Below are 144,179 nucleotides of genomic sequence, written 5' to 3'. Positions count from 1 at the left end.
TTTCTTCTCCGTAATTCAGTCGCGAAAAAACGGATTTGAGACTTAAAATAAGAACTTAAAACATACAGTACATTCAAAATGAGAATGGAAAATAATAGAAGTTAAAAACTTACTAAATTACGTGATTCATATCTTATTTATTGTAACAACTTAAACTATTATGACATTTTGGATTGCACAAGAGGCCCTTGCTTTTACAACTGCATTTATTTGTGGAACACTTCCTTTTGCAATGACAGCGTGTACATATACTCCTCTCTTTTCGAGCTACACCAGAGAATATCTGTGACTGTCGACATGCACCGGTAAGGGTCCGAATGTGCAAGAATGTAATGCGATATTCGATCTTTCAACGACGTATTTGGTGAATGTTGACATTTTCCGGTGAAAGTCTCCAATTTGGGTCTTTCACGGTAACATATGTTAATATAGTATATATGTATTAAAATTCAGTAAAAAAAAAAAAAAAAAAAAAAAAAAAAAAAAAAAAAAAAAAAAATTCAGAAATTTTAAATGATTTAGTGAAGATTTAGACAGTTTATATTCTTTAAAGTGCGTTTTCTCAGTTTGCATTTTTTTTGATAAATCCCTTTTAGTATTTAATGTCCTAAAAATTATATAGATATGGCCTAAATTATTTAATATTTTACCATTTATTTAAAATTATATACTTTATAGAAACAAGAATGGGTTTTTTAAAAATACTGAAAATAAAATTTATTTGAAGTGAAAATGTGAATGAGATCATATTTCTTTCAAAGATTTTACATAAAAATGTGTTTTTATTTTTTCTCAGAAACTAATTCATTAATTGCAAAATCGGTCCTTAAAGTTATTAAGAACTCTAATAAATACAATAAGAAAATTTGGGGAGAAACATTGAAAACTGTGAGAGAAGAATGACATTTCAATTGTTAAACTTTTCTTCAAAAAATTTAAGCTTTTAACAACAAAACTAGCTATATAAGATGTATACTTTTCGTTCTTAAATATTCTTATTTTTGATTAGTTATAATGCTAGTAATTAAAATTTACCTATAATTTAAAAAAGCAGCAAAAAATTATAAATTTTAAAGAAAAACTTTCAAAAATTCATTTTTAGGCATTTTAGTATTTAGCTATAGTTTAGTATTAGTTATAGATTTAGTAATTGTAAGAGAAAATTACTTGGTTGAATTTTTCTGTCAGTTCAGATTTAAAATATTATTTTCTAAAAGAAGAAGTTACAAATTTGCTTACATCATAGGAAAAGCTAAAAATATATACAAGCCTGAAAGCACGCAACAGCTTTATAATTATTTAGAACGTTAATTATGCTTGAAAAACATGCTAAGTATTTAAAAAGCAATCTCAGTGTCAAAAATAAAAATATTTAAAAATTCTTACTTGTGAAATGAGGCACTACCACCAGCTTTTTCGCTACAATTGTACGCGCTGCAATAGCCAACCATTGCTAATTTCTGGAAGTCGTCCCTACTCCTCCGGATGTGATCAAGGTGACAGCTGGGAACGCGCCAGACAAGGGAGAAAACGCAATTGGGTTAGTCTATTTCTTATAAGGTCCATGGTTAGGATATGCTAGAGAAAGAAAGGGATATCGTATTTATGATATAGCAAGTAACAAAATAATTAAAGAACGATCAGTTAAATTTAACGAATCTTTAAAGGGTAGTAATTATATAGGGGAAAATAAAGCCTTAGAAACTTGGGATATTGAAGAATTAAAAGGAAAGGGAAACGAAGTAGATCAAAAACCACACCTCGAATTGGTTGTTACGGAAAATACTCAAGCAAGCGAATATGATGACTCATCGAATTTCGAAATCGCCGACATAAGCCGTTGTAGCGGGGGTGATGACAGGGGAAATGAAGTCCAAACATCTGATAGCTATGAAAAAAGTAATAAATATGGAAATGAAATACCATTAAGACGATCCGAGAGGCTCAAATCAAAACAACTAGCGTCAAGTATAATCAGTAATGTTCCGAATGATTTTTCAGAAGCAAAACAAAGGGCTAATTGGCATGACTGGAAATCCGCAATGGAAAATGAAATAGATTCATTACATAAACACGAAGTGTGGGAAATAGTAGAGAGGCCTGAAAAAACAAAATTGGTAAAAAGTAAGTGGGTGTATACTTTGAAGGAAGGAGACTCTGGGGAAGTAAAATATAAAGCGCGATTAGTAGCGGCTGGGTTTAATCAAATAAAAAATAAGTACAGTCAAAAGTCGTTAATTCGGACACCCATAATTCGGAATGATCTATAATCCGGACCTCAAAACTAAAAACTTTCTGCGCATGCGCCGCGTTGGCACATGCGCACAGGCGTTTTACGCGTGCGCGTAAGACCCTTTGCGTAAGACCTTGACTACTGCGCATATGCGTGTGCGCAAGTGCAGAATACGATTTCGCCTGCGCATTTAATGTATAACGGACGGTGTAAGCTAAAATTATCTAATTATCTATTTCAGTTAATGTTAATGATTGCGTTGTTCCTTAATCTTCGAATTGGATTCTGCTTATTATATTTTGCAGACTGTAAGAGCAATTTTATAAAAGTTAACTTGAACTTTCGATTATGTCAAATAGAATTTCCGATGCTGGAACTTCCAAAGGATCTACAAAACGAAAGTACAATGTCTCAAAAAAGTGATGGGACACTTGTGCTTTACAAAACGAAACTGGAATAAAATAAATTTAAAAAACATGTAAAATTTTTTGTGGGTGTGTTTCATACTTAAATTTAGTAACAATTATTACATAACATACATTTTCTCAAAATATTAAAATATTAATTTAATAAAAATACAATTGTTTAGAACGGAGCAGAAAATGGCTCACTTAAGTAATGGGACACTACGTACTATGCAACAAAAATCGTATGAAGTAAGCAATAAAAATATCTTTTGGGGTATTTATTTTTACTCAAAAGCAATTGCCAATAATTTATAAAATCGTCTGCAGTATTTCTCTCCAGTTTGTTTTGGAATTTTTGTGTATTTTAGTTCTGTGCAGCCATGAATGCTAAACGAAAAGAAACTTTGCCTGGAATTCGAAAATTAGTTATTAATTTGCATATTGAACCTTGGAAAATCTATTAGAGAAGCTCCTGAAACAGTTAACTTCAGACATTCAACAGTTTTCAATATCATTAAACGATATAAAAAGAATCATATGATTCAGGATAAAAGAAGACCTATCCGACCATCAAAGCTATCCAATGGAATAAAGCGAATTATCGTTCGAAATATTTAAAACAAATCCAAGAATGAGTGCTCCTAAAGTTGCTGCTGATTTACAAGCATTATATGGAGTAATTGTTAATTCTGAGATTATTAGAAGAGTAATTCGATCTACTGGATATCACGGTAAAGCAGCCAGGAAAAAATTCTTCGTAAGTGAAAAGAATAGAAACCTCAGACTGGCTTTCGCAAAATCCAACATAAATAAGAATTCTGATTACTGGAATGAAGTTATATTTGCTGATGAGAGTAAATTTAATATATTTGGTTCTGACGGTAGAATCTTGGTGTGGAGAAAACTCAGGGAAGAATTTCGCAAACAGAACTTGGTGCCAACAGTAAAACATGGTGGAGGAGGAGTTATGGTGGAGGAGGTGTATGTCGTCCGCTGGAGTTGGTAATCTTGTTTTTATTGACAGTATAATGGATCAGTACAAGTATATTGACATTTTAAATCAAAATTTGAAATCTTCAGCACGAAACTTGAACCTTCATAATGATTTTAAATTCTACCAGGACAATGACCCCAAGCACAGTGCTTTGAACGTTAGACTCTGGCTGCTGTATAATTTCAGACTCTGGCTGCTGTAAATTTAGACTCTGGCTGCTGTAAATTTAATGTCCTGAAATAATAAAAACACCACCACAATCTCCACAATTAAATCCCATAGAGAATATTTGGCAAGAATTGGAATCAAGAATTCGCAAACACACCATTTTTTCAAAACAACAATTAAAATCGGTGCTTCAAGAAGAATGTAGTAAAATCACGCCAGAAATCACAAAAAAATTAGTCGAATCCATCCCAAGAAGATTAAATCATGTTTTAAAAGTAAAAGGAAATCCAACGAAATATTAAAACCTTTTAAAAAGTAAAATTTTTGGATAAATATTTGATGGAAAAGTAAGTGTCCCATCACTTAAGTGAGCCATTTTCTGCTCCGTTCTAAACAATTGTATTTTTATTAAATTAATATTTTGAGAAAATGTATATTATGTAATAATTGTTACTAAATTTAAGTATGAAACACACCCACAAAAAATTTTGCATGTTTTTTTAATTTATTTTAATACAGTTTCCTTTTGTAAAGCACAAGTGTCCCATCACTTTTTTGAGACACTGTATGTTTCGATGTCCAACAAGTGGAATTACTGCAAAAAATGGATAAAGACATGAAGAATGTGACAGAGAGGTTAGTGAAAACGAAAAAAATTCGATTGAGAAGTTAGTCGGTATTCTCGCACAGCAATTACCGGGACTTGAACAGCGGAACTTTGTAACTGAACAAGAAATTATGTCTTTTTATAGAATTAAAGAGAAAGTATTATCACATAAAACGAAGCAACTTAAACAACTTACATTGAGAGAAATGTTTAATAAAGTAAACAAATAAATATTAAGCTTTTTTATTTTATTTTATTTTTTTTTGTAAATTTTGATACCCTTTAGATCATAATTGTTCTTTATTTCATAAATTACGGTTTCATATTTTTAATTTTAGAATTTCTGCATGCCATCTTACGAGATTTAAACTGATGATCTATAATCCGGAAAAATCGATAATCCGGAATCGCCGAAGTCCCGACGAGTCCGGATTAACGTCTTTTGACTGTATTATACCGAATCATATTCACCAGTAGTTAACGTTGAATGTTTTAGATTATTGCTTGCACTTTCAGGTAAATTAAAATTGACTGTTAAATTTTATGATGTAAAAACAGCGTACTTGTACAGTGACTTAAACGAGGATGTGTATATGACTCCTCCACCTGGCTATGAAAAACTAATTGGAGAAGGTAAATTGTGTAAATTAAAGAAAAGTATTTATGGGTTGCCTCAATCTGGTAAAAATTGGTATATGAAAATAAAAAATGAATTAGAAAAACTTGGGCTGATACAGTTAGCATCTGATAATTGTATATTCATTTATAATGATACCAAAAACATTTTTATATTGTGTTTATATGTTGATGATTTAGCTGTATTCTGTAATAATAGAGAAATGCTTGAAAATATTGTTTCTAAAATAAAAAATGTATTTGAGTTACATGAAAATACTAATTCAAAATTTTTAGGAATGCAAATAGAAAAACTTGAAAATGGTATATGTTTGTCTCAAACAGAATATATTGAATCTTTATTGACTAAACACAATCTGGAAAATTGTAAAGCAGTAAAAAAGCCAATCGTTAAAGAGGCAGATAAAGGTTTTTCATGTACAAATGAAAAAATTGATGCAATTTTGTATCAGGAATTAATTGGGGAACTTTTATATTTAGCGAATAGAACGCGTCCTGGTATATCATTTGTAACAACTTATTTGTCACAATTTAATCATGTACCAGAAAAAAGGCATTATCTTTTGGCTAAAAGGGTATTAAGGTATTTAAAAGGTACAAAAAATAAAAAAACTTTTCTATAGCAATGATTTTGGAGTTTTAAATGCATATGCTGATGCTAGCTGGGGAAATGCAGGATATGTTAAGTCATTTTCTGGTGGTACTATTTTACTAGGTGATTCATTGATTTCTTGGAATTGTTGTAAGCAGAGAAGTGTTAGTCTGTCTACTTGTGAAGCAGAATTATTTTCTATTTCTGAAATTTGTAAGGATATTATTTGGATTGTAAATTTAGTGTCAGAATTAAAATGCAAACAATTTTTGAATGGTGCAGTGGTCTTGAATACAGACAGTCAAGCTGCCATCCAGTGGATCAACTGCGCAAGATCTTCTACGAAATCCAGACACATGAACTTACGTTTCCATTTTATGAAGGACTTAACAAAGGACAATGTTATTAAGTTGGAATATTCACAAACTGATAATATGATTGCAGATTTTCTTACTAAGAGTGTCAGTGAAGAAAAATTAATGTATACGTTGAAAGTAATTTCCTTAATTTCTTAATGTAATGTGTTATATATTGTTTGTATTTCATTTTTGTATTGAAAAAATGTCGCTCGCAGGAGGGGTGTGTTGGGTAGAGGCGAGCGAACGTTTTTTCTTATAAGCTTGCGTATTAATTATGATGGCGCAGCTGTCTCTTCTGCCGACACATCCGTCATTCGAGCTTCGAGCGTAGGGAGATGGTGAGATGTTACTTGCTGTGTGATGGTCAATACGATTTCCTGTGTGATCCTTTTATTCATTATACGTGTAAATAAAGTGTGTTGTCCTAAATCGATGGCTTCTTTACTCTAAATATCGGCCTCTGAACAACAATTACAGAGCAGTTCATTGTGAAATTTATTTCCACATTTCAAACATGGGGTTAATTCTTTCAGGTAATATTTCAATAAATCAACATAAATATTCAATATTTTTATTTAACTCAATCATTATTTTTCAAGGTTGAATACTTCAAGAATGAAAAGAAAATGGCTTACCTGATACTTTCAGGTATCTTTCCATTACTCCAGCATAGGACGAATCAAGAATTATATTCACTTTCGATTTCGTAATATCTAAAGGTCCGGGAATTTCGGCACCAAAAAATGTATAAAATTTGTTACGTTATGATCACAATTCGCGATTCTATTTTATTCACGAGTTGGGAGAGCATCAATTTAAAATCAAGAATATACTAGTATTTCAAGAGTCAATATACCATTTTCACGTAAAGACTGAACTTGAAAATAAGAACTTCCAGTTGAAACACAGAAATATTTAATGAAGAGCGTATGTACATTATTTACATTATTCAAAACACAAAATTTACAAATAATATAAATTTCCCATTATAGGACCAAGATTAGTTTATCAAGAACAATTATTATAATTGTTGATTACAGCTATGCGGCCAAGAACAGATCATTTCAAACGTCAAACTCAAAACTAAACTAAAAGAGTTATTACATTCTTTTTCTGCCGCCTGTCACGTGACCTCGTCGGCGACAAACGATAAATAATAAAAGAAAAATTGTTACGTTAGAGAAAAAGAATAATTTCAACAACCATCACTACATCTGGAGAGTAGGTGGCACTGGATGGTGACGGACACTGGTGGCACTGGATGGTTCACATCATGCGACGACTGGCAAGCAGGACTAGTCCGTAAGCCCCTACGTGTGGTGATGCAGACTTCCGCACACTAGACTGTAGCGAAGCATTCCTTCTGGCGACATAAGAGGGAGTGTCGCCATCAGTACTGTTAGGCAGACGATCAGCACATCAGGGTCAGGCACGGGTGTAGCGACTGTGTTGGTAGGATGTCGAATCGTTGCAGCTGCAGCGGTCGTGCAGGGTTCATCAGTTGTCCCGTGATTGCATGTGGGAGCAACGGAGTGGGCGTGGCCAGCAGCTGTACTCCAATGCTTATGGCTAGCAAGGGGTGAGGCCTAGGATAAATCTTGCTGCCTGTTGCTGGACTCAGAGGAAGGCGAGGGTTTCGACCTTACTGAAGCTGCATGTTTTGCCTGTAACTTGAGGTGGCTTTTCAACTTTGCGTTCTTCCTGAAGGATGTCCCACAGATTTCGCATAACTTGCTAGGGGGCGTGTCCTGAGATAAGGAACGGGAAGCGGAGGAGTTGTTCATTAGTGTCCTTGTGATGTGGCCACGGACTTTATATGAAATAGACGAGGGAGAAAACCTGAGGCGTTGCCGGCTGTCACCTTGATCACATCCGGAGGAGTAGGGACGACTTGCAGAAATTTAACAGTGGTTGCCTATAGCAGCGTGTATAATTGTCAAGAAAAAGCTGGTTGTAGCGCCTCATCTCACAAATTAGAAGTTCTACATAGTTTTATTTTTGAAATTGAGATTGATTTTTAAAAATTTAGCATATTTATCAAGCATAATTAACGTTCCAAATAATTATAAAGCTATAGCATGTTTTCAGGGCTGGATATTTTTTTAGATTTTCCTATGCTATAAGGAAATTTGTAACTACTTCTTTTAAAAAATAATATTTTAAATCTGAACTAATAGAAAATTTCAAACAAGCAATTTTCTCTTGCAATTTTTATGCTTTTTTATTGGTGTAAATAAATAAAAAGTACTAAAATAATTAAAAAGAATTTTTGAAAGTTTTGTTGTTAAGTTATTTAAAATTTAAATTGTGCTGCTTTTTTAAAATTACAGATGAGTAATATAGCACAATTTCTATAAAGGGATTTTATTTCAATTATATTTCAGAATACAAAACAGTGACAAACACTTTTGGCTCCTTAAAAATGTTTATACATTTAATTCTAATATTAAAATTGTATTTAACCGTAATAATTAATTTTGCTTGTATTTTATAGTGATTTTTATAAAATTTATTTTTAGTTCTGCATATGATTTTTTTTTTAATTTACTGTTAATTTAATTTATTGGCCTAAAAGGGCGGTAGCCTGGAAAGGCTGTTAGTTTCGAAGCGGCATTTTGCGCTGTTTTACTATAAATGTCCGTGTCTTCTTGCAAATTGTTGTAACCAAATATTATCGCCCTGTATTAAATGTAAGGAAATTAAATAATGAAGAATCTGCATGAATACAATGTATGCTTCTCGCACTGTGACAAAAACGACAGTATCTAGAGCCATCAAAGTTATAAAGTCCACTGAAATTTCCTTCCATATTATGCTGCTCATAATTCAAATTTCACACAGAAACAATAATTATAAAACAAGCCTCCCTCCTAAAGAGAAAGAAAAATGTATATATATTAAAAAAAATTATCTAGTGTCTATTTCTATTAGCTTGTTAAAATAAATATAAAGATATTAAGAACAAATGCAATTTTTTTTAGAATTTATATCAATATGAATATAATAAGAGCCACTGCAATTTTTAGGTGTTGTGGTCAAGAAACAATGTAATTATATCATTTCATAAGTTTCAGTGCAAACCAAGCTAATAGAAATAGAATTCAGATTAAATTCTTTTTATACTTATCTTAATGTTTTTGCGTTTTGAAATTTACTAACCATCGTTTCCTGCATTTATTAAACATCAGATGTTACTTGAGCAACTGAAATTTCACCCAGTCTTAATTAAAGCTCGCGTAATCGATTATTTTCGGAACTTCTTAATGTTTTGTTTATATTTAACATCTGAATCGAGACGCAGTTTTCAGTTCAGCCATAATACTTTATTAGCTATTAGCATCTTCTTATATTAATGAGACGATACATGAACGCGTTTGCGCGCTTATGGACGCAAGATTCGGCAGAACATGGTTTTATGATAGAGATTTGTACCGTTAAAAATAGCATTTAAAGAGAAAGAAAGAGAAAACTTGCAAAGGAGGAAGTGTGTGTGTGATTATGGCAAAGCCACGAGGGCTATCTGCCTAAGAGGAGGTATGCCTTCGTGGATGATTTTCTAACGGAAACTGGCTCGTATAGACGTTACACATGCGGAACACCACGAAAACGCCCATGCAGCCAGCCCGTTCGCGGGATTCGAACCTCGGACCGAACTACCAGTGTTCAGCGACTTTACCGCTCGGCCGCTGGTGGGCCCTTGCAAAGGAGGAAGAATATAATTGAATATGGCTTACTTTAAAGTGTCACAATTTTATATTATTAACGTCCTATATTATTTCTATTTAATTTTTTTTCACTTTTTTTTTTCTGCAATAAAGAATTCAAAACACTGTATGCACAGCGCCAGCGTCTTGCAGTGGGCGGTGATTAGAAATAAGCTGTAGCTGGAGTTTGATATTATAACCCATTTTTAATGCAGATATTGATTTTGAAAAATCTTAGGTACGGAAACAGGAGAAAATCACTGAAAAAAACTTTATTTGATAATGTATAAGTTCTTTTATCGCTAACCTTTTTAGGAACATCTAATGGTATAGATGTGGTGAGTAATAAAAAATACACAGCAACACGGCTCTGATTGCAAGATATGTAATCCCATTCCAGAGAGGTGAAAAGGAGAATTTCCACCTCGAAATTAATGGAATTCCCCCCGGTGTTTTTTTTTTTTTTTTTTTTTTTTTTTTTTTTTTTTTTTTTTTTAAGTCCTTGACATCCGCCATTCGCAGTGCTTTCTATAATTCAGGTTCCCAGATGATGTCCATGAAGTACTGCAAGAACAGGATTTCTCTTGTTTCTGACGGGCATTCTAAAAAAAAGGCGACATGAGAACTTTTCGACATCCGTGGCATGTTCCTGAAGTGTTTCTGGGGGATTATGGTGAGACGATTTTAATTGAAGCCTGCTGTACTCTTTTAAACACTTCTGTCGGTTAGAGCTTCAAAGTCTAGTCTCTGGTTTTCTGAACTAGGTTGAAGAATATCCGCAGCGTCTGCTTTTAGAGAAGAGGCGAGACGACAGGCCTTAACTTGTGAATCCCATGCATTCGCATCCGCCACTATAGAAAATTGTGTCTTATATATATATGAGAGGAGCTCTTCTCATCATACTTGGATAGATTTAGAGAGGAACGAGCAGGCATGGGTAAACCATCAGTATTGCTCCCTGGCGTCGCTACGAAATTCTTCAACACGTGAACTTCTTTGGCGCCTGCAGAAAACATATCATCAATTTGTTGTTCGATTTGCGTTTGGACGGCAGAAAAATCTTCTTTCTGTTTGTTTTTTTGACACAAGAAACTCTGTAAACGATTTGTTGTTCACGGATAAAACTCGCTTTTCTATTTGTTCTTTGACAGAAGAAACCTTTGCTTCAATTTGTCCACCTTTACTTTCAATTGAGTCTGTTCTGACTTCCATAGCCTCAGATGTGTTTCCTCTTATGCAGGTAATTTCACTTTTCATTTCCTCTTTAGCAGCCCTTATCTCTGATTTAACGGATTCTTGACAAGATTCCATCTTTCCTTCAACGACTTTCTCCCCTTTAACTAATCCATCTTTCTTTCCCCAGTTTCATTTTTACTTTAACAGGTTCCATCTCTTCTTTAACGGAACTTCTTCAGCTTTCATTTCTTCTTTGAACGCAGCGAACTTTGGCATCAACTGCCTTATTTGTTCACCATTCGTCTTGTCACTGGCGTTCAATAACCCTATGACACCAAAAAGTGTTGCTTGCGTACGGGTTCGTAACAGAATGAATGCAAAAAGTGTGATAAAATTTTCACAAAAATTATCCTTATCAAAAGAAATATAACAGAACGTTGGAATTTTCATCAGAGATATTCGTACAAGTGTTCACAATATCACGCAGTCTAATCAGTAGTTAGACTTCAAACTACTAAAAATTTTTAATGGATAGAAAAGTCCCCCCCCCCACACACAAAATGCGCTTCTAAAGAGAAAGCTAAATCTGATATCTCAGTTCACACAGTACTAAAACAAGGCGCAATAACACTAATTCAGCAACTGAACTAAGATGTCTCTCTCCGGTATTTTACAGCTTTCAATCGGTCGCCAAAAATTTCCAGTAATTTCTTTACTTCTCGCAATTTCCGGTAAACAAAGAGGATGGAATTACGGTTACAGCTAACACAGTATTCTATTACATTTCTGTCATTTCAAATGAAATTAAAGAGTTATCCATTTGTTCAGTGTTAGAAGCACGTGATCCTATATTTTTACTTTTCCGACCTTGCAGCTGTCTGTTAAAATTTACCCCGCGCTGTATAGATGGGGAAACTCAAAAATTTTAATTATAATTCTACTAAAAATATCAAACTAAATACAAAATTCGTAACATGACTGCACGACTAAGTGAAAATATAAGAATAGCAAATGACCGTAATAAAATGTGGATCCTGTGTGCAAAAAATTCAGCATAATAAGTAGGTTAGGCATATTAGAAAAACATGCGAACCAATCATTGTAACTAAAAATGCAGGTATTAATCCTCCATTTACTTTCTGATCATTTGGAATATATTACATTCGAAGTTATTTGAAATTTAGTAATTTGATTTTATTCGTCTTCTTGAAATTCCGACTGACATTTAAACGATTTTAAATTTAGGAGCTACAATTGCTCCTCAGAGCACAGTACGCAGAAGAAGAGGCTTGGAAATAAAAGAAGGTGTACCTGGAACTGAAGATTTCAATTTAGTTTTGTTAAAAATTCACACTTTGTTCTGCATAATATTTTTCAAATTTAATCTAAAAAAACTAAACTGGTTTATATGCCAGTTTAGTTTTTTTCAGCGTTAACTGTCTGTTAACGCGGTACACGGTCAGTAGAAAAGTAATAGAGAGACGTGGGCAAATACAAGACTTTCTACAAAGCCTATTGTGTTCAAAACAAGGAGATTAGGATACATGGAGATGTCGGGTCTGCAGTCGCTCTGTTAGGAAAATGAAGCAGAGGGAAGCAAATAGGCCCTGCCAAGTGAGGGCAAGAATGCCTTGCCTTTAATAGTGAAGAGAGGCAGAAACAAAGAACTTCTCAAATTGCAGTGTGTTTCGTCAAATTTAAGACGAGATTGTGACATGGCTAAAAATTCAAAAATTCTTGTAGCAAAATAAAATTGACAGTTCACACTTTATTTTCCTGCAAACGAATATTTTTATAGATGCAAAAATAAGTGAATGAATTAAATGTTAAATATGTGGATAACATTCAGATAGGCTTCTGAACGTATTTTCCGTGTAAAATACACAAAGAAACATATATAACGGACTGATCATGTTCGTCATTAACACTTGAGTTCAAACCGTAGTTAAAGAACAGACAAAGAAAAACAGAAAAAAAATTCCAACGGGAAAGAATATAGTTGAATGTAGTTTATTTTAAAATATATATCAGTGTTTATATTACAAGCGTCATATTTTATTTGTATTTAACTTTATTTTATTATTTTCCATACTTCCTGCAGATTCCCTAAATAATTTTTTTTTAATAAGAAAGTATAAAAAAAGCTAAGGCTCTTAACCAATCAACCTGTTACTAGCTATATAATTTAAATGACTTGATGTTATTATAAGTATCTCTTTCAAATTTATACGTAAAGAATTACCTTAAACCTGAACTTCTTTAATCGTACCATTACTTAAACAACTTTAGACTTGCCTCTTCAAATTCGAATTTTAAAAATAGTGTTCTTAAACCATTGCGCTGCACGTATGTGTATAAATCACTAGCAGATCTTGACAAACGATGTATATTAAAAAAAGTGACCACTGCTTATCTTTGAAATGATGCATTGCAGTTTTCAAATAGTAGTACATAATGATAGGCGTAAAGCACTTAGGAAAAAGAATTATTATGCTTATATATTTAACATTTAAAAATAATATAGAATAGAAATACGATAATCTCATAAATAATAGAAATACGCACCATCGACATTCAGTAGAAATTCAACTCATCTTATGAGGAATGCAGTGTTTCTCTTAGTAGGCGGGGCTTAGAAATAAGGTGTTGCCAATATTTGATGCAATAGCCCCTTTTCCCAAAACACAGAGCATACAAATTGAGATTTTTGAACAAAAATTTCCAGCTACAGTGTTAATGAAAACAATGGAAATATTTATATTTTTAATTTTATAGATCTTTCAATGCTAACGTTTTAGTAACATATGAAGGAGAAGCGGACGTCAATTAAAATATCACGTAATACAGCTCTGATTGCATGTGTGAGGAGTATCTCAGTTTATAAATATTTTAAAATTTAATAATGTAAGTAGTTTAGTTCTTTACTAAATATTAAAAAATAAATTTAATTAGCTTTATTCTTTTCGAATAATACTTTAAAAGTTACTCTGAATAATAGCACTAAATTTCGGAAATGTCTGCGATTTTTCCTACACTTCTGGATAATTAACTATTGCTGACTCAAGAAACTGAATACCCTTTTATATCTATGCAATAAATTTGCGAAACGCACTAACTTTTCCGTATAACGAACGTATTATCGGAAAATGATATTTACGTGTGATACTACGTGATAGGATATAATGATTTTGTGTGTGTAGTATATTATAAACATTGCCATTCTCTTTCCTGCCATGCTGTGGACTTAGGGAAACAAGCAACGTGCAAATTCTTTTCTTAATTTTAGTAAGGCCGCTCCCCGAGGCAGTGCAATAACGGGCCAACCTTTGGCAAGGGCGGTATAAATACCTAACCGCAAGCCGAGTGTTCAATAATTAGATTAAATCAGGACACTCTGTCAGTGTCATATCAGATTTTAAACTGATAAGAACAGATATTTATTGAAAAATGTTAACTGCAACTTTACATCATAGTGGTGTAGGCGTTGCGGTCTCACCTATAACGCACGCAGTGCGATTTATTTTGATTCATTGTTTGTTTCGTGCAATTCACTATTCAGCGGAAGAAATTTACAATTAACAATTAATAAAATCTGTAACCAATTTACTTCACTTGATCTTAGCCGACAAGCCGAGAAACGATAACATGCAGTGGTTGCAAGAAACACTACCCATAGTTTCTTCTAACTGTTAACTACTGGTCAAATATTTTTTCTCTCATCCTAGCGAAGGCCACAAAATTACAATATGTAAACACAATATCAAGTATCACTTCTGTATTGGGCTAGAGATATACAGGTTGTTTCGTACTAAATGAAGCAAAAACATATATCGTAGTACAAATTGTTACAATATGCAAACACAATATCAAGTATCACTTCTGTATTGGGCAAGAGATATACAGGTTGTTTCGTACTAAATGAAGCAAAAACAAATATCGTAGTACAAATTCTGTATTCGATTTATTAGGCCCAAACAGGCTGGAATACATACAGAGTGCGTCTGTGGTATCGCTTTGCGAGGAGAGTGAAGCCGACGTAAACAAATAAGCTCTGCTAAATGACTGCAAAGAAGATGCCTTAGAAAGACACCTTCGAATCAAAATGAGACCAACAAGCAAACGTACTTATCAAGTTTACAGTATGTTTTCGCCATTTTAAGGCGATAAGATTTGAAAAATTCGTGTAGCAAATAAAATTTACAATTCGCTTTTTATTACGTGCGGAAGAAAATTTTTAAAATGCAGAAGTAAAATATCTGAACTACTACATGTGTGAATAGTATTTGTATAAGTCTACGATAACTTTTTTCCAAATCGGATATATATAAAAAACAGATATAAAGTCCACTGAAATTTCCTTCCATATTATGCTGCTCATAATTCAAACTTCACACAGAAAAAATAATTATAAAACAAGCCTCCCTCCTAAAGAGAAAGAAAAATGTATATATATTTAAAAAAATTATCTAGTGTCTATTTCTATTAGCTTGTTAAAATAAATATAAAGATATTAAGAACAAATGCAATTTTTTTTAGAATTTATATCAATACGAATATAATAAGAGCCTCTGCAATTTTTAGGTGTTGTGGTCAAGAAACAACGTAATTATATCATTTCATAAGTTTCAGTGCAAACCAAGCTAATAGAAATAGAATTCAGAGTAAATTCTTTTTATACTTATTTTAATGTTTTTCCGTTTTGAAATTTACTAACCATCGTTTCCTGCATTTATTAAACATCAGATGTTACTTGAACAACTGAAATTTCACCCAGTCTTAATTAAAGCTCGCGTAATCGATTATTTTCGGAACTTCTTAATGTTTTGTTTATATTTAACATCTGAATCGAGACGCAGTTTTCAGTTCAGCCATAATACTTTATTAGCTATTAGCATCTTCTTGTATTAATGAGACGATACATGAACGCGTTTGCGCGCTTATGGACGCAAGATTCGGCAGAACATGGTTTTATGATAGAGATTTGTACCGTTAAAAATAGCATTTAAAGAGAAAGAAAGAGAAAACTTGCAAACGAGGAAGTGTGTGTGTGATTATGGCAAAGCCTCGAGGCCTATCTGCCTAAGAGGAGGTATGCCTTCGTGGAGGACTTTCTAAGGGAAACTGGCTCGTATGCACGTTACACATGGGGAAAACTACGAAAACGCCCATGCAGCCAGCCCGTTCGCGGGATTCGAACCTCGGACCGAACTACCAGTGTTCAGCGACTTTACCGCTCGGTCGCTGTTGGGCCCTTGCAAAGGAGGAAGAATATAATTGAATATGGCTTACTTTAAAGTGTCACAATTTTATATTATTAACGTCCTATATTATTTCTATTTAATTTTTTTTTTCACTTTTTTTCTGCAATAAAGAATTCAAAACACTGTATGCACAGCGCCAGCGTCTCGCAGTGGGTGGTGCTTAGAAATAAGCTGTAGCTGGAGTTTGATATTATAACCCATTTTTAATGCAGATATTGATTTTGAAAAATCTTAGGTACGGAAACAGGAGAAAATCACTGAAAAAACTTTACTTGATAATGTATAAGTTCTTTTATCGCTAACCTTTTTAGGAACATCTAATGGTATAGATGTAGTGAGTAATAAAAAATACACAGCAACACGGCTCTGATTGCAAGATATGTAATCCCATTCCAGAGAGGTGAAAAGGAGAATTTCCACCTCCAATTTCATGGAGTACACCCCAGTGCTTTTTTTTAAGTCCTTGACATCCGCCATTCGCAGTGCTTTCTATAATTCAGGTTCCCAGATGATGTCCATGAAGTACTGCAAGAACAGGATTTCTCTTGTTTCTGACGGGCATTCTAAAAAAAAGGCGAGATCAGAACTTTTCGACATCCGTGGCATGTTCCTGAAGTGTTTCTGGGGGATTATGGTGAGACGATTTTAATTGAAGCCTGCTGTACTCTTCTAAACACTTCTGTCGGTTAGAGCTTCAAAGTCTAGTCTCTGGTTTTCTGAACGAGGTTGATGAATATCCGCAGCGTCTGCTCTTAGAGAAGAGGCGAGACGACAGGCCTTAACTTGTGAATCCCATGCATTCGCATCCGCCACTATAGAAAATTGTGTCTTATATATATATGAGAGGAGCTCTTCTCATCATACTTGGATAGATTCAGAGAGGAACGAGCAGACATGGGTAAACCATCAGTATTGCTCCCTGGCGTCGCTACGAAATTCTTCAACACGTGAACTTCTTTGGCGCCTGCAGAAAACCTATCATCAATTTGTTGTTCGATTTGCGTTTGGACGGCAGAAAAATCTTCTTTCTGTTTGTTTTTTTGACACAAGAAACTCTGTAAACGATTTGTTGTTCACGGATAAAACTCGCTTTTCTATTTGTTCTTTGACAGAAGAAACCTTTGCTTCAATTTGTCCACCTTTACTTTCAATTGAGTCTGTTCTGACTTCCATAGCCTCAGATGTGTTTTCTCTTATGCAGGTAATTTCACTTTTCATTTCCTCTTTAGCAGCCCTTATCTCTGATTTAACGGATTCTTGACAAGATTCCATCTTTCCTTCAACGACTTTCTCCCCTTTAACTAATTCATGATCAGTTTCCATCCTTTTTTTTTTTTTTTTTTTTTTTTTTTTTTTTTTTTTTTTTGTCGCGCTTTCATTTCTGCTTTAACAGCTTCCATCTTTCTTTCCCCAGTTTCATTTTTACTTTAACAGGTTCCATCTCTTCTTTAACGGAACTTCTTCACCTTTCATTTCTTCTTTGAACGCAGCGAACTTTAGCATCAACTGCCTTATTTGTTCACCATTCGTCTTGTCACTGGCATTCAATAACCCTATGACACCAAAAAGTGTTGCTTGCGTACGGGTTCGTAACAGAATGAATGCAAAAAGTGTGATAAAATTTTCACAAAAATTATCCTTATCAAAAGAAATATAACAGAACGTTGGAATTTTCATCAGAGATATTCGTACAAGTGTTCACAATATCACGCAGTATAATCAGTAGTTAGACTTCAAACTACTAAAAATTTTTAATGGATAGAAAAGTCCCCCCCCCCACACAAAATGCGCTTCTAAAGAGAAAGCTAAATCTGATATCTCAGTTCACACAGTACTAAAACAAGGCGCAATAACACTAATTCAGCAACTGAACTAAGATGTCTCTCTCCGGTATTTTACAGCTTTCAATCGGTCGCCAAAAATTTCCAGTAATTTCTTTACTTCTCGCAATTTCCGGTAAACAAAGAGGATGGAATTACGGTTACAGCTAACACAGTATTCTATTACGTTTCTGGCATTTCAATTGAAATTAAAGAGTTATCCATTTGTTCAGTGTTAAAAGCACGTGCTCCTATATTTTTACTTTTCCGACGTTGCAGCTGTCTGTTAAAATTTACCCCGCGCTGTATATATGGGGAAATTCAAAAAATTTAATTATAATTCTACTAAAAATATCAAACTAAATACAAAATTCGTAACATGACTGCACGACTAAGTGAAAATATAAGAACAGCAAATGACCGTAATAAAATGTGGATTGTGTGTGCAAAAAATTCAGCATAATAAGTAAGTTAGGGATATTAGAAAAACATGCGAACCAATCATTGTAACTAAAAATGCAGGTATTAATCCTCCATTTACTTTCTGATCATTTGGAATATATTACATTCGAAGTTATTTGAAATTTAGTAATTTGATTTTATTCGTCTTCTTGAAATTCCGACTGACATTTAAACGATTTTAAATTTAGGAGCTACAATTGCTCCTCAGAGCACAGTACGCAGAAGAAGAGGCTTGGAAATAAAAGAAGGTGTACCTGGAACCGAAGATTTCAATTTAGTTTTGTTAAAAATTCAAAAAACGAATATTTTTATAGATGCAAAAATAAGTGAATGAATTAAATGTTAAATATGTGGATAACATTCAGATAGGCTTCTGAACGTATTTTCCGTGTAAAATACACAAAGAAACATATATAACGGACTGATCATGCTCGTCATTAACATTGGAGTTCAAACCGTAACTAAAGAACAGACAAAGCAAAACAGAAAAAATTTCCAACGGGAAAGAATATGGTTGAATGTAGTTTATTTTAAAGTGTCAGCGTTCATATTACAAGCATCATATTTTATTTGTATTTAACTTTATTTTATTATTTTCCATACTTCCTGCAGATTTCCTAAATAATTTTTTTTTAATAAGAAAGTATAAAAAAAGCTAAGGCTCTTAACCAATCAACCTGTTACTAGCTATATAATTTAAATGACTTGATGTTATTGTAAGTATCTCTTTCAAATTTATACGTAAAGAATTACCCTAAACCTGAACTTCTTTAATCGTACCATTACTTAAACAACTTTAGACTTGCCTCTTCAAATTCGAATTTTAAAAGTAGTGTTCTTAAACCATTGGGCTGCACGTATGTGTATAAATCACTAGCAGATCTTGAGAAACGATGTATATTAAAAAAAGTGACCACTGCTTATCTTTGAAATGATGCATTGCAGTTTTCAAATAGTAATACATAATGATAGGCGAAAAGCACTTAGGAAAAAGAATTATTATGCTTATATATTTAACATTTAAAAATAATACTAGAATAGAAATACGATAATCGGATAAATAATAGAAATACGCACCATCGACATTCAGTAGAAATTCAACTCATCTTATGAGGAATGCAGTGTTTCTCTTAGTAGGCGGGGCTTAGAAATAAGGTGTTGCCAATGTTTGATGCAATGGCCCCTTTTCCCAAAACACAGAGCATACAAATTGAGATTTTTGAACAAAAATTTCCAGCTACAATGTTAATGAAAACAATGGAAATATTTATATTTTAAATTTTATAGATCTTTCAATGCTAACGTTTTAGTAACATATGAAGGAGAAGCGGACGTCAATTAAAATATCACGTAATACAGCTCTGATTGCACGTGTGAGGAGTATCTCAGTTTATAAATATTTTAAAATTTAATAATGTAAGTAGTTTAGTTCTTTACTAAAAATTAAAAAATAAATTTAATTAGCTTTATTCTTTTCGAATAATACTTTAAAAGTTACTCTGAATAATAGCACTAAATTTCGGAAATGTCTGCGATTTTTCCTACACTTCTGGATAATTAACTATACCTGACACAAGAAACTGAATACCCTTTTATATCTATGCAATAAATTTGCGAAACGCACTAACTTTTCCGTATAACGAACGTATTATCGGAAAATGATATTTACGTGTGATACTACGTGATAGGATATAATGATTTTGTGTGTGTAGTATATTATAAACATTGCCATTCTCTTTCCTGCCATGCTGTGGACTTAGGGAAACAAGCAACGTGCAAATTCTTTTCTTAATTTTAGTAAGGCCGCTCCCAGAGGCAGTGCAATAACGGGCCAACCTTTGGCAAGGGCGGTATAAATACCTAACCGCAAGCCGAGTGTTCAATAATTAGATTAAATCAGGACACTCTGTCAGTGTCATATCAGATTTTAAACTGATAAGAACAGATATTTATTGAAAAATGTTAACTGCAACTTTACATCATAGTGGTGTAGGCGTTGCGGTCTCACCAATAACGCACGCAGTGCGATTTATTTTGATTCATTGTTTGTTTCGTGCAATTCACTATTCAGCGGAAGAAATTTACAATTAACAATTAATAAAATCTGTAAACAATTTACTTCACTTGATCTTAGCCGACAAGCGGAGAAACGATAACATGCAGTGGTTGCAAGAAACACTACCCATAGTTTCTTCTAACTGTTAACTACTGGTCAAATATTTTTTCTCTCATCCTAGCGAAGGCCACAAAATTACAATATGTAAACACAATATCAAGTATCACTTCTGTATTGGGCTAGAGATATACAGGTTGTTTCGTACTAAATGAAGCAAAAACATATATCGTAGTACAAATTGTTACAATATGCAAACACAATATCAAGTATCACTTCTGTATTGGGCAAGAGATATACAGGTTGTTTCGTACTAAATGAAGCAAAAACAAATATCGTAGTACAAATTCTGTATTCGATTTATTAGGCCCAAACAGGCTGGAATACATACAGAGTGCGTCTGTGGTATCGCTTTGCGAGGAGAGTGAAGCCGACGTAAACAAATAAGCTCTGCTAAATGACTGCAAAGAAGATGCCTTAGAAAGACACCTTCGAATCAAAATGAGACCAACAAGCAAACGTACTTATCAAGTTTACAGTATGTTTTCGCCATTTTAAGGCGATAAGATTTGAAAAATTCGTGTAGCAAATAAAATTTACAATTCGCTTTTTATTACGTGCGGAAGAAAATTTTTAAAATGCAGAAGTAAAATATCTGAACTACTACATGTGTGAATAGTATTTGTATAAGTCTACGATAACTTTTTTCCAAATCGGATATATATAAAAAACAGATATAAAGTCCACTGAAATTTCCTTCCATATTATGCTGCTCATAATTCAAATTTCACACAGAAACAATAATTATAAAACAAGCCTCCCTCCTAAAGAGAAAGAAAAATGTATATATATTTAAAAAAATTATCTAGTGTCTATTTCTATTAGCTTGTTAAAATAAATATAAAGGTATTAAGAACAAATGCAATTTTTTTTTAGAATTTATATCAATATGAATACAATAAGAGCCACTGCAATTTTTAGGTGTTGTGGTCAAGAAACAATGTAATTATATCATTTCATAAGTTTCAGTGCAAACCAAGCTAATAGAAATAGAATTCAGATTAAATTCTTTTTATACTTATTTTAATGTTTTTCCGTTTTGAAATTTACTAACCATCGTTTCCTGCATTTATTAAACATCAGATGTTACTTGAGCAACTGAAATTTCACCCAGTCTTAATTAAAGCTCGCGTAATCGATTATTTTCGGAACTTCTTAATGTTTTGTTTATATTTAACATCTGAATCGAGACGCAGTTTTCAGTTCAGCCATAATACTTTATTAGCTATTAGCATCTTCTTGTATTAATGAGACGATACATGAACGCGTTTGCGCGCTTATGGACGCAAGATTCGGCAGAACATGGTTTTATGATAGAGATTTGTACCGTTAAAAATAGCATTTAAAGAGAAAGAAAGAGAAAACTTGCAAAGGGGGAAGTGTGTGTGTGATTATGGCAAAGCCTCGAGGGCTATCTGCCTAAGAGGAGGTATGCCTTCGTGGAGGACTTTCTAAGGGAAACTGGCTCGTATACACGTTACACATGGGGAAAACCACGAAAACGCCCATGCAGCCAGCCCGTTCGCGGGATTCGAACCTCGGACCGAACTACCAGTGTTCAGCGACTTTACCGCTCGGCCGCTGGTGGGCCCTTGCAAAGGAGGAAGAATATAATTGAATATGGCTTACTTTAAAGTGTCACAATTTTATATTATTAACGTCCTATATTATTTCTATTTAATTTTTTTTTCACTTTTTTTCTGCAATAAAGAATTCAAAACACAGTATGCACAGCGCCAGCGTCTCGCAGTGGGTGGTGCTTAGAAATAAGCTGTAGCTGGAGTTTGATATTATAACCCATTTTTAATGCAGATATTGATTTTGAAAAATCTTAGGTACGGAAACAGGAGAAAATCACTGAAAAAACTTTACTTGATAATGTATAAGTTCTTTTATCGCTAACCTTTTTAGGAACATCTAATGGTATAGATGTAGTGAGTAATAAAAAATACACAGCAACACGGCTCTGATTGCAAGATATGTAATCCCATTCCAGAGAGGTGAAAAGGAGAATTTCCACCTCCAATTTCATGGAGTACACCCCAGTGCTTTTTTTTTAAGTCCTTGACATCCGCCATTCGCAGTGCTTTCTATAATTCAGGTTCCCAGATGATGCCCATGAAGTACTGCAAGAACAGGATTTCTCTTGTTTCTGACGGGCATTCTAAAAAAAAGGCGAGATGAGAACTTTTCGACATCCGTGGCATGTTCCTGAAGTGTTTCTGGGGGATTATGGTGAGACGATTTTAATTGAAGCCTGCTGTACTCTTCTAAACACTTCTGTCGGTTAGAGCTTCAAAGTCTAGTCTCTGGTTTTCTGAACGAGGTTGATGAATATCCGCAGCGTCTGCTCTTAGAGAAGAGGCGAGACGACAGGCCTTAACTTGTGAATCCCATGCATTCGCATCCGCCACTATAGAAAATTGTGTCTTATATATATATGAGAGGAGCTCTTCTCATCATACTTGGATAGATTCAGAGAGGAACGAGCAGGCATGGGTAAACCATCGGTATTGCTCCCTGGCGTCGCTACGAAATTCTTCAACACGTGAACTTCTTTGGCGCCTGCAGAAAACCTATCATCAATTTGTTGTTCGATTTGCGTTTGGACGGCAGAAAAATCTTCTTTCTGTTTGTTTTTTTGACACAAGAAACTCTGTAAACGATTTGTTGTTCACGGATAAAACTCGCTTTTCTATTTGTTCTTTGACAGAAGAAACCTTTGCTTCAATTTGTCCACCTTTACTTTCAATTGAGTCTGTTCTGACTTCCATAGCCTCAGATGTGTTTTCTCTTATGCAGGTAATTTCACTTTTCATTTCCTCTTTAGCAGCCCTTATCTCTGATTTAACGGATTCTTGACAAGATTCCATCTTTCCTTCAACGACTTTCTCCCCTTTAACTAATTCATGATCAGTTTCCATCCTTTTTTTTTTTTTTTTTTTTTTGTCGCGCTTTCATTTCTGCTTTAACAGCTTCCATCTTTCTTTCGCCAGTTTCATTTTTACGTTAACAGGTTCCATCTCTTCTTTAACGGAACTTCTTCAGCTTTCATTTCTTCTTTGAACGCAGCGAACTTTGGCATCAACTGCCTTATTTGTTCACCATTCGTCTTGTCACTGGCATTCAATAACCCTATGACACCAAAAAGTGTTGCTTGCGTACGGGTTCGTAACAGAATGAATGCAAAAAGTGTGATAAAATTTTCACAAAAATTATCCTTATCAAAAGAAATATAACAGAACGTTGGAATTTTCATCAGAGATATTCGTACAAGTGTTCACAATATCACGCAGTATAATCAGTAGTTAGACTTCAAACTACTAAAAATTTTTAATTGATAGAAAATCCCCCCCCCTCCACAAAATGCGCTTCTAAAGAGAAAGCTAAATCTGATATTTCAGTTCACACAGTACTAAAACAAGGCGCAATAACACTAATTCAGCAACTGAACTAAGATGTCTCTCTCCGGTATTTTACAGCTTTCAATCGGTCGCCAAAAATTTCCAGTAATTTCTTTACTTCTCGCAATTTCCGGTAAACAAAGAGGATGGAATTACGGTTACAGCTAACACAGTATTCTATAACGTTTCTGTCATTTCAAATGAAATTAAAGAGTTATCCATTTGTTCAGTGTTAGAAGCACGTGCTCCTATATTTTTACTTTTCCGACGTTGCAGCTGTCTGTTAAAATTTACCCCGCGCTCTATAGATGGGGAAACTCAAAAATTTTAATTATAATTGTACTAAAAATATCAAACTAAATACAAAATTCGTAACATGACTGCACGACTAAGTGAAAATATAAGAACAGCAAATGACCGTAATAAAATGTGGATTGTGTGTGCAAAAAATTCAGCATAATAAGTAGGTTAGGAATATTAGAAAAACATGCGAACCAATCATTGTAACTAAAAATGCAGGTATTAATCCTCCATATACTTTCTGATCATTTGGAATATATTACATTCGAAGTTATTTGAAATTTAGTAATTTGATTTTATTCGTCTTCTTGAAATTCCGACTGACATTTAAACGATTTTAAATTTAGGAGCTACAATTGCTCCTCAGAGCACAGTACGCAGAAGAAGAGGCTTGGAAATAAAAGAAGGTGTACCTGGAACTGAAGATTTCAATTTAGTTTTGTTAAAAATTCAAAAAACGAATATTTTTATAGATGCAAAAATAAGTGAATGAATTAAATGTTAAATATGTGGATAACATTCAGATAGGCTTCTGAACGTATTTTCCGTGTAAAATACACAAAGAAACATATATAACGGACTGATCATGTTCGTCATTAACACTGGAGTTCAAACCGTAGTTAAAGAACAGACAAAGCAAAACAGAAAAAAAATTCCAACGGGAAAGAATATAGTTGAATGTAGTTTATTTTAAAATATATATCAGTGTTTATATTACAAGCGTCATATTTTATTTGTATTTAACTTTATTTTATTATTTTCCATACTTCCTGCAGATTCCCTAAATAATTTTTTTTTAATAAGAAAGTATAAAAAAAGCTAAGGCTCTTAACCAATCAACCTGTTACTAGCTATATAATTTAAATGACTTGATGTTATTATAAGTATCTCTTTCAAATTTATACGTAAAGAATTACCTTAAACCTGAACTTCTTTAATCGTACCATTACTTAAACAACTTTAGACTTGCCTCTTCAAATTCGAATTTTAAAAATAGTGTTCTTAAACCATTGCGCTGCACGTATGTGTACAAATCACTAGCAGATCTTGACAAACGATGTATATTAAAAAAAGTGACAACTGCTTATCTTTGAAATGATGCATTGCAGTTTTCAAATAGTAGTACATAATTATAGGCGAAAAGCACTTAGGAAAAAGAATTATTATGCTTATATATTTAACATTTAAAAATAATATAGAATAGAAATACGATAATCTTATAAATAATAGAAATACGCACCATCGACATTCAGTAGAAATTCAACTCATCTTATGAGGAATGCAGTGTTTCTCTTAGTAGGCGGGGCTTAGAAATAAGGTGTTGCCAATATTTGATGCAATAGCCCCTTTTCCCAAAACACAGAGCATACAAATTGAGATTTTTGAACAAAAATTTCCAGCTACAGTGTTAATGAAAACAATGGAAATATTTATATTTTTAATTTTATAGATCTTTCAATGCTAACGTTTTAGTAACATATGAAGGAGAAGCGGACGTCAATTAAAATATCACGTAATACAGCTCTGATTGCACGTGTGAGGAGTATCTCAGTTTATAAATATTTTAAAATTTAATAATGTAAGTAGTTTAGTTTTTACTAAAAATTAAAAAATAAATTTAATTAGCTTTATTCTTTTCGAATAATACTTTAAAAGTTACTCTGAATAATAGCACTAAATTTCGGAAATGTCTGCGATTTTTCCTACACTTCTGGATAATTAACTATACCTGACACAAGAAACTGAATACCCTTTTATATCTATGCAATAAATTTGCGAAACGCACTAACTTTTCCGTATAACGAACGTATTATCGGAAAATGATATTTACGTGTGATACTACGTGATAGGATATAATGATATTGTGTGTGTAGTATATTATAAACATTGCCCTTCTCTTTCCTGCCATGCTGTGGACTTAGGGAAACAAGCAACGTGCAAATTCTTTTCTTAATTTTAGTAAGGCCGCTCCCAGAGGCAGTGCAATAACGGGCCAACCTTTGGCAAGGGCGGTATAAATACCTAACCGCAAGCCGAGTGTTCAATAATTAGATTAAATCAGGACACTCTGTCAGTGTCATATCAGATTTTAAACTGATAAGAACAGATATTTATTGAAAAATGTTAACTGCAACTTTACATCATAGTGGTGTAGGCGTTGCGGTCTCACCAATAACGCACGCAGTGCGATTTATTTTGATTCATTGTTTGTTTCGTGCAATTCACTATTCAGCGGAAGAAATTTACAATTAACAATTAATAAAATCTGTAAACAATTTACTTCACTTGATCTTAGCCGACAAGCGGAGAAACGATAACATGCAGTGGTTGCAAGAAACACTACCCATAGTTTCTTCTAACTGTTAACTACTGGTCAAATATTTTTTCTCTCATCCTAGCGAAGGCCACAAAATTACAATATGTAAACACAATATCAAGTATCACTTCTGTATTGGGCTAGAGATATACAGGTTGTTTCGTACTAAATGAAGCAAAAACATATATCGTAGTACAAATTGTTACAATATGCAAACACAATATCAAGTATCACTTCTGTATTGGGCAAGAGATATACAGGTTGTTTCGTACTAAATGAAGCAAAAACAAATATCGTAGTACAAATTCTGTATTCGATTTATTAGGCCCAAACAGGCTGGAATACATACAGAGTGCGTCTGTGGTATCGCTTTGCGAGGAGAGTGAAGCCGACGTAAACAAATAAGCTCTGCTAAATGACTGCAAAGAAGATGCCTTAGAAAGACACCTTCGAATCAAAATGAGACCAACAAGCAAACGTACTTATCAAGTTTACAGTATGTTTTCGCCATTTTAAGGCGATAAGATTTGAAAAATTCGTGTAGCAAATAAAATTTACAATTCGCTTTTTATTACGTGCGGAAGAAAATTTTTAAAATGCAGAAGTAAAATATCTGAACTACTACATGTGTGAATAGTATTTGTATAAGTCTACGATAACTTTTTTCCAAATCGGATATATATAAAAAACAGATATAAAGTCCACTGAAATTTCCTTCCATATTATGCTGCTCATAATTCAAATTTCACACAGAAACAATAATTATAAAACAAGCCTCCCTCCTAAAGAGAAAGAAAAATGTATATATATTTAAAAAAATTATCTAGTGTCTATTTCTATTAGCTTGTTAAAATAAATATAAAGGTATTAAGAACAAATGCAATTTTTTTTTAGAATTTATATCAATATGAATACAATAAGAGCCACTGCAATTTTTAGGTGTTGTGGTCAAGAAACAATGTAATTATATCATTTCATAAGTTTCAGTGCAAACCAAGCTAATAGAAATAGAATTCAGATTAAATTCTTTTTATACTTATTTTAATGTTTTTCCGTTTTGAAATTTACTAACCATCGTTTCCTGCATTTATTAAACATCAGATGTTACTTGAGCAACTGAAATTTCACCCAGTCTTAATTAAAGCTCGCGTAATCGATTATTTTCGGAACTTCTTAATGTTTTGTTTATATTTAACATCTGAATCGAGACGCAGTTTTCAGTTCAGCCATAATACTTTATTAGCTATTAGCATCTTCTTGTATTAATGAGACGATACATGAACGCGTTTGCGCGCTTATGGACGCAAGATTCGGCAGAACATGGTTTTATGATAGAGATTTGTACCGTTAAAAATAGCATTTAAAGAGAAAGAAAGAGAAAACTTGCAAAGGGGGAAGTGTGTGTGTGATTATGGCAAAGCCTCGAGGGCTATCTGCCTAAGAGGAGGTATGCCTTCGTGGAGGACTTTCTAAGGGAAACTGGCTCGTATACACGTTACACATGGGGAAAACCACGAAAACGCCCATGCAGCCAGCCCGTTCGCGGGATTCGAACCTCGGACCGAACTACCAGTGTTCAGCGACTTTACCGCTCGGCCGCTGGTGGGCCCTTGCAAAGGAGGAAGAATATAATTGAATATGGCTTACTTTAAAGTGTCACAATTTTATATTATTAACGTCCTATATTATTTCTATTTAATTTTTTTTTCACTTTTTTTCTGCAATAAAGAATTCAAAACACAGTATGCACAGCGCCAGCGTCTCGCAGTGGGTGGTGCTTAGAAATAAGCTGTAGCTGGAGTTTGATATTATAACCCATTTTTAATGCAGATATTGATTTTGAAAAATCTTAGGTACGGAAACAGGAGAAAATCACTGAAAAAACTTTACTTGATAATGTATAAGTTCTTTTATCGCTAACCTTTTTAGGAACATCTAATGGTATAGATGTAGTGAGTAATAAAAAATACACAGCAACACGGCTCTGATTGCAAGATATGTAATCCCATTCCAGAGAGGTGAAAAGGAGAATTTCCACCTCCAATTTCATGGAGTACACCCCAGTGCTTTTTTTTTAAGTCCTTGACATCCGCCATTCGCAGTGCTTTCTATAATTCAGGTTCCCAGATGATGCCCATGAAGTACTGCAAGAACAGGATTTCTCTTGTTTCTGACGGGCATTCTAAAAAAAAGGCGAGATGAGAACTTTTCGACATCCGTGGCATGTTCCTGAAGTGTTTCTGGGGGATTATGGTGAGACGATTTTAATTGAAGCCTGCTGTACTCTTCTAAACACTTCTGTCGGTTAGAGCTTCAAAGTCTAGTCTCTGGTTTTCTGAACGAGGTTGATGAATATCCGCAGCGTCTGCTCTTAGAGAAGAGGCGAGACGACAGGCCTTAACTTGTGAATCCCATGCATTCGCATCCGCCACTATAGAAAATTGTGTCTTATATATATATGAGAGGAGCTCTTCTCATCATACTTGGATAGATTCAGAGAGGAACGAGCAGGCATGGGTAAACCATCGGTATTGCTCCCTGGCGTCGCTACGAAATTCTTCAACACGTGAACTTCTTTGGCGCCTGCAGAAAACCTATCATCAATTTGTTGTTCGATTTGCGTTTGGACGGCAGAAAAATCTTCTTTCTGTTTGTTTTTTTGACACAAGAAACTCTGTAAACGATTTGTTGTTCACGGATAAAACTCGCTTTTCTATTTGTTCTTTGACAGAAGAAACCTTTGCTTCAATTTGTCCACCTTTACTTTCAATTGAGTCTGTTCTGACTTCCATAGCCTCAGATGTGTTTTCTCTTATGCAGGTAATTTCACTTTTCATTTCCTCTTTAGCAGCCCTTATCTCTGATTTAACGGATTCTTGACAAGATTCCATCTTTCCTTCAACGACTTTCTCCCCTTTAACTAATTCATGATCAGTTTCCATCCTTTTTTTTTTTTTTTTTTTTTTGTCGCGCTTTCATTTCTGCTTTAACAGCTTCCATCTTTCTTTCGCCAGTTTCATTTTTACGTTAACAGGTTCCATCTCTTCTTTAACGGAACTTCTTCAGCTTTCATTTCTTCTTTGAACGCAGCGAACTTTGGCATCAACTGCCTTATTTGTTCACCATTCGTCTTGTCACTGGCATTCAATAACCCTATGACACCAAAAAGTGTTGCTTGCGTACGGGTTCGTAACAGAATGAATGCAAAAAGTGTGATAAAATTTTCACAAAAATTATCCTTATCAAAAGAAATATAACAGAACGTTGGAATTTTCATCAGAGATATTCGTACAAGTGTTCACAATATCACGCAGTATAATCAGTAGTTAGACTTCAAACTACTAAAAATTTTTAATTGATAGAAAATCCCCCCCCCTCCACAAAATGCGCTTCTAAAGAGAAAGCTAAATCTGATATTTCAGTTCACACAGTACTAAAACAAGGCGCAATAACACTAATTCAGCAACTGAACTAAGATGTCTCTCTCCGGTATTTTACAGCTTTCAATCGGTCGCCAAAAATTTCCAGTAATTTCTTTACTTCTCGCAATTTCCGGTAAACAAAGAGGATGGAATTACGGTTACAGCTAACACAGTATTCTATAACGTTTCTGTCATTTCAAATGAAATTAAAGAGTTATCCATTTGTTCAGTGTTAGAAGCACGTGCTCCTATATTTTTACTTTTCCGACGTTGCAGCTGTCTGTTAAAATTTACCCCGCGCTCTATAGATGGGGAAACTCAAAAATTTTAATTATAATTGTACTAAAAATATCAAACTAAATACAAAATTCGTAACATGACTGCACGACTAAGTGAAAATATAAGAACAGCAAATGACCGTAATAAAATGTGGATTGTGTGTGCAAAAAATTCAGCATAATAAGTAGGTTAGGAATATTAGAAAAACATGCGAACCAATCATTGTAACTAAAAATGCAGGTATTAATCCTCCATATACTTTCTGATCATTTGGAATATATTACATTCGAAGTTATTTGAAATTTAGTAATTTGATTTTATTCGTCTTCTTGAAATTCCGACTGACATTTAAACGATTTTAAATTTAGGAGCTACAATTGCTCCTCAGAGCACAGTACGCAGAAGAAGAGGCTTGGAAATAAAAGAAGGTGTACCTGGAACTGAAGATTTCAATTTAGTTTTGTTAAAAATTCAAAAAACGAATATTTTTATAGATGCAAAAATAAGTGAATGAATTAAATGTTAAATATGTGGATAACATTCAGATAGGCTTCTGAACGTATTTTCCGTGTAAAATACACAAAGAAACATATATAACGGACTGATCATGTTCGTCATTAACACTGGAGTTCAAACCGTAGTTAAAGAACAGACAAAGCAAAACAGAAAAAAAATTCCAACGGGAAAGAATATAGTTGAATGTAGTTTATTTTAAAATATATATCAGTGTTTATATTACAAGCGTCATATTTTATTTGTATTTAACTTTATTTTATTATTTTCCATACTTCCTGCAGATTCCCTAAATAATTTTTTTTTAATAAGAAAGTATAAAAAAAGCTAAGGCTCTTAACCAATCAACCTGTTACTAGCTATATAATTTAAATGACTTGATGTTATTATAAGTATCTCTTTCAAATTTATACGTAAAGAATTACCTTAAACCTGAACTTCTTTAATCGTACCATTACTTAAACAACTTTAGACTTGCCTCTTCAAATTCGAATTTTAAAAATAGTGTTCTTAAACCATTGCGCTGCACGTATGTGTACAAATCACTAGCAGATCTTGACAAACGATGTATATTAAAAAAAGTGACAACTGCTTATCTTTGAAATGATGCATTGCAGTTTTCAAATAGTAGTACATAATTATAGGCGAAAAGCACTTAGGAAAAAGAATTATTATGCTTATATATTTAACATTTAAAAATAATATAGAATAGAAATACGATAATCTTATAAATAATAGAAATACGCACCATCGACATTCAGTAGAAATTCAACTCATCTTATGAGGAATGCAGTGTTTCTCTTAGTAGGCGGGGCTTAGAAATAAGGTGTTGCCAATATTTGATGCAATAGCCCCTTTTCCCAAAACACAGAGCATACAAATTGAGATTTTTGAACAAAAATTTCCAGCTACAGTGTTAATGAAAACAATGGAAATATTTATATTTTTAATTTTATAGATCTTTCAATGCTAACGTTTTAGTAACATATGAAGGAGAAGCGGACGTCAATTAAAATATCACGTAATACAGCTCTGATTGCACGTGTGAGGAGTATCTCAGTTTATAAATATTTTAAAATTTAATAATGTAAGTAGTTTAGTTTTTACTAAAAATTAAAAAATAAATTTAATTAGCTTTATTCTTTTCGAATAATACTTTAAAAGTTACTCTGAATAATAGCACTAAATTTCGGAAATGTCTGCGATTTTTCCTACACTTCTGGATAATTAACTATACCTGACACAAGAAACTGAATACCCTTTTATATCTATGCAATAAATTTGCGAAACGCACTAACTTTTCCGTATAACGAACGTATTATCGGAAAATGATATTTACGTGTGATACTACGTGATAGGATATAATGATATTGTGTGTGTAGTATATTATAAACATTGCCCTTCTCTTTCCTGCCATGCTGTGGACTTAGGGAAACAAGCAACGTGCAAATTCTTTTCTTAATTTTAGTAAGGCCGCTCCCAGAGGCAGTGCAATAACGGGCCAACCTTTGGCAAGGGCGGTATAAATACCTAACCGCAAGCCGAGTGTTCAATAATTAGATTAAATCAGGACACTCTGTCAGTGTCATATCAGATTTTAAACTGATAAGAACAGATATTTATTGAAAAATGTTAACTGCAACTTTACATCATAGTGGTGTAGGCGTTGCGGTCTCACCAATAACGCACGCAGTGCGATTTATTTTGATTCATTGTTTGTTTCGTGCAATTCACTATTCAGCGGAAGAAATTTACAATTAACAATTAATAAAATCTGTAAACAATTTACTTCACTTGATCTTAGCCGACAAGCGGAGAAACGATAACATGCAGTGGTTGCAAGAAACACTACCCATAGTTTCTTCTAACTGTTAACTACTGGTCAAATATTTTTTCTCTCATCCTAGCGAAGGCCACAAAATTACAATATGTAAACACAATATCAAGTATCACTTCTGTATTGGGCTAGAGATATACAGGTTGTTTCGTACTAAATGAAGCAAAAACATATATCGTAGTACAAATTGTTACAATATGCAAACACAATATCAAGTATCACTTCTGTATTGGGCAAGAGATATACAGGTTGTTTCGTACTAAATGAAGCAAAAACAAATATCGTAGTACAAATTCTGTATTCGATTTATTAGGCCCAAACAGGCTGGAATACATACAGAGTGCGTCTGTGGTATCGCTTTGCGAGGAGAGTGAAGCCGACGTAAACAAATAAGCTCTGCTAAATGACTGCAAAGAAGATGCCTTAGAAAGACACCTTCGAATCAAAATGAGACCAACAAGCAAACGTACTTATCAAGTTTACAGTATGTTTTCGCCATTTTAAGGCGATAAGATTTGAAAAATTCGTGTAGCAAATAAAATTTACAATTCGCTTTTTATTACGTGCGGAAGAAAATTTTTAAAATGCAGAAGTAAAATATCTGAACTACTACATGTGTGAATAGTATTTGTATAAGTCTACGATAACTTTTTTCCAAATCGGATATATATAAAAAACAGATATAAAGTCCACTGAAATTTCCTTCCATATTATGCTGCTCATAATTCAAATTTCACACAGAAACAATAATTATAAAACAAGCCTCCCTCCTAAAGAGAAAGAAAAATGTATATATATTTAAAAAAATTATCTAGTGTCTATTTCTATTAGCTTGTTAAAATAAATATAAAGGTATTAAGAACAAATGCAATTTTTTTTTAGAATTTATATCAATATGAATACAATAAGAGCCACTGCAATTTTTAGGTGTTGTGGTCAAGAAACAATGTAATTATATCATTTCATAAGTTTCAGTGCAAACCAAGCTAATAGAAATAGAATTCAGATTAAATTCTTTTTATACTTATTTTAATGTTTTTCCGTTTTGAAATTTACTAACCATCGTTTCCTGCATTTATTAAACATCAGATGTTACTTGAGCAACTGAAATTTCACCCAGTCTTAATTAAAGCTCGCGTAATCGATTATTTTCGGAACTTCTTAATGTTTTGTTTATATTTAACATCTGAATCGAGACGCAGTTTTCAGTTCAGCCATAATACTTTATTAGCTATTAGCATCTTCTTGTATTAATGAGACGATACATGAACGCGTTTGCGCGCTTATGGACGCAAGATTCGGCAGAACATGGTTTTATGATAGAGATTTGTACCGTTAAAAATAGCATTTAAAGAGAAAGAAAGAGAAAACTTGCAAAGGGGGAAGTGTGTGTGTGATTATGGCAAAGCCTCGAGGGCTATCTGCCTAAGAGGAGGTATGCCTTCGTGGAGGACTTTCTAAGGGAAACTGGCTCGTATACACGTTACACATGGGGAAAACCACGAAAACGCCCATGCAGCCAGCCCGTTCGCGGGATTCGAACCTCGGACCGAACTACCAGTGTTCAGCGACTTTACCGCTCGGCCGCTGGTGGGCCCTTGCAAAGGAGGAAGAATATAATTGAATATGGCTTACTTTAAAGTGTCACAATTTTATATTATTAACGTCCTATATTATTTCTATTTAATTTTTTTTTCACTTTTTTTCTGCAATAAAGAATTCAAAACACAGTATGCACAGCGCCAGCGTCTCGCAGTGGGTGGTGCTTAGAAATAAGCTGTAGCTGGAGTTTGATATTATAACCCATTTTTAATGCAGATATTGATTTTGAAAAATCTTAGGTACGGAAACAGGAGAAAATCACTGAAAAAACTTTACTTGATAATGTATAAGTTCTTTTATCGCTAACCTTTTTAGGAACATCTAATGGTATAGATGTAGTGAGTAATAAAAAATACACAGCAACACGGCTCTGATTGCAAGATATGTAATCCCATTCCAGAGAGGTGAAAAGGAGAATTTCCACCTCCAATTTCATGGAGTACACCCCAGTGCTTTTTTTTTAAGTCCTTGACATCCGCCATTCGCAGTGCTTTCTATAATTCAGGTTCCCAGATGATGCCCATGAAGTACTGCAAGAACAGGATTTCTCTTGTTTCTGACGGGCATTCTAAAAAAAAGGCGAGATGAGAACTTTTCGACATCCGTGGCATGTTCCTGAAGTGTTTCTGGGGGATTATGGTGAGACGATTTTAATTGAAGCCTGCTGTACTCTTCTAAACACTTCTGTCGGTTAGAGCTTCAAAGTCTAGTCTCTGGTTTTCTGAACGAGGTTGATGAATATCCGCAGCGTCTGCTCTTAGAGAAGAGGCGAGACGACAGGCCTTAACTTGTGAATCCCATGCATTCGCATCCGCCACTATAGAAAATTGTGTCTTATATATATATGAGAGGAGCTCTTCTCATCATACTTGGATAGATTCAGAGAGGAACGAGCAGGCATGGGTAAACCATCGGTATTGCTCCCTGGCGTCGCTACGAAATTCTTCAACACGTGAACTTCTTTGGCGCCTGCAGAAAACCTATCATCAATTTGTTGTTCGATTTGCGTTTGGACGGCAGAAAAATCTTCTTTCTGTTTGTTTTTTTGACACAAGAAACTCTGTAAACGATTTGTTGTTCACGGATAAAACTCGCTTTTCTATTTGTTCTTTGACAGAAGAAACCTTTGCTTCAATTTGTCCACCTTTACTTTCAATTGAGTCTGTTCTGACTTCCATAGCCTCAGATGTTTTTTCTCTTATGCAGGTAATTTCACTTTTCATTTCCTCTTTAGCAGCCCTTATCTCTGATTTAACGGATTCTTGACAAGATTCCATCTTTCCTTCAACGACTTTCTCCCCTTTAACTAATTCATGATCAGTTTCCATCCTTTTTTTTTTTTTTTTTTTTTTTTGTCGCGCTTTCATTTCTGCTTTAACAGCTTCCATCTTTCTTTCGCCAGTTTCATTTTTACGTTAACAGGTTCCATCTCTTCTTTAACGGAACTTCTTCAGCTTTCATTTCTTCTTTGAACGCAGCGAACTTTGGCATCAACTGCCTTATTTGTTCACCATTCGTCTTGTCACTGGCATTCAATAACCCTATGACACCAAAAAGTGTTGCTTGCGTACGGGTTCGTAACAGAATGAATGCAAAAAGTGTGATAAAATTTTCACAAAAATTATCCTTATCAAAAGAAATATAACAGAACGTTGGAATTTTCATCAGAGATATTCGTACAAGTGTTCACAATATCACGCAGTATAATCAGTAGTTAGACTTCAAACTACTAAAAATTTTTAATTGATAGAAAATCCCCCCCCCCTCCACAAAATGCGCTTCTAAAGAGAAAGCTAAATCTGATATTTCAGTTCACACAGTACTAAAACAAGGCGCAATAACACTAATTCAGCAACTGAACTAAGATGTCTCTCTCCGGTATTTTACAGCTTTCAATCGGTCGCCAAAAATTTCCAGTAATTTCTTTACTTCTCGCAATTTCCGGTAAACAAAGAGGATGGAATTACGGTTACAGCTAACACAGTATTCTATAACGTTTCTGTCATTTCAAATGAAATTAAAGAGTTATCCATTTGTTCAGTGTTAGAAGCACGTGCTCCTATATTTTTACTTTTCCGACGTTGCAGCTGTCTGTTAAAATTTACCCCGCGCTCTATAGATGGGGAAACTCAAAAATTTTAATTATAATTGTACTAAAAATATCAAACTAAATACAAAATTCGTAACATGACTGCACGACTAAGTGAAAATATAAGAACAGCAAATGACCGTAATAAAATGTGGATTGTGTGTGCAAAAAATTCAGCATAATAAGTAGGTTAGGAATATTAGAAAAACATGCGAACCAATCATTGTAACTAAAAATGCAGGTATTAATCCTCCATATACTTTCTGATCATTTGGAATATATTACATTCGAAGTTATTTGAAATTTAGTAATTTGATTTTATTCGTCTTCTTGAAATTCCGACTGACATTTAAACGATTTTAAATTTAGGAGCTACAATTGCTCCTCAGAGCACAGTACGCAGAAGAAGAGGCTTGGAAATAAAAGAAGGTGTACCTGGAACTGAAGATTTCAATTTAGTTTTGTTAAAAATTCAAAAAACGAATATTTTTATAGATGCAAAAATAAGTGAATGAATTAAATGTTAAATATGTGGATAACATTCAGATAGGCTTCTGAACGTATTTTCCGTGTAAAATACACAAAGAAACATATATAACGGACTGATCATGTTCGTCATTAACACTGGAGTTCAAACCGTAGTTAAAGAACAGACAAAGCAAAACAGAAAAAAAATTCCAACGGGAAAGAATATAGTTGAATGTAGTTTATTTTAAAATATATATCAGTGTTTATATTACAAGCGTCATATTTTATTTGTATTTAACTTTATTTTATTATTTTCCATACTTCCTGCAGATTCCCTAAATAATTTTTTTTTAATAAGAAAGTATAAAAAAAGCTAAGGCTCTTAACCAATCAACCTGTTACTAGCTATATAATTTAAATGACTTGATGTTATTATAAGTATCTCTTTCAAATTTATACGTAAAGAATTACCTTAAACCTGAACTTCTTTAATCGTACCATTACTTAAACAACTTTAGACTTGCCTCTTCAAATTCGAATTTTAAAAATAGTGTTCTTAAACCATTGCGCTGCACGTATGTGTACAAATCACTAGCAGATCTTGACAAACGATGTATATTAAAAAAAGTGACAACTGCTTATCTTTGAAATGATGCATTGCAGTTTTCAAATAGTAGTACATAATTATAGGCGAAAAGCACTTAGGAAAAAGAATTATTATGCTTATATATTTAACATTTAAAAATAATATAGAATAGAAATACGATAATCTTATAAATAATAGAAATACGCACCATCGACATTCAGTAGAAATTCAACTCATCTTATGAGGAATGCAGTGTTTCTCTTAGTAGGCGGGGCTTAGAAATAAGGTGTTGCCAATATTTGATGCAATAGCCCCTTTTCCCAAAACACAGAGCATACAAATTGAGATTTTTGAACAAAAATTTCCAGCTACAGTGTTAATGAAAACAATGGAAATATTTATATTTTTAATTTTATAGATCTTTCAATGCTAACGTTTTAGTAACATATGAAGGAGAAGCGGACGTCAATTAAAATATCACGTAATACAGCTCTGATTGCACGTGTGAGGAGTATCTCAGTTTATAAATATTTTAAAATTTAATAATGTAAGTAGTTTAGTTTTTACTAAAAATTAAAAAATAAATTTAATTAGCTTTATTCTTTTCGAATAATACTTTAAAAGTTACTCTGAATAATAGCACTAAATTTCGGAAATGTCTGCGATTTTTCCTACACTTCTGGATAATTAACTATACCTGACACAAGAAACTGAATACCCTTTTATATCTATGCAATAAATTTGCGAAACGCACTAACTTTTCCGTATAACGAACGTATTATCGGAAAATGATATTTACGTGTGATACTACGTGATAGGATATAATGATATTGTGTGTGTAGTATATTATAAACATTGCCCTTCTCTTTCCTGCCATGCTGTGGACTTAGGGAAACAAGCAACGTGCAAATTCTTTTCTTAATTTTAGTAAGGCCGCTCCCAGAGGCAGTGCAATAACGGGACAACCTTTGGCAAGGGCGGTATAAATACCTAACCGCAAGCCGAGTGTTCAAAAATTAGATTAAAATCAGGACACTCTGTAAGTGTCATATCAGATTTTAAACTGATAAGAACAGATATTTATTGAAAAATGTTAACTGCAACTTTACATCATAGTGGTGTAGGCGTTGCGGTCTCACCAATAACGCACGCAGTGCGATTTATTTTGATTCATTGTTTGTTTCGTGCAATTCACTATTCAGCGGAAGAAATTTACAATTAACAATTAATAAAATCTGTAAACAATTTACTTCACTTGATCTTAGCCGACAAGCCGAGAAACGATAACATGCAGTGGTTGCAAGAAACACTACCCATAGTTTCTTCTAACTGTTAACTACTGGTCAAATATTTTTTCTCTCATCCTAGCGAAGGCCACAAAATTACAATATGTAAACACAATATCAAGTATCACTTCTGTATTGGGCTAGAGATATACAGGTTGTTTCGTACTAAATGAAGCAAAAACATATATCGTAGTACAAATTGTTACAATATGCAAACACAATATCAAGTATCACTTCTGTATTGGGCAAGAGATATACAGGTTGTTTCGTACTAAATGAAGCAAAAACAAATATCGTAGTACAAATTCTGTATTCGATTTATTAGGCCCAAACAGGCTGGAATACATACAGAGTGCGTCTGTGGTATCGCTTTGCGAGGAGAGTGAAGCCGACGTAAACAAATAAGCTCTGCTAAATGACTGCAAAGAAGATGCCTTAGAAAGACACCTTCGAATCAAAATGAGACCAACAAGCAAACGTACTTATCAAGTTTACAGTATGTTTTCGCCATTTTAAGGCGATAAGATTTGAAAAATTCGTGTAGCAAATAAAATTTACAATTCGCTTTTTATTACGTGCGGAAGAAAATTTTTAAAATGCAGAAGTAAAATATCTGAACTACTACATGTGTGAATAGTATTTGTATAAGTCTACGATAACTTTTTTCCAAATCGGATATATATAAAAAACAGATATAAAGTCCACTGAAATTTCCTTCCATATTATGCTGCTCATAATTCAAATTTCACACAGAAACACTAATTATAAAACAAGCCTCCCTCCTAAAGAGAAAGAAAAATGTATATATATTTAAAAAAATTATCTAGTGTCTATTTCTATTAGCTTGTTAAAATAAATATAAAGGTATTAAGAACAAATGCAATTTTTTTTTAGAATTTATATCAATATGAATATAATAAGAGCCACTGCAATTTTTAGGTGTTGTGGTCAAGAAACAATGTAATTATATCATTTCATAAGTTTCAGTGCAAACCAAGCTAATAGAAATAGAATTCAGATTAAATTCTTTTTATACTTATTTTAATGTTTTTCCGTTTTGAAATTTACTAACCATCGTTTCCTGCATTTATTAAACATCAGATGTTACTTGAGCAACTGAAATTTCACCCAGTCTTAATTAAAGCTCGCGTAATCGATTATTTTCGGAACTTCTTAATGTTTTGTTTATATTTAACATCTGAATCGAGACGCAGTTTTCAGTTCAGCCATAATACTTTATTAGCTATTAGCATCTTCTTGTATTAATGAGACGATACATGAACGCGTTTGCGCGCTTATGGACGCAAGATTCGGCAGAACATGGTTTTATGATAGAGATTTGTACCGTTAAAAATAGCATTTAAAGAGAAAGAAAGAGAAAACTTGCAAAGGGGGAAGTGTGTGTGTGATTATGGCAAAGCCTCGAGGCCTATCTGCCTAAGAGGAGGTATGCCTTCGTGGAGGACTTTCTAAGGGAAACTGGATCGTATACACGTTACACATGGGGAAAACTACGAAAACGCCCATGCAGCCAGCCCGTTCGCGGGATTCGAACCTCGGACCGAACTACCAGTGTTCAGCGACTTTACCGCTCGGCCGCTGGTGGGCCCTTGCAAAGGAGGAAGAATATAATTGAATATGGCTTACTTTAAAGTGTCACAATTTTATATTATTAACGTCCTATATTATTTCTATTTAATTTTTTTTTTCACTTTTTTTCTGCAATAAAGAATTCAAAACACTGTATGCACAGCGCCAGCGTCTCGCAGTGGGTGGTTCTTAGAAATAAGCTGTAGCTGGAGTTTGATATTATAACCCATTTTTAATGCAGATATTGATTTTGAAAAATCTTAGGTACGGAAACAGGAGAAAATCACTGAAAAAACTTTACTTGATAATGTATAAGTTCTTTTATCGCTAACCTTTTTAGGAACATCTAATGGTATAGATGTAGTGAGTAATAAAAAATACACAGCAACACGGCTCTGATTGCAAGATATGTAATCCCATTCCAGAGAGGTGAAAAGGAGAATTTCCACATCGAATTTCATGGAATTCCCCCCGGTGCTTTTTTTTTTTTTTTTTTTTAAGTCCTTGACATCCGCCATTCGCAGTGCTTTCTATAATTCAGGTTCCCAGATGATGTCCATGAAGTACTGCAAGAACAGGATTTCTCTTGTTTCTGACGGGCATTCTAAAAAAAAAGGCGAGATGAGAACTTTTCGACATCCGTGGCATGTTCCTGAAGTGTTTCTGGGGGATTATGGTGAGACGATTTTAATTGAAGCCTGCTGTACTCTTCTAAACACTTCTGTCGGTTAGAGCTTCAAAGTCTAGTCTCTGGTTTTCTGAACGAGGTTGATGAATATCCGCAGCGTCTGCTCTTAGAGAAAAGGCGAGACGACAGGCCTTAACTTGTGAATCCCATGCATTCGCATCCGCCACTATAGAAAATTGTGTCTTATATATATATGAGAGGAGCTCTTCTCATCATACTTGGATAGATTCAGAGAGGAACGAGCAGGCATGGGTAAACCATCAGTATTGCTCCCTGGCGTCGCTACGAAATTCTTCAACACGTGAACTTCTTTGGCGCCTGCAGAAAACCTATCATCAATTTGTTGTTCGATTTGCGTTTGGACGGCAGAAAAATCTTCTTTCTGTTTGTTTTTTTGACACAAGAAACTCTGTAAACGATTTGTTGTTCACGGATAAAACTCGCTTTTCTATTTGTTCTTTGACAGAAGAAACCTTTGCTTCAATTTGTCCACCTTTACTTTCAATTGAGTCTGTTCTGACTTCCATAGCCTCAGATGTGTTTTCTCTTATGCAGGTCATTTCACTTTTCATTTCCTCTTTAGCAGCCCTTATCTCTGATTTAACGGATTCTTGACAAGATTCCATCTTTCCTTCAACGACTTTCTCCCCTTTAACTAATTCATGATCAGTTTCCATCCTTTTTTTTTTTTTTTTTTTTTTTTTTTTTTTTTTTTTTTGTCGCGCTTTCATTTCTGCTTTAACAGCTTCCATCTTTCTTTCGCCAGTTTCATTTTTACGTTAACAGGTTCCATCTCTTCTTTAACGGAACTTCTTCAGCTTTCATTTCTTCTTTGAACGCAGCGAACTTTGGCATCAACTGCCTTATTTGTTCACCATTCGTCTTGTCACTGGCGTTCAATAACCCTATGACACCAAAAAGTGTTGCTTGCGTACGGGTTCGTAACAGAATGAATGCAAAAAGTGTGATAAAATTTTCACAAAAATTATCCTTATCAAAAGAAATATAACAGAACGTTGGAATTTTCATCAGAGATATTCGTACAAGTGTTCACAATATCACGCAGTATAATCAGTAGTTAGACTTCAAACTACTAAAAATTTTTAATTGATAGAAAATCCCCCCCCTCCACAAAATGCGCTTCTAAAGAGAAAGCTAAATCTGATATTTCAGTTCACACAGTACTAAAACAAGGCGCAATAACACTAATTCAGCAACTGAACTAAGATGTCTCTCTCCGGTATTTTACAGCTTTCAATCGGTCGCCAAAAATTTCCAGTAATTTATTTACTTCTCGCAATTTCCGGTAAACAAAGAGGATGGAATTACGGTTACAGCTAACACAGTATTCTATAACGTTTCTGTCATTTCAAATGAAATTAAAGAGTTATCCATTTGTTCAGTGTTAGAAGCAAGTGCTCCTATATTTTTACTTTTCCGACGTTGCAGCTGTCTGTTAAAATTTACCCCGCGCTCTATAGATGGGGAAACTCAAAAATTTTAATTATAATTGTACTAAAAATATCAAACTAAATACAAAATTCGTAACATGACTGCACGACTAAGTGAAAATATAAGAACAGCAAATGACCGTAATAAAATGTGGATTGTGTGTGCAAAAAATTCAGCATAATAAGTAGGTTAGGGATATTAGAAAAACATGCGAACCAATCATTGTAACTAAAAATGCAGGTATTTATCCTCCATATACTTTCTGATCATTTGGAATATATTACATTCGAAGTTATTTGAAATTTAGTAATTTGATTTTATTCGTCTTCTTGAAATTCCGACTGACATTTAAACGATTTTAAATTTAGGAGCTACAATTGCTCCTCAGAGCACAGTACGCAGAAGAAGAGGCTTGGAAATAAAAGAAGGTGTACCTGGAACTGAAGATTTCAATTTAGTTTTGTTAAAAATTCAAAAAACGAATATTTTTATAGATGCAAAAATAAGTGAATGAATTAAATGTTAAATATGTGGATAACATTCAGATAGGCTTCTGAACGTATTTTCCGTGTAAAATACACAAAGAAACATATATAACGGACTGATCATGTTCGTCATTAACACTGGAGTTCAAACCGTAGTTAAAGAACAGACAAAGCAAAACAGAAAAAAAATTCCAACGGGAAAGAATATAGTTGAATGTAGTTTATTTTAAAATATATATCAGTGTTTATATTACAAGCGTCATATTTTATTTGTATTTAACTTTATTTTATTATTTTCCATCCTTCCTGCAGATTCCCTAAATAATTTTTTATTAATAAGAAAGTATAAAAAAAGCTAAGGCTCTTAACCAATCAACCTGTTACTAGCTATATAATTTAAATGACTTGATGTTATTATAAGTATCTCTTTCAAATTTATACGTAAAGAATTACCTTAAACCTGAACTTCTTTAATCGTACCATTACTTAAACAACTTTAGACTTGCCTCTTCAAATTCGAATTTTAAAAATAGTGTTCTTAAACCATTGCGCTGCACGTATGTGTATAAATCACTAGCAGATCTTGACAAACCATGTATATTAAAAAAAGTGACCACTGCTTATCTTTGAAATGATGCATTGCAGTTTTCAAATAGTAGTACATAATGATAGGCGAAAAGCACTTAGGAAAAAGAATTATTATGCTTATATATTTAACATTTAAAAATAATATAGAATAGAAATACGATAATCTTATAAATAATAGAAATACGCACCATCGACATTCAGTAGAAATTCAACTCATCTTATGAGGAATGCAGTGTTTCTCTTAGTAGGCGGGGCTTAGAAATAAGGTGTTGCCAATATTTGATGCAATAGCCCCTTTTCCCAAAACACAGAGCATACAAATTGAGATTTTTGAACAAAAATTTCCAGCTACAGTGTTAATGAAAACAATGGAAATATTTATATTTTTAATTTTATAGATCTTTCAATGCTAACGTTTTAGTAACATATGAAGGAGAAGCGGACGTCAATTAAAATATCACGTAATACAGCTCTGATTGCACGTGTGAGGAGTATCTCAGTTTATAAATATTTTAAAATTTAATAATGTAAGTAGTTTAGTTTTTACTAAAAATTAAAAAATAAATTTAATTAGCTTTATTCTTTTCGAATAATACTTTAAAAGTTACTCTGAATAATAGCACTAAATTTCGGAAATGTCTGCGATTTTTCCTACACTTCTGGATAATTAACTATACCTGACACAAGAAACTGAATACCCTTTTATATCTATGCAATAAATTTGCGAAACGCACTAACTTTTCCGTATAACGAACGTATTATCGGAAAATGATATTTACGTGTGATACTACGTGATAGGATATAAAGATATTGTGTGTGTAGTATATTATAAACATTGCCATTCTCTTTCCTGCCATGCTGTGGACTTAGGGAAACAAGCAACGTGCAAATTCTTTTCTTAATTTTAGTAAGGCCGCTCCCAGAGGCAGTGCAATAACGGGACAACCTTTGGCAAGGGCGGTATAAATACCTAACCGCAAGCCGAGTGTTCAATAATTAGATTAAATCAGGACACTCTGTAAGTGTCATATCAGATTTTAAACTGATAAGAACAGATGTTTATTGAAAAATGTTAACTGCAAATTTACATCATAGTGGTGTAGGCGTTGCGGTCTCACCAATAACGCACGCAGTGCGATTTATTTTGATTCATTGTTTGTTTCGTGCAATTCACTATTCAGCGGAAGAAATTTACAATTTACAATTAATAAAATCTGTAAACAATTTACTTCACTTGATCTTAGCCGACAAGCGGAGAAACGATAACATGCAGTGGTTGCAAGAAACACTACCCATAGTTTCTTCTAACTGTTAACTACTGGTCAAATATTTTTTCTCTCATCCTAGCGAAGGCCACAAAATTACAATATGTAAACACAATATCAAGTATCACTTCTGTATTGGGCTAGAGATATACAGGTTGTTTCGTACTAAATGAAGCAAAAACATATATCGTAGTACAAATTGTTACAATATGCAAACACAATATCAAGTATCACTTCTGTATTGGGCAAGAGATATACAGGTTGTTTCGTACTAAATGAAGCAAAAACAAATATCGTAGTACAAATTCTGTATTCGATTTATTAGGCCCAAACAGGCTGGAATACATACAGAGTGCGTCTGTGGTATCGCTTTGCGAGGAGAGTGAAGCCGACGTAAACAAATAAGCTCTGCTAAATGACTGCAAAGAAGATGCCTTAGAAAGACACCTTCGAATCAAAATGAGACCAACAAGCAAACGTACTTATCAAGTTTACAGTATGTTTTCGCCATTTTAAGGCGATAAGATTTGAAAAATTCGTGTAGCAAATAAAATTTACAATTCGCTTTTTATTACGTGCGGAAGAAAATTTTTAAAATGCAGAAGTAAAATATCTGAACTACTACATGTGTGAATAGTATTTGTATAAGTCTACGATAACTTTTTTCCAAATCAGATATATATAAAAAACAGATATAAAGTCCACTGAAATTTCCTTCCATATTATGCTGCTCATAATTCAAATTTCACACAGAAACAATAATTATAAAACAAGCCTCCCTCCTAAAGAGAAAGAAAAATGTATATATATTTAAAAAAATTATCTAGTGTCTATTTCTATTAGCTTGTTAAAATAAATATAAAGATATTAAGAACAAATGCAATTTTTTTTAGAATTTATATCAATACGAATATAATAAGAGCCTCTGCAATTTTTAGGTGTTGTGGTCAAGAAACAACGTAATTATATCATTTCATAAGTTTCAGTGCAAACCAAGCTAATAGAAATAGAATTCAAAGTAAATTCTTTTTATACTTATTTTAATGTTTTTCCGTTTTGAAATTTACTAACCATCGTTTCCTGCATTTATTAAACATCAGATGTTACTTGAACAACTGAAATTTCACCCAGTCTTAATTAAAGCTCGCGTAATCGATTATTTTCGGAACTTCTTAATGTTTTGTTTATATTTAACATCTGAATCGAGACGCAGTTTTCAGTTCAGCCATAATATTTTATTAGCTATTAGCATCTTCTTGTATTAATGAGACGATACATGAACGCGTTTGCGCGCTTATGGACGCAAGATTCGGTAGAACATGGTTTTATGATAGAGATTTGTACCGTTAAAAATAGCATTTAAAGAGAAAGAAAGAGAAAACTTGCAAACGAGGAAGTGTGTGTGTGATTATGGCAAAGCCTCGAGGCCTATCTGCCTAAGAGGAGGTATGCCTTCGTGGAGGACTTTCTAAGGGAAACTGGCTCGTATACACGTTACACATGGGGAAAACTACGAAAACGCCCATGCAGCCAGCCCGTTCGCGGGATTCGAACCTCGGACCGAACTACCAGTGTTCAGCGACTTTACCGCTCGGCCGCTGGTGGGCCCTTGCAAAGGAGGAAGAATATAATTGAATATGGCTTACTTTAAAGTGTCACAATTTTATATTATTAACGTCCTATATTATTCCTATTTAATTTTTTTTTTCACTTTTTTTCTGCAATAAAGAATTCAAAACACTGTATGCACAGCGCCAGCGTCTCGCAGTGGGTGGTGCTTAGAAATAAGCTGTAGCTGGAGTTTGATATTATAACCCATTTTTAATGCAGATATTGATTTTGAAAAATCTTAGGTACGGAAACAGGAGAAAATCACTGAAAAAACTTTACTTGATAATGTATAAGTTCTTTTATCGCTAACCTTTTTAGGAACATCTAATGGTATAGATGTAGTGAGTAATAAAAAATACACAGCAACACGGCTCTGATTGCAAGATATGTAATCCCATTCCAGAGAGGTGAAAAGGAGAATTTCCACCTCGAATTTCATGGAATTCCCCCCGGTGCTTTTTTTTTTTTTTTTTTTTTTTAAGTCCTTGACATCCGCCATTCGCAGTGCTTTCTATAATTCAGGTTCCCAGATGATGTCCATGAAGTACTGCAAGAACAGGATTTCTCTTGTTTCTGACGGGCATTCTAAAAAAAAGGCGAGATGAGAACTTTTCGACATCCGTGGCATGTTCCTGAAGTGTTTCTGGGGGATTATGGTGAGACGATTTTAATTGAAGCCTGCTGTACTCTTCTAAACACTTCTGTCGGTTAGAGCTTCAAAGTCTAGTCTCTGGTTTTCTGAACGAGGTTGATGAATATCCGCAGCGTCTGCTCTTAGAGAAGAGGCGAGACGACAGGCCTTAACTTGTGAATCCCATGCATTCGCATCCGCCACTATAGAAAATTGTGTCTTATATATATATGAGAGGAGCTCTTCTCATCATACTTGGATAGATTCAGAGAGGAACGAGCAGGCATGGGTAAACCATCAGTATTGCTCCCTGGCGTCGCTACGAAATTCTTCAACACGTGAACTTCTTTGGCGCCTGCAGAAAACCTATCATCAATTTGTTGTTCGATTTGCGTTTGGACGGCAGAAAAATCTTCTTTCTGTTTGTTTTTTTGACACAAGAAACTCTGTAAACGATTTGTTGTTCACGGATAAAACTCGCTTTTCTATTTGTTCTTTGACAGAAGAAACCTTTGCTTCAATTTGTCCACCTTTACTTTCAATTGAGTCTGTTCTGACTTCCATAGCCTCAGATGTGTTTTCTCTTATGCAGGTCATTTCACTTTTCATTTCCTCTTTAGCAGCCCTTATCTCTGATTTAACGGATTCTTGACAAGATTCCATCTTTCCTTCAACGACTTTCTCCCCTTTAACTAATTCATGATCAGTTTCCATCCTTTTTTTTTTTTTTTTTTTTGTCGCGCTTTCATTTCTGCTTTAACAGCTTCCATCTTTCTTTCGCCAGTTTCATTTTTACGTTAACAGGTTCCATCTCTTCTTTAACGGAACTTCTTCAGCTTTCATTTCTTCTTTGAACGCAGCGAACTTTGGCATCAACTGCCTTATTTGTTCACCATTCGTCTTGTCACTGGCATTCAATAACCCTATGACACCAAAAAGTGTTGCTTGCGTACGGGTTCGTAACAGAATGAATGCAAAAAGTGTGATAAAATTTTCACAAAAATTATCCTTATCAAAAGAAATATAACAGAACGTTGGAATTTTCATCAGAGATATTCGTACAAGTGTTCACAATATCACGCAGTATAATCAGTAGTTAGACTTCAAACTACTAAAAATTTTTAATTGATAGAAAATCCCCCCCCTCCACAAAATGCGCTTCTAAAGAGAAAGCTAAATCTGATATTTCAGTTCACACAGTACTAAAACAAGGCGCAATAACACTAATTCAGCAACTGAACTAAGATGTCTCTCTCCGGTATTTTACAGCTTTCAATCGGTCGCCAAAAATTTCCAGTAATTTCTTTACTTCTCGCAATTTCCGGTAAACAAAGAGGATGGAATTACGGTTACAGCTAACACAGTATTCTATAACGTTTCTGTCATTTCAAATGAAATTAAAGAGTTATCCATTTGTTCAGTGTTAGAAGCACGTGCTCCTATATTTTTACTTTTCCGACGTTGCAGCTGTCTGTTAAAATTTACCCCGCGCTCTATAGATGGGGAAACTCAAAAATTTTAATTATAATTGTACTAAAAATATCAAACTAAATACAAAATTCGTAACATGACTGCACGACTAAGTGAAAATATAAGAACAGCAAATGACCGTAATAAAATGTGGATTGTGTGTGCAAAAAATTCAGCATAATAAGTAGGTTAGGGATATTAGAAAAACATGCGAACCAATCATTGTAACTAAAAATGCAGGTATTAATCCTCCATATACTTTCTGATCATTTGGAATATATTACATTCGAAGTTATTTGAAATTTAGTAATTTGATTTTATTCGTCTTCTTGAAATTCCGACTGACATTTAAACGATTTTAAATTTAGGAGCTACAATTGCTCCTCAGAGCACAGTACGCAGAAGAAGAGGCTTGGAAATAAAAGAAGGTGTACCTGGAACTGAAGATTTCAATTTAGTTTCGTTAAAAATTCAAAAAACGAATATTTTTATAGATGCAAAAATAAGTGAATGAATTAAATGTTAAATATGTGGATAACATTCAGATAGGCTTCTGAACGTATTTTCCGTGTAAAATACACAAAGAAACATATATAACGGACTGATCATGTTCGTCATTAACACTGGAGTTCAAACCGTAGTTAAAGAACAGACAAAGCAAAACAGAAAAAAAATTCCAACGGGAAAGAATATAGTTGAATGTAGTTTATTTTAAAATATATATCAGTGTTTATATTACAAGCGTCATATTTTATTTGTATTTAACTTTATTTTATTATTTTCCATACTTCCTGCAGATTCCCTAAATAATTTTTTTTTAATAAGAAAGTATAAAAAAAGCTAAGGCTCTTAACCAATCAACCTGTTACTAGCTATATAATTTAAATGACTTGATGTTATTATAAGTATCTCTTTCAAATTTATACGTAAAGAATTACCTTAAACCTGAACTTCTTTAATCGTACCATTACTTAAACAACTTTAGACTTGCCTCTTCAAATTCGAATTTTAAAAATAGTGTTCTTAAACCATTGCGCTGCACGTATGTGTATAAATCACTAGCAGATCTTGACAAACGATGTATATTAAAAAAAGTGACCACTGCTTATCTTTGAAATGATGCATTGCAGTTTTCAAATAGTAGTACATAATGATAGGCGAAAAGCACTTAGGAAAAAGAATTATTATGCTTATATATTTAACATTTAAAAATAATATAGAATAGAAATACGATAATCTTATAAATAATAGAAATACGCACCATCGACATTCAATAGAAATTCAACTCATCTTATGAGGAATGCAGTGTTTCTCTTAGTAGGCGGGGCTTAGAAATAAGGTGTTGCCAATATTTGATGCAATAGCCCCTTTTCCCAAAACACAGAGCATACAAATTGAGATTTTTGAACAAAAATTTCCAGCTACAGTGTTAATGAAAACAATGGAAATATTTATATTTTTAATTTTATAGATCTTTCAATGCTAACGTTTTAGTAACATATGAAGGAGAAGCGGACGTCAATTAAAATATCACGTAATACAGCTCTGATTGCACGTGTGAGGAGTATCTCAGTTTATAAATATTTTAAAATTTAATAATGTAAGTAGTTTAGTTTTTACTAAAAATTAAAAAATAAATTTAATTAGCTTTATTCTTTTCGAATAATACTTTAAAAGTTACTCTGAATAATAGCACTAAATTTCGGAAATGTCTGCGATTTTTCCTACACTTCTGGATAATTAACTATACCTGACACAAGAAACTGAATACCCTTTTATATCTATGCAATAAATTTGCGAAACGCACTAACTTTTCCGTATAACGAACGTATTATCGGAAAATGATATTTACGTGTGATACTACGTGATAGGATATAATGATATTGTGTGTGTAGTATATTATAAACATTGCCATTCTCTTTCCTGCCATGCTGTGGACTTAGGGAAACAAGCAACGTGCAAATTCTTTTCTTAATTTTAGTAGGGCCGCTCCCAGAGGCAGTGCAATAACGGGACAACCTTTGGCAAGGGCGGTATAAATACCTAACCGCAAGCCGAGTGTTCAATAATTAGATTAAATCAGGACACTCTGTAAGTGTCATATCAGATTTTAAACTGATAAGAACAGATGTTTATTGAAAAATGTTAACTGCAAATTTACATCATAGTGGTGTAGGCGTTGCGGTCTCACCAATAACGCACGCAGTGCGATTTATTTTGATTCATTGTTTGTTTCGTGCAATTCACTATTCAGCGGAAGAAATTTACAATTAACAATTAATAAAATCTGTAAACAATTTACTTCACTTGATCTTAGCCGACAAGCCGAGAAACGATAACATGCAGTGGTTGCAAGAAACACTACCCATAGTTTCTTCTAACTGTTAACTACTGGTCAAATATTTTTTCTCTCATCCTAGCGAAGGCCACAAAATTACAATATGTAAACACAATATCAAGTATCACTTCTGTATTGGGCTAGAGATATACAGGTTGTTTCGTACTAAATGAAGCAAAAACATATATCGTAGTACAAATTGTTACAATATGCAAACACAATATCAAGTATCACTTCTGTATTGGGCAAGAGATATACAGGTTGTTTCGTACTAAATGAAGCAAAAACAAATATCGTAGTACAAATTCTGTATTCGATTTATTAGGCCCAAACAGGCTGGAATACATACAGAGTGCGTCTGTGGTATCGCTTTGCGAGGAGAGTGAAGCCGACGTAAACAAATAAGCTCTGCTAAATGACTGCAAAGAAGATGCCTTAGAAAGACACCTTCGAATCAAAATGAGACCAACAAGCAAACGTACTTATCAAGTTTACAGTATGTTTTCGCCATTTTAAGGCGATAAGATTTGAAAAATTCGTGTAGCAAATAAAATTTACAATTCGCTTTTTATTACGTGCGGAAGAAAATTTTTAAAATGCAGAAGTAAAATATCTGAACTACTACATGTGTGAATAGTATTTGTATAAGTCTACGATAACTTTTTTCCAAATCAGATATATATAAAAAACAGATATAAAGTCCACTGAAATTTCCTTCCATATTATGCTGCTCATAATTCAAATTTCACACAGAAACAATAATTATAAAACAAGCCTCCCTCCTAAAGAGAAAGAAAAATGTATATATATTTAAAAAAATTATCTAGTGTCTATTTCTATTAGCTTGTTAAAATAAATATAAAGATATTAAGAACAAATGCAATTTTTTTTAGAATTTATATCAATACGAATATAATAAGAGCCTCTGCAATTTTTAGGTGTTGTGGTCAAGAAACAACGTAATTATATCATTTCATAAGTTTCAGTGCAAACCAAGCTAATAGAAATAGAATTCAAAGTAAATTCTTTTTATACTTATTTTAATGTTTTTCCGTTTTGAAATTTACTAACCATCGTTTCCTGCATTTATTAAACATCAGATGTTACTTGAACAACTGAAATTTCACCCAGTCTTAATTAAAGCTCGCGTAATCGATTATTTTCGGAACTTCTTAATGTTTTGTTTATATTTAACATCTGAATCGAGACGCAGTTTTCAGTTCAGCCATAATATTTTATTAGCTATTAGCATCTTCTTGTATTAATGAGACGATACATGAACGCGTTTGCGCGCTTATGGACGCAAGATTCGGTAGAACATGGTTTTATGATAGAGATTTGTACCGTTAAAAATAGCATTTAAAGAGAAAGAAAGAGAAAACTTGCAAACGAGGAAGTGTGTGTGTGATTATGGCAAAGCCTCGAGGCCTATCTGCCTAAGAGGAGGTATGCCTTCGTGGAGGACTTTCTAAGGGAAACTGGCTCGTATACACGTTACACATGGGGAAAACCACGAAAACGCCCATGCAGCCAGCCCGTTCGCGGGATTCGAACTTAGGACCGAACTACCAGTGTTCAGCGACTTTACCGCTCGGCCGCTGGTGGGCCCTTGCAAAGGAGGAAGAATATAATTGAATATGGCTTACTTTAAAGTGTCACAATTTTATATTATTAACGTCCTATATTATTTCTATTTAATTTTTTTTTTCACTTTTTTTCTGCAATAAAGAATTCAAAACACTGTATGCACAGCGCCAGCGTCTCGCAGTGGGTGGTGCTTAGAAATAAGCTGTAGCTGGAGTTTGATATTATAACCCATTTTTAATGCAGATATTGATTTTGAAAAATCTTAGGTACGGAAACAGGAGAAAATCACTGAAAAAACTTTACTTGATAATGTATAAGTTCTTTTATCGCTAACCTTTTTAGGAACATCTAATGGTATAGATGTAGTGAGTAATAAAAAATACACAGCAACACGGCTCTGATTGCAAGATATGTAATCCCATTCCAGAGAGGTGAAAAGGAGAATTTCCACCTCGAATTTCATGGAATTCCCCCCGGTGCTTTTTTTTTTTTTTTAAGTCCTTGACATCCGCCATTCGCAGTGCTTTCTATAATTCAGGTTCCCAGATGATGTCCATGAAGTACTGCAAGAACAGGATTTCTCTTGTTTCTGACGGGCATTCTAAAAAAAAGGCGAGATGAGAACTTTTCGACATCCGTGGCATGTTCCTGAAGTGTTTCTGGGGGATTATGGTGAGACGATTTTAATTGAAGCCTGCTGTACTCTTCTAAACACTTCTGTCGGTTAGAGCTTCAAAGTCTAGTCTCTGGTTTTCTGAACGAGGTTGATGAATATCCGCAGCGTCTGCTCTTAGAGAAGAGGCGAGACGACAGGCCTTAACTTGTGAATCCCATGCATTCGCATCCGCCACTATAGAAAATTGTGTCTTATATATATATGAGAGGAGCTCTTCTCATCATACTTGGATAGATTCAGAGAGGAACGAGCAGGCATGGGTAAACCATCAGTATTGCTCCCTGGCGTCGCTACGAAATTCTTCAACACGTGAACTTCTTTGGCGCCTGCAGAAAACCTATCATCAATTTGTTGTTCGATTTGCGTTTGGACGGCAGAAAAATCTTCTTTCTGTTTGTTTTTTTGACACAAGAAACTCTGTAAACGATTTGTTGTTCACGGATAAAACTCGCTTTTCTATTTGTTCTTTGACAGAAGAAACCTTTGCTTCAATTTGTCCACCTTTACTTTCAATTGAGTCTGTTCTGACTTCCATAGCCTCAGATGTGTTTTCTCTTATGCAGGTAATTTCACTTTTCATTTCCTCTTTAGCAGCCCTTATCTCTGATTTAACGGATTCTTGACAAGATTCCATCTTTCCTTCAACGACTTTCTCCCCTTTAACTAATTCATGATCAGTTTCCATCCTTTTTTTTTTTTTTTTTTTTTTTGTCGCGCTTTCATTTCTGCTTTAACAGCTTCCATCTTTCTTTCGCCAGTTTCATTTTTACGTTAACAGGTTCCATCTCTTCTTTAACGGAACTTCTTCAGCTTTCATTTCTTCTTTGAACGCAGCGAACTTTGGCATCAACTGCCTTATTTGTTCACCATTCGTCTTGTCACTGGCGTTCAATAACCCTATGACACCAAAAAGTGTTGCTTGCGTACGGGTTCGTAACAGAATGAATGCAAAAAGTGTGATAAAATTTTCACAAAAATTATCCTTATCAAAAGATATATAACAGAACGTTGGAATTTTCATCAGAGATATTCGTACAAGTGTTCACAATATCACGCAGTATAATCAGTAGTTAGACTTCAAACTACTAAAAATTTTTAATTGATAGAAAATCCCCCCCCTCCACAAAATGCGCTTCTAAAGAGAAAGCTAAATCTGATATTTCAGTTCACACAGTACTAAAACAAGGCGCAATAACACTAATTCAGCAACTGAACTAAGATGTCTCTCTCCGGTATTTTACAGCTTTCAATCGGTCGCCAAAAATTTCCAGTAATTTATTTACTTCTCGCAATTTCCGGTAAACAAAGAGGATGGAATTACGGTTACAGCTAACACAGTATTCTATAACGTTTCTGTCATTTCAAATGAAATTAAAGAGTTATCCATTTGTTCAGTGTTAGAAGCACGTGCTCCTATATTTTTACTTTTCCGACGTTGCAGCTGTCTGTTAAAATTTACCCCGCGCTCTATAGATGGGGAAACTCAAAAATTTTAATTATAATTGTACTAAAAATATCAAACTAAATACAAAATTCGTAACATGACTGCACGACTAAGTGAAAATATAAGAACAGCAAATGACCGTAATAAAATGTGGATTGTGTGTGCAAAAAATTCAGCATAATAAGTAGGTTAGGGATATTAGAAAAACATGCGAACCAATCATTGTAACTAAAAATGCAGGTATTTATCCTCCATATACTTTCTGATCATTTGGAATATATTACATTCGAAGTTATTTGAAATTTAGTAATTTGATTTTATTCGTCTTCTTGAAATTCCGACTGACATTTAAACGATTTTAAATTTAGGAGCTACAATTGCTCCTCAGAGCACAGTACGCAGAAGAAGAGGCTTGGAAATAAAAGAAGGTGTACCTGGAACTGAAGATTTCAATTTAGTTTTGTTAAAAATTCAAAAAACGAATATTTTTATAGATGCAAAAATAAGTGAATGAATTAAATGTTAAATATGTGGATAACATTCAGATAGGCTTCTGAACGTATTTTCCGTGTAAAATACACAAAGAAACATATATAACGGACTGATCATGTTCGTCATTAACACTGGAGTTCAAACCGTAGTTAAAGAACAGACAAAGCAAAACAGAAAAAAAATTCCAACGGGAAAGAATATAGTTGAATGTAGTTTATTTTAAAATATATATCAGTGTTTATATTACAAGCGTCATATTTTATTTGTATTTAACTTTATTTTATTATTTTCCATCCTTCCTGCAGATTCCCTAAATAATTTTTTTTTAATAAGAAAGTATAAAAAAAGCTAAGGCTCTTAACCAATCAACCTGTTACTAGCTATATAATTTAAATGACTTGATGTTATTATAAGTATCTCTTTCAAATTTATACGTAAAGAATTACCTTAAACCTGAACTTCTTTAATCGTACCATTACTTAAACAACTTTAGACTTGCCTCTTCAAATTCGAATTTTAAAAATAATGTTCTTAAACCATTGCGCTGCACGTATGTGTATAAATCACTAGCAGATCTTGACAAACGATGTATATTAAAAAAAGTGACCACTGCTTATCTTTGAAATGATGCATTGCAGTTTTCAAATAGTAGTACATAATGATAGGCGAAAAGCACTTAGGAAAAAGAATTATTATGCTTATATATTTAACATTTAAAAATAATATAGAATAGAAATACGATAATCTTATAAATAATAGAAATACGCACCATCGACATTCAGTAGAAATTCAACTCATCTTATGAGGAATGCAGTGTTTCTCTTAGTAGGCGGGGCTTAGAAATAAGGTGTTGCCAATATTTGATGCAATAGCCCCTTTTCCCAAAACACAGAGCATACAAATTGAGATTTTTGAACAAAAATTTCCAGCTACAGTGTTAATGAAAACAATGGAAATATTTATATTTTTAATTTTATAGATCTTTCAATGCTAACGTTTTAGTAACATATGAAGGAGAAGCGGACGTCAATTAAAATATCACGTAATACAGCTCTGATTGCACGTGTGAGGAGTATCTCAGTTTATAAATATTTTAAAATTTAATAATGTAAGTAGTTTAGTTTTTACTAAAAATTAAAAAATAAATTTAATTAGCTTTATTCTTTTCGAATAATACTTTAAAAGTTACTCTGAATAATAGCACTAAATTTCGGAAATGTCTGCGATTTTTCCTACACTTCTGGATAATTAACTATACCTGACACAAGAAACTGAATACCCTTTTATATCTATGCAATAAATTTGCGAAACGCACTAACTTTTCCGTATAACGAACGTATTATCGGAAAATGATATTTACGTGTGATACTACGTGATAGGATATAATGATATTGTGTGTGTAGTATATTATAAACATTGCCATTCTCTTTCCTGCCATGCTGTGGACTTAGGGAAACAAGCAACGTGCAAATTCTTTTCTTAATTTTAGTAAGGCCGCTCCCAGAGGCAGTGCAATAACGGGACAACCTTTGGCAAGGGCGGTATAAATACCTAACCGCAAGCCGAGTGTTCAAAAATTAGATTAAAATCAGGACACTCTGTAAGTGTCATATCAGATTTTAAACTGATAAGAACAGATATTTATTGAAAAATGTTAACTGCAACTTTACATCATAGTGGTGTAGGCGTTGCGGTCTCACCAATAACGCACGCAGTGCGATTTATTTTGATTCATTGTTTGTTTCGTGCAATTCACTATTCAGCGGAAGAAATTTACAATTAACAATTAATAAAATCTGTAAACAATTTACTTCACTTGATCTTAGCCGACAAGCCGAGAAACGATAACATGCAGTGGTTGCAAGAAACACTACCCATAGTTTCTTCTAACTGTTAACTACTGGTCAAATATTTTTTCTCTCATCCTAGCGAAGGCCACAAAATTACAATATGTAAACACAATATCAAGTATCACTTCTGTATTGGGCTAGAGATATACAGGTTGTTTCGTACTAAATGAAGCAAAAACATATATCGTAGTACAAATTGTTACAATATGCAAACACAATATCAAGTATCACTTCTGTATTGGGCAAGAGATATACAGGTTGTTTCGTACTAAATGAAGCAAAAACAAATATCGTAGTACAAATTCTGTATTCGATTTATTAGGCCCAAACAGGCTGGAATACATACAGAGTGCGTCTGTGGTATCGCTTTGCGAGGAGAGTGAAGCCGACGTAAACAAATAAGCTCTGCTAAATGACTGCAAAGAAGATGCCTTAGAAAGACACCTTCGAATCAAAATGAGACCAACAAGCAAACGTACTTATCAAGTTTACAGTATGTTTTCGCCATTTTAAGGCGATAAGATTTGAAAAATTCGTGTAGCAAATAAAATTTACAATTCGCTTTTTATTACGTGCGGAAGAAAATTTTTAAAATGCAGAAGTAAAATATCTGAACTACTACATGTGTGAATAGTATTTGTATAAGTCTACGATAACTTTTTTCCAAATCAGATATATATAAAAAACAGATATAAAGTCCACTGAAATTTCCTTCCATATTATGCTGCTCATAATTCAAATTTCACACAGAAACAATAATTATAAAACAAGCCTCCCTCCTAAAGAGAAAGAAAAATGTATATATATTTAAAAAAATTATCTAGTGTCTATTTCTATTAGCTTGTTAAAATAAATATAAAGATATTAAGAACAAATGCAATTTTTTTTAGAATTTATATCAATACGAATATAATAAGAGCGTCTGCAATTTTTAGGTGTTGTGGTCAAGAAACAACGTAATTATATCATTTCATAAGTTTCAGTGCAAACCAAGCTAATAGAAATAGAATTCAAAGTAAATTCTTTTTATACTTATTTTAATGTTTTTCCGTTTTGAAATTTACTAACCATCGTTTCCTGCATTTATTAAACATCAGATGTTACTTGAACAACTGAAATTTCACCCAGTCTTAATTAAAGCTCGCGTAATCGATTATTTTCGGAACTTCTTAATGTTTTGTTTATATTTAACATCTGAATCGAGACGCAGTTTTCAGTTCAGCCATAATATTTTATTAGCTATTAGCATCTTCTTGTATTAATGAGACGATACATGAACGCGTTTGCGCGCTTATGGACGCAAGATTCGGTAGAACATGGTTTTATGATAGAGATTTGTACCGTTAAAAATAGCATTTAAAGAGAAAGAAAGAGAATACTTGCAAACGAGGAAGTGTGTGTGTGATTATGGCAAAGCCTCGAGGCCTATCTGCCTAAGAGGAGGTATGCCTTCGTGGAGGACTTTCTAAGGGAAACTGGCTCGTATACACGTTACACATGGGGAAAACCACGAAAACGCCCATGCAGCCAGCCCGTTCGCGGGATTCGAACTTAGGACCGAACTACCAGTGTTCAGCGACTTTACCGCTCGGCCGCTGGTGGGCCCTTGCAAAGGAGGAAGAATATAATTGAATATGGCTTACTTTAAAGTGTCACAATTTTATATTATTAACGTCCTATATTATTTCTATTTAATTTTTTTTTTCACTTTTTTTCTGCAATAAAGAATTCAAAACACTGTATGCACAGCGCCAGCGTCTCGCAGTGGGTGGTGCTTAGAAATAAGCTGTAGCTGGAGTTTGATATTATAACCCATTTTTAATGCAGATATTGATTTTGAAAAATCTTAGGTACGGAAACAGGAGAAAATCACTGAAAAAACTTTACTTGATAATGTATAAGTTCTTTTATCGCTAACCTTTTTAGGAACATCTAATGGTATAGATGTAGTGAGTAATAAAAAATACACAGCAACACGGCTCTGATTGCAAGATATGTAATCCCATTCCAGAGAGGTGAAAAGGAGAATTTCCACCTCGAATTTCATGGAATTCCCCCCGGTGCTTTTTTTTTTTTTTTAAGTCCTTGACATCCGCCATTCGCAGTGCTTTCTATAATTCAGGTTCCCAGATGATGTCCATGAAGTACTGCAAGAACAGGATTTCTCTTGTTTCTGACGGGCATTCTAAAAAAAAGGCGAGATGAGAACTTTTCGACATCCGTGGCATGTTCCTGAAGTGTTTCTGGGGGATTATGGTGAGACGATTTTAATTGAAGCCTGCTGTACTCTTCTAAACACTTCTGTCGGTTAGAGCTTCAAAGTCTAGTCTCTGGTTTTCTGAACGAGGTTGATGAATATCCGCAGCGTCTGCTCTTAGAGAAGAGGCGAGACGACAGGCCTTAACTTGTGAATCCCATGCATTCGCATCCGCCACTATAGAAAATTGTGTCTTATATATATATGAGAGGAGCTCTTCTCATCATACTTGGATAGATTCAGAGAGGAACGAGCAGGCATGGGTAAACCATCAGTATTGCTCCCTGGCGTCGCTACGAAATTCTTCAACACGTGAACTTCTTTGGCGCCTGCAGAAAACCTATCATCAATTTGTTGTTCGATTTGCGTTTGGACGGCAGAAAAATCTTCTTTCTGTTTGTTTTTTTGACACAAGAAACTCTGTAAACGATTTGTTGTTCACGGATAAAACTCGCTTTTCTATTTGTTCTTTGACAGAAGAAACCTTTGCTTCAATTTGTCCACCTTTACTTTCAATTGAGTCTGTTCTGACTTCCATAGCCTCAGATGTGTTTTCTCTTATGCAGGTAATTTCACTTTTCATTTCCTCTTTAGCAGCCCTTATCTCTGATTTAACGGATTCTTGACAAGATTCCATCTTTCCTTCAACGACTTTCTCCCCTTTAACTAATTCATGATCAGTTTCCATCCTTTTTTTTTTTTTTTTTGTCGCGCTTTCATTTCTGCTTTAACAGCTTCCATCTTTCTTTCGCCAGTTTCATTTTTACGTTAACAGGTTCCATCTCTTCTTTAACGGAACTTCTTCAGCTTTCATTTCTTCTTTGAACGCAGCGAACTTTGGCATCAACTGCCTTATTTGTTCACCATTCGTCTTGTCACTGGCGTTCAATAACCCTATGACACCAAAAAGTGTTGCTTGCGTACGGGTTCGTAACAGAATGAATGCAAAAAGTGTGATAAAATTTTCACAAAAATTATCCTTATCAAAAGATATATAACAGAACGTTGGAATTTTCATCAGAGATATTCGTACAAGTGTTCACAATATCACGCAGTATAATCAGTAGTTAGACTTCAAACTACTAAAAATTTTTAATTGATAGAAAATCCCCCCCCCTCCACAAAATGCGCTTCTAAAGAGAAAGCTAAATCTGATATTTCAGTTCACACAGTACTAAAACAAGGCGCAATAACACTAATTCAGCAACTGAACTAAGATGTCTCTCTCCGGTATTTTACAGCTTTCAATCGGTCGCCAAAAATTTCCAGTAATTTATTTACTTCTCGCAATTTCCGGTAAACAAAGAGGATGGAATTACGGTTACAGCTAACACAGTATTCTATAACGTTTCTGTCATTTCAAATGAAATTAAAGAGTTATCCATTTGTTCAGTGTTAGAAGCACGTGCTCCTATATTTTTACTTTTCCGACGTTGCAGCTGTCTGTTAAAATTTACCCCGCGCTCTATAGATGGGGAAACTCAAAAATTTTAATTATAATTGTACTAAAAATATCAAACTAAATACAAAATTCGTAACATGACTGCACGACTAAGTGAAAATATAAGAACAGCAAATGACCGTAATAAAATGTGGATTGTGTGTGCAAAAAATTCAGCATAATAAGTAGGTTAGGGATATTAGAAAAACATGCGAACCAATCATTGTAACTAAAAATGCAGGTATTTATCCTCCATATACTTTCTGATCATTTGGAATATATTACATTCGAAGTTATTTGAAATTTAGTAATTTGATTTTATTCGTCTTCTTGAAATTCCGACTGACATTTAAACGATTTTAAATTTAGGAGCTACAATTGCTCCTCAGAGCACAGTACGCAGAAGAAGAGGCTTGGAAATAAAAGAAGGTGTACCTGGAACTGAAGATTTCAATTTAGTTTTGTTAAAAATTCAAAAAACGAATATTTTTATAGATGCAAAAATAAGTGAATGAATTAAATGTTAAATATGTGGATAACATTCAGATAGGCTTCTGAACGTATTTTCCGTGTAAAATACACAAAGAAACATATATAACGGACTGATCATGTTCGTCATTAACACTGGAGTTCAAACCGTAGTTAAAGAACAGACAAAGCAAAACAGAAAAAAAATTCCAACGGGAAAGAATATAGTTGAATGTAGTTTATTTTAAAATATATATCAGTGTTTATATTACAAGCGTCATATTTTATTTGTATTTAACTTTATTTTATTATTTTCCATCCTTCCTGCAGATTCCCTAAATAATTTTTTTTTAATAAGAAAGTATAAAAAAAGCTAAGGCTCTTAACCAATCAACCTGTTACTAGCTATATAATTTAAATGACTTGATGTTATTATAAGTATCTCTTTCAAATTTATACGTAAAGAATTACCTTAAACCTGAACTTCTTTAATCGTACCATTACTTAAACAACTTTAGACTTGCCTCTTCAAATTCGAATTTTAAAAATAATGTTCTTAAACCATTGCGCTGCACGTATGTGTATAAATCACTAGCAGATCTTGACAAACGATGTATATTAAAAAAAGTGACCACTGCTTATCTTTGAAATGATGCATTGCAGTTTTCAAATAGTAGTACATAATGATAGGCGAAAAGCACTTAGGAAAAAGAATTATTATGCTTATATATTTAACATTTAAAAATAATATAGAATAGAAATACGATAATCTTATAAATAATAGAAATACGCACCATCGACAGTCAGTAGAAATTCAACTCATCTTATGAGGAATGCAGTGTTTCTCTTAGTAGGCGGGGCTTAGAAATAAGGTGTTGCCAATATTTGATGCAATAGCCCCTTTTCCCAAAACACAGAGCATACAAATTGAGATTTTTGAACAAAAATTTCCAGCTACAGTGTTAATGAAAACAATGGAAATATTTATATTTTTAATTTTATAGATCTTTCAATGCTAACGTTTTAGTAACATATGAAGGAGAAGCGGACGTCAATTAAAATATCACGTAATACAGCTCTGATTGCACGTGTGAGGAGTATCTCAGTTTATAAATATTTTAAAATTTAATAATGTAAGTAGTTTAGTTTTTACTAAAAATTAAAAAATAAATTTAATTAGCTTTATTCTTTTCGAATAATACTTTAAAAGTTACTCTGAATAATAGCACTAAATTTCGGAAATGTCTGCGATTTTTCCTACACTTCTGGATAATTAACTATACCTGACACAAGAAACTGAATACCCTTTTATATCTATGCAATAAATTTGCGAAACGCACTAACTTTTCCGTATAACGAACGTATTATCGGAAAATGATATTTACGTGTGATACTACGTGATAGGATATAATGATATTGTGTGTGTAGTATATTATAAACATTGCCATTCTCTTTCCTGCCATGCTGTGGACTTAGGGAAACAAGCAACGTGCAAATTCTTTTCTTAATTTTAGTAAGGCCGCTCCCAGAGGCAGTGCAATAACGGGACAACCTTTGGCAAGGGCGGTATAAATACCTAACCGCAAGCCGAGTGTTCAAAAATTAGATTAAAATCAGGACACTCTGTAAGTGTCATATCAGATTTTAAACTGATAAGAACAGATATTTATTGAAAAATGTTAACTGCAACTTTACATCATAGTGGTGTAGGCGTTGCGGTCTCACCAATAACGCACGCAGTGCGATTTATTTTGATTCATTGTTTGTTTCGTGCAATTCACTATTCAGCGGAAGAAATTTACAATTAACAATTAATAAAATCTGTAAACAATTTACTTCACTTGATCTTAGCCGACAAGCCGAGAAACGATAACATGCAGTGGTTGCAAGAAACACTACCCATAGTTTCTTCTAACTGTTAACTACTGGTCAAATATTTTTTCTCTCATCCTAGCGAAGGCCACAAAATTACAATATGTAAACACAATATCAAGTATCACTTCTGTATTGGGCTAGAGATATACAGGTTGTTTCGTACTAAATGAAGCAAAAACATATATCGTAGTACAAATTGTTACAATATGCAAACACAATATCAAGTATCACTTCTGTATTGGGCAAGAGATATACAGGTTGTTTCGTACTAAATGAAGCAAAAACAAATATCGTAGTACAAATTCTGTATTCGATTTATTAGGCCCAAACAGGCTGGAATACATACAGAGTGCGTCTGTGGTATCGCTTTGCGAGGAGAGTGAAGCCGACGTAAACAAATAAGCTCTGCTAAATGACTGCAAAGAAGATGCCTTAGAAAGACACCTTCGAATCAAAATGAGACCAACAAGCAAACGTACTTATCAAGTTTACAGTATGTTTTCGCCATTTTAAGGCGATAAGATTTGAAAAATTCGTGTAGCAAATAAAATTTACAATTCGCTTTTTATTACGTGCGGAAGAAAATTTTTAAAATGCAGAAGTAAAATATCTGAACTACTACATGTGTGAATAGTATTTGTATAAGTCTACGATAACTTTTTTCCAAATCAGATATATATAAAAAACAGATATAAAGTCCACTGAAATTTCCTTCCATATTATGCTGCTCATAATTCAAATTTCACACAGAAACAATAATTATAAAACAAGCCTCCCTCCTAAAGAGAAAGAAAAATGTATATATATTTAAAAAAATTATCTAGTGTCTATTTCTATTAGCTTGTTAAAATAAATATAAAGATATTAAGAACAAATGCAATTTTTTTTAGAATTTATATCAATACGAATATAATAAGAGCGTCTGCAATTTTTAGGTGTTGTGGTCAAGAAACAACGTAATTATATCATTTCATAAGTTTCAGTGCAAACCAAGCTAATAGAAATAGAATTCAAAGTAAATTCTTTTTATACTTATTTTAATGTTTTTCCGTTTTGAAATTTACTAACCATCGTTTCCTGCATTTATTAAACATCAGATGTTACTTGAACAACTGAAATTTCACCCAGTCTTAATTAAAGCTCGCGTAATCGATTATTTTCGGAACTTCTTAATGTTTTGTTTATATTTAACATCTGAATCGAGACGCAGTTTTCAGTTCAGCCATAATATTTTATTAGCTATTAGCATCTTCTTGTATTAATGAGACGATACATGAACGCGTTTGCGCGCTTATGGACGCAAGATTCGGTAGAACATGGTTTTATGATAGAGATTTGTACCGTTAAAAATAGCATTTAAAGAGAAAGAAAGAGAAAACTTGCAAACGAGGAAGTGTGTGTGTGATTATGGCAAAGCCTCGAGGCCTATCTGCCTAAGAGGAGGTATGCCTTCGTGGAGGACTTTCTAAGGGAAACTGGCTCGTATACACGTTACACATGGGGAAAACCACGAAAACGCCCATGCAGCCAGCCCGTTCGCGGGATTCGAACTTAGGACCGAACTACCAGTGTTCAGCGACTTTACCGCTCGGCCGCTGGTGGGCCCTTGCAAAGGAGGAAGAATATAATTGAATATGGCTTACTTTAAAGTGTCACAATTTTATATTATTAACGTCCTATATTATTTCTATTTAATTTTTTTTTCACTTTTTTTCTGCAATAAAGAATTCAAAACACTGTATGCACAGCGCCAGCGTCTCGCAGTGGGTGGTGCTTAGAAATAAGCTGTAGCTGGAGTTTGATATTATAACCCATTTTTAATGCAGATATTGATTTTGAAAAATCTTAGGTACGGAAACAGGAGAAAATCACTGAAAAAACTTTACTTGATAATGTATAAGTTCTTTTATCGCTAACCTTTTTAGGAACATCTAATGGTATAGATGTAGTGAGTAATAAAAAATACACAGCAACACGGCTCTGATTGCAAGATATGTAATCCCATTCCAGAGAGGTGAAAAGGAGAATTTCCACCTCGAATTTCATGGAATTCCCCCCGGTGCTTTTTTTTTTTTTTTTAAGTCCTTGACATCCGCCATTCGCAGTGCTTTCTATAATTCAGGTTCCCAGATGATGTCCATGAAGTACTGCAAGAACAGGATTTCTCTTGTTTCTGACGGGCATTCTAAAAAAAAGGCGAGATGAGAACTTTTCGACATCCGTGGCATGTTCCTGAAGTGTTTCTGGGGGATTATGGTGAGACGATTTTAATTGAAGCCTGCTGTACTCTTCTAAACACTTCTGTCGGTTAGAGCTTCAAAGTCTAGTCTCTGGTTTTCTGAACGAGGTTGATGAATATCCGCAGCGTCTGCTCTTAGAGAAGAGGCGAGACGACAGGCCTTAACTTGTGAATCCCATGCATTCGCATCCGCCACTATAGAAAATTGTGTCTTATATATATATGAGAGGAGCTCTTCTCATCATACTTGGATAGATTCAGAGAGGAACGAGCAGGCATGGGTAAACCATCAGTATTGCTCCCTGGCGTCGCTACGAAATTCTTCAACACGTGAACTTCTTTGGCGCCTGCAGAAAACCTATCATCAATTTGTTGTTCGATTTGCGTTTGGACGGCAGAAAAATCTTCTTTCTGTTTGTTTTTTTGACACAAGAAACTCTGTAAACGATTTGTTGTTCACGGATAAAACTCGCTTTTCTATTTGTTCTTTGACAGAAGAAACCTTTGCTTCAATTTGTCCACCTTTACTTTCAATTGAGTCTGTTCTGACTTCCATAGCCTCAGATGTGTTTTCTCTTATGCAGGTAATTTCACTTTTCATTTCCTCTTTAGCAGCCCTTATCTCTGATTTAACGGATTCTTGACAAGATTCCATCTTTCCTTCAACGACTTTCTCCCCTTTAACTAATTCATGATCAGTTTCCATCCTTTTTTTTTTTTTTTTTTTTTTTGTCGCGCTTTCATTTCTGCTTTAACAGCTTCCATCTTTCTTTCGCCAGTTTCATTTTTACGTTAACAGGTTCCATCTCTTCTTTAACGGAACTTCTTCAGCTTTCATTTCTTCTTTGAACGCAGCGAACTTTGGCATCAACTGCCTTATTTGTTCACCATTCGTCTTGTCACTGGCGTTCAATAACCCTATGACAACAAAAAGTGTTGCTTGCGTACGGGTTCGTAACAGAATGAATGCAAAAAGTGTGATAAAATTTTCACAAAAATTATCCTTATCAAAAGATATATAACAGAACGTTGGAATTTTCATCAGAGATATTCGTACAAGTGTTCACAATATCACGCAGTATAATCAGTAGTTAGACTTCAAACTACTAAAAATTTTTAATTGATAGAAAATCCCCCCCCCCTCCACAAAATGCGCTTCTAAAGAGAAAGCTAAATCTGATATTTCAGTTCACACAGTACTAAAACAAGGCGCAATAACACTAATTCAGCAACTGAACTAAGATGTCTCTCTCCGGTATTTTACAGCTTTCAATCGGTCGCCAAAAATTTCCAGTAATTTCTTTACTTCTCGCAATTTCCGGTAAACAAAGAGGATGGAATTACGGTTACAGCTAACACAGTATTCTATAACGTTTCTGTCATTTCAAATGAAATTAAAGAGTTATCCATTTGTTCAGTGTTAGAAGCACGTGCTCCTATATTTTTACTTTTCCGACGTTGCAGCTGTCTGTTAAAATTTACCCCGCGCTCTATAGATGGGGAAACTCAAAAATTTTAATTATAATTGTACTAAAAATATCAAACTAAATACAAAATTCGTAACATGACTGCACGACTAAGTGAAAATATAAGAACAGCAAATGACCGTAATAAAATGTGGATTGTGTGTGCAAAAAATTCAGCATAATAAGTAGGTTAGGGATATTAGAAAAACATGCGAACCAATCATTGTAACTAAAAATGCAGGTATTTATCCTCCATATACTTTCTGATCATTTGGAATATATTACATTCGAAGTTATTTGAAATTTAGTAATTTGATTTTATTCGTCTTCTTGAAATTCCGACTGACATTTAAACGATTTTAAATTTAGGAGCTACAATTGCTCCTCAGAGCACAGTACGCAGAAGAAGAGGCTTGGAAATAAAAGAAGGTGTACCTGGAACTGAAGATTTCAATTTAGTTTTGTTAAAAATTCAAAAAACGAATATTTTTATAGATGCAAAAATAAGTGAATGAATTAAATGTTAAATATGTGGATAACATTCAGATAGGCTTCTGAACGTATTTTCCGTGTAAAATACACAAAGAAACATATATAACGGACTGATCATGTTCGTCATTAACACTGGAGTTCAAACCGTAGTTAAAGAACAGACAAAGCAAAACAGAAAAAAAATTCCAACGGGAAAGAATATAGTTGAATGTAGTTTATTTTAAAATATATATGAGTGTTTATATTACAAGCGTCATATTTTATTTGTATTTAACTTTATTTTATTATTTTCCATCCTTCCTGCAGATTCCCTAAATAATTTTTTTTTAATAAGAAAGTATAAAAAAAGCTAAGGCTCTTAACCAATCAACCTGTTACTAGCTATATAATTTAAATGACTTGATGTTATTATAAGTATCTCTTTCAAATTTATACGTAAAGAATTACCTTAAACCTGAACTTCTTTAATCGTACCATTACTTAAACAACTTTAGACTTGCCTCTTCAAATTCGAATTTTAAAAATAGTGTTCTTAAACCATTGCGCTGCACGTATGTGTATAAATCACTAGCAGATCTTGACAAACGATGTATATTAAAAAAAGTGACCACTGCTTATCTTTGAAATGATGCATTGCAGTTTTCAAATAGTAGTACATAATGATAGGCGAAAAGCACTTAGGAAAAAGAATTATTATGCTTATATATTTAACATTTAAAAATAATATAGAATAGAAATACGATAATCTTATAAATAATAGAAATACGCACCATCGACATTCAGTAGAAATTCAACTCATCTTATGAGGAATGCAGTGTTTCTCTTAGTAGGCGGGGCTTAGAAATAAGGTGTTGCCAATATTTGATGCAATAGCCCCTTTTCCCGAAACACAGAGCATACAAATTGAGATTTTTGAACAAAAATTTCCAGCTACAGTGTTAATGAAAACAATGGAAATATTTATATTTTTAATTTATAATGCTAACGTTTTAGTAACATATGAAGGAGAAGCGGACGTCAATTAAAATATCACGTAATACAGCTCTGATTGCACGTGTGAGGAGTATCTCAGTTTATAAATATTTTAAAATTTAATAATGTAAGTAGTTTAGTTTTTACTAAAAATTAAAAAATAAATTTAATTAGCTTTATTCTTTTCGAATAATACTTTAAAAGTTACTCTGAATAATAGCACTAAATTTCGGAAATGTCTGCGATTTTTCCTACACTTCTGGATAATTAACTATACCTGACACAAGAAACTGAATACCCTTTTATATCTATGCAATAAATTTGCGAAACGCACTAACTTTTCCGTATAACGAACGTATTATCGGAAAATGATATTTACGTGTGATACTACGTGATAGGATATAATGATATTGTGTGTGTAGTATATTATAAACATTGCCATTCTCTTTCCTGCCATGCTGTGGACTTAGGGAAACAAGCAACGTGCAAATTCTTTTCTTAATTTTAGTAAGGCCGCTCCCAGAGGCAGTGCAATAACGGGACAACCTTTGGCAAGGGCGGTATAAATACCTAACCGCAAGCCGAGTGTTCAAAAATTAGATTAAAATCAGGACACTCTGTAAGTGTCATATCAGATTTTAAACTGATAAGAACAGATATTTATTGAAAAATGTTAACTGCAACTTTACATCATAGTGGTGTAGGCGTTGCGGTCTCACCAATAACGCACGCAGTGCGATTTATTTTGATTCATTGTTTGTTTCGTGCAATTCACTATTCAGCGGAAGAAATTTACAATTAACAATTAATAAAATCTGTAAACAATTTACTTCACTTGATCTTAGCCGACAAGCCGAGAAACGATAACATGCAGTGGTTGCAAGAAACACTACCCATAGTTTCTTCTAACTGTTAACTACTGGTCAAATATTTTTTCTCTCATCCTAGCGAAGGCCACAAAATTACAATATGTAAACACAATATCAAGTATCACTTCTGTATTGGGCTAGAGATATACAGGTTGTTTCGTACTAAATGAAGCAAAAACATATATCGTAGTACAAATTGTTACAATATGCAAACACAATATCAAGTATCACTTCTGTATTGGGCAAGAGATATACAGGTTGTTTCGTACTAAATGAAGCAAAAACAAATATCGTAGTACAAATTCTGTATTCGATTTATTAGGCCCAAACAGGCTGGAATACATACAGAGTGCGTCTGTGGTATCGCTTTGCGAGGAGAGTGAAGCCGACGTAAACAAATAAGCTCTGCTAAATGACTGCAAAGAAGATGCCTTAGAAAGACACCTTCGAATCAAAATGAGACCAACAAGCAAACGTACTTATCAAGTTTACAGTATGTTTTCGCCATTTTAAGGCGATAAGATTTGAAAAATTCGTGTAGCAAATAAAATTTACAATTCGCTTTTTATTACGTGCGGAAGAAAATTTTTAAAATGCAGAAGTAAAATATCTGAACTACTACATGTGTGAATAGTATTTGTATAAGTCTACGATAACTTTTTTCCAAATCAGATATATATAAAAAACAGATATAAAGTCCACTGAAATTTCCTTCCATATTATGCTGCTCATAATTCAAATTTCACACAGAAACAATAATTATAAAACAAGCCTCCCTCCTAAAGAGAAAGAAAAATGTATATATATTTAAAAAAATTATCTAGTGTCTATTTCTATTAGCTTGTTAAAATAAATATAAAGATATTAAGAACAAATGCAATTTTTTTTAGAATTTATATCAATACGAATATAATAAGAGCCTCTGCAATTTTTAGGTGTTGTGGTCAAGAAACAACGTAATTATATCATTTCATAAGTTTCAGTGCAAACCAAGCTAATAGAAATAGAATTCAAAGTAAATTCTTTTTATACTTATTTTAATGTTTTTCCGTTTTGAAATTTACTAACCATCGTTTCCTGCATTTATTAAACATCAGATGTTACTTGAACAACTGAAATTTCACCCAGTCTTAATTAAAGCTCGCGTAATCGATTATTTTCGGAACTTCTTAATGTTTTGTTTATATTTAACATCTGAATCGAGACGCAGTTTTCAGTTCAGCCATAATATTTTATTAGCTATTAGCATCTTCTTGTATTAATGAGACGATACATGAACGCGTTTGCGCGCTTATGGACGCAAGATTCGGTAGAACATGGTTTTATGATAGAGATTTGTACCGTTAAAAATAGCATTTAAAGAGAAAGAAAGAGAAAACTTGCAAACGAGGAAGTGTGTGTGTGATTATGGCAAAGCCTCGAGGGCTATCTGCCTAAGAGGAGGTATGCCTTCGTGGAGGACTTTCTAAGGGAAACTGGCTCGTATACACGTTACACATGGGGAAAACCACGAAAACGCCCATGCAGCCAGCCCGTTCGCGGGATTCGAACTTAGGACCGAACTACCAGTGTTCAGCGACTTTACCGCTCGGCCGCTGGTGGGCCCTTGCAAAGGAGGAAGAATATAATTGAATATGGCTTACTTTAAAGTGTCACAATTTTATATTATTAACGTCCTATATTATTTCTATTTAATTTTTTTTTTCACTTTTTTTCTGCAATAAAGAATTCAAAACACTGTATGCACAGCGCCAGCGTCTCGCAGTGGGTGGTGCTTAGAAATAAGCTGTAGCTGGAGTTTGATATTATAACCCATTTTTAATGCAGATATTGATTTTGAAAAATCTTAGGTACGGAAACAGGAGAAAATCACTGAAAAAACTTTACTTGATAATGTATAAGTTCTTTTATCGCTAACCTTTTTAGGAACATCTAATGGTATAGATGTAGTGAGTAATAAAAAATACACAGCAACACGGCTCTGATTGCAAGATATGTAATCCCATTCCAGAGAGGTGAAAAGGAGAATTTCCACCTCGAATTTCATGGAATTCCCCCCGGTGCTTTTTTTTTTTTTTTAAGTCCTTGACATCCGCCATTCGCAGTGCTTTCTATAATTCAGGTTCCCAGATGATGTCCATGAAGTACTGCAAGAACAGGATTTCTCTTGTTTCTGACGGGCATTCTAAAAAAAAGGCGAGATGAGAACTTTTCGACATCCGTGGCATGTTCCTGAAGTGTTTCTGGGGGATTATGGTGAGACGATTTTAATTGAAGCCTGCTGTACTCTTCTAAACACTTCTGTCGGTTAGAGCTTCAAAGTCTAGTCTCTGGTTTTCTGAACGAGGTTGATGAATATCCGCAGCGTCTGCTCTTAGAGAAGAGGCGAGACGACAGGCCTTAACTTGTGAATCCCATGCATTCGCATCCGCCACTATAGAAAATTGTGTCTTATATATATATGAGAGGAGCTCTTCTCATCATACTTGGATAGATTCAGAGAGGAACGAGCAGGCATGGGTAAACCATCAGTATTGCTCCCTGGCGTCGCTACGAAATTCTTCAACACGTGAACTTCTTTGGCGCCTGCAGAAAACCTATCATCAATTTGTTGTTCGATTTGCGTTTGGACGGCAGAAAAATCTTCTTTCTGTTTGTTTTTTTGACACAAGAAACTCTGTAAACGATTTGTTGTTCACGGATAAAACTCGCTTTTCTATTTGTTCTTTGACAGAAGAAACCTTTGCTTCAATTTGTCCACCTTTACTTTCAATTGAGTCTGTTCTGACTTCCATAGCCTCAGATGTGTTTTCTCTTATGCAGGTAATTTCACTTTTCATTTCCTCTTTAGCAGCCCTTATCTCTGATTTAACGGATTCTTGACAAGATTCCATCTTTCCTTCAACGACTTTCTCCCCTTTAACTAATTCATGATCAGTTTCCATCCTTTTTTTTTTTTTTTTTTTTTGTCGCGCTTTCATTTCTGCTTTAACAGCTTCCATCTTTCTTTCGCCAGTTTCATTTTTACGTTAACAGGTTCCATCTCTTCTTTAACGGAACTTCTTCAGCTTTCATTTCTTCTTTGAACGCAGCGAACTTTGGCATCAACTGCCTTATTTGTTCACCATTCGTCTTGTCACTGGCGTTCAATAACCCTATGACACCAAAAAGTGTTGCTTGCGTACGGGTTCGTAACAGAATGAATGCAAAAAGTGTGATAAAATTTTCACAAAAATTATCCTTATCAAAAGATATATAACAGAACGTTGGAATTTTCATCAGAGATATTCGTACAAGTGTTCACAATATCACGCAGTATAATCAGTAGTTAGACTTCAAACTACTAAAAATTTTTAATTGATAGAAAATCCCCCCCCTCCACAAAATGCGCTTCTAAAGAGAAAGCTAAATCTGATATTTCAGTTCACACAGTACTAAAACAAGGCGCAATAACACTAATTCAGCAACTGAACTAAGATGTCTCTCTCCGGTATTTTACAGCTTTCAATCGGTCGCCAAAAATTTCCAGTAATTTATTTACTTCTCGCAATTTCCGGTAAACAAAGAGGATGGAATTACGGTTACAGCTAACACAGTATTCTATAACGTTTCTGTCATTTCAAATGAAATTAAAGAGTTATCCATTTGTTCAGTGTTAGAAGCACGTGCTCCTATATTTTTACTTTTCCGACGTTGCAGCTGTCTGTTAAAATTTACCCCGCGCTCTATAGATGGGGAAACTCAAAAATTTTAATTATAATTGTACTAAAAATATCAAACTAAATACAAAATTCGTAACATGACTGCACGACTAAGTGAAAATATAAGAACAGCAAATGACCGTAATAAAATGTGGATTGTGTGTGCAAAAAATTCAGCATAATAAGTAGGTTAGGGATATTAGAAAAACATGCGAACCAATCATTGTAACTAAAAATGCAGGTATTTATCCTCCATATACTTTCTGATCATTTGGAATATATTACATTCGAAGTTATTTGAAATTTAGTAATTTGATTTTATTCGTCTTCTTGAAATTCCGACTGACATTTAAACGATTTTAAATTTAGGAGCTACAATTGCTCCTCAGAGCACAGTACGCAGAAGAAGAGGCTTGGAAATAAAAGAAGGTGTACCTGGAACTGAAGATTTCAATTTAGTTTTGTTAAAAATTCAAAAAACGAATATTTTTATAGATGCAAAAATAAGTGAATGAATTAAATGTTAAATATGTGGATAACATTCAGATAGGCTTCTGAACGTATTTTCCGTGTAAAATACACAAAGAAACATATATAACGGACTGATCATGTTCGTCATTAACACTGGAGTTCAAACCGTAGTTAAAGAACACACAAAGCAAAACAGAAAAAAAATTCCAACGGGAAAGAATATAGTTGAATGTAGTTTATTTTAAAATATATATGAGTGTTTATATTACAAGCGTCATATTTTATTTGTATTTAACTTTATTTTATTATTTTCCATCCTTCCTGCAGATTCCCTAAATAATTTTTTTTTAATAAGAAAGTATAAAAAAAGCTAAGGCTCTTAACCAATCAACCTGTTACTAGCTATATAATTTAAATGACTTGATGTTATTATAAGTATCTCTTTCAAATTTATACGTAAAGAATTACCTTAAACCTGAACTTCTTTAATCGTACCATTACTTAAACAACTTTAGACTTGCCTCTTCAAATTCGAATTTTAAAAATAGTGTTCTTAAACCATTGCGCTGCACGTATGTGTATAAATCACTAGCAGATCTTGACAAACGATGTATATTAAAAAAAGTGACCACTGCTTATCTTTGAAATGATGCATTGCAGTTTTCAAATAGTAGTACATAATGATAGGCGAAAAGCACTTAGGAAAAAGAATTATTATGCTTATATATTTAACATTTAAAAATAATATAGAATAGAAATACGATAATCTTATAAATAATAGAAATACGCACCATCGACATTCAGTAGAAATTCAACTCATCTTATGAGGAATGCAGTGTTTCTCTTAGTAGGCGGGGCTTAGAAATAAGGTGTTGCCAATATTTGATGCAATAGCCCCTTTTCCCAAAACACAGAGCATACAAATTGAGATTTTTGAACAAAAATTTCCAGCTACAGTGTTAATGAAAACAATGGAAATATTTATATTTTTAATTTTATAGATCTTTCAATGCTAACGTTTTAGTAACATATGAAGGAGAAGCGGACGTCAATTAAAATATCACGTAATACAGCTCTGATTGCACGTGTGAGGAGTATCTCAGTTTATAAATATTTTAAAATTTAATAATGTAAGTAGTTTAGTTTTTACTAAAAATTAAAAAATAAATTTAATTAGCTTTATTCTTTTCGAATAATACTTTAAAAGTTACTCTGAATAATAGCACTAAATTTCGGAAATGTCTGCGATTTTTCCTACACTTCTGGATAATTAACTATACCTGACACAAGAAACTGAATACCCTTTTATATCTATGCAATAAATTTGCGAAACGCACTAACTTTTCCGTATAACGAACGTATTATCGGAAAATGATATTTACGTGTGATACTACGTGATAGGATATAATGATATTGTGTGTGTAGTATATTATAAACATTGCCATTCTCTTTCCTGCCATGCTGTGAAGCAACGTGCAAATTCTTTTCTTAATTTTAGTAAGGCCGCTCCCAGAGGCAGTGCAATAACGGGACAACCTTTGGCAAGGGCGGTATAAATACCTAACCGCAAGCCGAGTGTTCAAAAATTAGATTAAAATCAGGACACTCTGTAAGTGTCATATCAGATTTTAAACTGATAAGAACAGATATTTATTGAAAAATGTTAACTGCAACTTTACATCATAGTGGTGTAGGCGTTGCGGTCTCACCAATAACGCACGCAGTGCGATTTATTTTGATTCATTGTTTGTTTCGTGCAATTCACTATTCAGCGGAAGAAATTTACAATTAACAATTAATAAAATCTGTAAACAATTTACTTCACTTGATCTTAGCCGACAAGCCGAGAAACGATAACATGCAGTGGTTGCAAGAAACACTACCCATAGTTTCTTCTAACTGTTAACTACTGGTCAAATATTTTTTCTCTCATCCTAGCGAAGGCCACAAAATTACAATATGTAAACACAATATCAAGTATCACTTCTGTATTGGGCTAGAGATATACAGGTTGTTTCGTACTAAATGAAGCAAAAACATATATCGTAGTACAAATTGTTACAATATGCAAACACAATATCAAGTATCACTTCTGTATTGGGCAAGAGATATACAGGTTGTTTCGTACTAAATGAAGCAAAAACAAATATCGTAGTACAAATTCTGTATTCGATTTATTAGGCCCAAACAGGCTGGAATACATACAGAGTGCGTCTGTGGTATCGCTTTGCGAGGAGAGTGAAGCCGACGTAAACAAATAAGCTCTGCTAAATGACTGCAAAGAAGATGCCTTAGAAAGACACCTTCGAATCAAAATGAGACCAACAAGCAAACGTACTTATCAAGTTTACAGTATGTTTTCGCCATTTTAAGGCGATAAGATTTGAAAAATTCGTGTAGCAAATAAAATTTACAATTCGCTTTTTATTACGTGCGGAAGAAAATTTTTAAAATGCAGAAGTAAAATATCTGAACTACTACATGTGTGAATAGTATTTGTTATAAGTCTACGATAACTTTTTTCCAAATCAGATATATATAAAAAACAGATATAAAGTCCACTGAAATTTCCTTCCATATTATGCTGCTCATAATTCAAATTTCACACAGAAACAATAATTATAAAACAAGCCTCCCTCCTAAAGAGAAAGAAAAATGTATATATATTTAAAAAAATTATCTAGTGTCTATTTCTATTAGCTTGTTAAAATAAATATAAAGATATTAAGAACAAATGCAATTTTTTTTAGAATTTATATCAATACGAATATAATAAGAGCCTCTGCAATTTTTAGGTGTTGTGGTCAAGAAACAACGTAATTATATCATTTCATAAGTTTCAGTGCAAACCAAGCTAATAGAAATAGAATTCAGATTAAATTCTTTTTATACTTATTTTAATGTTTTTCCGTTTTGAAATTTACTAACCATCGTTTCCTGCATTTATTAAACATCAGATGTTACTTGAGCAACTGAAATTTCACCCAGTCTTAATTAAAGCTCGCGTAATCGATTATTTTCGGAACTTCTTAATGTTTTGTTTATATTTAACATCTGAATCGAGACGCAGTTTTCAGTTCAGCCATAATACTTTATTAGCTATTAGCATCTTCTTGTATTAATGAGACGATACATGAACGCGTTTGCGCGCTTATGGACGCAAGATTCGGCAGAACATGGTTTTATGATAGAGATTTGTACCGTTAAAAATAGCATTTAAAGAGAAAGAAAGAGAAAACTTGCAAAGGGGGAAGTGTGTGTGTGATTATGGCAAAGCCTCGAGGGCTATCTGCCTAAGAGGAGGTATGCCTTCGTGGAGGACTTTCTAAGGGAAACTGGCTCGTATAGACGTTACACATGGGGAAAACCACGAAAACGCCCATGCAGCCAGCCCGTTCGCGGGATTCGAACCTCGGACCGAACTACCAGTGTTCAGCGACTTTACCGCTCGGCCGCTGGTGGGCCCTTGCAAAGGAGGAAGAATATAATTGAATATGGCTTACTTTAAAGTGTCACAACTTTATATTATTAACGTCCTATATTATTTCTATTTAATTTTTTTTCTGCAATAAAAAATTCAAAACACTGTATGCACAGCGCCAGCGTCTCGCAGTGGGCGGTCCTTAGAAATAAGCTGTAGCTGGAGTTTGATATTATAACCCATTTTTAATGCAGATATTGATTTTGAAAAATCTTAGGTACGGAAACAGGAGAAAATCACTGAAAAAAACTTTATTTGATAATGTATAAGTTCTTTTATCGCTAACCTTTTTAGGAACATCTAATGGTATAGATGTGGTGAGTAATAAAAAATACACAGCAACACGGCTCTGATTGCAAGATATGTAATCCCATTCCAGAGAGGTGAAAAGGAGAATTTCCACCTCGAATTTCATGGAATTCCCCCCGGTGCTTTTTTTTTTTTTTTTTAAGTCCTTGACATCCGCCATTCGCAGTGCTTTCTATAATTCAGGTTCCCAGATGATGTCCATGAAGTACTGCAAGAACAGGATTTCTCTTGTTTCTGACGGGCATTCTAAAAAAAAGGCGACATGAGAACTTTTCGACATCCGTGGCATGTTCCTGAAGTGTTTCTGGGGGATTATGGTGAGACGATTTTAATTGAAGCCTGCTGTACTCTTTTAAACACTTCTGTCGGTTAGAGCTTCAAAGTCTAGTCTCTGGTTTTCTGAACTAGGTTGAAGAATATCCGCAGCGTCTGCTCTTAGAGAAGAGGCGAGACGACAGGCCTTAACTTGTGAATCCCATGCATTCGCATCCGCCACTATAGAAAATTGTGTCTTATATATATATGAGAGGAGCTCTTCTCATCATACTTGGATAGATTCAGAGAGGAACGAGCAGGCATGGGTAAACCATCAGTATTGCTCCCTGGCGTCGCTACGAAATTCTTCAACACGTGAACTTCTTTGGCGCCTGCAGAAAACATATCATCAATTTGTTGTTCGATTTGCGTTTGGACGGCAGAAAAATCTTCTTTCTGTTTGTTTTTTTGACACAAGAAACTCTGTAAACGATTTGTTGTTCACGGATAAAACTCGCTTTTCTATTTGTTCTTTGACAGAAGAAACCTTTGCTTCAATTTGTCCACCTTTACTTTCAATTGAGTCTGTTCTGACTTCCATAGCCTCAGATGTGTTTTCTCTTATGCAGGTAATTTCACTTTTCATTTCCTCTTTAGCAGCCCTTATCTCTGATTTAACGGATTCTTGACAAGATTCCATCTTTCCTTCAACGACTTTCTCCCCTTTAACTAATTCATGATCAGTTTCCATCCTTTTTTTTTTTTTTTTTTTGTCGCGCTTTCATTTCTGCTTTAACAGCTTCCATCTTTCTTTCGCCAGTTTCATTTTTACGTTAACAGGTTCCATCTCTTCTTTAACGGAACTTCTTCAGCTTTCATTTCTTCTTTGAACGCAGCGAACTTTGGCATCAACTGCCTTATTTGTTCACCATTCGTCTTCTCACTGGCATTCAATAACCCTATGACACCAAAAAGTGTTGCTTGCGTACGGGTTCGTAACAGAATGAATGCAAAAAGTGTGATAAAATTTTCACAAAAATTATCCTTATCAAAAGAAATATAACAGAACGTTGGAATTTTCATCAGAGATATTCGTACAAGTGTTCACAATATCACGCAGTATAATCAGTAGTTAGACTTCAAACTACTAAAAATTTTTAATTGATAGAAAATCCCCCCCCCCTCCACAAAATGCGCTTCTAAAGAGAAAGCTAAATCTGATATTTCAGTTCACACAGTACTAAAACAAGGCGCAATAACACTAATTCAGCAACTGAACTAAGATGTCTCTCTCCGGTATTTTACAGCTTTCAATCGGTCGCCAAAAATTTCCAGTAATTTCTTTACTTCTCGCAATTTCCGGTAAACAAAGAGGATGGAATTACGGTTACAGCTAACACAGTATTCTATAACGTTTCTGTCATTTCAAATGAAATTAAAGAGTTATCCATTTGTTCAGTGTTAGAAGCACGTGCTCCTATATTTTTACTTTTCCGACGTTGCAGCTGTCTGTTAAAATTTACCCCGCGCTCTATAGATGGGGAAATTCAAAAATTTTAATTATAATTCTACTAAAAATATCAAACTAAATACAAAATTCGTAACATGACTGCACGACTAAGTGAAAATATAAGAACAGCAAATGACCGTAATAAAATGTGGATTGTGTGTGCAAAAAATTCAGCATAATAAGTAGGTTAGGGATATTAGAAAAACATGCGAACCAATCATTGTAACTAAAAATGCAGGTATTAATCCTCCATATACTTTCTGATCATTTGGAATATATTACATTCGAAGTTATTTGAAATTTAGTAATTTGATTTTATTCGTCTTCTTGAAATTCCGACTGACATTTAAACGATTTTAAATTTAGGAGCTACAATTGCTCCTCAGAGCACAATACGCAGAAGAAGAGGCTTGGAAATAAAAGAAGGTGTACCTGGAACTGAAGATTTCAATTTAGTTTTGTTAAAAATTCAAAAAACGAATATTTTTATAGATGCAAAAATAAGTGAATGAATTAAATGTTAAATATGTGGATAACATTCAGATAGGCTTCTGAACGTATTTTCCGTGTAAAATACACAAAGAAACATATATAACGGACTGATCATGCTCGTCATTAACATTGGAGTTCAAACCGTAACTAAAGAACAGACAAAGCAAAACAGAAAAAATTTCCGACGGGAAAGAATATGGTTGAATGTAGTTTATTTTAATGTGTCAGCGTTTATATTACAAGCATCATATTTTATTTGTATTTAACTTTATTTTATTATTTTCCATACTTCCTGCAGATTTCCTAAATAATTTTTTTTAATAAGAAAGTATAAAAAAAGCTAAGGCTCTTAACCAATCAACCTGTTACTAGCTATATAATTTAAATGACTTGATGTTATTGTAAGCATCTCTTTCAAATTTATACGTAAAGAATTACCCTAAACCTGAACTTCTTTAATCGTACCATTACTTAAACAACTTTAGACTTGCCTCTTCAAATTCGAATTTTAAAAATAGTGTTCTGAAACCATTGCGCTGCACATATGTGTATAAATCACTAGGAGATCTTGAGAAACGATGTATATTAAAAAAAGTGACCACTGCTTATCTTTGAAATGATGCATTGCAGTTTTCAAATAGTAATACATAATGATAGGCGAAAAGCACTTAGGAAAAAGAATTATTATGCTTATATATTTAACATTTAAAAATAATACTAGAATAGAAATACGATAATCGGATAAATAATAGAAATACGCACCATCGACATTCAGTAGAAATTCAACTCATCTTATGAGGAATGCAGTGTTTCTCTTAGTAGGCGGGGCTTAGAAATAAGGTGTTGCCAATGTTTGATGCAATGGCCCCTTTTCCCAAAACACAGAGCATACAAATTGAGATTTTTGAACAAAAATTTCCAGCTACAATGTTAATGAAAACAATGGAAATATTTATATTTTAAATTTTATAGATCTTTCAATGCTAACGTTTTAGTAACATATGAAGGAGAAGCGGACGTCAATTAAAATATCACGTAATACAGCTCTGATTGCACGTGTGAGGAGTATCTCAGTTTATAAATATTTTAAAATTTAATAATGTAAGTAGTTTAGTTCTTTACTAAAAATTAAAAAATAAATTTAATTAGCTTTATTCTTTTCGAATAATACTTTAAAAGTTACTCTGAATAATAGCACTAAATTTCGGAAATGTCTGCGATTTTTCCTACACTTCTGGATAATTAACTATACCTGACACAAGAAACTGAATACCCTTTTATATCTATGCAATAAATTTGCGAAACGCACTAACTTTTCGTATAACGAACGTATTATCGGAAAATGATATTTATGTGTGATACTACGTGATATGATATAATGATATTGTGTGTAGCATATTATAAACATTGCCTTTCTCTTTCCTGCCATGCTGTGAGACTTAGGGAAACAAGCAACGTGCAAATTCTTTTCTTAATTTTAGTAAGGCCGCTCCCGGAGGCTGTGCAATAACGGGACAACCTTTGGCAAGGGCGGTATAAATACCTAACCGCAAGCCGAGTGTTCAAAAATTAGATTAAAATCAGGACACTCTGTAAGTGTCATATCAGATTTTAAACTGATAAGAACAGATATTTATTGAAAAATGTTAACTGCAACTTTACATCATAGTGGTGTAGGCGTTGCGGTCTCACCAATAACGCACGCAGTGCGATTTATTTTGATTCATTGTTTGTTTCGTGCAATTCACTATTCAGCGGAAGAAATTTACAATTAACAATTAATAAAATCTGTAAACAATTTACTTCACTTGATCTTAGCCGACAAGCCGAGAAACGATAACATGCAGTGGTTGCAAGAAACACTACCCATAGTTTCTTCTAACTGTTAACTACTGGTCAAATATTTTTTCTCTCATCCTAGCGAAGGCCACAAAATTACAATATGTAAACACAATATCAAGTATCACTTCTGTATTGGGCTAGAGATATACAGGTTGTTTCGTACTAAATGAAGCAAAAACATATATCGTAGTACAAATTGTTACAATATGCAAACACAATATCAAGTATCACTTCTGTATTGGGCAAGAGATATACAGGTTGTTTCGTACTAAATGAAGCAAAAACAAATATCGTAGTACAAATTCTGTATTCGATTTATTAGGCCCAAACAGGCTGGAATACATACAGAGTGCGTCTGTGGTATCGCTTTGCGAGGAGAGTGAAGCCGACGTAAACAAATAAGCTCTGCTAAATGACTGCAAAGAAGATGCCTTAGAAAGACACCTTCGAATCAAAATGAGACCAACAAGCAAACGTACTTATCAAGTTTACAGTATGTTTTCGCCATTTTAAGGCGATAAGATTTGAAAAATTCGTGTAGCAAATAAAATTTACAATTCGCTTTTTATTACGTGCGGAAGAAAATTTTTAAAATGCAGAAGTAAAATATCTGAACTACTACATGTGTGAATAGTATTTGTTATAAGTCTACGATAACTTTTTTCCAAATCAGATATATATAAAAAACAGATATAAAGTCCACTGAAATTTCCTTCCATATTATGCTGCTCATAATTCAAATTTCACACAGAAACAATAATTATAAAACAAGCCTCCCTCCTAAAGAGAAAGAAAAATGTATATATATTTAAAAAAATTATCTAGTGTCTATTTCTATTAGCTTGTTAAAATAAATATAAAGATATTAAGAACAAATGCAATTTTTTTTAGAATTTATATCAATACGAATATAATAAGAGCCTCTGCAATTTTTAGGTGTTGTGGTCAAGAAACAACGTAATTATATCATTTCATAAGTTTCAGTGCAAACCAAGCTAATAGAAATAGAATTCAGATTAAATTCTTTTTATACTTATTTTAATGTTTTTCCGTTTTGAAATTTACTAACCATCGTTTCCTGCATTTATTAAACATCAGATGTTACTTGAGCAACTGAAATTTCACCCAGTCTTAATTAAAGCTCGCGTAATCGATTATTTTCGGAACTTCTTAATGTTTTGTTTATATTTAACATCTGAATCGAGACGCAGTTTTCAGTTCAGCCATAATACTTTATTAGCTATTAGCATCTACTTGTATTAATGAGACGATACATGAACGCGTTTGCGCGCTTATGGACGCAAGATTCGGCAGAACATGGTTTTATGATAGAGATTTGTACCGTTAAAAATAGCATTTAAAGAGAAAGAAAGAGAAAACTTGCAAAGGGGGAAGTGTGTGTGTGATTATGGCAAAGCCTCGAGGGCTATCTGCCTAAGAGGAGGTATGCCTTCGTGGAGGACTTTCTAAGGGAAACTGGCTCGTATAGACGTTACACATGGGGAAAACCACGAAAACGCCCATGCAGCCAGCCCGTTCGCGGGATTCGAACTTAGGACCGAACTACCAGTGTTCAGCGACTTTACCGCTCGGCCGCTGGTGGGCCCTTGCAAAGGAGGAAGAATATAATTGAATATGGCTTACTTTAAAGTGTCACAACTTTATATTATTAACGTCCTATATTATTTCTATTTAATTTTTTTTCTGCAATAAAAAATTCAAAACACTGTATGCACAGCGCCAGCGTCTCGCAGTGGGCGGTCCTTAGAAATAAGCTGTAGCTGGAGTTTGATATTATAACCCATTTTTAATGCAGATATTGATTTTGAAAAATCTTAGGTACGGAAACAGGAGAAAATCACTGAAAAAAACTTTATTTGATAATGTATAAGTTCTTTTATCGCTAACCTTTTTAGGAACATCTAATGGTATAGATGTGGTGAGTAATAAAAAATACACTGCAACACGGCTCTGATTGCAAGATATGTAATCCCATTCCAGAGAGGTGAAAAGGAGAATTTCCACCTCGAATTTCATGGAATTCCCCCCGGTGCTTTTTTTTTTTTTTTTTTAAGTCCTTGACATCCGCCATTCGCAGTGCTTTCTATAATTCAGGTTCCCAGATGATGTCCATGAAGTACTGCAAGAACAGGATTTCTCTTGTTTCTGACGGGCATTCTAAAAAAAAGGCGACATGAGAACTTTTCGACATCCGTGGCATGTTCCTGAAGTGTTTCTGGGGGATTATGGTGAGACGATTTTAATTGAAGCCTGCTGTACTCTTTTAAACACTTCTGTCGGTTAGAGCTTCAAAGTCTAGTCTCTGGTTTTCTGAACTAGGTTGAAGAATATCCGCAGCGTCTGCTCTTAGAGAAGAGGCGAGACGACAGGCCTTAACTTGTGAATCCCATGCATTCGCATCCGCCACTATAGAAAATTGTGTCTTATATATATATGAGAGGAGCTCTTCTCATCATACTTGGATAGATTCAGAGAGGAACGAGCAGGCATGGGTAAACCATCAGTATTGCTCCCTGGCGTCTCTACGAAATTCTTCAACACGTGAACTTCTTTGGCGCCTGCAGAAAACCTATCATCAATTTGTTGTTCGATTTGCGTTTGGACGGCAGAAAAATCTTCTTTCTGTTTGTTTTTTTGACACAAGAAACTCTGTAAACGATTTGTTGTTCACGGATAAAACTCGCTTTTCTATTTGTTCTTTGACAGAAGAAACCTTTGCTTCAATTTGTCCACCTTTACTTTCAATTGAGTCTGTTCTGACTTCCATAGCCTCAGATGTGTTTTCTCTTATGCAGGTAATTTCACTTTTCATTTCCTCTTTAGCAGCCCTTATCTCTGATTTAACGGATTCTTGACAAGATTCCATTTTTCCTTCAACGACTTTCTCCCCTTTAACTAATTCATGATCAGTTTCCATCCTTTTTTTTTTTTTTTTTTGTCGCGCTTTCATTTCTGCTTTAACAGCTTCCATCTTTCTTTCCCCAGTTTCATTTTTACGTTAACAGGTTCCATCTCTTCTTTAACGGAAATTCTTCAGCTTTCATTTCTTCTTTGAACGCAGCGAACTTTGGCATCAACTGCCTTATTTGTTCACCATTCGTCTTGTCAGTGGCATTCAATAACGCTATGACACCAAAAAGTGTTGCTTGCGTACGGGTTCGTAACAGAATGAATGCAAAAAGTGTGATAAAATTTTCACAAAAATTATCCTTATCAAAAGAAATATAACAGAACGTTGGAATTTTCATCAGAGATATTCGTACAAGTGTTCACAATATCACGCAGTATAATCAGTAGTTAGACTTCAAACTACTAAAAATTTTTAATTGATAGAAAATCCCCCCCCTCCACAAAATGCGCCTCTAAAGAGAAAGCTAAATCTGATATTTCAGTTCACACAGTACTAAAACAAGGCGCAATAACACTAATTCAGCAACTGAACTAAGATGTCTCTCTCCGGTATTTTACAGCTTTCAATCGGTCGCCAAAAATTTCCAGTAATTTCTTTACTTCTCGCAATTTCCGGTAAACAAAGAGGATGGAATTACGGTTACAGCTAACACAGTATTCTATAACGTTTCTGTCATTTCAAATGAAATTAAAGAGTTATCCATTTGTTCAGTGTTAGAAGCACGTGCTCTTATATTTTTACTTTTCCGACGTTGCAGCTGTCTGTTAAAATTTACCCCGCGCTCTATAGATGGGGAAATTCAAAAATTTTAATTATAATTCTACTAAAAATATCAAACTAAATACAAAATTCGTAACATGACTGCACGACTAAGTGCAAATATAAGAACAGCAAATGACCGTAATAAAATGTGGATTGTGTGTGCAAAAAATTCAGCATAATAAGTAGGTTAGGGATATTAGAAAAACATGCGAACCAATCATTATACTTTCTGATCATTTGGAATATATTACATTCGAAGTTATTTGAAATTTAGTAATTTGATTTTATTCGTCTTCTTGAAATTCCGACTGACATTTAAACGATTTTAAATTTAGGAGCTACAATTGCTCCTCAGAGCACAATACGCAGAAGAAGAGGCTTGGAAATAAAAGAAGGTGTACCTGGAACTGAAGATTTCAATTTAGTTTTGTTAAAAATTCAAAAAACGAATATTTTTATAGATGCAAAAATAAGTGAATGAATTAAATGTTAAATATGTGGATAACATTCAGATAGGCTTCTGAACGTATTTTCCGTGTAAAATACACAAAGAAACATATATAACGGACTGATCATGCTCGTCATTAACATTGGAGTTCAAACCGTAACTAAAGAACAGACAAAGCAAAACAGAAAAAATTTCCGACGGGAAAGAATATGGTTGAATGTAGTTTATTTTAATGTGTCAGCGTTTATATTACAAGCATCATATTTTATTTGTATTTAACTTTATTTTATTATTTTCCATACTTCCTGCAGATTTCCTAAATAATTTTTTTTAATAAGAAAGTATAAAAAAAGCTAAGGCTCTTAACCAATCAACCTGTTACTAGCTATATAATTTAAATGACTTGATGTTATTGTAAGCATCTCTTTCAAATTTATACGTAAAGAATTACCCTAAACCTGAACTTCTTTAATCGTACCATTACTTAAACAACTTTAGACTTGCCTCTTCAAATTCGAATTTTAAAAATAGTGTTCTGAAACCATTGCGCTGCACATATGTGTATAAATCACTAGGAGATCTTGAGAAACGATGTATATTAAAAAAAGTGACCACTGCTTATCTTTGAAATGATGCATTGCAGTTTTCAAATAGTAATACATAATGATAGGCGAAAAGCACTTAGGAAAAAGAATTATTATGCTTATAAATTTAACATTTAAAAATAATACTAGAATAGAAATACGATAATCGGATAAATAATAGAAATACGCACCATCGACATTCAGTAGAAATTCAACTCATCTTATGAGGAATGCAGTGTTTCTCTTAGTAGGCGGGGCTTAGAAATAAGGTGTTGCCAATGTTTGATGCAATGGCCCCTTTTCCCAAAACACAGAGCATACAAATTGAGATTTTTGAACAAAAATTTCCAGCTACAATGTTAATGAAAACAATGGAAATATTTATATTTTAAATTTTATAGATCTTTCAATGCTAACGTTTTAGTAACATATGAAGGAGAAGCGGACGTCAATTAAAATATCACGTAATACAGCTCTGATTGCACGTGTGAGGAGTATCTCAGTTTATAAATATTTTAAAATTTAATAATGTAAGTAGTTTAGTTCTTTACTAAAAATTAAAAAATAAATTTAATTAGCTTTATTCTTTTCGAATAATACTTTAAAAGTTACTCTGAATAATAGCACTAAATTTCGGAAATGTCTGCGATTTTTCCTACACTTCTGGATAATTAACTATACCTGACACAAGAAACTGAATACCCTTTTATATCTATGCAATAAATTTGCGAAACGCACTAACTTTTCGTATAACGAACGTATTATCGGAAAATGATATTTATGTGTGATACTACGTGATATGATATAATGATATTGTGTGTAGCATATTATAAACATTGCCTTTCTCTTTCCTGCCATGCTGTGAGACTTAGGGAAACAAGCAACGTGCAAATTCTTTTCTTAATTTTAGTAAGGCCGCTCCCGGAGGCTGTGCAATAACGGGACAACCTTTGGCAAGGGCGGTATAAATACCTAACCGCAAGCCGAGTGTTCAAAAATTAGATTAAAATCAGGACACTCTGTAAGTGTCATATCAGATTTTAAACTGATAAGAACAGATATTTATTGAAAAATGTTAACTGCAACTTTACATCATAGTGGTGTAGGCGTTGCGGTCTCACCAATAACGCACGCAGTGCGATTTATTTTGATTCATTGTTTGTTTCGTGCAATTCACTATTCAGCGGAAGAAATTTACAATTAACAATTAATAAAATCTGTAAACAATTTACTTCACTTGATCTTAGCCGACAAGCCGAGAAACGATAACATGGAGTGGTTGCAAGAAACACTACCCATAGTTTCTTCTAACTGTTAACTACTGGTCAAATATTTTTTCTCTCATCCTAGCGAAGGCCACAAAATTACAATATGTAAACACAATATCAAGTATCACTTCTGTATTGGGCTAGAGATATACAGGTTGTTTCGTACTAAATGAAGCAAAAACATATATCGTAGTACAAATTGTTACAATATGCAAACACAATATCAAGTATCACTTCTGTATTGGGCAAGAGATATACAGGTTGTTTCGTACTAAATGAAGCAAAAACAAATATCGTAGTACAAATTCTGTATTCGATTTATTAGGCCCAAACAGGCTGGAATACATACAGAGTGCGTCTGTGGTATCGCTTTGCGAGGAGAGTGAAGCCGACGTAAACAAATAAGCTCTGCTAAATGACTGCAAAGAAGATGCCTTAGAAAGACACCTTCGAATCAAAATGAGACCAACAAGCAAACGTACTTATCAAGTTTACAGTATGTTTTCGCCATTTTAAGGCGATAAGATTTGAAAAATTCGTGTAGCAAATAAAATTTACAATTCGCTTTTTATTACGTGCGGAAGAAAATTTTTAAAATGCAGAAGTAAAATATCTGAACTACTACATGTGTGAATAGTATTTGTTATAAGTCTACGATAACTTTTTTCCAAATCAGATATATATAAAAAACAGATATAAAGTCCACTGAAATTTCCTTCCATATTATGCTGCTCATAATTCAAATTTCACACAGAAACAATAATTATAAAACAAGCCTCCCTCCTAAAGAGAAAGAAAAATGTATATATATTTAAAAAAATTATCTAGTGTCTATTTCTATTAGCTTGTTAAAATAAATATAAAGATATTAAGAACAAATGCAATTTTTTTTAGAATTTATATCAATACGAATATAATAAGAGCCTCTGCAATTTTTAGGTGTTGTGGTCAAGAAACAACGTAATTATATCATTTCATAAGTTTCAGTGCAAACCAAGCTAATAGAAATAGAATTCAGATTAAATTCTTTTTATACTTATTTTAATGTTTTTCCGTTTTGAAATTTACTAACCATCGTTTCCTGCATTTATTAAACATCAGATGTTACTTGAGCAACTGAAATTTCACCCAGTCTTAATTAAAGCTCGCGTAATCGATTATTTTCGGAACTTCTTAATGTTTTGTTTATATTTAACATCTGAATCGAGACGCAGTTTTCAGTTCAGCCATAATACTTTATTAGCTATTAGCATCTACTTGTATTAATGAGACGATACATGAACGCGTTTGCGCGCTTATGGACGCAAGATTCGGCAGAACATGGTTTTATGATAGAGATTTGTACCGTTAAAAATAGCATTTAAAGAGAAAGAAAGAGAAAACTTGCAAAGGGGGAAGTGTGTGTGTGATTATGGCAAAGCCTCGAGGGCTATCTGCCTAAGAGGAGGTATGCCTTCGTGGAGGACTTTCTAAGGGAAACTGGCTCGTATAGACGTTACACATGGGGAAAACCACGAAAACGCCCATGCAGCCAGCCCGTTCGCGGGATTCGAACTTAGGACCGAACTACCAGTGTTCAGCGACTTTACCGCTCGGCCGCTGGTGGGCCCTTGCAAAGGAGGAAGAATATAATTGAATATGGCTTACTTTAAAGTGTCACAACTTTATATTATTAACGTCCTATATTATTTCTATTTAATTTTTTTTCTGCAATAAAAAATTCAAAACACTGTATGCACAGCGCCAGCGTCTCGCAGTGGGCGGTCCTTAGAAATAAGCTGTAGCTGGAGTTTGATATTATAACCCATTTTTAATGCAGATATTGATTTTGAAAAATCTTAGGTACGGAAACAGGAGAAAATCACTGAAAAAAACTTTATTTGATAATGTATAAGTTCTTTTATCGCTAACCTTTTTAGGAACATCTAATGGTATAGATGTGGTGAGTAATAAAAAATACACTGCAACACGGCTCTGATTGCAAGATATGTAATCCCATTCCAGAGAGGTGAAAAGGAGAATTTCCACCTCGAATTTCATGGAATTCCCCCCGGTGCTTTTTTTTTTTTTTTTTTAAGTCCTTGACATCCGCCATTCGCAGTGCTTTCTATAATTCAGGTTCCCAGATGATGTCCATGAAGTACTGCAAGAACAGGATTTCTCTTGTTTCTGACGGGCATTCTAAAAAAAAGGCGACATGAGAACTTTTCGACATCCGTGGCATGTTCCTGAAGTGTTTCTGGGGGATTATGGTGAGACGATTTTAATTGAAGCCTGCTGTACTCTTTTAAACACTTCTGTCGGTTAGAGCTTCAAAGTCTAGTCTCTGGTTTTCTGAACTAGGTTGAAGAATATCCGCAGCGTCTGCTCTTAGAGAAGAGGCGAGACGACAGGCCTTAACTTGTGAATCCCATGCATTCGCATCCGCCACTATAGAAAATTGTGTCTTATATATATATGAGAGGAGCTCTTCTCATCATACTTGGATAGATTCAGAGAGGAACGAGCAGGCATGGGTAAACCATCAGTATTGCTCCCTGGCGTCTCTACGAAATTCTTCAACACGTGAACTTCTTTGGCGCCTGCAGAAAACCTATCATCAATTTGTTGTTCGATTTGCGTTTGGACGGCAGAAAAATCTTCTTTCTGTTTGTTTTTTTGACACAAGAAACTCTGTAAACGATTTGTTGTTCACGGATAAAACTCGCTTTTCTATTTGTTCTTTGACAGAAGAAACCTTTGCTTCAATTTGTCCACCTTTACTTTCAATTGAGTCTGTTCTGACTTCCATAGCCTCAGATGTGTTTTCTCTTATGCAGGTAATTTCACTTTTCATTTCCTCTTTAGCAGCCCTTATCTCTGATTTAACGGATTCTTGACAAGATTCCATTTTTCCTTCAACGACTTTCTCCCCTTTAACTAATTCATGATCAGTTTCCATCCTTTTTTTTTTTTTTTTTTGTCGCGCTTTCATTTCTGCTTTAACAGCTTCCATCTTTCTTTCCCCAGTTTCATTTTTACGTTAACAGGTTCCATCTCTTCTTTAACGGAAATTCTTCAGCTTTCATTTCTTCTTTGAACGCAGCGAACTTTGGCATCAACTGCCTTATTTGTTCACCATTCGTCTTGTCAGTGGCATTCAATAACGCTATGACACCAAAAAGTGTTGCTTGCGTACGGGTTCGTAACAGAATGAATGCAAAAAGTGTGATAAAATTTTCACAAAAATTATCCTTATCAAAAGAAATATAACAGAACGTTGGAATTTTCATCAGAGATATTCGTACAAGTGTTCACAATATCACGCAGTATAATCAGTAGTTAGACTTCAAACTACTAAAAATTTTTAATTGATAGAAAATCCCCCCCCTCCACAAAATGCGCCTCTAAAGAGAAAGCTAAATCTGATATTTCAGTTCACACAGTACTAAAACAAGGCGCAATAACACTAATTCAGCAACTGAACTAAGATGTCTCTCTCCGGTATTTTACAGCTTTCAATCGGTCGCCAAAAATTTCCAGTAATTTCTTTACTTCTCGCAATTTCCGGTAAACAAAGAGGATGGAATTACGGTTACAGCTAACACAGTATTCTATAACGTTTCTGTCATTTCAAATGAAATTAAAGAGTTATCCATTTGTTCAGTGTTAGAAGCACGTGCTCTTATATTTTTACTTTTCCGACGTTGCAGCTGTCTGTTAAAATTTACCCCGCGCTCTATAGATGGGGAAATTCAAAAATTTTAATTATAATTCTACTAAAAATATCAAACTAAATACAAAATTCGTAACATGACTGCACGACTAAGTGCAAATATAAGAACAGCAAATGACCGTAATAAAATGTGGATTGTGTGTGCAAAAAATTCAGCATAATAAGTAGGTTAGGGATATTAGAAAAACATGCGAACCAATCATTATACTTTCTGATCATTTGGAATATATTACATTCGAAGTTATTTGAAATTTAGTAATTTGATTTTATTCGTCTTCTTGAAATTCCGACTGACATTTAAACGATTTTAAATTTAGGAGCTACAATTGCTCCTCAGAGCACAATACGCAGAAGAAGAGGCTTGGAAATAAAAGAAGGTGTACCTGGAACTGAAGATTTCAATTTAGTTTTGTTAAAAATTCAAAAAACGAATATTTTTATAGATGCAAAAATAAGTGAATGAATTAAATGTTAAATATGTGGATAACATTCAGATAGGCTTCTGAACGTATTTTCCGTGTAAAATACACAAAGAAACATATATAACGGACTGATCATGCTCGTCATTAACATTGGAGTTCAAACCGTAACTAAAGAACAGACAAAGCAAAACAGAAAAAATTTCCGACGGGAAAGAATATGGTTGAATGTAGTTTATTTTAATGTGTCAGCGTTTATATTACAAGCATCATATTTTATTTGTATTTAACTTTATTTTATTATTTTCCATACTTCCTGCAGATTTCCTAAATAATTTTTTTTAATAAGAAAGTATAAAAAAAGCTAAGGCTCTTAACCAATCAACCTGTTACTAGCTATATAATTTAAATGACTTGATGTTATTGTAAGCATCTCTTTCAAATTTATACGTAAAGAATTACCCTAAACCTGAACTTCTTTAATCGTACCATTACTTAAACAACTTTAGACTTGCCTCTTCAAATTCGAATTTTAAAAATAGTGTTCTGAAACCATTGCGCTGCACATATGTGTATAAATCACTAGGAGATCTTGAGAAACGATGTATATTAAAAAAAGTGACCACTGCTTATCTTTGAAATGATGCATTGCAGTTTTCAAATAGTAATACATAATGATAGGCGAAAAGCACTTAGGAAAAAGAATTATTATGCTTATAAATTTAACATTTAAAAATAATACTAGAATAGAAATACGATAATCGGATAAATAATAGAAATACGCACCATCGACATTCAGTAGAAATTCAACTCATCTTATGAGGAATGCAGTGTTTCTCTTAGTAGGCGGGGCTTAGAAATAAGGTGTTGCCAATGTTTGATGCAATGGCCCCTTTTCCCAAAACACAGAGCATACAAATTGAGATTTTTGAACAAAAATTTCCAGCTACAATGTTAATGAAAACAATGGAAATATTTATATTTTAAATTTTATAGATCTTTCAATGCTAACGTTTTAGTAACATATGAAGGAGAAGCGGACGTCAATTAAAATATCACGTAATACAGCTCTGATTGCACGTGTGAGGAGTATCTCAGTTTATAAATATTTTAAAATTTAATAATGTAAGTAGTTTAGTTCTTTACTAAAAATTAAAAAATAAATTTAATTAGCTTTATTCTTTTCGAATAATACTTTAAAAGTTACTCTGAATAATAGCACTAAATTTCGGAAATGTCTGCGATTTTTCCTACACTTCTGGATAATTAACTATACCTGACACAAGAAACTGAATACCCTTTTATATCTATGCAATAAATTTGCGAAACGCACTAACTTTTCGTATAACGAACGTATTATCGGAAAATGATATTTATGTGTGATACTACGTGATATGATATAATGATATTGTGTGTAGCATATTATAAACATTGCCTTTCTCTTTCCTGCCATGCTGTGAGACTTAGGGAAACAAGCAACGTGCAAATTCTTTTCTTAATTTTAGTAAGGCCGCTCCCGGAGGCTGTGCAATAACGGGACAACCTTTGGCAAGGGCGGTATAAATACCTAACCGCAAGCCGAGTGTTCAAAAATTAGATTAAAATCAGGACACTCTGTAAGTGTCATATCAGATTTTAAACTGATAAGAACAGATATTTATTGAAAAATGTTAACTGCAACTTTACATCATAGTGGTGTAGGCGTTGCGGTCTCACCAATAACGCACGCAGTGCGATTTATTTTGATTCATTGTTTGTTTCGTGCAATTCACTATTCAGCGGAAGAAATTTACAATTAACAATTAATAAAATCTGTAAACAATTTACTTCACTTGATCTTAGCCGACAAGCCGAGAAACGATAACATGGAGTGGTTGCAAGAAACACTACCCATAGTTTCTTCTAACTGTTAACTACTGGTCAAATATTTTTTCTCTCATCCTAGCGAAGGCCACAAAATTACAATATGTAAACACAATATCAAGTATCACTTCTGTATTGGGCTAGAGATATACAGGTTGTTTCGTACTAAATGAAGCAAAAACATATATCGTAGTACAAATTGTTACAATATGCAAACACAATATCAAGTATCACTTCTGTATTGGGCAAGAGATATACAGGTTGTTTCGTACTAAATGAAGCAAAAACAAATATCGTAGTACAAATTCTGTATTCGATTTATTAGGCCCAAACAGGCTGGAATACATACAGAGTGCGTCTGTGGTATCGCTTTGCGAGGAGAGTGAAGCCGACGTAAACAAATAAGCTCTGCTAAATGACTGCAAAGAAGATGCCTTAGAAAGACACCTTCGAATCAAAATGAGACCAACAAGCAAACGTACTTATCAAGTTTACAGTATGTTTTCGCCATTTTAAGGCGATAAGATTTGAAAAATTCGTGTAGCAAATAAAATTTACAATTCGCTTTTTATTACGTGCGGAAGAAAATTTTTAAAATGCAGAAGTAAAATATCTGAACTACTACATGTGTGAATAGTATTTGTTATAAGTCTACGATAACTTTTTTCCAAATCAGATATATATAAAAAACAGATATAAAGTCCACTGAAATTTCCTTCCATATTATGCTGCTCATAATTCAAATTTCACACAGAAACAATAATTATAAAACAAGCCTCCCTCCTAAAGAGAAAGAAAAATGTATATATATTTAAAAAAATTATCTAGTGTCTATTTCTATTAGCTTGTTAAAATAAATATAAAGATATTAAGAACAAATGCAATTTTTTTTAGAATTTATATCAATACGAATATAATAAGAGCCTCTGCAATTTTTAGGTGTTGTGGTCAAGAAACAACGTAATTATATCATTTCATAAGTTTCAGTGCAAACCAAGCTAATAGAAATAGAATTCAGATTAAATTCTTTTTATACTTATTTTAATGTTTTTCCGTTTTGAAATTTACTAACCATCGTTTCCTGCATTTATTAAACATCAGATGTTACTTGAGCAACTGAAATTTCACCCAGTCTTAATTAAAGCTCGCGTAATCGATTATTTTCGGAACTTCTTAATGTTTTGTTTATATTTAACATCTGAATCGAGACGCAGTTTTCAGTTCAGCCATAATACTTTATTAGCTATTAGCATCTTCTTGTATTAATGAGACGATACATGAACGCGTTTGCGCGCTTATGGACGCAAGATTCGGCAGAACATGGTTTTATGATAGAGATTTGTACCGTTAAAAATAGCATTTAAAGAGAAAGAAAGAGAAAACTTGCAAAGGGGGAAGTGTGTGTGTGATTATGGCAAAGCCTCGAGGGCTATCTGCCTAAGAGGAGGTATGCCTTCGTGGAGGACTTTCTAAGGGAAACTGGCTCGTATACACGTTACACATGGGGAAAACCACGAAAACGCCCATGCAGCCAGCCCGTTCGCGGGATTCGAACCTCGGACCGAACTACCAGTGTTCAGCGACTTTACCGCTCGGCCGCTGGTGGGCCCTTGCAAAGGAGGAAGAATATAATTGAATATGGCTTACTTTAAAGTGTCACAACTTTATATTATTAACGTCCTATATTATTTCTATTTAATTTTTTTTCTGCAATAAAAAATTCAAAACACTGTATGCACAGCGCCAGCGTCTCGCAGTGGGCGGTCCTTAGAAATAAGCTGTAGCTGGAGTTTGATATTATAACCCATTTTTAATGCAGATATTGATTTTGAAAAATCTTAGGTACGGAAACAGGAGAAAATCACTGAAAAAAACTTTATTTGATAATGTATAAGTTCTTTTATCGCTAACCTTTTTAGGAACATCTAATGGTATAGATGTGGTGAGTAATAAAAAATACACAGCAACACGGCTCTGATTGCAAGATATGTAATCCCATTCCAGAGAGGTGAAAAGGAGAATTTCCACCTCGAATTTCATGGAATTCCCCCCGGTGCTTTTTTTTTTTTTTTTTTTAAGTCCTTGACATCCGCCATTCGCAGTGCTTTCTATAATTCAGGTTCCCAGATGATGTCCATGAAGTACTGCAAGAACAGGATTTCTCTTGTTTCTGACGGGCATTCTAAAAAAAAGGCGACATGAGAACTTTTCGACATCCGTGGCATGTTCCTGAAGTGTTTCTGGGGGATTATGGTGAGACGATTTTAATTGAAGCCTGCTGTACTCTTTTAAACACTTCTGTCGGTTAGAGCTTCAAAGTCTAGTCTCTGGTTTTCTGAACTAGGTTGAAGAATATCCGCAGCGTCTGCTCTTAGAGAAGAGGCGAGACGACAGGCCTTAACTTGTGAATCCCATGCATTCGCATCCGCCACTATAGAAAATTGTGTCTTATATATATATGAGAGGAGCTCTTCTCATCATACTTGGATAGATTCAGAGAGGAACGAGCAGGCATGGGTAAACCATCAGTATTGCTCCCTGGCGTCGCTACGAAATTCTTCAACACGTGAACTTCTTTGGCGCCTGCAGAAAACCTATCATCAATTTGTTGTTCGATTTGCGTTTGGACGGCAGAAAAATCTTCTTTCTGTTTGTTTTTTTGACACAAGAAACTCTGTAAACGATTTGTTGTTCACGGATAAAACTCGCTTTTCTATTTGTTCTTTGACAGAAGAAACCTTTGCTTCAATTTGTCCACCTTTACTTTCAATTGAGTCTGTTCTGACTTCCATAGCCTCAGATGTGTTTTCTCTTATGCAGGTAATTTCACTTTTCATTTCCTCTTTAGCAGCCCTTATCTCTGATTTAACGGATTCTTGACAAGATTCCATCTTTCCTTCAACGACTTTCTCCCCTTTAACTAATTCATGATCAGTTTCCATCCTTTTTTTTTTTTTTTTTTTTTTTTGTCGCGCTTTCATTTCTGCTTTAACAGCTTCCATCTTTCTTTCCCCAGTTTCATTTTTACGTTAACAGGTTCCATCTCTTCTTTAACGGAACTCCTTCAGCTTTCATTTCTTCTTTGAACGCAGCGAACTTTGGCATCAACTGCCTTATTTGTTCACCATTCGTCTTGTCAGTGGCATTCAATAACCCTATGACACCAAAAAGTGTTGCTTGCGTACGGGTTCGTAACAGAATGAATGCAAAAAGTGTGATAAAATTTTCACAAAAATTATCCTTATCAAAAGAAATATAACAGAACGTTGGAATTTTCATCAGAGATATTCGTACAAGTGTTCACAATATCACGCAGTATAATCAGTAGTTAGACTTCAAACTACTAAAAATTTTTAATTGATAGAAAATCCCCCCCCCCCTCCACAAAATGCGCTTCTAAAGAGAAAGCTAAATCTGATATTTCAGTTCACACAGTACTAAAACAAGGCGCAATAACACTAATTCAGCAACTGAACTAAGATGTCTCTCTCCGGTATTTTACAGCTTTCAATCGGTCGCCAAAAATTTCCAGTAATTTCTTTACTTCTCGCAATTTCCGGTAAACAAAGAGGATGGAATTACGGTTACAGCTAACACAGTATTCTATAACGTTTCTGTCATTTCAAATGAAATTAAAGAGTTATCCATTTGTTCAGTGTTAGAAGCACGTGCTCTTATATTTTTACATTTCCGACGTTGCAGCTGTCTGTTAAAATTTACCCCGCGCTCTATAGATGGGGAAATTCAAAAATTTTAATTATAATTCTACTAAAAATATCAAACTAAATACAAAATTCGTAACATGACTGCACGACTAAGTGAAAATATAAGAACAGCAAATGACCGTAATAAAATGTGGATTGTGTGTGCAAAAAATTCAGCATAATAAGTAGGTTAGGGATATTAGAAAAACATGCGAACCAATCATTGTAACTAAAAATGCAGGTATTAATCCTCCATATACTTTCTGATCATTTGGAATATATTACATTCGAAGTTATTTGAAATTTAGTAATTTGATTTTATTCGTCTTCTTGAAATTCCGACTGACATTTAAACGATTTTAAATTTAGGAGCTACAATTGCTCCTCAGAGCACAATACGCAGAAGAAGAGGCTTGGAAATAAAAGAAGGTGTACCTGGAACTGAAGATTTCAATTTAGTTTTGTTAAAAATTCAAAAAACGAATATTTTTATAGATGCAAAAATAAGTGAATGAATTAAATGTTAAATATGTGGATAACATTCAGATAGGCTTCTGAACGTATTTTCCGTGTAAAATACACAAAGAATCATATATAACGGACTGATCATGCTCGTCATTAACATTGGAGTTCAAACCGTAACTAAAGAACAGACAAAGCAAAACAGAAAAAATTTCCGACGGGAAAGAATATGGTTGAATGTAGTTTATTTTAATGTGTCAGCGTTTATATTACAAGCATCATATTTTATTTGTATTTAACTTTATTTTATTATTTTCCATACTTCCTGCAGATTTCCTAAATAATTTTTTTTAATAAGAAAGTATAAAAAAAGCTAAGGCTCTTAACCAATCAACCTGTTACTAGCTATATAATTTAAATGACTTGATGTTATTGTAAGCATCTCTTTCAAATTTATACGTAAAGAATTACCCTAAACCTGAACTTCTTTAATCGTACCATTACTTAAACAACTTTAGACTTGCCTCTTCAAATTCGAATTTTAAAAATAGTGTTCTGAAACCATTGCGCTGCACGTATGTGTATAAATCACTAGCAGATCTTGAGAAACGATGTATATTAAAAAAAGTGACCACTGCTTATCTTTGAAATGATGCATTGCAGTTTTCAAATAGTAATACATAATGATAGGCGAAAAGCACTTAGGAAAATGAATTATTATGCTTATATATTTAACATTTAAAAATAATACTAGAATAGAAATACGATAATCGGATAAATAATAGAAATACGCACCATCGACATTCAGTAGAAATTCAACTCATCTTATGAGGAATGCAGTGTTTCTCTTAGTAGGCGGGGCTTAGAAATAAGGTGTTGCCAATGTTTGATGCAAGGGCCCTTTTCCCAAAACACAGAGCATACAAATTGAGATTTTTGAACAAAAATTTCCAGCTACAATGTTAATGAAAACAATGGAAATATTTATATTTTAAATTTTATAGATCTTTCAATGCTAACGTTTTAGTAACATGTGAAGGAGAAGCGGACGTCAATTAAAATATCACGTAATACAGCTCTGATTGCACGTGTGAGGAGTATCTCAGTTTATAAATATTTTAAAATTTAATAATGTAAGTAGTTTAGTTCTTTACTAAAAATTAAAACATAAATTTAATTAGCTTTATTCTTTTCGAATAATACTTTAAAAGTTACTCTGAATAATAGCACTAAATTTCGGAAATGTCTGCGATTTTTCCTACACTTCTGGATAATTAACTATACCTGACACAAGAAACTGAATACCCTTTTATATCTATGCAATAAATTTGCGAAACGCACTAACTTTTCGTATAACGAACGTATTATCGGAAAATGATATTTATGTGTGATACTACGTGATATGATATAATGATATTGTGTGTAGCATATTATAAACATTGCCTTTCTATTTCCTGCCATGCTGTGAGACTTAGGGAAACAAGCAACGTGCAAATTCTTTTCTTAATTTTAGTAAGGCCGCTCCCGGAGGCTGTGCAATAACGGGCCAACCTTTGGCAAGGACGGTATAAATACCTAACCGCAAGCCGAGTGTTCAAAAATTAGATTAAAATCAGGACACTCTGTAAGTGTCATATCAGGTTTTAATCTGATAAGAACAGATACTACACCTGATTTTAGCCAACAGGCCGAGAAGCGATAACGTGTAGTGGTTGCAAGAAATACTGCCCATAGTTTCTTCTAACTGTTAACTACTGGTCAAATGTTTTTTCTCTCATCCTAGCGAAGGCCACAAAATTACAATATGTAAACACAATATCAAGTATCACTTCTGTATTGGGCAAGAGATATACAGGTTGTTTCGTACTAAATGAAGCAAAAACAAATATCGTAGTACAAATTCTGTATTCGATTTATTAGGCCCAAAGAGGCTGGAATACATACAGAGTACGTCTGTGGTATCGCTTTGCGAGGAGAGTGAAGCCGGCGTAAACAAATAAGCTCTGCTAAATGACTGCAAAGAAGATGCTTTAGAAAGACACCTTCGAATCAAAATGAGACCAACAAGCAAACGTACTTATCAAGTTTACAGTATGTTTTCGCCATTTTAAGGCGATAAGATTTGAAAAATTCGTGTAGCAAATAAAATTTACAATTCGCTTTTTATTACGTGCGGAAGAAAATTTTTTGAAATGCAGAAGTAAAATATCTGAACTATTACATGTGTGAATAGTATTTGTATAAGTCTACGGTAACTTTTTTCCAAATCAGATATATATAAAAAACAGATATAAAGTCCACTGAAATTTCCTTCCATATTATGCTGCTCATAATTCAAATTTCACACAGAAACAATAATTATAAAACAAGCCTCCCTCCTAAAGAGAAAGAAAAATGTATATATATTTAAAAAAATTATCTAGTGTCTATTTCTATTAGCTTGTTAAAATAAATATAAAGATATTAAGAACAAATGCAATTTTTTTTAGAATTTATATCAATACGAATATAATAAGAGCCTCTGCAATTTTTAGGTGTTGTGGTCAAGAAACAACGTAATTATATCATTTCATAAGTTTCAGTGCAAACCAAGCTAATAGAAATAGAATTCAGATTAAATTCTTTTTATACTTATTTTAATGTTTTTCCGTTTTGAAATTTACTAACCATCGTTTCCTGCATTTATTAAACATCAGATGTTACTTGAGCAACTGAAATTTCACCCAGTCTTAATTAAAGCTCGCGTAATCGATTATTTTCGGAACTTCTTAATGTTTTGTTTATATTTAACATCTGAATCGAGACGCAGTTTTCAGTTCAGCCATAATACTTTATTAGCTATTAGCATCTTCTTGTATTAATGAGACGATACATGAACGCGTTTGCGCGCTTATGGACGCAAGATTCGGCAGAACATGGTTTTATGATAGAGATTTGTACCGTTAAAAATAGCATTTAAAGAGAAAGAAAGAGAAAACTTGCAAAGGGGGAAGTGTGTGTGTGATTATGGCAAAGCCTCGAGGGCTATCTGCCTAAGAGGAGGTATGCCTTCGTGGAGGACTTTCTAAGGGAAACTGGCTCGTATACACGTTACACATGGGGAAAACCACGAAAACGCCCATGCAGCCAGCCCGTTCGCGGGATTCGAACCTCGGACCGAACTACCAGTGTTCAGCGACTTTACCGCTCGGCCGCTGGTGGGCCCTTGCAAAGGAGGAAGAATATAATTGAATATGGCTTACTTTAAAGTGTCACAACTTTATATTATTAACGTCCTATATTATTTCTATTTAATTTTTTTTCTGCAATAAAAAATTCAAAACACTGTATGCACAGCGCCAGCGTCTCGCAGTGGGCGGTCCTTAGAAATAAGCTGTAGCTGGAGTTTGATATTATAACCCATTTTTAATGCAGATATTGATTTTGAAAAATCTTAGGTACGGAAACAGGAGAAAATCACTGAAAAAAACTTTATTTGATAATGTATAAGTTCTTTTATCGCTAACCTTTTTAGGAACATCTAATGGTATAGATGTGGTGAGTAATAAAAAATACACAGCAACACGGCTCTGATTGCAAGATATGTAATCCCATTCCAGAGAGGTGAAAAGGAGAATTTCCACCTCGAATTTCATGGAATTCCCCCCGGTGCTTTTTTTTTTTTTTTTTTAAGTCCTTGACATCCGCCATTCGCAGTGCTTTCTATAATTCAGGTTCCCAGATGATGTCCATGAAGTACTGCAAGAACAGGATTTCTCTTGTTTCTGACGGGCATTCTAAAAAAAAGGCGACATGAGAACTTTTCGACATCCGTGGCATGTTCCTGAAGTGTTTCTGGGGGATTATGGTGAGACGATTTTAATTGAAGCCTGCTGTACTCTTTTAAACACTTCTGTCGGTTAGAGCTTCAAAGTCTAGTCTCTGGTTTTCTGAACTAGGTTGAAGAATATCCGCAGCGTCTGCTCTTAGAGAAGAGGCGAGACGACAGGCCTTAACTTGTGAATCCCATGCATTCGCATCCGCCACTATAGAAAATTGTGTCTTATATATATATGAGAGGAGCTCTTCTCATCATACTTGGATAGATTCAGAGAGGAACGAGCAGGCATGGGTAAACCATCAGTATTGCTCCCTGGCGTCGCTACGAAATTCTTCAACACGTGAACTTCTTTGGCGCCTGCAGAAAACCTATCATCAATTTGTTGTTCGATTTGCGTTTGGACGGCAGAAAAATCTTCTTTCTGTTTGTTTTTTTGACACAAGAAACTCTGTAAACGATTTGTTGTTCACGGATAAAACTCGCTTTTCTATTTGTTCTTTGACAGAAGAAACCTTTGCTTCAATTTGTCCACCTTTACTTTCAATTGAGTCTGTTCTGACTTCCATAGCCTCAGATGTGTTTTCTCTTATGCAGGTAATTTCACTTTTCATTTCCTCTTTAGCAGCCCTTATCTCTGATTTAACGGATTCTTGACAAGATTCCATCTTTCCTTCAACGACTTTCTCCCCTTTAACTAATTCATGATCAGTTTCCATCCTTTTTTTTTTTTTTTTTTTTTTTTTTGTCGCGCTTTCATTTCTGCTTTAACAGCTTCCATCTTTCTTTCCCCAGTTTCATTTTTACGTTAACAGGTTCCATCTCTTCTTTAACGGAACTCCTTCAGCTTTCATTTCTTCTTTGAACGCAGCGAACTTTGGCATCAACTGCCTTATTTGTTCACCATTCGTCTTGTCAGTGGCATTCAATAACCCTATGACACCAAAAAGTGTTGCTTGCGTACGGGTTCGTAACAGAATGAATGCAAAAAGTGTGATAAAATTTTCACAAAAATTATCCTTATCAAAAGAAATATAACAGAACGTTGGAATTTTCATCAGAGATATTCGTACAAGTGTTCACAATATCACGCAGTATAATCAGTAGTTAGACTTCAAACTACTAAAAATTTTTAATTGATAGAAAATCCCCCCCCCCTCCACAAAATGCGCTTCTAAAGAGAAAGCTAAATCTGATATTTCAGTTCACACAGTACTAAAACAAGGCGCAATAACACTAATTCAGCAACTGAACTAAGATGTCTCTCTCCGGTATTTTACAGCTTTCAATCGGTCGCCAAAAATTTCCAGTAATTTCTTTACTTCTCGCAATTTCCGGTAAACAAAGAGGATGGAATTACGGTTACAGCTAACACAGTATTCTATAACGTTTCTGTCATTTCAAATGAAATTAAAGAGTTATCCATTTGTTCAGTGTTAGAAGCACGTGCTCTTATATTTTTACATTTCCGACGTTGCAGCTGTCTGTTAAAATTTACCCCGCGCTCTATAGATGGGGAAATTCAAAAATTTTAATTATAATTCTACTAAAAATATCAAACTAAATACAAAATTCGTAACATGACTGCACGACTAAGTGAAAATATAAGAACAGCAAATGACCGTAATAAAATGTGGATTGTGTGTGCAAAAAATTCAGCATAATAAGTAGGTTAGGGATATTAGAAAAACATGCGAACCAATCATTGTAACTAAAAATGCAGGTATTAATCCTCCATATACTTTCTGATCATTTGGAATATATTACATTCGAAGTTATTTGAAATTTAGTAATTTGATTTTATTCGTCTTCTTGAAATTCCGACTGACATTTAAACGATTTTAAATTTAGGAGCTACAATTGCTCCTCAGAGCACAATACGCAGAAGAAGAGGCTTGGAAATAAAAGAAGGTGTACCTGGAACTGAAGATTTCAATTTAGTTTTGTTAAAAATTCAAAAAACGAATATTTTTATAGATGCAAAAATAAGTGAATGAATTAAATGTTAAATATGTGGATAACATTCAGATAGGCTTCTGAACGTATTTTCCGTGTAAAATACACAAAGAATCATATATAACGGACTGATCATGCTCGTCATTAACATTGGAGTTCAAACCGTAACTAAAGAACAGACAAAGCAAAACAGAAAAAATTTCCGACGGGAAAGAATATGGTTGAATGTAGTTTATTTTAATGTGTCAGCGTTTATATTACAAGCATCATATTTTATTTGTATTTAACTTTATTTTATTATTTTCCATACTTCCTGCAGATTTCCTAAATAATTTTTTTTAATAAGAAAGTATAAAAAAAGCTAAGGCTCTTAACCAATCAACCTGTTACTAGCTATATAATTTAAATGACTTGATGTTATTGTAAGCATCTCTTTCAAATTTATACGTAAAGAATTACCCTAAACCTGAACTTCTTTAATCGTACCATTACTTAAACAACTTTAGACTTGCCTCTTCAAATTCGAATTTTAAAAATAGTGTTCTGAAACCATTGCGCTGCACGTATGTGTATAAATCACTAGGAGATCTTGAGAAACGATGTATATTAAAAAAAGTGACCACTGCTTATCTTTGAAATGATGCATTGCAGTTTTCAAATAGTAATACATAATGATAGGCGAAAAGCACTTAGGAAAATGAATTATTATGCTTATATATTTAACATTTAAAAATAATACTAGAATAGAAATACGATAATCGGATAAATAATAGAAATACGCACCATCGACATTCAGTAGAAATTCAACTCATCTTATGAGGAATGCAGTGTTTCTCTTAGTAGGCGGGGCTTAGAAATAAGGTGTTGCCAATGTTTGATGCAATGGCCCCTTTTCCCAAAACACAGAGCATACAAATTGAGATTTTTGAACAAAAATTTCCAGCTACAATGTTAATGAAAACAATGGAAATATTTATATTTTAAATTTTATAGATCTTTCAATGCTAACGTTTTAGTAACATGTGAAGGAGAAGCGGACGTCAATTAAAATATCACGTAATACAGCTCTGATTGCACGTGTGAGGAGTATCTCAGTTTATAAATATTTTAAAATTTAATAATGTAAGTAGTTTAGTTCTTTACTAAAAATTAAAACATAAATTTAATTAGCTTTATTCTTTTCGAATAATACTTTAAAAGTTACTCTGAATAATAGCACTAAATTTCGGAAATGTCTGCGATTTTTCCTACACTTCTGGATAATTAACTATACCTGACACAAGAAACTGAATACCCTTTTATATCTATGCAATAAATTTGCGAAACGCACTAACTTTTCGTATAACGAACGTATTATCGGAAAATGATATTTATGTGTGATACTACGTGATATGATATAATGATATTGTGTGTAGCATATTATAAACATTGCCTTTCTCTTTCCTGCCATGCTGTGAGACTTAGGGAAACAAGCAACGTGCAAATTCTTTTCTTAATTTTAGTAAGGCCGCTCCCGGAGGCTGTGCAATAACGGGCCAACCTTTGGCAAGGACGGTATAAATACCTAACCGCAAGCCGAGTGTTCAAAAATTAGATTAAAATCAGGACACTCTGTAAGTGTCATATCAGGTTTTAATCTGATAAGAACAGATACTACACCTGATTTTAGCCAACAGGCCGAGAAGCGATAACGTGTAGTGGTTGCAAGAAATACTGCCCATAGTTTCTTCTAACTGTTAACTACTGGTCAAATGTTTTTTCTCTCATCCTAGCGAAGGCCACAAAATTACAATATGTAAACACAATATCAAGTATCACTTCTGTATTGGGCAAGAGATATACAGGTTGTTTCGTACTAAATGAAGCAAAAACAAATATCGTAGTACAAATTCTGTATTCGATTTATTAGGCCCAAAGAGGCTGGAATACATACAGAGTACGTCTGTGGTATCGCTTTGCGAGGAGAGTGAAGCCGGCGTAAACAAATAAGCTCTGCTAAATGACTGCAAAGAAGATGCTTTAGAAAGACACCTTCGAATCAAAATGAGACCAACAAGCAAACGTACTTATCAAGTTTACAGTATGTTTTCGCCATTTTAAGGCGATAAGATTTGAAAAATTCGTGTAGCAAATAAAATTTACAATTCGCTTTTTATTACGTGCGGAAGAAAATTTTTTGAAATGCAGAAGTAAAATATCTGAACTATTACATGTGTGAATAGTATTTGTATAAGTCTACGGTAACTTTTTTCCAAATCAGATATATATAAAAAACAGATATAAAGTCCACTGAAATTTCCTTCCATATTATGCTGCTCATAATTCAAATTTCACACAGAAACAATAATTATAAAACAAGCCTCCCTCCTAAAGAGAAAGAAAAATGTATATATATTTAAAAAAATTATCTAGTGTCTATTTCTATTAGCTTGTTAAAATAAATATAAAGATATTAAGAACAAATGCAATTTTTTTTAGAATTTATATCAATACGAATATAATAAGAGCCTCTGCAATTTTTAGGTGTTGTGGTCAAGAAACAACGTAATTATATCATTTCATAAGTTTCAGTGCAAACCAAGCTAATAGAAATAGAATTCAGATTAAATTCTTTTTATACTTATTTTAATGTTTTTCCGTTTTGAAATTTACTAACCATCGTTTCCTGCATTTATTAAACATCAGATGTTACTTGAGCAACTGAAATTTCACCCAGTCTTAATTAAAGCTCGCGTAATCGATTATTTTCGGAACTTCTTAATGTTTTGTTTATATTTAACATCTGAATCGAGACGCAGTTTTCAGTTCAGCCATAATACTTTATTAGCTATTAGCATCTTCTTGTATTAATGAGACGATACATGAACGCGTTTGCGCGCTTATGGACGCAAGATTCGGCAGAACATGGTTTTATGATAGAGATTTGTACCGTTAAAAATAGCATTTAAAGAGAAAGAAAGAGAAAACTTGCAAAGGGGGAAGTGTGTGTGTGATTATGGCAAAGCCTCGAGGGCTATCTGCCTAAGAGGAGGTATGCCTTCGTGGAGGACTTTCTAAGGGAAACTGGCTCGTATACACGTTACACATGGGGAAAACCACGAAAACGCCCATGCAGCCAGCCCGTTCGCGGGATTCGAACCTCGGACCGAACTACCAGTGTTCAGCGACTTTACCGCTCGGCCGCTGGTGGGCCCTTGCAAAGGAGGAAGAATATAATTGAATATGGCTTACTTTAAAGTGTCACAACTTTATATTATTAACGTCCTATATTATTTCTATTTAATTTTTTTTCTGCAATAAAAAATTCAAAACACTGTATGCACAGCGCCAGCGTCTCGCAGTGGGCGGTCCTTAGAAATAAGCTGTAGCTGGAGTTTGATATTATAACCCATTTTTAATGCAGATATTGATTTTGAAAAATCTTAGGTACGGAAACAGGAGAAAATCACTGAAAAAAACTTTATTTGATAATGTATAAGTTCTTTTATCGCTAACCTTTTTAGGAACATCTAATGGTATAGATGTGGTGAGTAATAAAAAATACACAGCAACACGGCTCTGATTGCAAGATATGTAATCCCATTCCAGAGAGGTGAAAAGGAGAATTTCCACCTCGAATTTCATAGAATTCCCCCCGGTGCTTTTTTTTTTTTTTTTTTTTTTTTTTTTTTTTTTTTAAGTCCTTGACATCCGCCATTCGCAGTGCTTTCTATAATTCAGGTTCCCAGATGATGTCCATGAAGTACTGCAAGAACAGGATTTCTCTTGTTTCTGACGGGCATTCTAAAAAAAAGGCGACATGAGAACTTTTCGACATCCGTGGCATGTTCCTGAAGTGTTTCTGGGGGATTATGGTGAGACGATTTTAATTGAAGCCTGCTGTACTCTTTTAAACACTTCTGTCGGTTAGAGCTTCAAAGTCTAGTCTCTGGTTTTCTGAACTAGGTTGAAGAATATCCGCAGCGTCTGCTCTTAGAGAAGAGGCGAGACGACAGGCCTTAACTTGTGAATCCCATGCATTCGCATCCGCCACTATAGAAAATTGTGTCTTATATATATATGAGAGGAGCTCTTCTCATCATACTTGGATAGATTCAGAGAGGAACGAGCAGGCATGGGTAAACCATCAGTATTGCTCCCTGGCGTCGCTACGAAATTCTTCAACACGTGAACTTCTTTGGCGCCTGCAGAAAACCTATCATCAATTTGTTGTTCGATTTGCGTTTGGACGGCAGAAAAATCTTCTTTCTGTTTGTTTTTTTGACACAAGAAACTCTGTAAACGATTTGTTGTTCACGGATAAAACTCGCTTTTCTATTTGTTCTTTGACAGAAGAAACCTTTGCTTCAATTTGTCCACCTTTACTTTCAATTGAGTCTGTTCTGACTTCCATAGCCTCAGATGTGTTTTCTCTTATGCAGGTAATTTCACTTTTCATTTCCTCTTTAGCAGCCCTTATCTCTGATTTAACGGATTCTTGACAAGATTCCATCTTTCCTTCAACGACTTTCTCCCCTTTAACTAATTCATGATCAGTTTCCATCTTTTTTTTTTTTTTTTTTTTTTTTTTTTTTGTCGCGCTTTCATTTCTGCTTTAACAGCTTCCATCTTTCTTTCCCCAGTTTCATTTTTACGTTAACAGGTTCCATCTCTTCTTTAACGGAACTCCTTCAGCTTTCATTTCTTCTTTGAACGCAGCGAACTTTGGCATCAACTGCCTTATTTGTTCACCATTCGTCTTGTCAGTGGCATTCAATAACCCTATGACACCAAAAAGTGTTGCTTGCGTACGGGTTCGTAACAGAATGAATGCAAAAAGTGTGATAAAATTTTCACAAAAATTATCCTTATCAAAAGAAATATAACAGAACGTTGGAATTTTCATCAGAGATATTCGTACAAGTGTTCACAATATCACGCAGTATAATCAGTAGTTAGACTTCAAACTACTAAAAATTTTTAATTGATAGAAAATCCCCCCCCCCTCCACAAAATGCGCTTCTAAAGAGAAAGCTAAATCTGATATTTCAGTTCACACAGTACTAAAACAAGGCGCAATAACACTAATTCAGCAACTGAACTAAGATGTCTCTCTCCGGTATTTTACAGCTTTCAATCGGTCGCCAAAAATTTCCAGTAATTTCTTTACTTCTCGCAATTTCCGGTAAACAAAGAGGATGGAATTACGGTTACAGCTAACACAGTATTCTATAACGTTTCTGTCATTTCAAATGAAATTAAAGAGTTATCCATTTGTTCAGTGTTAGAAGCACGTGCTCCTATATTTTTACTTTTCCGACGTTGCAGCTGTCTGTTAAAATTTACCCCGCGCTCTATAGATGGGGAAATTCAAAAATTTTAATTATAATTCTACTAAAAATATCAAACTAAATACAAAATTCGTAACATGACTGCACGACTAAGTGAAAATATAAGAACAGCAAATGACCGTAATAAAATGTGGATTGTGTGTGCAAAAAATTCAGCATAATAAGTAGGTTAGGGATATTAGAAAAACATGCGAACCAATCATTGTAACTAAAAATGCAGGTATTAATCCTCCATATACTTTCTGATCATTTGGAATATATTACATTCGAAGTTATTTGAAATTTAGTAATTTGATTTTATTCGTCTTCTTGAAATTCCGACTGACATTTAAACGATTTTAAATTTAGGAGCTACAATTGCTCCTCAGAGCACAATACGCAGAAGAAGAGGCTTGGAAATAAAAGAAGGTGTACCTGGAACTGAAGATTTCAATTTAGTTTTGTTAAAAATTCAAAAAACGAATATTTTTATAGATGCAAAAATAAGTGAATGAATTAAATGTTAAATATGTGGATAACATTCAGATAGGCTTCTGAACGTATTTTCCGTGTAAAATACACAAAGAATCATATATAACGGACTGATCATGCTCGTCATTAACATTGGAGTTCAAACCGTAACTAAAGAACAGACAAAGCAAAACAGAAAAAATTTCCGACGGGAAAGAATATGGTTGAATGTAGTTTATTTTAATGTGTCAGCGTTTATATTACAAGCATCATATTTTATTTGTATTTAACTTTATTTTATTATTTTCCATACTTCCTGCAGATTTCCTAAATAATTTTTTTTAATAAGAAAGTATAAAAAAAGCTAAGGCTCTTAACCAATCAACCTGTTACTAGCTATATAATTTAAATGACTTGATGTTATTGTAAGCATCTCTTTCAAATTTATACGTAAAGAATTACCCTAAACCTGAACTTCTTTAATCGTACCATTACTTAAACAACTTTAGACTTGCCTCTTCAAATTCGAATTTTAAAAATAGTGTTCTGAAACCATTGCGCTGCACATATGTGTATAAATCACTAGGAGATCTTGAGAAACGATGTATATTAAAAAAAGTGACCACTGCTTATCTTTGAAATGATGCATTGCAGTTTTCAAATAGTAATACATAATGATAGGCGAAAAGCACTTAGGAAAAAGAATTATTATGCTTATATATTTAACATTTAAAAATAATACTAGAATAGAAATACGATAATCGGATAAATAATAGAAATACGCACCATCGACATTCAGTAGAAATTCAACTCATCTTATGAGGAATGCAGTGTTTCTCTTAGTAGGCGGGGCTTAGAAATAAGGTGTTGCCAATGTTTGATGCAATGGCCCCTTTTCCCAAAACACAGAGCATACAAATTGAGATTTTTGAACAAAAATTTCCAGCTACAATGTTAATGAAAACAATGGAAATATTTATATTTTAAATTTTATAGATCTTTCAATGCTAACGTTTTAGTAACATATGAAGGAGAAGCGGACGTCAATTAAAATATCACGTAATACAGCTCTGATTGCACGTGTGAGGAGTATCTCAGTTTATAATTATTTTAAAATTTAATAATGTAAGTAGTTTAGTTCTTTACTAAAAATTAAAAAATAAATTTAATTAGCTTTATTCTTTTCGAATAATACTTTAAAAGTTACTCTGAATAATAGCACTAAATTTCGGAAATGTCTGCGATTTTTCCTACACTTCTGGATAATTAACTATACCTGACACAAGAAACTGAATACCCTTTTATATCTATGCAATAAATTTGCGAAACGCACTAACTTTTCGTATAACGAACGTATTATCGGAAAATGATATTTATGTGTGATACTACGTGATATGATATAATGATATTGTGTGTAGCATATTATAAACATTGCCTTTCTCTTTCCTGCCATGCTGTGAGACTTAGGGAAACAAGCAACGTGCAAATTCTTTTCTTAATTTTAGTAAGGCCGCTCCCGGAGGCTGTGCAATAACGGGCCAACCTTTGGCAAGGGCGGTATAAATACCTAACCGCAAGCCGAGTGTTCAAAAATTAGATTAAAATCAGGACACTCTGTAAGTGTCATATCAGATTTTAAACTGATAAGAACAGATATTTATTGAAAAATGTTAACTGCAACTTTACATCATAGTGGTGTAGGCGTTGCGGTCTCACCAATAACGCACGCAGTGCGATTTATTTTGATTCATTGTTTGTTTCGTGCAATTCACTATTCAGCGGAAGAAATTTACAATTAACAATTAATAAAATCTGTAAACAATTTACTTCACTTGATCTTAGCCGACAAGCCGAGAAACGATAACATGCAGTGGTTGCAAGAAACACTACCCATAGTTTCTTCTAACTGTTAACTACTGGTCAAATATTTTTTCTCTCATCCTAGCGAAGGCCACAAAATTACAATATGTAAACACAATATCAAGTATCACTTCTGTATTGGGCTAGAGATATACAGGTTGTTTCGTACTAAATGAAGCAAAAACATATATCGTAGTACAAATTGTTACAATATGCAAACACAATATCAAGTATCACTTCTGTATTGGGCAAGAGATATACAGGTTGTTTCGTACTAAATGAAGCAAAAACAAATATCGTAGTACAAATTCTGTATTCGATTTATTAGGCCCAAACAGGCTGGAATACATACAGAGTGCGTCTGTGGTATCGCTTTGCGAGGAGAGTGAAGCCGACGTAAACAAATAAGCTCTGCTAAATGACTGCAAAGAAGATGCCTTAGAAAGACACCTTCGAATCAAAATGAGACCAACAAGCAAACGTACTTATCAAGTTTACAGTATGTTTTCGCCATTTTAAGGCGATAAGATTTGAAAAATTCGTGTAGCAAATAAAATTTACAATTCGCTTTTTATTACGTGCGGAAGAAAATTTTTAAAATGCAGAAGTAAAATATCTGAACTACTACATGTGTGAATAGTATTTGTTATAAGTCTACGATAACTTTTTTCCAAATCAGATATATATAAAAAACAGATATAAAGTCCACTGAAATTTCCTTCCATATTATGCTGCTCATAATTCAAATTTCACACAGAAACAATAATTATAAAACAAGCCTCCCTCCTAAAGAGAAAGAAAAATGTATATATATTTAAAAAAATTATCTAGTGTCTATTTCTATTAGCTTGTTAAAATAAATATAAAGATATTAAGAACAAATGCAATTTTTTTTAGAATTTATATCAATACGAATATAATAAGAGCCTCTGCAATTTTTAGGTGTTGTGGTCAAGAAACAACGTAATTATATCATTTCATAAGTTTCAGTGCAAACCAAGCTAATAGAAATAGAATTCAGATTAAATTCTTTTTATACTTATTTTAATGTTTTTCCGTTTTGAAATTTACTAACCATCGTTTCCTGCATTTATTAAACATCAGATGTTACTTGAGCAACTGAAATTTCACCCAGTCTTAATTAAAGCTCGCGTAATCGATTATTTTCGGAACTTCTTAATGTTTTGTTTATATTTAACATCTGAATCGAGACGCAGTTTTCAGTTCAGCCATAATACTTTATTAGCTATTAGCATCTTCTTGTATTAATGAGACGATACATGAACGCGTTTGCGCGCTTATGGACGCAAGATTCGGCAGAACATGGTTTTATGATAGAGATTTGTACCGTTAAAAATAGCATTTAAAGAGAAAGAAAGAGAAAACTTGCAAAGGGGGAAGTGTGTGTGTGATTATGGCAAAGCCTCGAGGGCTATCTGCCTAAGAGGAGGTATGCCTTCGTGGAGGACTTTCTAAGGGAAACTGGCTCGTATACACGTTACACATGGGGAAAACCACGAAAACGCCCATGCAGCCAGCCCATTCGCGGGATTCGAACCTCGGACCGAACTACCAGTGTTCAGCGACTTTACCGCTCGGCCGCTGGTGGGCCCTTGCAAAGGAGGAAGAATATAATTGAATATGGCTTACTTTAAAGTGTCACAACTTTATATTATTAACGTCCTATATTATTTCTATTTAATTTTTTTTCTGCAATAAAAAATTCAAAACACTGTATGCACAGCGCCAGCGTCTCGCAGTGGGCGGTCCTTAGAAATAAGCTGTAGCTGGAGTTTGATATTATAACCCATTTTTAATGCAGATATTGATTTTGAAAAATCTTAGGTACGGAAACAGGTGAAAATCACTGAAAAAAACTTTATTTGATAATGTATAAGTTCTTTTATCGCTAACCTTTTTAGGAACATCTAATGGTATAGATGTGGTGAGTAATAAAAAATACACAGCAACACGGCTCTGATTGCAAGATATGTAATCCCATTCCAGAGAGGTGAAAAGGAGAATTTCCACCTCGAAATTAATGGAATTCCCCCCGGTGCTTTTTTTTTTTTTTTTTTTTAAGTCCTTGACATCCGCCATTCGCAGTGCTTTCTATAATTCAGGTTCCCAGATGATGTCCATGAAGTACTGCAAGAACAGGATTTCTCTTGTTTCTGACGGGCATTCTAAAAAAAAGGCGACATGAGAACTTTTCGACATCCGTGGCATGTTCCTGAAGTGTTTCTGGGGGATTATGGTGAGACGATTTTAATTGAAGCCTGCTGTACTCTTTTAAACACTTCTGTCGGTTAGAGCTTCAAAGTCTAGTCTCTGGTTTTCTGAACTAGGTTGAAGAATATCCGCAGCGTCTGCTTTTAGAGAAGAGGCGAGACGACAGGCCTTAACTTGTGAATCCCATGCATTCGCATCCGCCACTATAGAAAATTGTGTCTTATATATATATGAGAGGAGCTCTTCTCATCATACTTGGATAGATTTAGAGAGGAACGAGCAGGCATGGGTAAACCATCAGTATTGCTCCCTGGCGTCGCTACGAAATTCTTCAACACGTGAACTTCTTTGGCGCCTGCAGAAAACATATCATCAATTTGTTGTTCGATTTGCGTTTGGACGGCAGAAAAATCTTCTTTCTGTTTGTTTTTTTGACACAAGAAACTCTGTAAACGATTTGTTGTTCACGGATAAAACTCGCTTTTCTATTTGTTCTTTGACAGAAGAAACCTTTGCTTCAATTTGTCCACCTTTACTTTCAATTGAGTCTGTTCTGACTTCCATAGCCTCAGATGTGTTTTCTCTTATGCAGGTAATTTCACTTTTCATTTCCTCTTTAGCAGCCCTTATCTCTGATTTAACGGATTCTTGACAAGATTCCATCTTTCCTTCAACGACTTTCTCCCCTTTAACTAATTCATGATCAGTTTCCATCCTTTTTTTTTTTTTTTTTTTTTTTTTTTTGTCGCGCTTTCATTTCTGCTTTAACAGCTTCCATCTTTCTTTCCCCAGTTTCATTTTTACGTTAACAGGTTCCATCTCTTCTTTAACGGAAATTCTTCAGCTTTCATTTCTTCTTTGAACGCAGCGAACTTTGGCATCAACTGCCTTATTTGTTCACCATTCGTCTTGTCAGTGGCATTGAATAACGCTATGACACCAAAAAGTGTTGCTTGCGTACGGGTTCGTAACAGAATGAATGCAAAAAGTGTGATAAAATTTTCACAAAAATTATCCTTATCAAAAGAAATATAACAGAACGTTGGAATTTTCATCAGAGATATTCGTACAAGTGTTCACAATATCACGCAGTATAATCAGTAGTTAGACTTCAAACTACTAAAAATTTTTAATTGATAGAAAATCCCCCCCCCTCCACAAAATGCGCTTCTAAAGAGAAAGCTAAATCTGATATTTCAGTTCACACAGTACTAAAACAAGGCGCAATAACACTAATTCAGCAACTGAACTAAGATGTCTCTCTCCGGTATTTTACAGCTTTCAATCGGTCGCCAAAAATTTCCAGTAATTTCTTTACTTCTCGCAATTTCCGGTAAACAAAGAGGATGGAATTACGGTTACAGCTAACACAGTATTCTATAACGTTTCTGTCATTTCAAATGAAATTAAAGAGTTATCCATTTGTTCAGTGTTAGAAGCACGTGCTCTTATATTTTTACTTTTCCGACGTTGCAGCTGTCTGTTAAAATTTACCCCGCGCTCTATAGATGGGGAAATTCAAAAATTTTAATTATAATTCTACTAAAAATATCAAACTAAATACAAAATTCGTAACATGACTGCACGACTAAGTGAAAATATAAGAACAGCAAATGACCGTAATAAAATGTGGATTGTGTGTGCAAAAAATTCAGCATAATAAGTAGGTTAGGGATATTAGAAAAACATGCGAACCAATCATTGTAACTAAAAATGCAGGTATTAATCCTCCATATACTTTCTGATCATTTGGAATATATTACATTCGAAGTTATTTGAAATTTAGTAATTTGATTTTATTCGTCTTCTTGAAATTCCGACTGACATTTAAACGATTTTAAATTTAGGAGCTACAATTGCTCCTCAGAGCACAATACGCAGAAGAAGAGGCTTGGAAATAAAAGAAGGTGTACCTGGAACTGAAGATTTCAATTTAGTTTTGTTAAAAATTCAAAAAACGAATATTTTTATAGATGCAAAAATAAGTGAATGAATTAAATGTTAAATATGTGGATAACATTCAGATAGGCTTCTGAACGTATTTTCCGTGTAAAATACACAAAGAAACATATATAACGGACTGATCATGCTCGTCATTAACATTGGAGTTCAAACCGTAACTAAAGAACAGACAAAGCAAAACAGAAAAAATTTCCGACGGGAAAGAATATGGTTGAATGTAGTTTATTTTAATGTGTCAGCGTTTATATTACAAGCATCATATTTTATTTGTATTTAACTTTATTTTATTATTTTCCATACTTCCTGCAGATTTCCTAAATAATTTTTTTTAATAAGAAAGTATAAAAAAAGCTAAGGCTCTTAACCAATCAACCTGTTACTAGCTATATAATTTAAATGACTTGATGTTATTCTAAGCATCTCTTTCAAATTTATACGTAAAGAATTACCCTAAACCTGAACTTCTTTAATCGTACCATTACTTAAACAACTTTAGACTTGCCTCTTCAAATTCGAATTTTAAAAATAGTGTTCTGAAACCATTGCGCTGCACATATGTGTATAAATCACTAGGAGATCTTGAGAAACGATGTATATTAAAAAAAGTGACCACTGCTTATCTTTGAAATGATGCATTGCAGTTTTCAAATAGTAATACATAATGATAGGCGAAAAGCACTTAGGAAAAAGAATTATTATGCTTATATATTTAACATTTAAAAATAATACTAGAATAGAAATACGATAATCGGATAAATAATAGAAATACGCACCATCGACATTCAGTAGAAATTCAACTCATCTTATGAGGAATGCAGTGTTTCTCTTAGTAGGCGGGGCTTAGAAATAAGGTGTTGCCAATGTTTGATGCAATGGCCCCTTTTCCCAAAACACAGAGCATACAAATTGAGATTTTTGAACAAAAATTTCCAGCTACAATGTTAATGAAAACAATGGAAATATTTATATTTTAAATTTTATAGATCTTTCAATGCTAACGTTTTAGTAACATATGAAGGAGAAGCGGACGTCAATTAAAATATCACGTAATACAGCTCTGATTGCACGTGTGAGGAGTATCTCAGTTTATAATTATTTTAAAATTTAATAATGTAAGTAGTTTAGTTCTTTACTAAAAATTAAAAAATAAATTTAATTAGCTTTATTCTTTTCGAATAATACTTTAAAAGTTACTCTGAATAATAGCACTAAATTTCGGAAATGTCTGCGATTTTTCCTACACTTCTGGATAATTAACTATACTTGACACAAGAAACTGAATACCCTTTTATATCTATGCAATAAATTTGCGAAACGCACTAACTTTTCGTATAACGAACGTATTATCGGAAAATGATATTTATGTGTGATACTACGTGATATGATATAATGATATTGTGTGTAGCATATTATAAACATTGCCTTTCTCTTTCCTGCCATGCTGTGAGACTTAGGGAAACAAGCAACGTGCAAATTCTTTTCTTAATTTTAGTAAGGCCGCTCCCGGAGGCTGTGCAATAACGGGCCAACCTTTGGCAAGGGCGGTATAAATACCTAACCGCAAGCCGAGTGTTCAAAAATTAGATTAAAATCAGGACACTCTGTAAGTGTCATATCAGATTTTAAACTGATAAGAACAGATATTTATTGAAAAATGTTAACTGCAACTTTACATCATAGTGGTGTAGGCGTTGCGGTCTCACCAATAACGCACGCAGTGCGATTTATTTTGATTCATTGTTTGTTTCGTGCAATTCACTATTCAGCGGAAGAAATTTACAATTAACAATTAATAAAATCTGTAAACAATTTACTTCACTTGATCTTAGCCGACAAGCCGAGAAACGATAACATGCAGTGGTTGCAAGAAACACTACCCATAGTTTCTTCTAACTGTTAACTACTGGTCAAATATTTTTTCTCTCATCCTAGCGAAGGCCACAAAATTACAATATGTAAACACAATATCAAGTATCACTTCTGTATTGGGCTAGAGATATACAGGTTGTTTCGTACTAAATGAAGCAAAAACATATATCGTAGTACAAATTGTTACAATATGCAAACACAATATCAAGTATCACTTCTGTATTGGGCAAGAGATATACAGGTTGTTTCGTACTAAATGAAGCAAAAACAAATATCGTAGTACAAATTCTGTATTCGATTTATTAGGCCCAAACAGGCTGGAATACATACAGAGTGCGTCTGTGGTATCGCTTTGCGAGGAGAGTGAAGCCGACGTAAACAAATAAGCTCTGCTAAATGACTGCAAAGAAGATGCCTTAGAAAGACACCTTCGAATCAAAATGAGACCAACAAGCAAACGTACTTATCAAGTTTACAGTATGTTTTCGCCATTTTAAGGCGATAAGATTTGAAAAATTCGTGTAGCAAATAAAATTTACAATTCGCTTTTTATTACGTGCGGAAGAAAATTTTTAAAATGCAGAAGTAAAATATCTGAACTACTACATGTGTGAATAGTATTTGTTATAAGTCTACGATAACTTTTTTCCAAATCAGATATATATAAAAAACAGATATAAAGTCCACTGAAATTTCCTTCCATATTATGCTGCTCATAATTCAAATTTCACACAGAAACAATAATTATAAAACAAGCCTCCCTCCTAAAGAGAAAGAAAAATGTATATATATTTAAAAAAATTATCTAGTGTCTATTTCTATTAGCTTGTTAAAATAAATATAAAGATATTAAGAACAAATGCAATTTTTTTTAGAATTTATATCAATACGAATATAATAAGAGCCTCTGCAATTTTTAGGTGTTGTGGTCAAGAAACAACGTAATTATATCATTTCATAAGTTTCAGTGCAAACCAAGCTAATAGAAATAGAATTCAGATTAAATTCTTTTTATACTTATTTTAATGTTTTTCCGTTTTGAAATTTACTAACCATCGTTTCCTGCATTTATTAAACATCAGATGTTACTTGAGCAACTGAAATTTCACCCAGTCTTAATTAAAGCTCGCGTAATCGATTATTTTCGGAACTTCTTAATGTTTTGTTTATATTTAACATCTGAATCGAGACGCAGTTTTCAGTTCAGCCATAATACTTTATTAGCTATTAGCATCTTCTTGTATTAATGAGACGATACATGAACGCGTTTGCGCGCTTATGGACGCAAGATTCGGCAGAACATGGTTTTATGATAGAGATTTGTACCGTTAAAAATAGCATTTAAAGAGAAAGAAAGAGAAAACTTGCAAAGGGGGAAGTGTGTGTGTGATTATGGCAAAGCCTCGAGGGCTATCTGCCTAAGAGGAGGTATGCCTTCGTGGAGGACTTTCTAAGGGAAACTGGCTCGTATACACGTTACACATGGGGAAAACCACGAAAACGCCCATGCAGCCAGCCCGTTCGCGGGATTCGAACCTCGGACCGAACTACCAGTGTTCAGCGACTTTACCGCTCGGCCGCTGGTGGGCCCTTGCAAAGGAGGAAGAATATAATTGAATATGGCTTACTTTAAAGTGTCACAACTTTATATTATTAACGTCCTATATTATTTCTATTTAATTTTTTTTCTGCAATAAAAAATTCAAAACACTGTATGCACAGCGCCAGCGTCTCGCAGTGGGCGGTCCTTAGAAATAAGCTGTAGCTGGAGTTTGATATTATAACCCATTTTTAATGCAGATATTGATTTTGAAAAATCTTAGGTACGGAAACAGGAGAAAATCACTGAAAAAAACTTTATTTGATAATGTATAAGTTCTTTTATCGCTAACCTTTTTAGGAACATCTAATGGTATAGATGTGGTGAGTAATAAAAAATACACAGCAACACGGCTCTGATTGCAAGATATGTAATCCCATTCCAGAGAGGTGAAAAGGAGAATTTCCACCTCGAAATTAATGGAATTCCCCCCGGTGTTTTTTTTTTTTTTTTTTTTTTTTTTTTTTTTTTTTTAAGTCCTTGACATCCGCCATTCGCAGTGCTTTCTATAATTCAGGTTCCCAGATGATGTCCATGAAGTACTGCAAGAACAGGATTTCTCTTGTTTCTGACGGGCATTCTAAAAAAAAGGCGACATGAGAACTTTTCGACATCCGTGGCATGTTCCTGAAGTGTTTCTGGGGGATTATGGTGAGACGATTTTAATTGAAGCCTGCTGTACTCTTTTAAACACTTCTGTCGGTTAGAGCTTCAAAGTCTAGTCTCTGGTTTTCTGAACTAGGTTGAAGAATATCCGCAGCGTCTGCTTTTAGAGAAGAGGCGAGACGACAGGCCTTAACTTGTGAATCCCATGCATTCGCATCCGCCACTATAGAAAATTGTGTCTTATATATATATGAGAGGAGCTCTTCTCATCATACTTGGATAGATTTAGAGAGGAACGAGCAGGCATGGGTAAACCATCAGTATTGCTCCCTGGCGTCGCTACGAAATTCTTCAACACGTGAACTTCTTTGGCGCCTGCAGAAAACATATCATCAATTTGTTGTTCGATTTGCGTTTGGACGGCAGAAAAATCTTCTTTCTGTTTGTTTTTTTGACACAAGAAACTCTGTAAACGATTTGTTGTTCACGGATAAAACTCGCTTTTCTATTTGTTCTTTGACAGAAGAAACCTTTGCTTCAATTTGTCCACCTTTACTTTCAATTGAGTCTGTTCTGACTTCCATAGCCTCAGATGTGTTTTCTCTTATGCAGGTAATTTCACTTTTCATTTCCTCTTTAGCAGCCCTTATCTCTGATTTAACGGATCCTTGACAAGATTCCATCTTTCCTTCAACGACTTTCTCCCCTTTAACTAATTCATGATCAGTTTCCATCCTTTTTTTTTTTTTTTTTTTTTTTTGTCGCGCTTTCATTTCTGCTTTAACAGCTTCCATCTTTCTTTCCCCAGTTTCATTTTTACGTTAACAGGTTCCATCTCTTCTTTAACGGAAATTCTTCAGCTTTCATTTCTTCTTTGAACGCAGCGAACTTTGGCATCAACTGCCTTATTTGTTCACCATTCGTCTTGTCAGTGGCATTCAATAACGCTATGACACCAAAAAGTGTTGCTTGCGTACGGGTTCGTAACAGAATGAATGCAAAAAGTGTGATAAAATTTTCACAAAAATTATCCTTATCAAAAGAAATATAACAGAACGTTGGAATTTTCATCAGAGATATTCGTACAAGTGTTCACAATATCACGCAGTATAATCAGTAGTTAGACTTCAAACTACTAAAAATTTTTAATTGATAGAAAATCCCCCCCCTCCACAAAATGCGCTTCTAAAGAGAAAGCTAAATCTGATATTTCAGTTCACACAGTACTAAAACAAGGCGCAATAACACTAATTCAGCAACTGAACTAAGATGTCTCTCTCCGGTATTTTACAGCTTTCAATCGGTCGCCAAAAATTTCCAGTAATTTCTTTACTTCTCGCAATTTCCGGTAAACAAAGAGGATGGAATTACGGTTACAGCTAACACAGTATTCTATAACGTTTCTGTCATTTCAAATGAAATTAAAGAGTTATCCATTTGTTCAGTGTTAGAAGCACGTGCTCTTATATTTTTACTTTTCCGACGTTGCAGCTGTCTGTTAAAATTTACCCCGCGCTCTATAGATGGGGAAATTCAAAAATTTTAATTATAATTCTACTAAAAATATCAAACTAAATACAAAATTCGTAACATGACTGCACGACTAAGTGAAAATATAAGAACAGCAAATGACCGTAATAAAATGTGGATTGTGTGTGCAAAAAATTCAGCATAATAAGTAGGTTAGGGATATTAGAAAAACATGCGAACCAATCATTGTAACTAAAAATGCAGGTATTAATCCTCCATATACTTTCTGATCATTTGGAATATATTACATTCGAAGTTATTTGAAATTTAGTAATTTGATTTTATTCGTCTTCTTGAAATTCCGACTGACATTTAAACGATTTTAAATTTAGGAGCTACAATTGCTCCTCAGAGCACAATACGCAGAAGAAGAGGCTTGGAAATAAAAGAAGGTGTACCTGGAACTGAAGATTTCAATTTAGTTTTGTTAAAAATTCAAAAAACGAATATTTTTATAGATGCAAAAATAAGTGAATGAATTAAATGTTAAATATGTGGATAACATTCAGATAGGCTTCTGAACGTATTTTCCGTGTAAAATACACAAAGAAACATATATAACGGACTGATCATGCTCGTCATTAACATTGGAGTTCAAACCGTAACTAAAGAACAGACAAAGAAAAACAGAAAAAATTTCCGACGGGAAAGAATATGGTTGAATGTAGTTTATTTTAATGTGTCAGCGTTTATATTACAAGCATCATATTTTATTTGTATTTAACTTTATTTTATTATTTTCCATACTTCCTGCAGATTTCCTAAATAATTTTTTTTAATAAGAAAGTATAAAAAAAGCTAAGGCTCTTAACCAATCAACCTGTTACTAGCTATATAATTTAAATGACTTGATGTTATTGTAAGCATCTCTTTCAAATTTATACGTAAAGAATTACCCTAAACCTGAACTTCTTTAATCGTACCATTACTTAAACAACTTTAGACTTGCCTCTTCAAATTCGAATTTTAAAAATAGTGTTCTGAAACCATTGCGCTGCACATATGTGTATAAATCACTAGGAGATCTTGAGAAACGATGTATATTAAAAAAAGTGACCACTGCTTATCTTTGAAATGATGCATTGCAGTTTTCAAATAGTAATACATAATGATAGGCGAAAAGCACTTAGGAAAAAGAATTATTATGCTTATATATTTAACATTTAAAAATAATACTAGAATAGAAATACGATAATCGGATAAATAATAGAAATACGCACCATCGACATTCAGTAGAAATTCAACTCATCTTATGAGGAATGCAGTGTTTCTCTTAGTAGGCGGGGCTTAGAAATAAGGTGTTGCCAATGTTTGATGCAATGGCCCCTTTTCCCAAAACACAGAGCATACAAATTGAGATTTTTGAACAAAAATTTCCAGCTACAATGTTAATGAAAACAATGGAAATATTTATATTTTAAATTTTATAGATCTTTCAATGCTAACGTTTTAGTAACATATGAAGGAGAAGCGGACGTCAATTAAAATATCACGTAATACAGCTCTGATTGCACGTGTGAGGAGTATCTCAGTTTATAAATATTTTAAAATTTAATAATGTAAGTAGTTTAGTTCTTTACTAAAAATTAAAAAATAAATTTAATTAGCTTTATTCTTTTCGAATAATACTTTAAAAGTTACTCTGAATAATAGCACTAAATTTCGGAAATGTCTGCGATTTTTCCTACACTTCTGGATAATTAACTATACCTGACACAAGAAACTGAATACCCTTTTATATCTATGCAATAAATTTGCGAAACGCACTAACTTTTCGTATAACGAACGTATTATCGGAAAATGATATTTATGTGTGATACTACGTGATATGATATAATGATATTGTGTGTAGCATATTATAAACATTGCCTTTCTCTTTCCTGCCATGCTGTGAGACTTAGGGAAACAAGCAACGTGCAAATTCTTTTCTTAATTTTAGTAAGGCCGCTCCCGGAGGCTGTGCAATAACGGGCCAACCTTTGGCAAGGGCGGTATAAATACCTAACCGCAAGCCGAGTGTTCAAAAATTAGATTAAAATCAGGACACTCTGTAAGTGTCATATCAGATTTTAAACTGATAAGAACAGATATTTATTGAAAAATGTTAACTGCAACTTTACATCATAGTGGTGTAGGCGTTGCGGTCTCACCAATAACGCACGCAGTGCGATTTATTTTGATTCATTGTTTGTTTCGTGCAATTCACTATTCAGCGGAAGAAATTTACAATTAACAATTAATAAAATCTGTAAACAATTTACTTCACTTGATCTTAGCCGACAAGCCGAGAAACGATAACATGCAGTGGTTGCAAGAAACACTACCCATAGTTTCTTCTAACTGTTAACTACTGGTCAAATATTTTTTCTCTCATCCTAGCGAAGGCCACAAAATTACAATATGTAAACACAATATCAAGTATCACTTCTGTATTGGGCTAGAGATATACAGGTTGTTTCGTACTAAATGAAGCAAAAACATATATCGTAGTACAAATTGTTACAATATGCAAACACAATATCAAGTATCACTTCTGTATTGGGCAAGAGATATACAGGTTGTTTCGTACTAAATGAAGCAAAAACAAATATCGTAGTACAAATTCTGTATTCGATTTATTAGGCCCAAACAGGCTGGAATACATACAGAGTGCGTCTGTGGTATCGCTTTGCGAGGAGAGTGAAGCCGACGTAAACAAATAAGCTCTGCTAAATGACTGCAAAGAAGATGCCTTAGAAAGACACCTTCGAATCAAAATGAGACCAACAAGCAAACGTACTTATCAAGTTTACAGTATGTTTTCGCCATTTTAAGGCGATAAGATTTGAAAAATTCGTGTAGCAAATAAAATTTACAATTCGCTTTTTATTACGTGCGGAAGAAAATTTTTAAAATGCAGAAGTAAAATATCTGAACTACTACATGTGTGAATAGTATTTGTTATAAGTCTACGATAACTTTTTTCCAAATCAGATATATATAAAAAACAGATATAAAGTCCACTGAAATTTCCTTCCATATTATGCTGCTCATAATTCAAATTTCACACAGAAACAATAATTATAAAACAAGCCTCCCTCCTAAAGAGAAAGAAAATTGTATATATATTTAAAAAAATTATCTAGTGTCTATTTCTATTAGCTTGTTAAAATAAATATAAAGATATTAAGAACAAATGCAATTTTTTTTAGAATTTATATCAATACGAATATAATAAGAGCCTCTGCAATTTTTAGGTGTTGTGGTCAAGAAACAACGTAATTATATCATTTCATAAGTTTCAGTGCAAACCAAGCTAATAGAAATAGAATTCAGATTAAATTCTTTTTATACTTATTTTAATGTTTTTCCGTTTTGAAATTTACTAACCATCGTTTCCTGCATTTATTAAACATCAGATGTTACTTGAGCAACTGAAATTTCACCCAGTCTTAATTAAAGCTCGCGTAATCGATTATTTTCGGAACTTCTTAATGTTTTGTTTATATTTAACATCTGAATCGAGACGCAGTTTTCAGTTCAGCCATAATACTTTATTAGCTATTAGCATCTTCTTGTATTAATGAGACGATACATGAACGCGTTTGCGCGCTTATGGACGCAAGATTCGGCAGAACATGGTTTTATGATAGAGATTTGTACCGTTAAAAATAGCATTTAAAGAGAAAGAAAGAGAAAACTTGCAAAGGGGGAAGTGTGTGTGTGATTATGGCAAAGCCTCGAGGGCTATCTGCCTAAGAGGAGGTATGCCTTCGTGGAGGACTTTCTAAGGGAAACTGGCTCGTATACACGTTACACATGGGGAAAACCACGAAAACGCCCATGCAGCCAGCCCGTTCGCGGGATTCGAACCTCGGACCGAACTACCAGTGTTCAGCGACTTTACCGCTCGGCCGCTGGTGGGCCCTTGCAAAGGAGGAAGAATATAATTGAATATGGCTTACTTTAAAGTGTCACAACTTTATATTATTAACGTCCTATATTATTTCTATTTAATTTTTTTTCTGCAATAAAAAATTCAAAACACTGTATGCACAGCGCCAGCGTCTCGCAGTGGGCGGTCCTTAGAAATAAGCTGTAGCTGGAGTTTGATATTATAACCCATTTTTAATGCAGATATTGATTTTGAAAAATCTTAGGTACGGAAACAGGAGAAAATCACTGAAAAAAACTTTATTTGATAATGTATAAGTTCTTTTATCGCTAACCTTTTTAGGAACATCTAATGGTATAGATGTGGTGAGTAATAAAAAATACACAGCAACACGGCTCTGATTGCAAGATATGTAATCCCATTCCAGAGAGGTGAAAAGGAGAATTTCCACCACCAATTTCATGGAGTACACCCCAGTGCTTTTTTTTAAGTCCTTGACATCCGCCATTCGCAGTGCTTTCTATAATTCAGGTTCCCAGGTGATGTCCATGAAGTACTGCAAGAACAGGATTTCTCTTGTTTCTGACGGGCATTCTAAAAAAAAGGCGAGATGAGAACTTTTCGACATCCGTGGCATGTTCCTGAAGTGTTTCTGGGGGATTATGGTGAGACGATTTTAATTGAAGCCTGCTGTACTCTTTTAAACACTTCTGTCGGTTAGAGCTTCAAAGTCTAGTCTCTGGTTTTCTGAACGAGGTTGAAGAATATCCGCAGCGTCTGCTCTTAGAGAAGAGGCGAGACGACAGGCCTTAACTTGTGAATCCCATGCATTCGCATCCGCCACTATAGAAAATTGTGTCTTATATATATATGAGAGGAGCTCTTCTCATCATACTTGGATAGATTCAGAGAGGAACGAGCAGGCATGGGTAAACCATCAGTATTGCTCCCTGGCGTCGCTACGAAATTCTTCAACACGTGAACTCTTTGGCGCCTGCAGAAAACCTATCATCAATTTGTTGTTCGATTTGCATTTCGACGGCAGAAAAATCTTCTTTCTGTTTGTTTTTTTGACACAAGAAACTCTGTAAACGATTTGTTGTTCACGGATAAAACTCGCTTTTCTATTTGTTCTTTGACAGAAGAAACCTTTGCTTCAATTTGTCCACCTTTACTTTCAATTGAGTCTGTTCTGTCTTCCATAGCCTCAGATGTGTTTTCTCTTATGCAGGTAATTTCACTTTTCATTTCCTCTTTAGCAGCCCTTATCTCTTATTTAACGGATTCTTGACAAGATTCCATCTTTCCTTCAACGACTTTCTCCCCTTTAACTAATTCATGATCAGTTTCCATCCTTTTTTTTTTTTTTTTTTTTTGTCGCGCTTTCATTTCTGCTTTAACAGCTTCCATCTTTCTTTCCCCAGTTTCATTTTTACGTTAACAGGTTCCATCTCTTCTTTAACGGAAATTCTTCAGCTTTCATTTCTTCTTTGAACGCAGCGAACTTTGGCATCAACTGCCTTATTTGTTCACCATTCGTCTTGTCAGTGGCATTCAATAACCCTATGACACCAAAAAGTGTTGCTTGCGTACGGGTTCGTAACGGAATGAATGCAAAAAGTGTGATAAAATTTTCACAAAAATTATCCTTATCAAAAGAAATATAACAGAACGTTGGAATTTTCATCAGAGATATTCGTACAAGTGTTCACAATATCACGCAGTATAATCAGTAGTTAGACTTCAAACTACTAAAAATTTTTAATTGATAGAAAATCCCCCCCCCCTCCACAAAATGCGCTTCTAAAGAGAAAGCTAAATCTGATATTTCAGTTCACACAGTACTAAAACAAGGCGCAATAACACTAATTCAGCAACTGAACTAAGATGTCTCTCTCCGGTATTTTACAGCTTTCAATCGGTCGCCAAAAATTTCCAGTAATTTCTTTACTTCTCGCAATTTCCGGTAAACAAAGAGGATGAAATTACGGTTACAGCTAACACAGTATTCTATAACGTTTCTGTCATTTCAAATGAAATTAAAGAGTTATCCATTTGTTCAGTGTTAGAAGCACGTGCTCCTATATTTTTACTTTTCCGACGTTGCAGCTGTCTGTTAAAATTTACCCCGCGCTCTATAGATGGGGAAATTCAAAAATTTTAATTATAATTCTACTAAAAATATCAAACTAAATACAAAATTCGTAACATGACTGCACGACTAAGTGAAAATATAAGAACAGCAAATGACCGTAATAAAATGTGGATTGTGTGTGCAAAAAATTCAGCATAATAAGTAGGTTAGGGATATTAGAAAAACATGCGAACCAATCATTGTAACTAAAAATGCAGGTATTAATCCTCCATATACTTTCTGATCATTTGGAATATATTACATTCGAAGTTATTTGAAATTTAGTAATTTGATTTTATTCGTCTTCTTGAAATTCCGACTGACATTTAAACGATTTTAAATTTAGGAGCTACAATTGCTCCTCAGAGCACAATACGCAGAAGAAGAGGCTTGGAAATAAAAGAAGGTGTACCTGGAACTGAAGATTTCAATTTAGTTTTGTTAAAAATTCAAAAAACGAATATTTTTATAGATGCAAAAATAAGTGAATGAATTAAATGTTAAATATGTGGATAACATTCAGATAGGCTTCTGAACGTATTTTCCGTGTAAAATACACAAAGAAACATATATAACGGACTGATCATGCTCGTCATTAACATTGGAGTTCAAACCGTAACTAAAGAACAGACAAAGCAAAACAGAAAAAATTTCCGACGGGAAAGAATATGGTTGAATGTAGTTTATTTTAATGTGTCAGCGTTTATATTACAAGCATCATATTTTATTTGTATTTAACTTTATTTTATTATTTTCCATACTTCCTGCAGATTTCCTAAATAATTTTTTTTAATAAGAAAGTATAAAAAAAGCTAAGGCTCTTAACCAATCAACCTGTTACTAGCTATATAATTTAAATGACTTGATGTTATTGTAAGCATCTCTTTCAAATTTATACGTAAAGAATTACCCTAAACCTGAACTTCTTTAATCGTACCATTACTTAAACAACTTTAGACTTGCCTCTTCAAATTCGAATTTTAAAAATAGTGTTCTGAAACCATTGCGCTGCACATATGTGTATAAATCACTAGGAGATCTTGAGAAACGATGTATATTAAAAAAAGTGACCACTGCTTATCTTTGAAATGATGCATTGCAGTTTTCAAATAGTAATACATAATGATAGGCGAAAAGCACTTAGGAAAAAGAATTATTATGCTTATATATTTAACATTTAAAAATAATACTAGAATAGAAATACGATAATCGGATAAATAATAGAAATACGCACCATCGACATTCAGTAGAAATTCAACTCATCTTATGAGGAATGCAGTGTTTCTCTTAGTAGGCGGGGCTTAGAAATAAGGTGTTGCCAATGTTTGATGCAATGGCCCCTTTTCCCAAAACACAGAGCATACAAATTGAGATTTTTGAACAAAAATTTCCAGCTACAATGTTAATGAAAACAATGGAAATATTTATATTTTAAATTTTATAGATCTTTCAATGCTAACGTTTTAGTAACATATGAAGGAGAAGCGGACGTCAATTAAAATATCACGTAATACAGCTCTGATTCCACGTGTGAGGAGTATCTCAGTTTATAATTATTTTAAAATTTAATAATGTAAGTAGTTTAGTTCTTTACTAAAAATTAAAAAATAAATTTAATTAGCTTTATTCTTTTCGAATAATACTTTAAAAGTTACTCTGAATAATAGCACTAAATTTCGGAAATGTCTGCGATTTTTCCTACACTTCTGGATAATTAACTATACCTGACACAAGAAACTGAATACCCTTTTATATCTATGCAATAAATTTGCGAAACGCACTAACTTTTCGTATAACGAACGTATTATCGGAAAATGATATTTATGTGTGATACTACGTGATATGATATAATGATATTGTGTGTAGCATATTATAAACATTGCCTTTCTCTTTCCTGCCATGCTGTGAGACTTAGGGAAACAAGCAACGTGCAAATTCTTTTCTTAATTTTAGTAAGGCCGCTCCCGGAGGCTGTGCAATAACGGGCCAACCTTTGGCAAGGGCGGTATAAATACCTAACCGCAAGCCGAGTGTTCAAAAATTAGATTAAAATCAGGACACTCTGTAAGTGTCATATCAGATTTTAAACTGATAAGAACAGATATTTATTGAAAAATGTTAACTGCAACTTTACATCATAGTGGTGTAGGCGTTGCGGTCTCACCAATAACGCACGCAGTGCGATTTATTTTGATTCATTGTTTGTTTCGTGCAATTCACTATTCAGCGGAAGAAATTTACAATTAACAATTAATAAAATCTGTAAACAATTTACTTCACTTGATCTTAGCCGACAAGCCGAGAAACGATAACATGCAGTGGTTGCAAGAAACACTACCCATAGTTTCTTCTAACTGTTAACTACTGGTCAAATATTTTTTCTCTCATCCTAGCGAAGGCCACAAAATTACAATATGTAAACACAATATCAAGTATCACTTCTGTATTGGGCTAGAGATATACAGGTTGTTTCGTACTAAATGAAGCAAAAACATATATCGTAGTACAAATTGTTACAATATGCAAACACAATATCAAGTATCACTTCTGTATTGGGCAAGAGATATACAGGTTGTTTCGTACTAAATGAAGCAAAAACAAATATCGTAGTACAAATTCTGTATTCGATTTATTAGGCCCAAACAGGCTGGAATACATACAGAGTGCGTCTGTGGTATCGCTTTGCGAGGAGAGTGAAGCCGACGTAAACAAATAAGCTCTGCTAAATGACTGCAAAGAAGATGCCTTAGAAAGACACCTTCGAATCAAAATGAGACCAACAAGCAAACGTACTTATCAAGTTTACAGTATGTTTTCGCCATTTTAAGGCGATAAGATTTGAAAAATTCGTGTAGCAAATAAAATTTACAATTCGCTTTTTATTACGTGCGGAAGAAAATTTTTAAAATGCAGAAGTAAAATATCTGAACTACTACATGTGTGAATAGTATTTGTTATAAGTCTACGATAACTTTTTTCCAAATCAGATATATATAAAAAACAGATATAAAGTCCACTGAAATTTCCTTCCATATTATGCTGCTCATAATTCAAATTTCACACAGAAACAATAATTATAAAACAAGCCTCCCTCCTAAAGAGAAAGAAAAATGTATATATATTTAAAAAAATTATCTAGTGTCTATTTCTATTAGCTTGTTAAAATAAATATAAAGATATTAAGAACAAATGCAATTTTTTTTAGAATTTATATCAATACGAATATAATAAGAGCCTCTGCAATTTTTAGGTGTTGTGGTCAAGAAACAACGTAATTATATCATTTCATAAGTTTCAGTGCAAACCAAGCTAATAGAAATAGAATTCAGATTAAATTCTTTTTATACTTATTTTAATGTTTTTCCGTTTTGAAATTTACTAACCATCGTTTCCTGCATTTATTAAACATCAGATGTTACTTGAGCAACTGAAATTTCACCCAGTCTTAATTAAAGCTCGCGTAATCGATTATTTTCGGAACTTCTTAATGTTTTGTTTATATTTAACATCTGAATCGAGACGCAGTTTTCAGTTCAGCCATAATACTTTATTAGCTATTAGCATCTTCTTGTATTAATGAGACGATACATGAACGCGTTTGCGCGCTTATGGACGCAAGATTCGGCAGAACATGGTTTTATGATAGAGATTTGTACCGTTAAAAATAGCATTTAAAGAGAAAGAAAGAGAAAACTTGCAAAGGGGGAAGTGTGTGTGTGATTATGGCAAAGCCTCGAGGGCTATCTGCCTAAGAGGAGGTATGCCTTCGTGGAGGACTTTCTAAGGGAAACTGGCTCGTATACACGTTACACATGGGGAAAACCACGAAAACGCCCATGCAGCCAGCCCGTTCGCGGGATTCGAACCTCGGACCGAACTACCAGTGTTCAGCGACTTTACCGCTCGGCCGCTGGTGGGCCCTTGCAAAGGAGGAAGAATATAATTGAATATGGCTTACTTTAAAGTGTCACAACTTTATATTATTAACGTCCTATATTATTTCTATTTAATTTTTTTTCTGCAATAAAAAATTCAAAACACTGTATGCACAGCGCCAGCGTCTCGCAGTGGGCGGTCCTTAGAAATAAGCTGTAGCTGGAGTTTGATATTATAACCCATTTTTAATGCAGATATTGATTTTGAAAAATCTTAGGTACGGAAACAGGAGAAAATCACTGAAAAAAACTTTATTTGATAATGTATAAGTTCTTTTATCGCTAACCTTTTTAGGAACATCTAATGGTATAGATGTGGTGAGTAATAAAAAATACACAGCAACACGGCTCTGATTGCAAGATATGTAATCCCATTCCAGAGAGGTGAAAAGGAGAATTTCCACCTCGAAATTAATGGAATTCCCCCCGGTGTTTTTTTTTTTTTTTTTTTAAGTCCTTGACATCCGCCATTCGCAGTGCTTTCTATAATTCAGGTTCCCAGATGATGTCCATGAAGTACTGCAAGAACAGGATTTCTCTTGTTTCTGACGGGCATTCTAAAAAAAAGGCGACATGAGAACTTTTCGACATCCGTGGCATGTTCCTGAAGTGTTTCTGGGGGATTATGGTGAGACGATTTTAATTGAAGCCTGCTGTACTCTTTTAAACACTTCTGTCGGTTAGAGCTTCAAAGTCTAGTCTCTGGTTTTCTGAACTAGGTTGAAGAATATCCGCAGCGTCTGCTTTTAGAGAAGAGGCGAGACGACAGGCCTTAACTTGTGAATCCCATGCATTCGCATCCGCCACTATAGAAAATTGTGTCTTATATATATATGAGAGGAGCTCTTCTCATCATACTTGGATAGATTTAGAGAGGAACGAGCAGGCATGGGTAAACCATCAGTATTGCTCCCTGGCGTCGCTACGAAATTCTTCAACACGTGAACTTCTTTGGCGCCTGCAGAAAACATATCATCAATTTGTTGTTCGATTTGCGTTTGGACGGCAGAAAAATCTTCTTTCTGTTTGTTTTTTTGACACAAGAAACTCTGTAAACGATTTGTTGTTCACGGATAAAACTCGCTTTTCTATTTGTTCTTTGACAGAAGAAACCTTTGCTTCAATTTGTCCACCTTTACTTTCAATTGAGACTGTTCTGACTTCCATAGCCTCAGATGTGTTTTCTCTTATGCAGGTAATTTCACTTTTCATTTCCTCTTTAGCAGCCCTTATCTCTGATTTAACGGATTCTTGACAAGATTCCATCTTTCCTTCAACGACTTTCTCCCCTTTAACTAATTCATGATCAGTTTCCATCCTTTTTTTTTTTTTTTTTTTTTGTCGCGCTTTCATTTCTGCTTTAACAGCTTCCATCTTTCTTTCGCCAGTTTCATTTTTACGTTAACAGGTTCCATCTCTTCTTTAACGGAACTTCTTCAGCTTTCATTTCTTCTTTGAACGCAGCGAACTTTGGCATCAACTGCCTTATTTGTTCACCATTCGTCTTGTCACTGGCATTCAATAACCCTATGACACCAAAAAGTGTTGCTTGCGTACGGGTTCGTAACAGAATGAATGCAAAAAGTGTGATAAAATTTTCACAAAAATTATCCTTATCAAAAGAAATATAACAGAACGTTGGAATTTTCATCAGAGATATTCGTACAAGTGTTCACAATATCACGCAGTATAATCAGTAGTTAGACTTCAAACTACTAAAAATTTTTAATTGATAGAAAATCCCCCCCCCCTCCACAAAATGCGCTTCTAAAGAGAAAGCTAAATCTGATATTTCAGTTCACACAGTACTAAAACAAGGCGCAATAACACTAATTCAGCAACTGAACTAAGATGTCTCTCTCCGGTATTTTACAGCTTTCAATCGGTCGCCAAAAATTTCCAGTAATTTCTTTACTTCTCGCAATTTCCGGTAAACAAAGAGGATGGAATTACGGTTACAGCTAACACAGTATTCTATAACGTTTCTGTCATTTCAAATGAAATTAAAGAGTTATCCATTTGTTCAGTGTTAGAAGCACGTGCTCTTATATTTTTACTTTTCCGACGTTGCAGCTGTCTGTTAAAATTTACCCCGCGCTCTATAGATGGGGAAATTCAAAAATTTTAATTATAATTCTACTAAAAATATCAAACTAAATACAAAATTCGTAACATGACTGCACGACTAAGTGAAAATATAAGAACAGCAAATGACCGTAATAAAATGTGGATTGTGTGTGCAAAAAATTCAGCATAATAAGTAGGTTAGGGATATTAGAAAAACATGCGAACCAATCATTGTAACTAAAAATGCAGGTATTAATCCTCCATATACTTTCTGATCATTTGGAATATATTACATTCGAAGTTATTTGAAATTTAGTAATTTGATTTTATTCGTCTTCTTGAAATTCCGACTGACATTTAAACGATTTTAAATTTAGGAGCTACAATTGCTCCTCAGAGCACAATACGCAGAAGAAGAGGCTTGGAAATAAAAGAAGGTGTACCTGGAACTGAAGATTTCAATTTAGTTTTGTTAAAAATTCAAAAAACGAATATTTTTATAGATGCAAAAATAAGTGAATGAATTAAATGTTAAATATGTGGATAACATTCAGATAGGCTTCTGAACGTATTTTCCGTGTAAAATACACAAAGAAACATATATAACGGACTGATCATGCTCGTCATTAACATTGGAGTTCAAACCGTAACTAAAGAACAGACAAAGAAAAACAGAAAAAATTTCCGACGGGAAAGAATATGGTTGAATGTAGTTTATTTTAATGTGTCAGCGTTTATATTACAAGCATCATATTTTATTTGTATTTAACTTTATTTTATTATTTTCCATACTTCCTGCAGATTTCCTAAATAATTTTTTTTAATAAGAAAGTATAAAAAAAGCTAAGGCTCTTAACCAATCAACCTGTTACTAGCTATATAATTTAAATGACTTGATGTTATTGTAAGCATCTCTTTCAAATTTATACGTAAAGAATTACCCTAAACCTGAACTTCTTTAATCGTACCATTACTTAAACAACTTTAGACTTGCCTCTTCAAATTCGAATTTTAAAAATAGTGTTCTGAAACCATTGCGCTGCACATATGTGTATAAATCACTAGGAGATCTTGAGAAACGATGTATATTAAAAAAAGTGACCACTGCTTATCTTTGAAATGATGCATTGCAGTTTTCAAATAGTAATACATAATGATAGGCGAAAAGCACTTAGGAAAAAGAATTATTATGCTTATATATTTAACATTTAAAAATAATACTAGAATAGAAATACGATAATCGGATAAATAATAGAAATACGCACCATCGACATTCAGTAGAAATTCAACTCATCTTATGAGGAATGCAGTGTTTCTCTTAGTAGGCGGGGCTTAGAAATAAGGTGTTGCCAATGTTTGATGCAATGGCCCCTTTTCCCAAAACACAGAGCATACAAATTGAGATTTTTGAACAAAAATTTCCAGCTACAATGTTAATGAAAACAATGGAAATATTTATATTTTAAATTTTATAGATCTTTCAATGCTAACGTTTTAGTAACATATGAAGGAGAAGCGGACGTCAATTAAAATATCACGTAATACAGCTCTGATTGCACGTGTGAGGAGTATCTCAGTTTATAAATATTTTAAAATTTAATAATGTAAGTAGTTTAGTTCTTTACTAAAAATTAAAAAATAAATTTAATTAGCTTTATTCTTTTCGAATAATACTTTAAAAGTTACTCTGAATAATAGCACTAAATTTCGGAAATGTCTGCGATTTTTCCTACACTTCTGGATAATTAACTATACCTGACACAAGAAACTGAATACCCTTTTATATCTATGCAATAAATTTGCGAAACGCACTAACTTTTCGTATAACGAACGTATTATCGGAAAATGATATTTATGTGTGATACTACGTGATATGATATAATGATATTGTGTGTAGCATATTATAAACATTGCCTTTCTCTTTCCTGCCATGCTGTGAGACTTAGGGAAACAAGCAACGTGCAAATTCTTTTCTTAATTTTAGTAAGGCCGCTCCCGGAGGCTGTGCAATAACGGGCCAACCTTTGGCAAGGGCGGTATAAATACCTAACCGCAAGCCGAGTGTTCAAAAATTAGATTAAAATCAGGACACTCTGTAAGTGTCATATCAGATTTTAAACTGATAAGAACAGATATTTATTGAAAAATGTTAACTGCAACTTTACATCATAGTGGTGTAGGCGTTGCGGTCTCACCAATAACGCACGCAGTGCGATTTATTTTGATTCATTGTTTGTTTCGTGCAATTCACTATTCAGCGGAAGAAATTTACAATTAACAATTAATAAAATCTGTAAACAATTTACTTCACTTGATCTTAGCCGACAAGCCGAGAAACGATAACATGCAGTGGTTGCAAGAAACACTACCCATAGTTTCTTCTAACTGTTAACTACTGGTCAAATATTTTTTCTCTCATCCTAGCGAAGGCCACAAAATTACAATATGTAAACACAATATCAAGTATCACTTCTGTATTGGGCTAGAGATATACAGGTTGTTTCGTACTAAATGAAGCAAAAACATATATCGTAGTACAAATTGTTACAATATGCAAACACAATATCAAGTATCACTTCTGTATTGGGCAAGAGATATACAGGTTGTTTCGTACTAAATGAAGCAAAAACAAATATCGTAGTACAAATTCTGTATTCGATTTATTAGGCCCAAACAGGCTGGAATACATACAGAGTGCGTCTGTGGTATCGCTTTGCGAGGAGAGTGAAGCCGACGTAAACAAATAAGCTCTGCTAAATGACTGCAAAGAAGATGCCTTAGAAAGACACCTTCGAATCAAAATGAGACCAACAAGCAAACGTACTTATCAAGTTTACAGTATGTTTTCGCCATTTTAAGGCGATAAGATTTGAAAAATTCGTGTAGCAAATAAAATTTACAATTCGCTTTTTATTACGTGCGGAAGAAAATTTTTAAAATGCAGAAGTAAAATATCTGAACTACTACATGTGTGAATAGTATTTGTTATAAGTCTACGATAACTTTTTTCCAAATCAGATATATATAAAAAACAGATATAAAGTCCACTGAAATTTCCTTCCATATTATGCTGCTCATAATTCAAATTTCACACAGAAACAATAATTATAAAACAAGCCTCCCTCCTAAAGAGAAAGAAAATTGTATATATATTTAAAAAAATTATCTAGTGTCTATTTCTATTAGCTTGTTAAAATAAATATAAAGATATTAAGAACAAATGCAATTTTTTTTAGAATTTATATCAATACGAATATAATAAGAGCCTCTGCAATTTTTAGGTGTTGTGGTCAAGAAACAACGTAATTATATCATTTCATAAGTTTCAGTGCAAACCAAGCTAATAGAAATAGAATTCAGATTAAATTCTTTTTATACTTATTTTAATGTTTTTCCGTTTTGAAATTTACTAACCATCGTTTCCTGCATTTATTAAACATCAGATGTTACTTGAGCAACTGAAATTTCACCCAGTCTTAATTAAAGCTCGCGTAATCGATTATTTTCGGAACTTCTTAATGTTTTGTTTATATTTAACATCTGAATCGAGACGCAGTTTTCAGTTCAGCCATAATACTTTATTAGCTATTAGCATCTTCTTGTATTAATGAGACGATACATGAACGCGTTTGCGCGCTTATGGACGCAAGATTCGGCAGAACATGGTTTTATGATAGAGATTTGTACCGTTAAAAATAGCATTTAAAGAGAAAGAAAGAGAAAACTTGCAAAGGGGGAAGTGTGTGTGTGATTATGGCAAAGCCTCGAGGGCTATCTGCCTAAGAGGAGGTATGCCTTCGTGGAGGACTTTCTAAGGGAAACTGGCTCGTATACACGTTACACATGGGGAAAACCACGAAAACGCCCATGCAGCCAGCCCGTTCGCGGGATTCGAACCTCGGACCGAACTACCAGTGTTCAGCGACTTTACCGCTCGGCCGCTGGTGGGCCCTTGCAAAGGAGGAAGAATATAATTGAATATGGCTTACTTTAAAGTGTCACAACTTTATATTATTAACGTCCTATATTATTTCTATTTAATTTTTTTTCTGCAATAAAAAATTCAAAACACTGTATGCACAGCGCCAGCGTCTCGCAGTGGGCGGTCCTTAGAAATAAGCTGTAGCTGGAGTTTGATATTATAACCCATTTTTAATGCAGATATTGATTTTGAAAAATCTTAGGTACGGAAACAGGAGAAAATCACTGAAAAAAACTTTATTTGATAATGTATAAGTTCTTTTATCGCTAACCTTTTTAGGAACATCTAATGGTATAGATGTGGTGAGTAATAAAAAATACACAGCAACACGGCTCTGATTGCAAGATATGTAATCCCATTCCAGAGAGGTGAAAAGGAGAATTTCCACCTCGAAATTAATGGAATTCCCCCCGGTGTTTTTTTTTTTTTTTTTTAAGTCCTTGACATCCGCCATTCGCAGTGCTTTCTATAATTCAGGTTCCCAGATGATGTCCATGAAGTACTGCAAGAACAGGATTTCTCTTGTTTCTGACGGGCATTCTAAAAAAAAGGCGACATGAGAACTTTTCGACATCTGTGGCATGTTCCTGAAGTGTTTCTGGGGGATTATGGTGAGACGATTTTAATTGAAGCCTGCTGTACTCTTTTAAACACTTCTGTCGGTTAGAGCTTCAAAGTCTAGTCTCTGGTTTTCTGAACTAGGTTGAAGAATATCCGCAGCGTCTGCTTTTAGAGAAGAGGCGAGACGACAGGCCTTAACTTGTGAATCCCATGCATTCGCATCCGCCACTATAGAAAATTGTGTCTTATATATATATGAGAGGAGCTCTTCTCATCATACTTGGATAGATTTAGAGAGGAACGAGCAGGCATGGGTAAACCATCAGTATTGCTCCCTGGCGTCGCTACGAAATTCTTCAACACGTGAACTTCTTTGGCGCCTGCAGAAAACCTATCATCAATTTGTTGTTCGATTTGCGTTTGGACGGCAGAAAAATCTTCTTTCTGTTTGTTTTTTTGACACAAGAAACTCTGTAAACGATTTGTTGTTCACGGATAAAACTCGCTTTTCTATTTGTTCTTTGACAGAAGAAACCTTTGCTTCAATTTGTCCACCTTTACTTTCAATTGAGTCTGTTCTGACTTCCATAGCCTCAGATGTGTTTTCTCTTATGCAGGTAATTTCACTTTTCATTTCCTCTTTAGCAGCCCTTATCTCTGATTTAACGGATTCTTGACAAGATTCCATCTTTCCTTCAACGACTTTCTCCCCTTTAACTAATTCATGATCAGTTTCCATCCTTTTTTTTTTTTTTTTTTTTTTTTTTTTTTTTTTTTTTTTTTTGTCGCGCTTTCATTTCTGCTTTAACAGCTTCCATCTTTCTTTCCCCAGTTTCATTTTTACGTTAACAGGTTCCATCTCTTCTTTAACGGAAATTCTTCAGCTTTCATTTCTTCTTTGAACGCAGCGAACTTTGGCATCAACTGCCTTATTTGTTCACCATTCGTCTTGTCAGTGGCATTCAATAACGCTATGACACCAAAAAGTGTTGCTTGCGTACGGGTTCGTAACAGAATGAATGCAAAAAGTGTGATAAAATTTTCACAAAAATTATCCTTATCAAAAGAAATATAACAGAACGTTGGAATTTTCATCAGAGATATTCGTACAAGTGTTCACAATATCACGCAGTATAATCAGTAGTTAGACTTCAAACTACTAAAAATTTTTAATTGATAGAAAATCCCCCCCCCTCCACAAAATGCGCTTCTAAAGAGAAAGCTAAATCTGATATTTCAGTTCACACAGTACTAAAACAAGGCGCAATAACACTAATTCAGCAACTGAACTAAGATGTCTCTCTCCGGTATTTTACAGCTTTCAATCGGTCGCCAAAAATTTCCAGTAATTTCTTTACTTCTCGCAATTTCCGGTAAACAAAGAGGATGGAATTACGGTTACAGCTAACACAGTATTCTATAACGTTTCTGTCATTTCAAATGAAATTAAAGAGTTATCCATTTGTTCAGTGTTAGAAGCACGTGCTCTTATATTTTTACTTTTCCGACGTTGCAGCTGTCTGTTAAAATTTACCCCGCGCTCTATAGATGGGGAAATTCAAAAATTTTAATTATAATTCTACTAAAAATATCAAACTAAATACAAAATTCGTAACATGACTGCACGACTAAGTGAAAATATAAGAACAGCAAATGACCGTAATAAAATGTGGATTGTGTGTGCAAAAAATTCAGCATAATAAGTAGGTTAGGGATATTAGAAAAACATGCGAACCAATCATTGTAACTAAAAATGCAGGTATTAATCCTCCATATACTTTCTGATCATTTGGAATATATTACATTCGAAGTTATTTGAAATTTAGTAATTTGATTTTATTCGTCTTCTTGAAATTCCGACTGACATTTAAACGATTTTAAATTTAGGAGCTACAATTGCTCCTCAGAGCACAATACGCAGAAGAAGAGGCTTGGAAATAAAAGAAGGTGTACCTGGAACTGAAGATTTCAATTTAGTTTTGTTAAAAATTCAAAAAACGAATATTTTTATAGATGCAAAAATAAGTGAATGAATTAAATGTTAAATATGTGGATAACATTCAGATAGGCTTCTGAACGTATTTTCCGTGTAAAATACACAAAGAAACATATATAACGGACTGATCATGCTCGTCATTAACATTGGAGTTCAAACCGTAACTAAAGAACAGACAAAGAAAAACAGAAAAAATTTCCGACGGGAAAGAATATGGTTGAATGTAGTTTATTTTAATGTGTCAGCGTTTATATTACAAGCATCATATTTTATTTGTATTTAACTTTATTTTATTATTTTCCATACTTCCTGCAGATTTCCTAAATAATTTTTTTTAATAAGAAAGTATAAAAAAAGCTAAGGCTCTTAACCAATCAACCTGTTACTAGCTATATAATTTAAATGACTTGATGTTATTGTAAGCATCTCTTTCAAATTTATACGTAAAGAATTACCCTAAACCTGAACTTCTTTAATCGTACCATTACTTAAACAACTTTAGACTTGCCTCTTCAAATTCGAATTTTAAAAATAGTGTTCTGAAACCATTGCGCTGCACATATGTGTATAAATCACTAGGAGATCTTGAGAAACGATGTATATTAAAAAAAGTGACCACTGCTTATCTTTGAAATGATGCATTGCAGTTTTCAAATAGTAATACATAATGATAGGCGAAAAGCACTTAGGAAAAAGAATTATTATGCTTATAAATTTAACATTTAAAAATAATACTAGAATAGAAATACGATAATCGGATAAATAATAGAAATACGCACCATCGACATTCAGTAGAAATTCAACTGATCTTATGAGGAATGCAGTGTTTCTCTTAGTAGGCGGGGCTTAGAAATAAGGTGTTGCCAATGTTTGATGCAATGGCCCCTTTTCCCAAAACACAGAGCATACAAATTGAGATTTTTGAACAAAAATTTCCAGCTACAATGTTAATGAAAACAATGGAAATATTTATATTTTAAATTTTATAGATCTTTCAATGCTAACGTTTTAGTAACATGTGAAGGAGAAGCGGACGTCAATTAAAATATCACGTAATACAGCTCTGATTGCACATGTGAGGAGTATCTCAGTTTATAAATATTTTAAAATTTAATAATGTAAGTAGTTTAGTTCTTTACTAAAAATTAAAACATAAATTTAATTAGCTTTATTCTTTTCGAATAATACTTTAAAAGTTACTCTGAATAATAGCACTAAATTTCGGAAATGTCTGCGATTTTTCCTACACTTCTGGATAATTAACTATACCTGACACAAGAAACTGAATACCCTTTTATATCTATGCAATAAATTTGCGAAACGCACTAACTTTTCGTATAACGAACGTATTATCGGAAAATGATATTTATGTGTGATACTACGTGATATGATATAATGATATTGTGTGTAGCATATTATAAACATTGCCTTTCTCTTTCCTGCCATGCTGTGAGACTTAGGGAAACAAGCAACGTGCAAATTCTTTTCTTAATTTTAGTAAGGCCGCTCCCGGAGGCTGTGCAATAACGGGCCAACCTTTGGCAAGGACGGTATAAATACCTAATCGCAAGCCGAGTGTTCAAAAATTAGATTAAAATCAGGACACTCTGTAAGTGTCATATCAGGTTTTAATCTGATAAGAACAGATACTACACCTGATTTTAGCCAACAGGCCGAGAAGCGATAACGTGTAGTGGTTGCAAGAAATACTGCCCATAGTTTTTCTTCTAACTGTTAACTACTGGTCAAATTTTTTTTCTCTCATCCTAGCGAAGGCCACAAAATTACAATATGTAAACACAATATCAAGTATCACTTCTGTATTGGGCAAGAGATATACAGGTTGTTTCGTACTAAATGAAGCAAAAACAAATATCGTAGTACAAATTCTGTATTCGATTTATTAGGCCCAAAGAGGCTGGAATACATACAGAGTACGTCTGTGGTATCGCTTTGCGAGGAGAGTGAAGCCGGCGTAAACAAATAAGCTCTGCTAAATGACTGCAAAGAAGATGCTTTAGAAAGACACCTTCGAATCAAAATGAGACCAACAAGCAAACGTACTTATCAAGTTTACAGTATGTTTTCGCCATTTTAAGGCGATAAGATTTGAAAAATTCGTGTAGCAAATAAAATTTACAATTCGCTTTTTATTACGTGCGGAAGAAAATTTTTTGAAATGCAGAAGTAAAATATCTGAACTATTACATGTGTGAATAGTATTTGTATAAGTCTACGATAACTTTTTTCCAAATCAGATATATATAAAAAACAGATATAAAGTCCACTGAAATTTCCTTCCATATTATGCTGCTCATAATTCAAATTTCACACAGAAACAATAATTATAAAACAAGCCTCCCTCCTAAAGAGAAAGAAAAATGTATATATATTTAAAAAAATTATCTAGTGTCTATTTCTATTAGCTTGTTAAAATAAATATAAAGATATTAAGAACAAATGCAATTTTTTTTAGAATTTATATCAATACGAATATAATAAGAGCCTCTGCAATTTTTAGGTGTTGTGGTCAAGAAACAACGTAATTATATCATTTCATAAGTTTCAGTGCAAACCAAGCTAATAGAAATAGAATTCAAAGTAAATTCTTTTTATACTTATTTTAATGTTTTTCCGTTTTGAAATTTACTAACCATCGTTTCCTGCATTTATTAAACATCAGATGTTACTTGAGCAACTGAAATTTCACCCAGTCTTAATTAAAGCTCGCGTAATCGATTATTTTCGGAACTTCTTAATGTTTTGTTTATATTTAACATCTGAATCGAGACGCAGTTTTCAGTTCAGCCATAATACTTTATTAGCTATTAGCATCTTCTTGTATTAATGAGACGATACATGAACGCGTTTGCGCGCTTATGGACGCAAGATTCGGTAGAACATGGTTTTATGATAGAGATTTGTACCGTTAAAAATAGCATTTAAAGAGAAAGAAAGAGAAAACTTGCAAACGAGGAAGTGTGTGTGTGATTATGGCAAAGCCTCGAGGCCTATCTGCCTAAGAGGAGGTAAGCCTTCGTGGAGGACTTTCTAAGGGAAACTGGCTCGTATACACGTTACACATGGGGAAAACCACGAAAACGCCCATGCAGCCAGCCCGTTCGCGGGATTCGAACCTCGGACCGAACTACCAGTGTTCAGCGACTTTACCGCTCGGTCGCTGTTGGGCCCTTGCAAAGGAGGAAGAATATAATTGAATATGGCTTACTTTAAAGTGTCACAACTTTATATTATTAACGTCCTATATTATTTCTATTTAATTTTTTTTCTGCAATAAAAAATTAAAAACACTGTATGCACAGCGCCAGCGTCTCGCAGTGGGCGGTCCTTAGAAATAAGCTGTAGCTGGAGTTTGATATTATAACCCATTTTTAATGCAGATACTGATTTTGAAAAATCTTAGGTACGGAAACAGGAGAAAATCACTGAAAAAACTTTACTTGATAATGTATAAGTTCTTTTATCGCTAACCTTTTTGGAACATCTAATGGTATAGATGTAGTGAGTAATAAAAATTACACAGCAACATGGCTCTGATTGCAAGATATGTAATCCCATTCCAGAGAGGTGAAAAGGAGAACTTCCACCTCCAATTTCATGGAGTACACCCCAGTGCTTTTTTTTTAAGTCCTTGACATCCGCCATTCGCAGTGCTTTCTATAATTCAGGTTCCCAGATGATGTCCATGAAGTACTGCAAGAACAGGATTTCTCTTGTTTCTGACGGGCATTCTAAAAAAAAGGCGAGATGAGAACTTTTCGACATCCGTGGCATGTTCCTGAAGTGTTTCTGGGGGATTATGGTGAGACGATTTTAATTGAAGCCTGCTGTACTCTTTTAAACACTTCTGTCGGTTAGAGCTTCAAAGTCTAGTCTCTGGTTTTCTGAACGAGGTTGATGAATATGCGCAGCGTCTGCTCTTAGAGAAGAGGCGAGACGACAGGCCTTAACTTGTGAATCCCATGCATTCGCATCCGCCACTATAGAAAATTGTGTCTTATATATATATGAGAGGAGCTCTTCTCATCATACTTGGATAGATTCAGAGAGGAACGAGCAGGCATGGGTAAACCATCAGTATTGCTCCCTGGCGTCGCTACGAAATTCTTCAACACGTGAACTCTTTGGCGCCTGCAGAAAACCTATCATCAATTTGTTGTTCGATTTGCGTTTGGACGGCAGAAAAATCTTCTTTCTGTTTGTTTTTTTGACACAAGAAACTCTGTAAACGATTTGTTGTTCACGGATAAAACTCGCTTTTCTATTTGTTCTTTGACAGAAGAAACCTTTGCTTCAATTTGTCCACCTTTACTTTCAATTGAGTCTGTTCTGACTTCCATAGCCTCAGATGTGTTTTCTCTTATGCAGGTAATTTCACTTTTCATTTCCTCTTTAGCAGCCCTTATCTCTTATTTAACGGATTCTTGACAAGATTCCATCTTTCCTTCAACGACTTTCTCCCCTTTAACTAATTCATGATCAGTTTCCATCCTTTTTTTTTTTTTTTTTTTTTTTTTGTCGCGCTTTCATTTCTGCTTTAACAGCTTCCATCTTTCTTTCCCCAGTTTCATTTTTACTTTAACAGGTTCCATCTCTTCTTTAACGGAACTTCTTCAGCTTTCATTTCTTCTTTGAACGCAGCGAACTTTGGCATCAACTGCCTTATTTGTTCACCATTCGTCTTGTCACTGGCATTCAATAACCCTATGACACCAAAAAGTGTTGCTTGCGTACGGGTTCGTAACAGAATGAATGCAAAAAGTGTGATAAAATTTTCACAAAAATTATCCTTATCAAAAGAAATATAACAGAACGTTGGAATTTTCATCAGAGATATTCGTACAAGTGTTCACAATATCACGCAGTATAATCAGTAGTTAGACTTCAAACTACTAAAAATTTTTAATTGATAGAAAATCCCCCCTCCACAAAATGCGCTTCTAAAGAGAAAGCTAAATCTGATATTTCAGTTCACACAGTACTAAAACAAGGCGCAATAACACTAATTCAGCAACTGAACTAAGATGTCTCTCTCCGGTATTTTACAGCTTTCAATCGGTCGCCAAAAATTTCCAGTAATTTCTTTACTTCTCGCAATTTCCGGTAAACAAAGAGGATGGAATTACGGTTGCAGGTAACACAGTATTCTATTACGATTCTGTCATTTCAAATGAAATTAAAGAGTTATCCATTTGTTCAGTGTTAGAAGCACGTGCTCCTATATTTTTACTTTTCCGA

General features: G+C 33.9%; 3 non-coding genes and 19 pseudogenes across 3 annotated transcripts; all 22 read right to left on the bottom strand.

Annotated features, from left to right (window-relative positions):
• Positions 1-14,157: 14,157 nt before the first annotated feature.
• Positions 14,158-14,330, bottom strand: LOC146994355 (U2 spliceosomal RNA; annotated as a pseudogene).
• Positions 14,331-20,212: 5,882 nt separating this feature from the next.
• Positions 20,213-20,385, bottom strand: LOC146994354 (U2 spliceosomal RNA; annotated as a pseudogene).
• Positions 20,386-26,251: 5,866 nt separating this feature from the next.
• LOC146994353 (U2 spliceosomal RNA) lies at positions 26,252-26,424 on the bottom strand (annotated as a pseudogene).
• Positions 26,425-32,290: 5,866 nt separating this feature from the next.
• Positions 32,291-32,463, bottom strand: LOC146994352 (U2 spliceosomal RNA; annotated as a pseudogene).
• A 5,869-nt stretch (positions 32,464-38,332) lies between these two features.
• On the bottom strand, positions 38,333-38,506 carry LOC146994351 (U2 spliceosomal RNA; annotated as a pseudogene).
• A 5,895-nt stretch (positions 38,507-44,401) lies between these two features.
• LOC146994350 (U2 spliceosomal RNA) lies at positions 44,402-44,574 on the bottom strand (annotated as a pseudogene).
• Positions 44,575-50,451: 5,877 nt separating this feature from the next.
• On the bottom strand, positions 50,452-50,624 carry LOC146994349 (U2 spliceosomal RNA; annotated as a pseudogene).
• A 5,872-nt stretch (positions 50,625-56,496) lies between these two features.
• LOC146994348 (U2 spliceosomal RNA) lies at positions 56,497-56,670 on the bottom strand (annotated as a pseudogene).
• A 5,867-nt stretch (positions 56,671-62,537) lies between these two features.
• Positions 62,538-62,711, bottom strand: LOC146994347 (U2 spliceosomal RNA; annotated as a pseudogene).
• A 5,864-nt stretch (positions 62,712-68,575) lies between these two features.
• Positions 68,576-68,749, bottom strand: LOC146994346 (U2 spliceosomal RNA; annotated as a pseudogene).
• Positions 68,750-74,606: 5,857 nt separating this feature from the next.
• LOC146994345 (U2 spliceosomal RNA) lies at positions 74,607-74,780 on the bottom strand (annotated as a pseudogene).
• A 5,856-nt stretch (positions 74,781-80,636) lies between these two features.
• LOC146994344 (U2 spliceosomal RNA) lies at positions 80,637-80,810 on the bottom strand (annotated as a pseudogene).
• A 5,823-nt stretch (positions 80,811-86,633) lies between these two features.
• LOC146994343 (U2 spliceosomal RNA) lies at positions 86,634-86,807 on the bottom strand (annotated as a pseudogene).
• Positions 86,808-92,630: 5,823 nt separating this feature from the next.
• LOC146994342 (U2 spliceosomal RNA) lies at positions 92,631-92,804 on the bottom strand (annotated as a pseudogene).
• A 5,863-nt stretch (positions 92,805-98,667) lies between these two features.
• Positions 98,668-98,859, bottom strand: LOC146994341 (U2 spliceosomal RNA). The gene has a single exon (XR_015044281.1). It is a non-coding gene; the product is annotated as a U2 spliceosomal RNA (small nuclear RNA).
• Positions 98,860-104,429: 5,570 nt separating this feature from the next.
• Positions 104,430-104,621, bottom strand: LOC146994340 (U2 spliceosomal RNA). Its single transcript, XR_015044280.1, has one exon. It is a non-coding gene; the product is annotated as a U2 spliceosomal RNA (small nuclear RNA).
• A 5,591-nt stretch (positions 104,622-110,212) lies between these two features.
• On the bottom strand, positions 110,213-110,386 carry LOC146994339 (U2 spliceosomal RNA; annotated as a pseudogene).
• A 5,867-nt stretch (positions 110,387-116,253) lies between these two features.
• On the bottom strand, positions 116,254-116,427 carry LOC146994338 (U2 spliceosomal RNA; annotated as a pseudogene).
• A 5,878-nt stretch (positions 116,428-122,305) lies between these two features.
• Positions 122,306-122,479, bottom strand: LOC146994337 (U2 spliceosomal RNA; annotated as a pseudogene).
• A 5,848-nt stretch (positions 122,480-128,327) lies between these two features.
• Positions 128,328-128,501, bottom strand: LOC146994336 (U2 spliceosomal RNA; annotated as a pseudogene).
• Positions 128,502-134,360: 5,859 nt separating this feature from the next.
• On the bottom strand, positions 134,361-134,534 carry LOC146994335 (U2 spliceosomal RNA; annotated as a pseudogene).
• A 5,879-nt stretch (positions 134,535-140,413) lies between these two features.
• Positions 140,414-140,605, bottom strand: LOC146994334 (U2 spliceosomal RNA). The gene has a single exon (XR_015044279.1). It is a non-coding gene; the product is annotated as a U2 spliceosomal RNA (small nuclear RNA).
• Positions 140,606-144,179: the final 3,574 nt, after the last annotated feature.

The sequence above is a fragment of the Stegodyphus dumicola genome, chromosome 11 (assembly GCF_044657685.1).
Source record: "Stegodyphus dumicola isolate Sdum_Otavi_A_Nest chromosome 11, ASM4465768v1".
Classification (NCBI taxonomy): Eukaryota; Metazoa; Arthropoda; class Arachnida; order Araneae; family Eresidae; genus Stegodyphus; species Stegodyphus dumicola.
The sequence above is the reverse complement of the archived record's forward strand: the minus strand, read 5'-3'. Positions and strand labels throughout refer to the sequence as shown.